General features: G+C 40.9%; 4 protein-coding genes across 12 annotated transcripts; 1 reads left to right on the top strand and 3 right to left on the bottom strand.

The window, feature by feature from the left end:
• Window positions 1-20863: 20863 nt before the first annotated feature.
• On the bottom strand, window positions 20864-21886 carry LOC128870408 (piggyBac transposable element-derived protein 3-like). The gene has a single exon (XM_054113022.1). It carries the CDS (start codon window positions 21884-21886, stop codon window positions 20864-20866), a length of 1023 nt encoding a protein of 340 aa, XP_053968997.1.
• Window positions 21887-49207: 27321 nt separating this feature from the next.
• LOC128869676 (ephrin type-B receptor 1-like) lies at window positions 49208-128569 on the bottom strand. Of its 9 annotated transcripts, none has more exons than XM_054112272.1 (10): window positions 128317-128569; window positions 128095-128196; window positions 127274-127947; window positions 127133-127212; window positions 126883-127063; window positions 126723-126827; window positions 126277-126657; window positions 125244-126176; window positions 125015-125191; window positions 49208-49404 (listed from the first exon to the last, which is right to left on the bottom strand). In XM_054112272.1, the coding sequence occupies exons 3-10, from the start codon at window positions 127935-127937 to the stop codon at window positions 49223-49225; spliced, it is 2703 nt and encodes a 900-aa protein (XP_053968247.1). In that variant the 5' UTR covers window positions 127938-127947; window positions 128095-128196; window positions 128317-128569; the 3' UTR covers window positions 49208-49222. The 9 variants fall into 9 exon arrangements, with proteins under 9 accessions (XP_053968247.1, XP_053968250.1, XP_053968246.1 ...); XM_054112275.1 differs by having other exon boundaries at window positions 128375-128569; XM_054112271.1 differs by lacking the exon at window positions 128095-128196.
• LOC128869354 (uncharacterized) lies at window positions 55221-60947 on the top strand (the record flags this gene model as incomplete). The annotated part of the gene is made up of 2 exons (XM_054111892.1): window positions 55221-55267; window positions 60338-60947. Coding segments are annotated over exons 1-2 (657 nt in total), but the record flags the coding sequence as incomplete, so codon positions are not given.
• An 8780-nt stretch (window positions 128570-137349) lies between the features above and the next one.
• On the bottom strand, window positions 137350-141272 carry LOC128870407 (uncharacterized). The gene is made up of 3 exons (XM_054113021.1): window positions 140777-141272; window positions 137701-139757; window positions 137350-137400 (listed from the first exon to the last, which is right to left on the bottom strand). Exons 1-3 carry the CDS (start codon window positions 141270-141272, stop codon window positions 137350-137352), a joined length of 2604 nt encoding a protein of 867 aa, XP_053968996.1.
• Window positions 141273-144179: the final 2907 nt, after the last annotated feature.

The following is a 144179-nucleotide window of genomic DNA, read 5'->3' as shown; positions in this document are numbered from 1 at the left end:
AATACGGCTATGCAAAATGACGTTGCTCAATGCCAGCAGCACAGTCAGAATTGCGCCGAGCCGTTTGATATCAAACGAGGTTTCAGTCAGGGTGACTCGCTGTCGTGTGACTTCTTTAAGCTGATGTTGGAAAAGATCGTGCGAGCCGCAGAACTGAATCGCTCAGGCATAATTTTTTATAAGAGCGTGCAATTGTTGGCATACAGCGATGATATTGACATCATGACAATGGGTCTGGTGGTGAGCGAGAATAAAATGAGGTATCTCCTGTCATCAAACAGTCGGCGCATTCGCATATCGGCACTAACGTCACTGTTGACAGTTATGCTTTCGGGGTTGTAAAAGACTGCGTTAATCTAGGAACCACCATAAAAACCGATAATAATATTAGCCTTCAAGTCCAACAGAGAATCTATCTTGTCAACAAGTTCTACTTGGACGATGGAACAATGAGCTGTATGAGCTTTACGGCGACATAGACATATCGCAGCGAATAAAGATCCAGCGGCTTCGCTAGATGGGTTATGTCGTCCGAATGGATACAAACGCTCCTGTTCAGAAGAAGAGGAAGGCGCGCTTTGTTAAACTCGGCCAAAATCGCGTAAGCGGTTATCGCGCTAATCAAGAAGAAGAACATTCTCATCGTCCCTTAGGACAAATAGTTGCAAACATCGGTCCTGCTGTACTGCTAATAATCGACAACTTAAACGAACTCTCGAGTATACAGCTAAGGTTAATTTTTGGGACTGCCGAATAAAATTTACCACAAGGGTTTATTGCCGTCAGCTGCGAAGATTTGTGAAAGAACTAGCAGCAAACATTGGATTTTAAAAGAAAACAACAGTCCTAAGTATCGAAGCCGGGATTAAAATGTTGGATTGGCCTTCACATTCGCGTGATGCCCGCACTATTGAAAATGATTGGACAATAGTTAAGAAAAAACTCAAAGGTAAAAAAATATGGACGGTCAAGCAGTTATCACGGCGAATCCGGCTGATTTAGAGTCTATTTCCTCCACAACTTGCGCAGAAATTAACACAAAGTGTGAATTGTGCCTGTGGAGTCATTATAGCCAATGGCGGTGACTATACATTTTAGTGAACATATTGCATATAATAAGCCCACACAATGCTGTTTGTTAAAATCGAATTGGTCAAATAGTTTCTAAGTTAAGGCGGTCACGTTTCTATTAGACATACTGTATAGGCGCATAATCGTTGTCCCACAATAAATCCAACTTTAGTTAAATTACTAGATTTGCTAGTAACTCTAATCTCTGATTTTTACATTATTTTATTGCTTCTAAGTTGACCTCTTGAGCGACCGCCGTAGCCGAATGGATTGGTGCGTGACTACCATTCGGAACTCACAGAGAGAACGTTGGTTCGAATTTCGGTTAAAACACCAAAATTAAGAAAAACATGCTTTTCTATGCATTTTCCCCGGACAGCTCCATAAACATTTCTTGGTCCTCTGATCTTTAGTATGTTTGTCAATGAAGTCTTTTGCTGTGCAAATAGTTTAATGCCCATGCGTATTCTGATGATATTTAGTTATACCTAATCTAATAATGTTACGAGGTATGTATATGCATTGCTGGGTATGCTCGTATGCTTACATATCGTCATAGAAAGATAAAATTCTTGGATGCAACATTTTACCATTTTTGGCGCCAAGAAACTATATGGTCATGTTTAAATTACCAAAGTGGAAGGTTCTTACATATTTATGCGACAAACTTCAACCAACCATGTCACTGAAACAATTCAATTGATTACACCGCGTTACACACATTCTGTCCTATGAACCAAATATACTTTTTCGGAAAGGGGATAAAAAATAAAAATACACGTGTATCGGCGATTTTCATGTACACGTCACAATGTTTTTTTTTGTATTTTATAACTTTAAACGAGCAATTCGTATATGCATATCTGTATGGCCACACGATCTCAGGATTGGCTTAACGGATTTGAATGAAATGAAAAAGCAAAAGCGTCTAACGTCAGTTTTCTCTGTTCGTGGGCAAGTTTTTGTTAGAGCTCGACCCCAAACTGATGCTGTAATTATAACTGAAAAAACGAGTATAGAGAGCATTGCAACTGCTAATATGTAAAAACTAAAACATTTATGCGTTATATTATTAATGTTATGTATGCGTTAAATTTATTCTCTTATTTATCATTTATGTTTTCCAAACTCTTTGCTTTGCATTGTAATCATTGTTATTTCTATTTCGTTCATTTCATTTGTACTTTTCATATTCTTGGCTTTACAATGTAATCTTTTTTATTTTGATCTCCTTCCTATCTATCTCATTATCCCCTTGCTTTATTTAAATTCCTCCACCTTGCGTATACTCCCAACCATAAACTGTCAATGTGTAATGAAATAGCAAAACAAGTAGACAAAGAACATGCAAGAGAATTGCTTAAACTCATTTCTAATCGCTACAATGGGTTTAATGTCTGTCAGTTGAATACGCGAAGTTTGAATGCTGAAAAAATTGACTATCTAAATTTTGTTTTTGATAATTTGAGCATTGACTTAATATGTATTACAGAGACATGGTTTAAAGACTATATTGATAATAATGTATATTCCCTGTGCGACTACACTATTATTAGATGTGATAGGACTACGAAGACTCGAGGAGGTGGCATTGCTTTATATTTTAAAAATAATTTTAAATGGAAAGAGATCTGTAGATCAGATCATTTTCAAGAAGTCGAATACATTTTTGTTGAATTTTATGATAACAATACCAAATGTCTTGTTGCATGCATTTACAACCCTAGCAATAGAAATGACCTCTCAGTGATATTTGATAAATTAGCGGAATTCCACATCTCCTATGAACATATTATTGTGTGTGGTGATTTAAATGTAGACCTTCTTTGTGATAATTTTTCTTCCAGGAGTTTGATAGATAGTTTCCAATCATTAGGAATTTCCTTAATCAATGAATATGCTACTCGCTTTGCACCCCACTGCAAACCAAGTCTTTTGGATGTATTTTGCGTCAGTGACAGAGATTACGTCAGTCATATTGATCAGCTTCCTATGGCTGGAGTTTCCGACCACGAGTTGATATTCTTATCTTACAACATCAAGTTCAACAGACACAATCAAGTAAAGGAGATATTTTTTAGAGACTTTAAGCTTATTCAGCATGATCTCTTAAATAAGGAGGCTGCCGAGCTTAATTGGAATATGTGTCGGTTATTCACAACAGTGGATGAAAAACTGTAACATTTCAATGCTTTAGTCAGCCATCTATTTGATAGGTTTGTTCCGTTGCGTAAAGTTAAAGTCCACGGAAATAGGAAACCATGGTTTACGCGTGAGATATTGTCTTTAATTAGAGAGCGTAGTAAAGCATATAAGAAATGGAAAAATGATAGAAACACTCACTTGTGGCAAAAATATCGTGTAGCAAGAAATAAAGTAACTGCAATCATTAGATATGCCAAAAGGGCATATCTACAATGGAAGCTCAATGATAGTTTACCTCCGAAAGTCCTATGGAAAAACCTTAAAACCTTAGGTGTCTCAGGAGAGAATAAGCCCGTGTGCAGTTTGGACCCAGAAATGTTAAATACTCACTTTCTAGCATCTAACAGGGCTCCACTCGACATACCTGTAAAAGTTCCTCTACGAGAGCATGTTGATGACGGTGAGTTTGAATTTGTGTCTGCAACAGAGATGGATTTGATACAGTGTATACATACTGTTAAATCTAATGCTATAGGGACCGACGGCATTTGCCTTAAATTTCTTAAAATTATTCTACCATTTGTAATACCATCACTTACGCACATAATTAACTTTTCAATCACCTCATCTACATTTCCATATCTTTGGAAGACAGCAAATATAATACATGTGCCAAAAACAAAATGCTCTACCGCTCCTCAGCACTTCAGACCAATAAGCATTTTACCTGCCCTATCGAAAGTATTTGAAAAATTTTTGGCGCGACAAATTACCTGCTACTTGGACAAGAATAATCTGCTGAGTAATTTCCAGTCGGGTTTCAGAAGTCTGCATAGTTGCTCCACAGCTATGCTTAAAATTTTTGAAGATGTTCGCTCTGCTTATGATAAAAACTACCTAACAGTGCTAGTATTACTCGATTTTTCAAAAGCATTTGATACTATTGATCACAACATTTTACTGAAAAAATTGTGCTATCACTATAAGTTTGGAGCATTTTCTCTGCAACTAATAAAAAGTTACCTCTCGAATCGGCTACAACAAGTTAAGTGTGGCGATAACTACTCAAGTCTAAAACCAATTACGTCAGGTGTGCCGCAGGGCTCTATTTTAGGTCCAATTTTATTTTGCATTTTCATTAATGATATTGTTGAGTGTTGCCAAAATTCGTCGATTCACCTCTATGCTGATGACACCCAGATCTACCTGTCAAGGCCAATAGGTCTTATTGAAGATTTGATGGCAAGGCTTAATGAAGACCTCACACGTATTTCTAACTGGTCCAAATCTAACAACTTAAAATTAAATGAGTCAAAGACGAAGGCGATTGCTATTTCTCATTCAAAGTATGACCTTAGCTCTTTGCCGCGAATATTACTTAATGAAGTAAATATTAACTTTGATGACATAGTAACTAACCTGGGTTTCAGAATAAATTCAAGACTATCATGCGTTGACCATGTAAACTTTGTTGTAAACAAGGTATATAATATTCTTAGAAAGCTATATTGTACTGCCTACTTACTGCCACGGCAAACTAAATTAAAACTTGTTAGATCACTCATTGTTCCTCATGTATCATACGCTGAATTAGTATATTGCAGGCTTGATAATAATTCGAAACAAAAATTGCAAATTGCTTTAAATAATGCAGCGCGTTTCGTGTTTGAAAAAAGGAAATATATCTGTCTACTCAAAACAGATTCTCGATCATAACCTCGACTCGTATCTCAAAATACGCTCTGTTTTGTTCCTGCATAAACTAATATACACACAAAAACCATTGTACCTGTATAAAAACATTAAACAATGCCAGTGCACCCGAACATTGAATCTAATTGTTCCGACTTACACTTACTTGGAATCAGAACTCATGTTCTTTGTCAGTGCCATTAAACTATGGAATTCTATACCAACTACAATAAAGCTTATAAAACAAGCAAGGTGTTTTAAAACTGCAGTTTCTAATTACTTCTAACCTTTAATACCCCTTTCCTTCTCCCATTCCCACCATCTTTCTCTTCTTCTCACTTACTACTCTAAGTTTTAGTCTATAAGTTTAATAGTTAAAATAGTTTTAAATCTAAGTAGAATTTCTATGTATACCATCCTCGTATTCTAGAATTATAAGAAGATGTACTACCACAAGACTCTGTCTTACTATGTACAAAACAAATCAAATAAATTGAAATTGAATTGAAATGAATTGAATTGAAATTGGGCACACAGATAGTGTATCACATTTCTAGACTTTTCACCTAGATGGTGCCACTGACAATGCTTCACCGGGTTGCCACCTGTTCGAAATTAAAAAAAAATTGCATGAGATATGTCGATGTATCAAAAGAAAGGTATATCACTCCGCATTACAATAGAGATATAAAACCCCGAATTTTTTTATTAATTTTATTATATTAAAATTAACAATTGTTACATTAAAAATTTTAATGCTTTCAAAGAAACTTAGGCCTTTTATTTTTGCGTTTATGTTTCAAACATCGAATCAATATCACAACAATAAGCCAGGTTTTTTTCCCGATCTTCGTGCAATTTAAAAAATTCGTCATATGGAATACTGCTACGTCGATCACGAGCGGCTGTTATTTTAAAATCAGCCGCCACTATATTTCACTGCTTAAAGCGTGATGCAAAGAGTTCGGCTGTTCTCTTTGACAAATTTCCTTCTCGTACAAGGTCTTTGAAGTCGGCTTGCGTTACTAAATGCGGCACTGTAGTCCCAAGTTCACTGGGTGTTGGTACAAATTCCGATTCTTCTGGTTCCCCGCATCTCGCATTCGATGCAAGAAATGTTGATAGCATTGTTGGTGCTACCATAGGTTCTCCATCCCTTAATTCGGGAACATCATCAAAAATCTCCATTGAAGCCGCTATACGTTCTTCTGGTGAGTACAGAACCGCTGGAATAACCGATTCTACATTAGCGTAGCGAATTTTGTTGCGGCGAAAGTATTGGTACACTTTAGTTTGAGTAAAAGTTACGCAAAAGTAGCACAGTTTACTGCAGTGCTCCGTACGTTGTAGCCAAATTGTTCGTACAGTAAACAGTAATTGTTCCATCAGTAAACTTGCATAAATTTCTATAGCAATAGTCGCACACGACTTCCGGAGTATACCACAAGTAAGGAACATAAGCAGTCTCGAATATTTTCTGAAACGAATTAACCACTGTTTTCGTAATATTTTTAAAATTTTTACTTGGTGCGAATAAGCCACAAACGTAACAAAAGTTATTTCGAGTCGGGCACTGAATTTTTCGTAAGATGAAATATACATAAAGACGTTTTCGCGCAACAGAACTTAAAACAATTGTCAAAGTATACGTCTCCTAGTAGCGCAACTGTCAGATGATCGGAACTTCCCGAACTGTAACAAACACACAAACGGCACAGAGTGTGTTGTATGAAACAATAAATTAAAGTTTAATAAGTTGTTTAAAAATTTAGAGTCCCTCCAAGTTATGCCGAAAATTTAGAAAAAAAATTTTTTTTTTTAGAAAAAAAAAATTCAAGAAAATCTGAGAATTGATAAATTTTTTTTTTTTTTTTAATTTCACATAATAAAAACATTTCCACGAGTCTGCCTGCAGAAATTCAGCGCGGTTGGATCACGGAAAAAGGGTTAAAAATTGATCCAAAGTTTTTCACGCAGGCGGACTACGAGCTCTATATTTTATACATAAAAAAAAATTCTGACGTGTACATGAAAATCGCCGATACACGTGTATTTTTATTTTTTCTCCCCTTTCCGAAAAAGTATATTTGGTTCATAGGACAGAAAAAAAGTTCGTTTTTGTAACGCAGTGTTAGAGGCAATAATTTTTATAGAAAAAAATAGGCATTAAACCGTATTTGATCTAGTAATCTAAGGTTTTCTGATAATTCAAGTGAATATTGTACTTTGCTGGAAAATAAACATGCATCAAAATATTATTCCATCTAACGGTATTTCGCAGCAGTACTACCTCGAAAATTCTCCCAGAAAGTTCGCCGGCTTACAGAAGGTTTTAATACCGGGGTGATTTTCTGTAAGAACAAAGACGGCGATCTGGTGACTTACATCCAGAGCGTGACTAAATTACGGAAGGAACACTTCTCAAACCTGCTAAATACTGGCATGTTACATAGAATATGAAGATCGCGATAATCCAATCGTTGATGACGGGACTATCGGTCTGCTTCCCGACCATGACATGGTGAAAATAGCGATAACGCGGATAAAAACCAACAAAAGCCGTGGGAGCGAACGGACTGCCGGCTAAGCTATTCAAACATAGTGGCGAAGAGCTGGTAAGGTGCAAGCATAAGCTTCTATGCAAAATATGGTCAGATGAAAGCATGCCTGCCGATTGGAGTTTTAGTGTGCTCTGCCCAATCCACAAGAAGGGTCAGGCTGCAATCTGTGCCAATTATCACGGGACTAGTTTTCTAAATATCGCGTATAACGTTCTAGCGAACGTATTGTGTGACAGGCTGAAGCCCACCATCAACCAACCATTGGACCTTATCGGTGTGGCTTTAGACCTGGGAAATCCACAATCGACCAGAAATTCACAATACGACACACACGAATACGGCTATGCAAAATGACGTTGCTCAATGCCAGCAGCGCAGTCAGAATTGTGAAGAACTTCTCCGAGCCGTTTGATATCAAACGAGGTTTCAGTCAGGGTGACTCGCTGTCATGTGACTTCTTTAAGCTGATGTTGGAAAAGATCGTGCGAGCCGCAGAACTGAATCGCTCAGGCATAATTTTTTATAAGAGCGTGCAATTGTTGGCATACAGCGATGATATTGACATCATCGGCTCAAACTGGATAAAGAAGCAAAGCGAATGGGTCTGGTGGTGAGCGAGGACAAAATGAGGTATCTCCTGTCATCAAACAGTCGGCGCATTCGCGTATCGGCACTAACGTCACTGTTGACAGTTATGATTTCGGGGTTGTAAAAGACTGCGTTAATCTAGGAACCATCATAAATACCGATAATAATATTAGACTTCAAATCCAACAGAGAATCTATCTTGTCAACAAGTTCTACTTGGACGATGGAACAATGAGCTGTATGAGCTTTACGGCGGCATAGACACATCGCAGCGAATAAAGATCCAGCGGCTTCGCTAGATGGGTCATGTCGTCCGAATGGATACAAACGCTCCTATTCAGAGGAAGAGGAAGGCGCGTTTTGTTAAAATCGGCCAAAATCGCGTAAGCGGTTATCGCGCTAATCAAGAAGAAGAACATTCTCATCGTCCTTTAGGACGAATAGTTGCAAACATCCGTCCTGCTGTACTGTTTGGACATCAGTTAAGAAAAAACTCAAAGGTAAAAAAATATGGACGGTCAAGTAGTTATCATGGCGAATTCGGCTGATTTAGAGTCTATTTCCTCCACAACTTGTGCAGAAATTAACACAAGGTATGACTTGAGCCTGTGGAGTCATTATAGCCAATGGCGGTGACTATACATTTTAGTGAACATATTGCATATAATAAGCCCACACAATGCTGTTTGTTAAAATCGAATCGGTCAAATAGTTTCTAAGTTAAGGCGGTCACGCTTCTATTAGACATACTGTATAGGCGCATAATCGTTGTCCCATAATAAATCCAAGTTTAGTTAAATTACTAGATTTGCTAGTAACTCTAATCCCTGATTTTTACATTATTTTATTGCTTCTAAGTTGACCTCTTGAGCGGCCGCTATTGCCGAATGGATTGGTGCGTGACTACCATTCGGAATTCACAGAGAGAACGTTGGTTCGAATTTCGGTGAAAACACCAAAATTAAGAACAACATTTTTCTAAAAGCGCTCGCCTCTCGGCAGGATATGGCAAACCTCCGAGTGTATTTCTGCCATGAAAAAGCTCCTCATAAAAATATCTGCCCTTCGGAGTCGGGTTGAAACTGTAGGTCCCTCCATTTGTGTAACAAATAAGAGGAGGACTCGGACAAACACTCGAAAAGGGTGTACGCGCCAATTATATATATATATATAAGTTGACCTATGTATTAAAATTTGACAAACTGTGTTTTGTATCGAACCATAATTTAATCTTTTGAATTGTAGAGGTCGCTTTTAATTGTTGAGCAGTTGGTACTGCTTATTTGTTTCATGATTTTTGTTCGTTTAACTCTAATTCCTTTTTCTTTGATTTTAATTGTGTATACTGGAACAACTGCGGGTATAATGATACGGTTGATGGGAAACTCGAACATCTCAACAACAATCTGACTGCTCTGAATGATCGGCATGTCCCTATGAAACATAACAAAATGCATGCCAAATGGGCATATACTGATGTCTCGTGTAACTATAATCACAAATTGAATCCTTCTCTTCCGTCTAGGCAAATATGTCAAAACTTGCAAAGCTTTCGACTTTATGGTAAAACTAACGAAAAATGCCAGTTAAACCTTGATATCTCAAATGATTTTTTATTGGTTCTTTCCAACTCTATTAACCTTCAGAATATGGCTGTCCGTTTTCCCACCATGCAAGACGAATTTGAGTTCGAAGGGGTTAGCAAGTCTGATGTTATAAAGGCTATTATGGCCATAAAGTCAAAGCTTTGATTAAAATCCTAAATGATGTTTAGATGCCATTCGATAATGGCGATTTAACACTCTCTGACTTAGAGAACCAAACTTTGATCTTATAGAAACTCAGGCACTTCTATGCATTTTCCCCGGACAGCTCCATAAACATTTCTTGGTCCTCTGATCTTTAGTATGTTTGTCAATGAAGTCTTTTGCTGTGCAAATATTTTAATGCCCATGCGTATTCTGATGATATTTAGTTATACCTAATCTAATAATGTTACGAGGTATGTATATGCATTGCTGGGTATGCTCGTATGCTTACATATCGCCATAGAAAGATAAAATTCTTGGATGCAACATTTTACCATTTTTGGGGCCCAAGAAACTATATGGTCATGTTTAAATTACCAAAGTGGAAGGTTCTTACATATTTATGCGACAAACTTCAACCAACCATGTCACTGAAACAATTCAATTGATTACACCGCGTTACACACATTCTGTCCTATGAACCAAATATACTTTTTCGGAAAGGGGATAAAAAATAAAAATACACGTGTATCGGCGATTTTCATGTACACGTCACAATGTTTTTTTTTGTATTTTATAACTTTAAACGAGCAATTCGTATATGCATATCTGTATGGCCACACGATCTCAGGATTGGCTTAACGGATTTGAATGAAATTGGGCACACAGATAGTGTATCACATTTCTAGACTTTTCACCTAGATGGTGCCACTGACAATGCTTCACCGGGTTGCCACCTGTTCGAAATTAAAAAAAAATTGCATGAGATATGTCGATGTATCAAAAGAAAGGTATATCACTCCGCATTACAATAGAGATATAAAACCCCGAATTTTTTTATTAATTTTATTATATTAAAATTAACAATTGTTACATTAAAAATTTTAATGCTTTCAAAGAAACTTAGGCCTTTTATTTTTGCGTTTATGTTTCAAACATCGAATCAATATCACAACAATAAGCCAGGTTTTTTCCCCGATCTTCGTGCAATTTAAAAAATTCGTCATATGGAATACTGCTACGTCGATCACGAGCGGCTGTTATTTTAAAATCAGCCGCCACTATGTTTCACTGCTTAAAGCGTGATGCAAAGAGTTCGGCTGTTCTCTTTGACAAATTTCCTTCTCGTACAAGGTCTTTGAAGTCGGCTTGCGTTACTAAATGCGGCACTGCAGTCCCAAGTTCACTGGGTGTTGGTACAAATTCCGATTCTTCTGGTTCCCCGCATCTCGCATTCGATGCAAGAAATGTTGATAGCATTGTTGGTGCTACTGTAGGTTCTCCATCCCTTAATTCGGGAACATCATCAAAAATCTCCATTGAAGCCGCTATACGTTCTTCTGGTGAGTACAGAACCGCTGGAATAACCGATTCTACATTAGCGTAGCGAATTTTGTTGCGGCGAAAGTATTGGTACCCTTTAGTTTGAGTAAAAGTTACGCAAAAGTAGCACAGTTTACTGCAGTGCTCCGTACGTGGTAGCCAAATTGTTCGTACAGTAAACAGTAATTGTTCCATCAGTAAACTTGCATAAATTTTTATAGCAATAGTCGCACACGACTTCCGGAGTATACCACAAGTAAGGAACATAAGCAGCCTCGAATATTTTCTGAAACGAATTAACCACTGTTTTCGTAATATTTTTAAAATTTTTACTTGGTGCGAATAAGCCACAAACGTAACAAAAGTTATTTCGAGTCGGGCACTGAATTTTTCGTAAGATGAAATATACATAAAGACGTTTTCGCGCAACAGAACTTAAAACAATTGTCAAAGTATACGTCTCCTAGTAGCGCAACTGTCAGATGATCGGAACTTCCCGAACTGTAACAAACACACAAACGGCACAGAGTGTGTTGTATGAAACAATAAATTAAAGTTTAATAAGTTGTTTAAAAATTTAGAGTCCCTCCAAGTTATGCCGAAAATTTAGAAAAAAAATTTTTTTTTTTAGAAAAAAAAAATTCAAGAAAATCTGAGAATTGATAAATTTTTTTTTTTTTTTTTAATTTCACATTATAAAAACATTTCCACGAGTCTGCCTGCAGAAATTCAGCGCGGTTGGATCACGGAAAAAGGGTTAAAAATTGATCCAAAGTTTTTCACGCAGGCGGACTACGAGCTCTATATTTTATACATACAAAAAAATTCTGACGTGTACATGAAAATCGCCGATACACGTGTATTTTTATTTTTTCTCCCCTTTCCGAAAAAGTATATTTGTTTCATAGGACAGAAAAAAAGTTCGTTTTTGTAACTCAGTGTTAGAGGCAATAATTTTTATAGAAAAAAATAGGCATTAAACCGTATTTGATCTAGTAATCTAAGGTTTTCTGATAATTCAAGTGAATATTGTACTTTGCTGGAAAATAAACATGCATCAAAATATTATTCCATCTAACGGTATTTCGCAGCAGTACTACCTCGAAAATTCTCCCAGAAAGTTCGCCGGCTTACAGAAGGTTTTAATACCGGGGTGATTTTCTGTAAGAACAAAGACGGCGATCTGGTGACTTACATCCAGAGCGTGACTAAATTACGGAAGGAACACTTCTCAAACCTGCTAAATACTGGCATGTTACATAGAATATGAAGATCGCGATAATCCAATCGTTGATGACGGGACTATCGGTCTGCTTCCCGACCATGACATGGTGAAAATAGCGATAACGCGGATAAAAACCAACAAAAGCCGTGGGAGCGAACGGACTGCCGGCTAAGCTATTCAAACATAGTGGCGAGGAGCTGGTAAGGTGCAAGCATAAGCTTCTATGCAAAATATGGTCAGATGAAAGCATGCCTGCCGATTGGAGTTTTAGTGTGCTCTGCCCAATCCACAAGAAGGGTCAGGCTGCAATCTGTGCCAATTATCACGGGATTAGTTTTCTAAATATCGCGTATAACGTTCTAGCGAGCGTATTGTGTGACAGGCTGAAGCCCACCATCAACCAACCATTGGACCTTATCGGTGTGGCTTTAGACCTGGGAAATCCACAATCGACCAGAAATTCACAATACGACACACACGAATACGGCTATGCAAAATGACGTTGCTCAATGCCAGCAGCGCAGTCAGAATTGTGAAGAACTTCTCCGAGCCGTTTGATATCAAACGAGGTTTCAGTCAGGGTGACTCGCTGTCATGTGACTTCTTTAAGCTGATGTTGGAAAAGATCGTGCGAGCCGCAGAACTGAATCGCTCAGGCATAATTTTTTATAAGAGCGTGCAATTGTTGGCATACAGCGATGATATTGACATCATCGGCTCAAACTGGATAAAGAAGCAAAGCGAATGGGTCTGGTGGTGAGCGAGGACAAAATGAGGTATCTCCTGTCATCAAACAGTCGGCGCATTCGCGTATCGGCACTAACGTCACTGTTGACAGTTATGATTTCGGGGTTGTAAAAGACTGCGTTAATCTAGGAACCATCATAAATACCGATAATAATATTAGACTTCAAATCCAACAGAGAATCTATCTTGTCAACAAGTTCTACTTGGACGATGGAACAATGAGCTGTATGAGCTTTACGGCGGCATAGACACATCGCAGCGAATAAAGATCCAGCGGCTTCGCTAGATGGGTCATGTCGTCCGAATGGATACAAACGCTCCTATTCAGAGGAAGAGGAAGGCGCGTTTTGTTAAAATCGGCCAAAATCGCGTAAGCGGTTATCGCGCTAATCAAGAAGAAGAACATTCTCATCGTCCTTTAGGACGAATAGTTGCAAACATCCGTCCTGCTGTACTGTTTGGACATCAGTTAAGAAAAAACTCAAAGGTAAAAAAATATGGACGGTCAAGTAGTTATCATGGCGAATTCGGCTGATTTAGAGTCTATTTCCTCCACAACTTGCCCAGAAATTAACACAAGGTATGACTTGAGCCTGTGGAGTCATTATAGCCAATGGCGGTGACTATACATTTTAGTGAACATATTGCATATAATAAGCCCACACAATGCTGTTTGTTAAAATCGAATCGGTCAAATAGTTTCTAAGTTAAGGCGGTCACGCTTCTATTAGACATACTGTATAGGCGCATAATCGTTGTCCCATAATAAATCCAAGTTTAGTTAAATTACTAGATTTGCTAGTAACTCTAATCCCTGATTTTTACATTATTTTATTGCTTCTAAGTTGACCTCTTGAGCGGCCGCCATAGCCGAATGGATTGGTGCGTGACTACCATTCGGAATTCACAGAGAGAACGTTGGTTCGAATTTCGGTGAAAACACCAAAATTAAGAACAACATTTTTCTAAAAGCGCTCGCCTCTCGGCAGGAAATGGCAAACCTCCGAGTGTATTTCTGCCATGAAAAAGCTCCTCATAAAAATATCTGCCCTTCGGAGTCGGGTTGAAACTGTAGGTCCCTCCATTTGTGTAACAAATAAGAGGAGGACTCGGACAAACACCCGAAAAGGGTGTACGCGCCAATTATATATATATATATAAGTTGACCTATGTATTAAAATTTGACAAACTGTGTTTTGTATCGAACCATAATTTAATCTTTTGAATTGTAGAGGTCGCTTTTAATTGTTGAGCAGTTGGTACTGCTTATTTGTTTCATGATTTTTGTTCGTTTAACTCTAATTCCTTTTTCTTTGATTTTAATTGTGTATACTGGAACAACTGCGGGTATAATGATACGGTTGATGGGAAACTCGAACATCTCAACACCAATCTGACTGCTCTGAATGATCGGCATGTCCCTATGAAACATAACAAAATGCATGCCAAATGGGCATATACTGATGTCTCGTGTAACTATAATCACAAATTGAATCCTTCTCTTCCGTCTAGGCAAATATGTCAAAACGTGCAAAGCTTTCGACTTTATGGTAAAACTAACGAAAAATGCCAGTTAAACCTTGATATCTCAAATGATTTTTTATTGGTTCTTTCCAACTCTATTAACCTTCAGAATATGGCTGTCCGTTTTTCCACCATGCAAGACGAATTTGAGTTCGAAGGGGTTAGCAAGTCTGATGTTATAAAGGCTATTATGGCCATAAAGTCAAAGCTTTGATTAAAATCCTAAATGATGTTTAGATGCCATTCGATAATGGCGATTTAACACTCTCTGACTTAGAGAACCAAACTTTGATCTTATAGAAACTCAGGCACTTCTATGCATTTTCCCCGGACAGCTCCATAAACATTTCTTGGTCCTCTGATCTTTAGTATGTTTGTCAATGAAGTCTTTTGCTGTGCAAATATTTTAATGCCCATGCGTATTCTGATGATATTTAGTTATACCTAATCTAATAATGTTACGAGGTATGTATATGCATTGCTGGGTATGCTCGAATGCTTACATATCGCCATAGAAAGATAAAATTCTTGGATGCAACATTTTACCATTTTTGGCGCCAAGAAACTATATGGTCATGTTTAAATTACCAAAGTGGAAGGTTCTTACATATTTATGCGACAAACTTCAACCAACCATGTCACTGAAACAATTCAATTGATTACACCGCGTTACACACATTCTGTCCTATGAACCAAATATACTTTTTCGGAAAGGGGATAAAAAATAAAAATACACGTGTATCAGCGATTTTCATGTACACGTCACAATGTTTTTTTTTGTATTTTATAACTTTAAACGAGCAATTCGTATATGCATATCTGTATGGCCACACGATCTCAGGATTGGCTTAACGGATTTGAATGAAATTGGGCACACAGATAGTGTATCACATTTCTAGACTTTTCACCTAGATGGTGCCACTGACAATGCTTCACCGGGTTGCCACCTGTTCGAAACTAAAAAAAAATTGCATGAGATATGTCGATGTATCAAAAGAAAGGTATATCACTCCGCATTACAATAGAGATATAAAACCCCGAATTTTTTTATTAATTTTATTATATTAAAATTAACAATTGTTACATTAAAAATTGTAATGCTTTCAAAGAAACTTAGGCCTTTTATTTTTGCGTTTATGTTTCAAACATCGAATCAATATCACAACAATAAGCCAGGTTTTTTTCCCGATCTTCGTGCAATTTAAAAAATTCGTCATATGGAATACTGCTACGTCGATCACGAGCGGCTGTTATTTTAAAATCAGCCGCCACTATGTTTCACTGCTTAAAGCGTGATGCAAAGAGTTCGGCTGTTCTCTTTGACAAATTTCCTTCTCGTACAAGGTCTTTGAAGTCGGCTTGCGTTACTAAATGCGGCACTGCAGTCCCAAGTTCACTGGGTGTTGGTACAAATTCCGATTCTTCTGGTTCCCCGCATCTCGCATTCGATGCAAGAAATGTTGATAGCATTGTTGGTGCTACTGTAGGTTCTCCATCCCTTAATTCGGGAACATCATCAAAAATCTCCATTGAAGCCGCGTGGTAGCCAAATTGTTCGTACAGTAAACAGTAATTGTTCCATCAGTAAACTTGCATAAATTTCTATAGCAATAGTCGCACACGACTTCCGGAGTATACCACAAGTAAGGAACATAAGCAGTCTCGAATATTTTCTGAAACGAATTAACCACTGTTTTCGTAATATTTTTAAAATTTTTACTTGGTGCGAATAAGCCACAAACGTAACAAAAGTTATTTCGAGTCGGGCACTGAATTTTTCGTAAGATGAAATATACATAAAGACGTTTTCGCGCAACAGAACTTAAAACAATTGTCAAAGTATACGTCTCCTAGTAGCGCAACTGTCAGATGATCGGAACTTCCCGAACTGTAACAAACACACAAACGGCACAGAGTGTGTTGTATGAAACAATAAATTAAAGTTTAATAAGTTGTTTAAAAATTTAGAGTCCCTCCAAGTTATGCCGAAAATTTAGAAAAAAAATTTTTTTTTTTAGAAAAAAAAAATTCAAGAAAATCTGAGAATTGATAAATTTTTTTTTTTTTTTTAATTTCACATAATAAAAACATTTCCACGAGTCTGCCTGCAGAAATTCAGCGCGGTTGGATCACGGAAAAAGGGTAAAAATTGATCCAAAGTTTTTCACGCAGGCGGACTACGAGCTCTATATTTTATACATAAAAAAAAAATTCTGACGTGTACATGAAAATCGCAGATACACGTGTATTTTTATTTTTTCTCCCCTTTCCGAAAAAGTATATTTGTTTCATAGGACAGAAAAAAAGTTCGTTTTTGTAACGCAGTGTTAGAGGCAATAATTTTTATAGAAAAAAATAGGCATTAAACCGTATTTGATCTAGTAATCTAAGGTTTTCTGATAATTCAAGTGAATATTGTACTTTGCTGGAAAATAAACATGCATCAAAATATTATTCCATCTAACGGTATTTCGCAGCAGTACTACCTCGAAAATTCTCCCAGAAAGTTCGCCGGCTTACAGAAGGTTTTAATACCGGGGTGATTTTCTGTAAAAACAAAGACGGCGATCTGGTGACTTACATCCAGAGCGTGACTAAATTACGGAAGGAACACTTCTCAAACCTGCTAAATACTGGCATGTTACATAGAATATGAAGATCGCGATAATCCAATCGTTGATGACGGGACTATCGGTCTGCTTCCCGACCATGACATGGTGAAAATAGCGATAACGCGGATAAAGAACAACAAGAGCCGTGGGAGCGAACGGACTGCCGGCTAAGCTATTCAAACATAGTGGCGAGGAGCTGGTAAGGTGCAAGCATAAGCTTCTATGCAAAATATGGTCAGATGAAAGCATGCCTGCCGATTGGAGTTTTAGTGTGCTCTGCCCAATCCACAAGAAGGGTCAGGCTGCAATCTGTGCCAATTATCACGGGATTAGTTTTCTAAATATCGCGTATAACGTTCTAGCGAGCGTATTGTGTGACAGGCTGAAGCCCACCATCAACCAACCATTGGACCTTATCGGTGTGGCTTTAGACCTGGGAAATCCACAATCGACCAGAAATTCACAATACGACACACACGAATACGGCTATGCAAAATGACGTTGCTCAATGCCAGCAGCGCAGTCAGAATTGTGAAGAACTTCTCCGAGCCGTTTGATATCAAACGAGGTTTCAGTCAGGGTGACTCGCTGTCATGTGACTTCTTTAAGCTGATGTTGGAAAAGATCGTGCGAGCCGCAGAACTGAATCGCTCAGGCATAATTTTTTATAAGAGCGTGCAATTGTTGGCATACAGCGATGATATTGACATCATCGGCTCAAACTGGATAAAGAAGCAAAGCGAATGGGTCTGGTGGTGAGCGAGGACAAAATGAGGTATCTCCTGTCATCAAACAGTCGGCGCATTCGCGTATCGGCACTAACGTCACTGTTGACAGTTATGATTTCGGGGTTGTAAAAGACTGCGTTAATCTAGGAACCATCATAAATACCGATAATAATATTAGACTTCAAATCCAACAGAGAATCTATCTTGTCAACAAGTTCTACTTGGACGATGGAACAATGAGCTGTATGAGCTTTACGGCGACATAGACACATCGCAGCGAATAAAGATCCAGCGGCTTCGCTAGATGGGTCATGTCGTCCGAATGGATACAAACGCTCCTATTCAGAGGAAGAGGAAGGCGCGTTTTGTTAAAATCGGCCAAAATCGCGTAAGCGGTTATCGCGCTAATCAAGAAGAAGAACATTCTCATCGTCCTTTAGGACGAATAGTTGCAAACATCCGTCCTGCTGTACTGTTTGGACATCAGTTAAGAAAAAACTCAAAGGTAAAAAAATATGGACGGTCAAGTAGTTATCATGGCGAATTCGGCTGATTTAGAGTCTATTTCCTCCACAACTTGCCCAGAAATTAACACAAGGTATGACTTGAGCCTGTGGAGTCATTATAGCCAATGGCGGTGACTATACATTTTAGTGAACATATTGCATATAATAAGCCCACACAATGCTGTTTGTTAAAATCGAATCGGTCAAATAGTTTCTAAGTTAAGGCGGTCACGCTTCTATTAGACATACTGTATAGGCGCATAATCGTTGTCCCATAATAAATCCAAGTTTAGTTAAATTACTAGATTTGCTAGTAACTCTAATCCCTGATTTTTACATTATTTTATTGCTTCTAAGTTGACCTCTTGAGCGGCCGCCATAGCCGAATGGATTGGTGCGTGACTACCATTCGGAATTCACAGAGAGAACGTTGGTTCGAATTTCGGTGAAAACACCAAAATTAAGAACAACATTTTTCTAAAAGCGCTCGCCTCTCGGCAGGAAATGGCAAACCTCCGAGTGTATTTCTGCCATGAAAAAGCTCCTCATAAAAATATCTGCCCTTCGGAGTCGGGTTGAAACTGTAGGTCCCTCCATTTGTGTAACAAATAAGAGGAGGACTCGGACAAACACCCGAAAAGGGTGTACGCGCCAATTATATATATATATATAAGTTGACCTATGTATTAAAATTTGACAAACTGTGTTTTGTATCGAACCATAATTTAATCTTTTGAATTGTAGAGGTAGCTTTTAATTGTTGAGCAGTTGGTACTGCTTATTTGTTTCATGATTTTTGTTCGTTTAACTCTAATTCCTTTTTCTTTGATTTTAATTGTGTATACTGGAACAACTGCGGGTATAATGATACGGTTGATGGGCAACTCGAACATCTCAACAACAATCTGACTGCTCTGAATGATCGGCATGTCCCTATGAAACATAACAAAATGCATGCCAAATGGGCATATACTGATGTCTCGTGTAACTATAATCACAAATTGAATCCTTCTCTTCCGTCTAGGCAAATATGTCAAAACTTGCAAAGCTTTCGACTTTATGGTAAAACTAACGAAAAATGCCAGTTAAACCTTGATATCTCAAATGATTTTTTATTGGTTCTTTCCAACTCTATTAACCTTCAGAATATGGCTGTCCGTTTTTCCACCATGCAAGACGAATTTGAGTTCGAAGGGGTTAGCAAGTCTGATGTTATAAAGGCTATTATGGCCATAAAGTCAAAGCTTTGATTAAAATCCTAAATGATGTTTAGATGCCATTCGATAATGGCGATTTAACACTCTCTGACTTAAGAGAACCAAACTTTGATCTTATAGAAACTCAGGCACTTCTATGCATTTTCCCCGGACAGCTCCATAAACATTTCTTGGTCCTATGATCTTTAGTATGTTTGTCAATGAAGTCTTTTGCTGTGCAAATATTTTAATGCTCATGCGTATTCTGATGATATTTAGTTATACCTAATCTAATAATGTTACGAGGTATGTATATGCATTGCTGGGTATGCTCGTATGCCATAAGGTATGCTCGTATGCCATACATATCGCCATAGAAAGATAAAATTCTTGGCTGCAACATTTTACCATTTTTGGCGCCAAGAAACTGTATGGTCATGTTTAAATTACCAAAGTGGAAGGTTCTTACATATTTATGCGACAAACTTCAACCAACCAAGTCACTGAAACATGTAAGCCGGTTCAATTGATTAGAGGCAGTAATTTTTATAGAAGACGCATTAAACCGTATTTGATCTAGTAATCTAAGGTTTTCTAATAACTCAAGTGAATATTGTACTTTGGCCGCCGTGGCCGAATGGGTTGGTGCGTGATTACCATTCGGAAGAGGTCGTTGGTTCGAATCTCGGTGAAAGCAAAATTAATAAAAACATTTTTCTAATAGCGGTCGCCCCTCGGCAGGAAATGGTAAACCTCCGAGTGTATTTCTGCCATGAAAAAGCTCCTCATAAAAATATCTTCCGTGCGGAGTCGGCTTGAAACTGTACGTCCCTCCATTTGTTTAACCCTCTAGTGCATAGAAAAGATTTTTTATAATAAAATTATGTTTTGTACTAATTAGAGGCCATAAAACATAAATATAATATTATTTTTATTTGTACGACCCGAATTCGCTCTGTGGCCCTGGAAATTAGCACCCCGCCTCTGGACGGTCTTATGCAGGTAGCTTAAAAAAAATTACTAAAAATACAATACCACTTAAACAAGTAAACAGAAAACGTTTATTTATAAAAATTTAAGTAATATATAAAATAGTATACAAATTGTTAAGTTTGGTTCAAAGTCTAAGAATAACGAATATATGTACATATACATTTACTTAGAAATAACTTCCCACCATATCTTCAAAAATGTCCTTTATTCAGCATGAAATTCCTTAAAACATGATTTTTTGACAGGCATGCAAAGTGGTATGTTGCATTTTTCGCAATAAACTTGAGTCTCCGATTTACATGGCTTGTTACGACATTGACGTTTAGTACTTTTATCGCAGAAATTTGGCCAATGATTGAGACAATCATACCTTATATTGGGTGGTGGTAGGTACAGTAACTTGCTTCCCTTTGGTACTTCTTCGGCTTGTTTTTCTGCAGTAGTGGGGCGACCAAATTTTTTCGTTTCCGATATGAGCAGGAGAGTTTCGGCGATTTCTTCCCGAAATCGTGGAAGCTCGACACGCTGACGTTTTTCACGATTGATACGATGGTATAAAACGTAAGCATTCACTATTGCCAAGTCGATAACATGGTGAAATATACGAGATGGCCATTTACGAGTCTTCATGCGAATTTTGTAGTGACCAATTAGACTGTCCATCAAGTCCACTCCGCCCATGTGCCGGTTGTATTCTTTGACAATGTTTGGACAGCTCACATATTCATACTGTTTTCTATTGCGGTTATAGCGACGGGACAATGTGTTTCGGTCGCTCGGATTATTCAAGTTAAATGGCTGCACACCTACATACGTTGACGCTAAACGAACTGGTTTGCTGTCCTTCCAAACAACAGTAGAAATATCTACTCCAAATGCGGTGGCAACGAAATCCTCCAAATATCCACGAGGAGCTTTTTTCACCACTAGCTGTTCATCGGCAGATAGTTTACAGTTTTTCACACGGTTGGCTCGAAAAGTTCCAAGCGAATAAATTCCACGGGAAAGAGAAAGATCAGATACAGAAATGTTGTTTGCTGTTTCTTGTAGAAAGGAATCATTTTGATTGGGGACCACAAAATCTGGGTCATTCACGTCGTTGTCACTATCGAAATCATCGCCTTCAATTTCCTCATCACTGTTTTCGCAAAAGTCCATAAAGTCGTTGAACTCCTCATCTGACATCTTCGGCAAGTCGTATTTGCGTTTGCGTCCCCACCGCAACATTTTTCTAGTGATAAAAAATATAAATCAGCATAATATGTGAACTTGAAGTTCAAAATAACTGAACATTTGTTTTTGAACGCACTGCATACGGCCTCCTGTAGACGGTTGCAGCGTGAAGCACACAGTGGCACAATGTACATAAAAAAAAACTTGGAGAGCACTTTATCTCACTCTACACTTCTCAATCTACTTAGCAAATATTTTTTTAACTCAATATTCCAATAGGGCACTTCTTAGGAAGTCTCACAAAACCACCTTCTCAAAAAAATACTTTTTTCGGTTATTTGATCACTTCTTTTAATTCCACTTGCAAAATTTTTGTAATATGAGCACATGCAGCTTTTACGATCAAGGGTAAACTGAAGAATATGAATCGTGTAAGCTGCATGACAAACAAAAAAGCACTTTGTGTTTTTAGTTTTTTTTTTTTTTGCTTTTAAGTGTTACCCGCCTGTAGGCGGTTATATGCACTAGAGGGTTAACAACATCAAGATGCACACCACAAATAGGAGGAGGAGCTCGGCCAAACACCTAACAGAAGTGTACGCGCCAATCATTTATTTATTTTATTGTACTTTGCTGGAAAATAAACATGCAACGACATATTATTCCATCTAACGGTATTTCGCATCAGTACCACCTTTTTGTCGATTTGAAAGCTGCATTCGACAGTACGAAAAAGAGTTACCTATATGCCGCGATGCCTGAATTTAGTATACTAATACGGCTATGCAAAATAATATTGTTCAATACCAGCAGCGTCTTCAAAATTGTGAACGACCTCTCCGAGCCGCTCTCTATCGTGTGACTTCTTTAAACTGATGTTGGAAAAGATCGTGCGAGCCAGAGAATTTAATCGTTCAGGCACATTTTTTTGAAGAACGTACAATTACACTGTGGAACAAATTCAGGTTAGCAAAAATTAGGTCCATTCTGAGAGTGGCGGGTGAAAATAGAGGCGAAATTAGAAGACCCGTATCGCGCCGTTTTTTTATGTTAGTTCGAATTTTTTTTTAATCGGCCTTCGAAGTTCGAAATCGGAGCAAAATTGTTTATATGGTTTTTTGGCTATAACCCGTCGACTAATTGATATTTTTTCAATCTGTAAAAGCCAAATTATTGCTAGAGACCTGTGCAACAATTACAATTTTTGAAAAATTTGATTTCGAAAATTTTTGTGGTACTTATGAAACAATATATTGAAAATCGGCATTTGACTGCAAACTTCGAAGGCCGATTAAAAAAAAAATTCGAACTAACATAAAAAAAAGGCGCGGTACGGGTCTTCTAATTTCGCCTCTATTTTCACCCGCCACTCTCAGAATGGACCTAATTTTTGCTAACCTGAATTTGTTCCACAGTGTTATTTGACTTTTTTACATTCAGTTTCATGTTCGGAAAATGAATTTTTAGTAAAAATAAACAAAATAAACTATGAAAAGAAGCTATTTTTCTTGTTGCGGTTACACTGTGCAACAAATTCAGGTTAGCAAAAATTAGGTCCATTCTGAGAGTGGCGGGTGAAAATAGAGGCGAAATTAGAAGACCCGTACCGCGCCTTTTTTTTATGTTAGTTCGAATTTTTTTTTAATCGGCCTTCGAAGTTTGCAGTCAAATGCCGATTTTCAGTATATTGTTTCATAAGTACCACAAAAATTTTCGAAATCAATTTTTTCAAAAATTGTAATTGTTGCACAGGTCTCTAGCAATAATTTGGCTTTTACAGATTGAAAAAATATCAATTAGTCGACGAGTTATAGCCAAAAAACCATATAAACAATTTTGCTCCGATTTCGAACTTCGAAGGCCGATTAAAAAAAAATTCGAACTAACATAAAAAAACGGCGCGATACGGGTCTTCTAATTTCGCCTCTATTTTCACCCGCCACTCTCAGAATGGACCTAATTTTTCCTAACCTGAATTTGTTCCACAGTGTTATTGGCGTATGCCGATGATATTGACATCATCGGCCTTAACAACCGCGCTGTTGGTTTTACCTTTTCCAAGCTGGAAAAAGAAGTAAAGCGAATGGGTGTGGTGGTGATCGAGGAGAAAATGAGGCATCTCCTGTCATCAAACAAACATTCGGCGCACTCGCGTATCGGCACCTACGTCACAGTTAACAGTTATGATTTCGGGGTTGTGAGAGACTTCGTTTATTTGGGAGCCAGCATTAAAACCATAACAATGTCAGTCTTGAAATGCAAGGTAGAATCTCTCTGGCCAACAAATGCTACTTTGGACTAAGTAGGTAAATGATGTGTGAGTGATAGTTGCGGTGTACAGACGTGTTTTGGTTCGCTCCACAATTGTGTTTATTTTCTAGCGAATCCGTCAATTTGTGCCTATTTTAAAAACATGCCTTGCACATGCAAGCAAAAAGTCGACCGTGGTCAGCCGAAAATATAATGTTCCAAATGCAAGGAACTTTTCCATTTGAAATGTGTTAACCTGTCGGAAGCTGATGCTGACTTTTTTATCAAGTTTGAACGTGACTTTCTTTGTGCAGTTTGCTCTAAATTGCGGCGAAACTCAATTCGGTCCCCGCCTCCACCCCGCAACACACCTGATGCATTGCCGCCTGTGGATGATCGGGAAATTGTGATTGTGCCAGAAAAACAACAAGGACCATCTGTATTTCAAAAGGTAAACAATAGCCAACAGAAAGACAATGAAACGGAATCTGCGCTCATTGCTGTTGTGCAAGAACTAGCTGGGCTTAGAGCAGAGAATGTTCGTGTGCTTTCTCTGCTCCAATCTCTTCACGATGATAAGCAAATGCTATTGGGAAAGGTTGATAACCTTCAATCAGAAATTCTCTCTATGAAGAGATTACTTAATAACTGCTTTACTGCAGTAAATCCTGAGGCTGTTAATGTGCCTATTTGTGCTAATGATAAGACTAGCTATATCTCGCGCGCTGCTAACACAACGAATCCAATGTCAACAACTGTGCCAACTATTTCTGCTGCCAACAATTTTACATCGAATGCTGCTGCTGACGCCTCCGCTTCTATCTCATACGCTGCTGCTGCCTCTGCCTCTGAGACTTTGTCGCCGTCTGTTGTGCCTTTCGTTCGCAATCGCTCTCAGCTATTGCCTCGCCCAATTGTTGCTAGTGGAGCTGATGCTCCCTCCGTTAATGTTAAGAGCGTAAATAATAATTTACCTTCGCGGATAATTGCTTCTCAACTTCCAAACTCTTCGCAGGCTCCCACTGATTCTGCCTGGGTCTCTGTTGAGACTAAAAAGAGTAGACGTAAGAAAAATCAATTACGTGTTGTTGGATCTGGTGTGAACAACGAACTTGAGGTGGCTGTACGCTATAAGTGGCTACATTTGTCATCTTTCTCACCTACGGTGTCAACTGATGACATCATTCAGTATGTTAATAAACATGCCGGCTTAGATACGAAGCATATCTTATGTTATAAGCTTATTAAAAAAGAGACAAATGCGGACTCTCTTAGGCATATAAACTTTAAGTTAGGTGTTAGTGAACATAACTATGATAAACTGCTTAAGCCTGAGATTTGGCCTGCTAATGTATCCATTCGTCCGTTTAATTTTTTAAGCAAGCAAGTAAATCAACCACCGCAGAATTAGTTGTCTGTGCTAGGCCTAATAATCGAAATAATAGTCGAATTAAGATTTACTATGAAAATGCGTCCGGCATGCGTACTAAGGCAGAGCATGTACATTCCCTTTGTTCGCAATTAGATTATGACATATTCGTTCTTGTTGAGACCTGGCTAAATGCAAGTTTTTATGACAATGAATTCTTTGACCCGAACCTATTTAACGTTTTTCGCAAAGACAGAGACGCTGCAAAAACAGGGTGCTTGCGCGGGGGTGGTATTCTTATTGCTATCAGGTGTCACTTAAACGCATTTTTGTGCCCCCTCATGAACGGTGACTCTCTACTGGATCAGATCTGCGTCTGCATAAGTAGTCCCAACTCACAAGGCTCTTTATATCTGATTGCCTCGTATTTGCCGCCTGAAAGTTCATACGAGCTGTACAAAGCGCATGTTGACAACATAGTATATCTTGTCCTAAATAATTTAAATGACAATAATTTATGTGTGTTAGGTGGTTTCAACTTGAGTAAAATAAATTGGTGTGCTAGTGCCTCTAACTCTATTCTCATACCAAATAATGTAACTGCAAACCATGAATTATATCTTATTGATAATATTCTTAGTCTTAATTTATTTCAAATTAATAATTTTGTTAATTCTCTGAATAGAATCTTAGACCTCATATTTGTAAGTGATAACATAAACTACGAGATCAATGAATGTTTGAATTCCATAACTCCAAAAGGTAAGCATCATTTACCCTTAGTTGTCAAAATCGACTTTTATAGTTTTGCTACTATTGCATCTGATGTCAGGCAATCATTCAATTATTCTTTATGCGATTTTGTCAATTTCAATGACTTATTACTTGACATTAATTGGGATAATTTATTTGCTGAACTTGACACATCTAGTAGTTTTTCTGCGTTTAAGTCCATTTTGTCTAAACTCTGCTTAGATAACATTCCGCTCAGAAAGAAAAAGCCCTATAAATTGCCCTGGTATTCTAAGTCTCTGAAGAAGCTTAAACATCTTAAAAATAATTATTTCAAGAAGTTTAAATCTACGAAGAATCATTTGTACTTCGTTAAATATAAGCAAGCGTTAAAGGATTTCAACGATTTAAATAAATCTCTCTATAACAGCTATATTACCAATATAGCGAATCCCAAAATCTTCTGGAAATACATAAAATCTAGAAGGAGTAGTGCCAGTGTTCCCACTGGTATGTTTTTCGATAATAGCCAAGCGCGAACCCCAACTGAAACGGCAAACTTGTTTGCTGAATTTTTAAAATCTAATTTTGCTGACGACGAACTTGATCGCCCATCCGACTTTTCTTCTGACTTAGATTATGCCCTGAACTTTGGAGGTCTTTGCCTCTCTTCTGAGGATATTAGTAATGCTTTAACTAAATTGAAATCATCCTCTCAAACTGATGCTGATGGACTTTCAGCAGTTTTGATAAAAAACTGTCCGGCCTTCGTCTATCACCTGAAAATTATTTTCAACAAATCTTTATCGTCGGGGTGTTTCATTGACGCATGGAAACTCTCTTTCATTACGCCCTTCTTTAAGAGTGGCAATAAAAATGACGTTAGAAATTATAGACCTATCTCTAAGCTGTCGACTATTTCCAAAATTTTTGAGCATGCGGTCTATGCAAAGCTGAGTTTTGCCGTTAAATCTTTAATTTGCCCTAATCAGCATGGGTTTATTGCTAACAGATCTACAGTATCTAATCTGGCCGTTTTTAGTGAATACTGCATTGATTCTTTCTCCGCTGGCTTCCAGGCCGACTGTATTTACACCGACTTTTCGAAAGCCTTCGACAAAGTTTCTCATAGAATCTTAGTTAAAAAATTAGCTAGTCTTGGCTTTCATTCTACATTTCTGCAATGGATAAACTCTTATTTGAGCAATAGACGCTGTGTTGTAACAATCGATGGTATTTCATCTACCTCCTTTGCTGCCATCTCAGGTGTTCCGCAAGGAAGTATCTTGGGACCGCTTTTATTTGTGTTATTTATTAATGACATCAAAAGTTGTTTCACATTTGCTAAATTTTTGCTTTATGCTGATGACCTTAAGATCTTCTCAGCGATCAAGACGCAAGAGGATGCCATTAAACTTCAAGCCGATATGAATAGGCTTTACTTCTGGTGCCAGAATTCACGACTTTCGCTGAACTTATCTAAGTGCTTCCAAATATCTTACTCTAAAACATCTAATATTTTGTGCACTAAGTACAGGATCTCGGCATGTGTCCTGCAGTGTGTTAGTGAGTTTAAGGACCTTGGCGTCATCTTCGATAACAAATTCTCTTTTAATAACCATATAAATTATATTACTTCTAAATCTTTTTCGATGTTGGGCTTCGTCAGACGGAACGCCACTAAGTTCTCTGATCCCTATACCATTAAGTTACTGTATACATCTTTTGTTAGATCTCATTTAGAATATGCTGCTTTTATTTGGAGACCTTGTAGTCAGCAAGCTATTAATAGAATCGAACGTGTGCAAAAAATATTTCTCAAATATGCCCTTCGGTCCCTGAATTTTATTGATCCCATGCCATCATATTCTGCTCGTCTCATGCTTATAAGTCTCAAGTCCTTAGAGATTCGTAGGACTATACTGTGTCTGTCTTTTACTCATAATATTATTACTGGAGTAATTGATTGTCCCTACTTGTTGGAAAGGATTCGATTTAATGTTCCCCAGCGATTTCTTAGGAACTTCTACCCTTATTATGGGGGAAACTTTAAAACTACGTATGCCAGCAATGCTCCCATTACTCGTGCTTTACGGGAATTAAATGCCGTTCATAATGATGTTCTTCTTGATTTCTCGCTTTCAAGAACAGCACTTTTAAATCTTTTGAATTCTATATTATAGTTAGTTAGTAGCTAGTATAGTTTTTAAATACATATAATATATTTGTAGCTTAATCTAAGCAACTTTTGTATCATAGTCTGTAAGGATTGTAATTCATAGACTTAAATAAATAAATAAATAAATAAAATAAATAAATTGAATAGTAAAGTCTGCTTTCGACGAGCATCATGTCTGTCCTATTGTATGGCGCAGAAGCTTGGACGATGACAATAAGATCTGAGACGAGCTTTGGATAAATTGAAAGAAAGATTCTGTGAAAGATTTCTGGATCTTTGCACGTTGACGAGGGCGATATCGCATACGATAAAAAAATGAACGACGATTGCCATGGTACAGCGTATAAAGGTCTAGCGGCTCCACTGGCTAGAACGCTCTGGTTCTGAAAGCACTTCATGTGGTATAAGCTGGTGGTAACAGAGAAAGAGGAAAACCTCCTCCGTATTGGAAAGATCAGGTGGAAAAAGACTTGGCTTCACTGGGTGTATCCAACTGGCGCCGGTTAGCACGATATAGAAATGGCGAAAAATCATTTAAGCGGTTATCGCACCGATCAAATAGGAAAAGCTACATTAAAATTACAGTGTCCGGCTCTCGAGGTGTAACCAACTTCAGACCGCTCGCGCAGCTGATGCACGGGCATCAGATGTCTGGTAATTTGATAAATGACAGTCCAGGGTATTGATAGCAAGCGCGCGGAAGCATTTGGCCGAGAGCAAACCCGAAAAAATCAATAATGGATTTCAAACGTAATAGTGTGATTGCATTATGGTAGGTAGGTAGATGAAATAGTTAAATCGTCGGTCTGTCACTATAGCGCCGTTTTGATACCATTATGAGACCTCCACCAGGCAGATATCTACAGCCAGCCGGAGCTGTTGATATAATAGAGGAGATTGATTAGATTTAGGTTGGCGCACTGCCCCAGGCTGTCGAAGAAAGGAGCGCCCAGTGACCTTAGTCGTCTAGCTGCCAAACCCGGACATTGACAGAAAAAATGCTCTACAGTCTCTTTCTCTAAAAGGTCCCTACAGCTTCTGGAATAGGGGTTAAATGGTGACCCTAGCTTTTCCGCGTGTGTGCCGATCGTCTATTGACCGGTAAACACAGCTACGAGTTTGGAAATTGAATGGCGAGGAGTCCAAAGAACTTTCTGAGTCCTTCGTATATTTTATTGGGGCCACAGGGTTTTTGAAAAATCACATATAGAAATGGAGCTCCATCTTTTCTGCGCTTTCCTCGGAAATAATTTGGGCAGTTCCTCTTTAAAAACTGTCAGGAGGATGCCGATGACCGGGTAGGAGGCCTCTGAGGCCAATTCAGTCCCCTTCTTGGCAAGCTCATCAGCAAATTCACTTCCCTCTATGTTCCTATGTCCTGGAACCCAGAGAAATGTTACCAGCAACTTTGATCTCTTCCTTACAGGAATTTACTTATTTCGTTCTGCATCATGGCGTCGTCAAAGCCTTAATCGCAGCTTGGCTATCGGAAAAAATGTTAATATCTCCCTCGCTCCCGCACACTAGCAGTGTTCGGCAGTTTAAATGAGACAGATAAATTGGCTGATTTAGAGAAAACCCCTGGTCCGACTCCCGATTCCATTTTGGAACCGTCAGTGAAGACAGAGGTGCGAGCTTCGGTGCAGATTTTCCTCTCGATCCAATCCTGCCTATTTGGAAAGATTGCCCTAGCACGACCCTCAAACTCTAGTTTGCGGATGGACAGAACTGTTCGAAGCTCGGAGAAATACGGTGTAGACTGCGACCATGTCTCTTGAGAGATTGCCTCCAGAGGCCAGTCTTCTTTAACCTGATTGCACTTTGAGCTGCGTTGGAAATGACGGAAAAGTCGATGGAAAGTAAGTGCAAAGATATTGCACTATATTTGGGTCGAAAATCACAACCAGAGATTGTTCGTGAGCTTTAGCACCTTAAAGTAACTAAAGTTTTCGTTTATCGCACCATTACTCGTTACAACGATACTGGTAGCATCGCAAAACATCATGGAGGTGGTAATCAAAAGACTACAACATAACGTGAAATGGTTCAAGAAGAAAATGATAAGGTTTATTTGACCGACCGTTCAATACGAGAATTTGTGTCATTGAATGACCAGCAGGCAGCATCCGCCAAAGGTAATAACTTGAGTTTCTGTGACCGCGAATGGGCGCTCTCCAATCGTTTTCATCGAGCCTGGCGTCAAGATAAACGCGAAATATTAGGTCAGTAAAAAAGTTCGTGCGTATTTTACCCATAATTTCACTTTTGTACAATTTTTGCAAACAAAAAATTATTCTCGGAATATAACGGAAGTATTTATATTTTCTTTGATATACAGGGTTTGATTGAAAAGTAATGAGCCTTATTTTTTTTAAGCAGTTTATTAAACCTTTTGGCTTATAGAACTAATTTTCTTCAAAATAGAACCCTTGAGCGTCAATACACCGCTGGTACCGGTCCTTCCACTGCAGGAAACATTTTTTAAACTCATCCGCCGGAATCGCGTTCAATTCGGCTGTCACAGTTTTTTGGACCGCCTCGATGTAGTCGAAACGCCTCCCCTTCAGCTTTCTTTTCAGGCGCGGAAAGAAGAAGTCCGGAGGGGACAGGTCTGGGCTCTAGTGAGTGTGGGGAAGCACCGGAACCCCCATCTTGGCCAATGCAGAGGTGCAGAGGAAGGCGGTGTGCGCCGGCGCATTGCCGTTATGGAGGGTCCAATCATTGACGAGGTCGGGCCGAACCCGGGCGACGCGGTTTTTCGGCCAAGGAGCACTTCTTTATAAAATGCCGCGTTTACAGTGCTTCCTGGAGGTGCAAACTCCTTGTGGACGATGCCTCGTCTGTTTGCGTCGTGGAAGGCCTTCCAGATCGCTGTTCGTCTTGGACGTCCTCCCGGCCTTCCTTGAACAACTTGTGCCACCGTTTTACCTGGACACTGGACAAAGATTAGTCCCCGTAAGCCTCCTTGAGTAGCCCAATGGTTTCGGTACTCGTTTTGTTTAGCTTTACGGAAAATTTGATCGAGTAACGTTGATCCAACGATCGCTGCATTTTCGCCACTGCAAAATCCTAACACACTTTTAAAACAGATCTCACGCGCGGAGCGATGTTGATTGCACCGCTGTTGCCAGCGAACTGGAACCGGTTTCTAGTGGAAGGCGAAGGTCCAAAGATCATTTTCTCCCACCAGCCGATTGGGTTGATCGGTTGGCAGACGCTCCGCGCGGGGGGGGGGCTCATTACTTTTCAATCAAACCCTGTATTGTGCATTCAACAAGGGATTTTTATCGCGTATAGAAGAACGTGTTGTTAAAAAAATAAAATGGAATCTTCGAACGCGTATAAGAGGCCTATTTTGTATTTTTTTTTATAAAAGTGGTAAAAATGCAACAACTGCTGTTGCAGAAATAAACACTGTTCACGGAGAGGATACCATGACTGTAAGAACTGCGCAACAGTGGTTTTCAAAATTCCGAAGTGGTAACTGCGACGTGGAGGATGCCCCGCGCGCTTGTCGTCCTGAAGTCTTTAACTCCGACGCCTTGCTCGAACTCGTTGAAGCTGAGCCAAATTTGACAGTCCCTATGATAGCTCAGAGATTAAATTCATCGCATGGAACAGTTCACAGGCACCTAATTCAGTTGGGAAAGGTTTCAAAGTTGGGAAAATGGGTTCAGCATAGACTTTCCGTCGTCAACCTTCAGCAGAGGGTGAATGTGTGTTCTTAGCTGTTGCAACGGCTTGAAAATGAAAGTTTTTTGAACCGTATCGTTACTGGTGATGGAAAAAAGGGTCCTTTTCAATAATCTTGTTCGCAAACGCCAATGGTTAGATAAAGATGAAACACCAGAACCGACCCCTAGAGATGGCCTTCACCCCAAGAAGATTCTCTTGTCTATTTGGTGGGATATGGCCGGTAATGTTTATTATGAATTTCTGGAACCAAACCAGACGATAACTGCTGATTATTATTCCCATCAGCTATCAAACGCAAATTTTTTCTCACCACGACAACGCAAGACCTCATACCGCAAGGCAAACATTAGGCAAGCTGAACGAGCTCGGATGGGAGCTAATGCCGCATCCACCATACTCTCTGGATATTGCACCTTGTGATTATCACCTTTCATTGGACTTCAATTCCATATGAGTAACAAGAACTGCTCCTCAAAAGAAGCTATAAAAAGAGATATCGAAGGGTATTTTGTCTCCAAAGACGAAAAATTGTTTGAGCAGGGAATTATATATTAAATTTGGCTAAACGTTGGGAAGACATTGTAAATAATGAAGGAATATATATTATTCATTAATAAACACTTTAAACATATTTTTTATTAATTTTAAAACCACCATTAAAAAACGCACGAGCTTATGGACTGATCTGATATTATCGGGAAAGTATTCTGGAGGTTGCTTTGAAGCCGTGAGCAGACAAACATTTCGTTGGTAGACCATGGACATTTCAACAGGACTCGGCACCGTCTCACAAAGCTCGAGTGAACAAAGAATGGCTAAAAAACAACGTTCCGAACTTCATAACGTCCACACAATGGCTCTCGAATTCACCAAACGCGAATCCGATGGATTATTCTCTTTGGGCCATTTTGGAGAGCAAAGGAGAACTGAAAGATTAAGCAGTCTCGAGGCGCTGAAAAAAGTCATTGTCCGCGAGTGGTCCAAAATACCTGCAAGTTACATTCGGGAAGCTTGCGATCCGTTTCTGGACCATCTCAAGACCGTAGTCAAGGCAAAAGGTGGTCATATCGAACAAAAGTAAATTGTTTCTTTATTTTGTATTATTTTCACATATTTTTACATTGAATTGAATAAAAGTAAGTGTCCAAACTTAATTTATGGCCTTTTTAATTGGTTACACTTCGAGTGCCGGACCCTGTAGTATAACCGTTTTTCGTTGTAGAGTTTAAATATAAAACAACAATGAAATGTTAACCACATGAAAGTTATTTAAAAGAACTCCTGATCTGATACCAACGTAGGAAATAATAAGAAAACGTGAAAAATATGAACACATTCGCATGGGACTGTTTTTCCTTAAACTTTCATCGAAATCGGGGTATTTTAGCAATGTAAAGATATATTAACATATATGTATAAAAACTGCGATAATTATTTTTGTAACTATTATATTTTATAGAAATTTTTAGAAGTTGTGCATAAGAAGTATTAGTATTTTTTTTAGTATGATAGTCGGTGAAACAGCTTGCTTTGTGTAACGGTACTTCACAGAATTTGAATACATATCGTGTTTCGCTCCTTACCCCATCTATTTTACATACTACGAGTATACATATTCCTGTAGGATATTTTTTATTCTTTGTGGCTTTATTTCTCCACCAGACAATCTACCAGGTGGTGTTGAAGTTGGACCAGTAGCTCGAGATGTTGTGGGCTGCATTTCAGTTTTTCAGTTAACCAGGCCCTCGCAACTGCTAATAAATATTTTTTATACAAAATTTTTTTATTTATATTTATCGCTTTGTATATTACAAAGCTGTTAAATAGTGCAATATGCATTATATATAGTGCTGCCTTTTTGGTCCATTTGGTTGTTTTTCGTATGATAGAATAATAGGAAAGGTATTGATGTGCACGATCAACACCTTTCATGAATTTGTTGTATTCTATGATGCATAGTGGTTTCACAATATTCTCTTTGGCTTTTCTATTATGCTTTCCGGTCAGTACTACTTCAGCAGAATGAATTGTACTTATCATTTTTATGTCTCTTTTATCTTTAAATATCAACAACAGACAGTCACCTTTTCGGCGAAACACTATGTCACCTGTTTTCATTGTTTATGCCAGTTTTTGTATCTATCGGTAATCCTCTGTTTTCTCTTATAGTACCGCAAACTCTATTTTAATGTTTTAATAATAACTCTGCATTTTCGACACTATTATAATAATTATCCTTGTATAAGTAATGCCAACACAGATAACATGGTCTCTTGTATTTTTTGACCTTTTGCACAGTATATTTCTAGATTTATTAGATATCCGGACTTACTTTCACATACTGTCCGTACGAGCAAAATATTATTTAGGTCGAGGGAATAGTGAGACTGCCCCTTTGAAAACGTAATCGCCAACAGCTTTGTTTATTTAGGATCGGAATAGGAAAAAAACCCGATATGAGATATTTGAAGTAAACAGTTAACATGTGTCGACCTAAAAGAAAGCCAAATGAGACCGGAATGTAAATATCCTTGGAGAAACTATTTCTGTTCAGTCCAAGAAAGCACACTTCTCACAAAATGAGAATTCTCGTTTTCCGACGACAACGTTTTTCTTTTGTAAATGAGAATTCTCGTTTCCCGATGCGAATGAGTTACAATAAAATATCGGATAAAATCTTTTTAAACACTCCTTCATCAAAACTAACATTGTTTTCACCAGTTCTGTAATATAACGACCCACAAACAAAGTGAAAAGAAACTGTTCTATAACTGGTTTAGGTAGAATTATTATTATTTTTAAGAAATTTTGGGAAGATACTTCCTTTTCGCGTAGTATCTTCCATATTTCTGCTTTTATGGTTGTTAACGGTTATATTGATAGATTGTTCCTTTCTGTTGGAACAAATTAATTTCCATATCCCGCAAATAAATCTACGATCCTCTTTCCCCACTTTATGTAGGAATTTGTACGATTAATTATACACGAAAAGCTTCAATTGCTCATGCTATAAATCAGTTTGCTTTATCTATCTTGAATTCTATCTTACCTGATTTTGCTCATTGAAACAATATATGTTTAGAAATCCTTTGTATTCTTACCTTTAATTTTACATACGACATAAAGATAATTTGGGTACCTGGTCACAGTGACATTGCAGGAAACTGCGAAGCCGACGAGCTGGCCAGACAGGGGACCTGTGAGGCAATGTGCCCGCGAAAGGAGAGGATCGGGATCCCCTTGACAACCTGCGCTCTACTCCTGGAAGGATGGGCTATGCACCAACTCAGCGAACGCTGGCAAGTACACGAACGTGTAGGGTCGCGAAGTCCTTCTGGCCACGTTTGGATAGGAGGCGTTCGAGAGATATCCTGGGAATGACAAAATGTCATCTCTCAAATTTCGTGGGCATCATCACGGGGCACTGTCCGCGAGGTACACATGCCGTGAGACTCGGAATCACTTCGAGTCCTTTTTGCGTCAGCTACATGGAGGATGAGGTGGAATCATCTCAGCATATGCTCCTTAGCTGCCCAGCCTTCGCGGGACTAAGATTCAAGTATCTTGGTTCTCATTTCTTTTCTGCGCCTGCTGATATAGCAGGTGTTGATAACAAAAATTTGATGAACTACATCAGCAGCATAATGAGGTTAACACAACCGCGGACTAGTCACCGTTCGTAGTCCACAAACACTCACCACTCCCCCATCCCTTCCCTTCCTCCCCATTCTTTGTCCTTAAATGGTATCACAAAGGACGAACCAAACTATTTCGTCCAAGTGGGCCCTACTCTCTGGGCAACCATTATAACCTAACCTAACCTACTTTTAATTTACTTCTTTAAAATATTTACATACATAGTAAAAAGTGATCAATGTAGAGGTATCGGATTTTAAATTAAAAGAAAACAACGAAAATTTAAAACGTTTGGGCAAAATGTATTATTTTTGTGTAAAACCGCTTATGACATAAATTATTAAACGATAATCCCTTTTAACTGCTGGCCGCAACTGCGACATAATTCGGCCATCCGTAAACACCGATTTTGAATGACTTGCTGTAGGACCTCGGTCGGTATCTCGTGAATAACTTTAGAATTGTTGGCTTCCAATGCCTCAATCAGCAGGTTTACCCCCAACGCATTTAGACTTTACGTAGCTCCACACATAAAAGTCCAAATGTGTGATATCTCACGATCTTGGTGGCCAGTCCACTGGTCCAAGACGATAGATAAACTGTTCACCGAAACGACGACGCAGTAAATCTATTGCTTCAATGCCAGCCTAGTCTTTGGTGAATTATAAGCCGATGATTCCTCCAACCCATAGGGCGCCCTAAACCATTTGTTTTCAATGAATGTAGGTTGTTTTTTTTAATGTCTTCGAGTTGCTCTTCAGCCTCAATATGGCAATATTGCTAATCGACGTAGCCATTAACCCAAAAATGGAGTTCATCGCTAAACACCATAAGTTGATCTGTGTGCGCGATGATCCACACAGAGCGTGGATTTTCATAATATAATTGTACGATTTGTCAATGTTGTTGAGGCGTAAGTCTTTCCATGATGAAATGTTAATGAATATTAAAAAACAATGTATTTAGTTTGACAGTTGTCACGCGAGGTCTGTACAAAAAAAAAAAAACACCCTATTGGAAAAAGTACGTCCAATGATCACCCTTTATTAATATCATAATTTAAGATTTCACTTTTTGTTAATAGTGCTTAAGAATTTGTTTCATAAATAAAAATAAATAAATAATTGGCGCGTACACTTCTGTTAGGTGTTTGGCCGAGCTCCTCCTCCTATTTGTGGTGTGCATCTTGATGTTCCACAAATGGAGGGACCTACAGTTTCAAGCCGACTCCGAACGGCAGATATTTCTATAAGGAGCTTTTTCATGGCAGAAATACACTCGGAGGTTTGCCATTGCCTGCCGAGGGGCGACCGCTATTAATATAGAAAAAATGTTTTTATTAATTTTGCTTTCACCGAGATTCGAACCAACGACCTCTCTGTGAATTCCGAATGGTAATCACGCACCAACCCATTCGGCTACGGCGGCCGCCAACTACCAATTAACAATATTGATAAATTTACCGAAATCAAAAACAATTAATCAATGGTTAATGGTTAATTAATATTCGCCCAACACTTTACACATACTACATATGTATCGGGTATGGGAATAAGTTTCCGCCCTTGTAAAAGAGGGGAGTCGCTCCTGATATTTTTGTGTTCGCTCTAGTAATATACTGGTGATTTCAAGGTGTATATGTGAGGTCTCGATCGCAGTAGTTGACATTCGTTTGAAGCGTAAAGATCCTTTTTCATCTGACGTCAAAAATGTCTACATTCAACATTTGAGGGAAGTCATGCTACATTACCAACTTCACACTGCTTGTATCTGTAAAACAGCTCATGACATCAACGTCAAAATTATTCTAATGACAGTTCAAGATATTGTTTATTGTAAATAAAAGCATATGCGTCTCAATTTTGTTGAATTTTTTTTTTCTGTGATGGAATTCAAACGTAATAGTGTGATAGCGTTATATTTGGCTGGAAAATCACAACCAGCCATTGTTCGTGAGCTCAGTCCCCTCAAAGTGAATAAAATGTTTGTGTATCGCACAATAAAGCGTTACAATAATACTAACATTGCAAAACGCTATGGAGGTAGATCAAAACAAACCACAACAACGCCAGAAATGGTTCGGAAAGTGAAGGCTCGACTTGAACGAAATCCACGTCGAAGTGGAAAAAAAATGGCCAAGGAACTGAAAATATCGCAAGACAGCATTCGACGCATATTGAAAAATGAGCTCAAGGTCAAGGTTTACAAGTTCCAAAAACCACACGATCTTTCACCCCAGCAAAAAAATGTTCGGTGCGAAAGAGCAAAGGAGTTGTTGCGCTTGCACGAACGTGGCGAATTTCCTAACATTGTGTTTTCTGATGAAAAAAATTTCCCAATTGAACAGTTCATAAACACTCAAAACGATCGCGTTTACTTGACCGAACGCTCATACGAAAATTTGAGATAACGTATGGCCACTCGAAGCAATTTCCCATCGTAATGGTTTGGGCCGCAGTGACCGCTGATGGGACACTCTCCAATCGTTTTTATCGAGCCTGTTGTCAAAGTGAATGCGACTTATTATCGGGAAAATGTTTTAGGAGCTGCTTTAGAGCCGTGGACACGCAAACATTTCGATTGTAGACTATGGACGTTCCAACAGGACTCGGCACCGTCCCATACAGCTCGTGTGAACCAAGAATGGTTAAAAAATCATGTTCCACACTTCATTTCGTCCACACAATGGCTTTCTAATTCGCCAGACGCAAATCCGATGGACTATTCCATCTAGTCCATTTTGGAAAGCAAGGTGAGGACTAAAAAATATGCCAGTATGGATGTGCTTGAAAAAGCGATTATACGAGAATGGGCCAAAATACCTCAAGGTCACATTCGTGCAGCATGCAACTCATTTTTTGACCGTTTGAGGGCTATAGTCAAGGCAAAAGGTTGTCATATCGAGTTAAAGTGAATATACATATATTAAAATTGTAATCATTTTTGAACAACTTTGTCTTTGAAATCAATAAAAACTAATTTCGCACAAAAAAGTTGTGGTGTTTTGAATAGGTAACACTTCATATCGTTCACCCTGTACTTCCTTTTAAAGGAAAGTACAGCTGAAACGTGTCGTGCATTGATCAATATTTACGGTAATCACGCTCCATCAAATACAACTTGTAAAGAGTGGTTTCGAAGCTTCTAAAGTGGCAATTTCGACGTGAGTGTTAAAGATCCCGAAGAGTACCGAACAAATTCGAAGAAACTCAACTACAACAATTATTGGATGAAGACGCATGACGAACCCTTGATAATAAGTCTAAAGAGTTCGATGTTGACAGATCCACCGTAGGTTAATGTTTGCACGCGATGGGAATGGTCGAGAAAGCAGGTAACTGGGTGCCACATCAATTGAAGTAGAGGGATGTCGAGAGACGTTTGTTGACGTGTGAGATGCTTTTTGAATGGCAGAAAAGAAAAGGTTTTCTGCATGGCATCGTCACTGGCAATGAAAAATAGATCAGCAAGGTCCGGCACTCGAAGTGTAACCAACTTCAGGCCGCTTGCACGGGCATCGGGCATCAGCTGTCTGTTAGTTATCTAAATGACAGTCCAGAGTATTTTTTACAAGCGCGCGGAGGCATTTTGCCGAGAGTAAACGCGATAATGTGATTGCATTATATTCGGGTGGAAAATCACAACCAGATATTGTTCGTGAGCTTGAGCTAAACTAAATGGCTATGGCTTCTAATGTAAATTCTTCAGCCGAAATTAATGTCATTGATAGCTTTTTAAGCATTGATTTATCACAAATCAATGGTTTTTATAATAGCCTTAATAGAATCCTAGATCTAGTGTTCATTTCAAATAACATCAACTACACATTGTCTGAAGGCATTGCTCCCATATCTTTAACTGATAAACATCATGTTCCTCTTTCTCTTGAGTTGGAATTTTATGAGTTTTCTGAGGTATCCGATGAGCCTAACATCAAATTTAACTACAACTTATGCGACTTCTCAATTTTTAACGAAATTTTATTAAGTATTGACTGGGGTAATGCCTTCCACGACAATGATGTTACCTCTTGTTTTCATTTTTTTAAGACTAAGGTTTCTGAGCTCTGTTTGAAGCACATTCCTATTTATCATAAGAAAGTATATAAGTCACCTTGGCATACCAAACGGCTTAGGCACCTAAAGAATCTAAAAAACAAATTCTCTAAACTGTATAAAAGGTCTGGAGACCCAATGCACTTCTCAAAATTTCAATGCCATTTAAAAGAGTTTAACTGTTTGAACAAGTTCTTATATAGAAATTACATCTTGAATTTCGAAAACAATATTATTTCGGATTCGAAGGCCTTTTGGCAATTCATCAAATCAAAAAAGTCTTGCTCAATGGTGCCAAACAATGTTTTTTATAATGGTAAATATGCAAATTCTGCCATAGAATCTGCCAATTTATTTGCTGACTTTTTTTGCTCTAATTTTGAACCCGACCTAGACTCCGATTCTAGTTTGCCCTCTAATAGTTTTTCACCTCTAAATTTTGGGACTTTGTACCTATCTGTTACTGATGTCGTCAAGGGTATTACGAAGCTTAAGTCTACAACGAAAACTGACTCGGATGGCCTTCCGGGCATTTTGCTGAAGAATTGCTTGTGTCTCGCTGAGCCTCTTACAATTATATTCAATAAATCGTTGTCCTCTGGTATTTTTGTTGACGACTGGAAATTTACTTCCATTACGCCTATATTTAAGAGTGGAAATAAAAACGATGTTAGCAATTACAGACCGATTTCGAAGCTTTCGTCTGTCTCAAAACTTTTTGAGATAACAGTAAATGATAAGTTATATTTTGCTGTCAAAGGCCTAATATCTACCAACCAACATGGTTTCGTTGCAAGTCGCTCCACTGTCACTAACTTGTCTATTTTCAATGATTACTGCATTTCAGCCTTCCAGAACAGATCTCAAGTTGATGCAATTTATACAGACTTCTCTAAAGCGTTTGACAAAGTATCGCACCGAATACTCTTGTCGAAGCTTGCATCATTGGGTATACACTCCACTTTTTTGTCTTGGATCAAATCATATTTGTCCAACAGACACTGCGTTGTAGCCGTCGATAATACGACATCCCGTGCATTTATTGCATCCTCCGGTGTCCCACAGGGAAGTATTCTAGGACCCCTCCTCTTTATACTCTTTATTAACGATATTGGTTCTTGCTTTTCATTTGCAGAACACTTGTTGTATGCTGATGATCTTAAAATATTTGCGGTGATTAACAGTGTTAGGGACTCTGAAAAGTTGCAAACCGACTTGCACAATGTCCGGAACTGGTGCTATTTAAACCATCTGTCACTAAATATTAGCAAATGCTTTCACGTAAAATATGCTAAATCAAACAACACTTTGCATACTTCGTAATAGGACTATGAATAAGTTCGTGCGGTTTTTTTTCGAAATTTGAAACTTTATTGACGTAAAATGGTTACAAATTTATATTCAAAATATTGTCCATCGCTTACTACTACTTTTTCCCATCTTTCTGGCAATTCACGGATTCCCTTTGTGAAAAATTCGGTCGGTTTTGCCGCAATCCACGAATCGATCCATTTTTTGACTTCATCGTAATTACGGAAGTGCTGGTCAGCCAGGCCATGTTGCATCGATCGGAAGAGATAGTAATCGGATGGCGCAAGGTCTGGACTATACGGCGGGTGGGGTAGGACATCCCATTTGAGCGTTTCTAAGTATGTTTTGACCACTTGTGCAACATGTGGCCGAGCATTGTCATGTTGCAAAATAACTTTGTCGTGTCTATCGGCGTATTGCGGCCGTTTTTCTCGCAGTGCTCGGCTCAAACGCATCAATTGTCGTCGGTAGACATCCCCCGTAATCGTTTCATTCGGTTTCAGTAGCTCATAATACACAACACCCAGCTGGTCCCACCAGATACACAGCATAACCTTCAGGCCATGAATATTCTGCGCCGACGTCGATGTTGAAGCATGGCCAGGGTATCCATACGTTGCCCGACGTTTTGGATTGTCGTAATGGACCCACTTTTCATCGCCAGTCACAATTCGATGCAAAAAACCCTTTCTTTTGTGCCGTTGAAGCAGTTGTTCGCATGCCATAAAACGGCGTTCAACGTCTCTTGGCTTCAATTCATACGGCACCCAATGGCCTACCTTTCGGATCATTCCCATGGCTTTTAAACGTTTGGAAATGGTTGATTGATCAACTCCCAAAGTTTTTGCAACCTCTTCTTGCGTTTGAGCCGGATCTTGATCGAGCAATTCCTCCAATTCGGTATCCATGAACTTTGGCGGCGCACCCTCGCGTTCTTCGTCTTCCAAGCCAAAATCACCACTTTTAAAGCGTGCAAACCACTTCTGGCACGTTCGCTCAGATAGAGCATGCTCACCATAAACTTCCACCAAGATACGACGACTTTCGGCTGCTTTTTTCTTCATATTAAAATAATGAAGAAGAATTCCCCGCAAAAACACATTATTTGGCACGAAATTCGACATTTTCAAGTGTGGTAAAAATATTGTTGTTTACGCTTCAAATAAAAAACTTATACTGACGTTTGTGCCTTACGACAGTAGCTCTCCAATGAATGTTTGGAAATGTGGATCGATGGAATAATAATCAAGTTACGCCATCTGTTGTAAAACCGCACGAACTTATTCATAGTCCTATTATAATATTGCTGGCTTACCTTTGCAATCCGTTGAGGAAATTAAAGACTTAGGCGTTATTTTCGACTCTAAGCTGAATTTCACCAGCCATGTTAACCACGTCATAAGACGATCATATGCGATGCTAGCATTCGTTCGCCGAAATTGTTCTGCATTTACCAACCCACACACTCTCAAAACATTGTATTGTGCTTTTGTTAGATCAAGATTAGAGTATGCCGCTATTATTTGGAGACCGTACCAAATAGGTCTGTCTAATCGGATTGAGAGAGTGCAGAAAGTCTTTCTTCGTTTTGCGCTCCGATCTTTAAACTTTTCTGAACCTGTACCATCGTACCGCTCTCGATGTTTACTAATTGACTTAAAACCACTTGATAGCAGACGGTCTATTCTATCGTGCTCATTTATTATTCGTATTATTTCTGGATCTATTGATTGTCCTTCCCTCTTAAGTAAAATTCAATTTAATATACCCAATATGAGGCTCCGACAGTACGAAACCTTTAAAATTGGCTTCTCGAGAACCAACTATGGGATGAATGCTCCGATTCCTAGGGCATGTTCAGATTTAAATATGTTTTTCAATTCTTCTGGTGCTGATTTTACATGGCCGTATGGCATCTTAGTCAATCATCTTAAATCGTTCTTTTCTTAGTAACTAATAAACTATTGTACATTAGCTTAATATAGTCTGTAAGAATGTATCCATTCAAAGACAATAAATAAATAAATAAATTCAAATAAATAAATAAAATAAATAAAAATTTTGTTTGTCGTGCCTCGTTACTCGTTACTGGGGTGTAGAGCAGATCGCCTCCGCGTGGTGCACCCTGGATAGCGCCAAATGATCTGCGGCCTGAACGGCCTCTCCGACAACCTGAACGGTGACGACGCTTGCTTTCGTCTTTGGATTTTTCTTTCTTTCTGTACGATTTGGAATCTTTTGAACCTGTGCTGGTGGTTGCGGCATTCTGCCACCTGAGTATGTTAGGGTGAAACTTAACAGAAATGGCTGGTGGGCTAATGCCGTGACCGCCCCCGTCCCGTTAAAACCCTGGCAGGCCTCGGAGTACGTTCCAAACCCGTCGCCATTGGGTTGGCGGTGTAGGTGCGGTTGAAAGGACTCCCGCCTTTGCGTCCGGTCTGGCTCTGAACGCATGCCTCATGAGGGCATGCGTCAACCCTCGCATGGCCTCCCTGCCGCGGCATAGACAACCATGAGACCTCTAAGGGACGACTACACTTCTACGGGCTTTGGATAGCGGCTTCGAGTGGGGACCCACTTAACATAAAACATGAACAATACAAAACAAACAACAAAAACCTCAGATGGTAGCGGGAACTCGGAACCGAGTCCTAAAACCATCTCTCGTAGGATAGGAGGGGCGAAATCGCCTCCTCGTAAACTCTCCCGGGGTCTTACCCTAAGGGCTGAAGTTCCCAGTGGCAGCAAAATGTCGGAAGCGACTAGCAGAGTAGAGGGGGACCCCGAGGGGAAGTCGGAACCGACTTCCAGCAAGAACGTGGGGGTCACAAGCGGGAACCCGCTTATGGTAGGTAGGAGGCCGCAGGCGGAACCGGCTGCGTCTCCTAATTTAGCAGTACTGGATGGGATGGCCAGTACCAGCAAGGGGTCCTCCATCAGTTTGCCGGGGGCTTCGGGGTTGTCTCTTCGGGGACCCCCTGTTAAGCCTAAACGGCAGAGAGGGCAAAGTAAACGGTCCTTCTTCGACCTCCGTCTCGCGACCAAAATCTTGGAGCGCTACGGCGACCAAAGTGCTTCTCAGCTATCTGAGAAACATTTTCAAACGCTTGAGTGGGCCAGGAAGGTTCTACGGGGGGCGGAAGAGGGCAGAGGAAAGGGAGCGAGTGCGCCACAAGTGGATTCGGGGGTAAAAAGACAGCGATCCCAGGAGGAGGATGTTTCCCTCGAAAAGAGACCCAGGACTGATGGCGGCATGCCCAAATCATTTAGCGAAGTCGCTAAACAGGCAGGCCACATCATTCTTGGAGTCATGGACAGTGCTAGGGAGGACGGCGCCATTTCCAGGGAGGAATGGAAGAGAGTAGCGTCCGCCATCTCCGCTGTCTTCATGAGGGTAGTAAGGGAAAACCCTGGAATGCGAAATATTATCGGAAAAGTATTCTGGATGGAAAATTTTTGGTGGCAGACCATGGACGTTTTAACAGGACTCGGCACCGTCTCACAACGTCCAGAAAATGCCTGCCAAATCGAGGAAAAGTAAATTGATTCTTAATTTTGTATTCTTTTCACAATTTTTTTATTTTAAATTGAATGAAAGTAATTTTCCAAACGAAATGTATGCCCTTTTTAATTGGTTACACCTCGAGTGCCGGACCCTGTATTATGATAAAAAATATATTCATGCTTCAAAGGTTATGTTGTGCATCTGGTAGGATCAGAAATATCTAAATCGGTCCAGAAATATTTAGAGAAACTGAATTGGGAAATCTTGGTCCACCCGCCGTATTCCCCAGACATTGCACCTTCGGATTACCATCCGTTCCGATCGATGCAGTCAGCCCTTATTGAAGAGCAGTTCACTTCTTAGGAGAGCATCGCGAACTGGCTAAATGAATGGATCAAGTTAAAAGAACTCGAAATTTTCGTCAGAGGAGTCCGTATGCTGTTACGTGTGGTGATAACTACTCAAGCCTAAAACCAATTATGTTAGGTGTGCCGCAGGGCTCTATTTTAGATCCAATTTTATTTTGTATTTTTATTAATGATATTGTTGAGTGTCGCCAAAATTCGGCGATTCATCTCTATGCTGATGACATTCTGATCTACCTGTCAAGGCCAATATGTAGGTCTTATTGAAGATTTGATAGCAAGGCTTAATGAAGACCTCACTCATATTTCTAACTGGTCCAATTCTAACAACTTGATTATTAAATGAGACAAAGACGAAGGCCAATGCTATTTCTCATTAAAAGTATGACCTTAGCTCTTTGCCGCCAATATTGCTTAATGAAGTAAATATTAACTTTGATGACATAGTGACAAACCTGGGTTTCAGAATAAATACAAGCTTATCATGCGTTGACCACGTAAACCTTGTTGTAAACAAGATATATATTATTCTTATAAAGCTATATTGTACTGCCTACTTACTGCCACGGCAAACTAAATTAAAACTTGTTAGATCACTCATTATTCCTCATGTATCATACGCTGAATTAGTATATTGCAGGCTTGATAATAATTCCAAACAAAAATTGCAAATCGCTTTAAATAATGCAGCGCGTTTCGTGTTTGAAAAAAGGAAATATGTATGACCATATATCTATTTACTCGAAACAGATCCTTGGTCTAAGCCTGGGCTCGTATCTCAAAATACGCGCACTTATGCCCCTGCATAAATTGATATACACACAAAAGCCAATGCACCTCTATAAAAACATTAAACAATGCCAGTGCATCGGAACATTGAATCTGATTGTTCCGACTTATATGATACTTACTTGGAATCAGAGAGCATGTTCTTTGTTAGTGCCATAAAACTATGGAATTCTATACCAACTACAATAAAGCTTATAAAAAAAGCAACAAATAAATTGAAAATTGAAAATGGGCCGCAGTAACTAAAACTGATGTCCATCGCCAAAGGGAGGAATCAAATCTGTTGTGCGAAGAAGGGACTTGTTTTGATAGTGTATATAAATTTATTATTATACTGATTTTCGCCGGACCAATATTTTTCGAGCCCATTCTTTACGTACAGTGCATTCCAGTTCTTAACGTACAACATAAGTATTTTGTATCTATAAATTTTTGTGATTTTTTCAATTTATTTGTATTAATAATAAACGTTAATACTAATTCAGCAATTTAATATTTCGTATGATAACCATTACTTTTGGAAAAAGTCTCTAAGTATCTTGGTACAGATTCCACAAGCTTACTACGAAATTAAGGGGTTTGGAGTAGTCAGAATTTTCAAAAATTTGGATTTTTTTGCATGTTCTTAAGGCAGTAGTCTGCTTTACAGGCTTCAAAAAATCGATTTTTTTGTTTTGTTTTAAATCTCTTCCAAAACTATCCAAGAATATGTCTTTAAAATTCCAGAGGCCAATTCGACATATTTTCGAAGCTAGAGCAGTTTTGGTGGCCGAGCGTCGAGCAGGTGCGAATGGACCGAAAACTTTAAAGCGCGTTTTCTCGAGTTTTCATTTTCACAAGTGTTAGAAAACGGTGCCGGCGATAGCAAAAAGAATATATGTCCGATCGAAAAAAACCAAAGTGATCTAGCTTCAGTATTAAATTATCTTCTATTTGAACTAAAAAAGTTGGACAAAAGTATTATTTAAACTACTTGTTTTGCAACTTAAAGTCAATTTTTTTTCTTAAAAAAGTGAATTTTTTTTTTCAAACTTCGAAAAAATTTGGAATTTTATAACTTCTTCGGTATTTTTTTAGTTCATAAAGAAAAGAAACTTATAAAAATTAAAAAACAATTTGGTTCGACTGTTTCAGATGCATCGCACGACCTCCATCACCGGCACCGATTTACAAGTGCAGACTCCAGGCGCTCCAGAAAAATACTTACAACTTTAAAAAATTTCAATATTTTTTAAAAATAAATATTGTTTTTTAAACCTTAAATATAGTACACTATCGTCTTAAAATTCCGTTTACCGCAATCATTTCCTTCCCTTTCAAAAAAAATTGCTAAAAAACGCTTTTTTTCGGCTTCTAAAGCAGACTACTGCCTTAAAGTATAGTATCTTAAAAATATTGTGTGAAAATTTGAAGTGAATCTGACAAATACTTTTTAAGTTATTCAACAATTAAGGGGGGAGCCTGGTTTATAAGGTCAAAAAAATCAATTTTTTTTTCGTTTTAAGCGATTCCTAATATATTTCAGAATATTCACACAAAGTTACAGAGCCTAATTCTTAATATTTCCGTAGATACAAAGCCAAAGGTAGGCGAGCGATAGGTAGTTACGCTGTGACTGGACAGCTATTGTAAAGCGTTTTTCAGTAAGAGCGCTTCAACTTTTGAACTTTTTTGAATAAAACACAAACGGTTTGACTTTTTTAACTAATTTTTTTTTATTATCGAGCTTGAACATATACATTTAAGTATGAAATTCGATTTCTTTTGCAAGACCACCGCGTGCACGTTTTACAAAGTCCAATCGTTGAACCCAATTTTCGACCACTCTTTTGCATAAATCGGCCGAAATTCCAGCAATTTCGCGTTCAATATTGGCTCTGAGCTCACAAATCGTCGCCGGCTTGTTACTGTAGACCAATGACTTCACATAACCCCAAAGAAAATAGTCTAGAGGCGTCAAATCACACGAGCGCGGCGGCCATTCGACCGGTCCATTTCTGGAAATAATGCGCTCATCGAACTTACTCTTCAACAAATCAATTGTAGCGTGTGCTGTGTGGCTTGTGGCCCCGTCCTGTTGAAACCACATGTCGTCTAAGTCCATACCATTCAATTGCGGCCAAAAATAATCGTTTATCATGTCGCGGTATAGATTTCCATTCACAGTAACGTGCCGATCGTTCAACGAAAAAATATGGGCCAATTACGCCGCCGGCATGTAAACCGCACCAAACAGTGATTTTTTCGGGATGCAACGGTGCCTCATGAATCACGTGTGGATTGCTTTCTGCCCAGTAACGCATATTTTGCTTGTTGACAAAGCCATTGAGCCAAAAGTGAGCTTCATCACTGAAGATGATGTTTTGGAAAATTTATAAATTTTCATAAAAAATTTGCACGATTATTTTCATAAAAAATTTGCACAATTTGCAATCGTTGCTCAAGTGTGTAGCGTTCCATGATGAAATGTATACTAATGAAGCTTACAAATGACAAGCGAAAAATAAAAAATATTGCGTCGTTCGCCCTCCCTATCAGAAAAAAGTTGAAGCGCACCTATTGAAAAACGCTATACAAACTTTCATTCATTTTTATGATTTCTTTGAATTGGCGTAAATGAATTAAAAAAAATTAATGAACCTTTTGAAATGAATCATAGCTTGTTCCCTTCAGTATTAAATTCTCTTCTATTTGAACTAACAAAATAGATAAAAAAAAAAATTTTCAAGATTTTATACCAAGTTGAAGTGAATTTTTTTTTATAGAAAGGCATTTTTTTCTTTAAAACCTCCAAAAAGTTGAAATTTTGGAATTTCTCTCAGTTAAAATTAAAAAAAAATTCGATCTAACATAAAAAAACGGCCCGATACGGGTCTTCTAATTTCGCCTCTATTTTCACCCGCCACTTCAGAATGGACCTAATTTTTGCTAACCTGAATTTGTTGCGCAGTGTAACCGCAACAAGAAAAATAGCTTCTTTTCATAGTTTATTTTGTTTATCTTCTATATATATAAAAATGAAATGATGTTCGTTTGTACACATTTTTTTGGGCCGATACGAGGCCAATTTTATTCGTTCTTTTTTCATATTATAGGGATCCACTAGGGGAAGGTTCTTAGCAAAAAAAAATTTCTTTTAAATATTTTCTTCATATAAAAAAAAGAAAAAATCAAAATATTGTACAAAACAAAACTTGCTCGATTCTTAGATTAAAGTAAGTTTCGAATCGACATTCATTTTATGTGTACAACTTTTTTTGAATTTTTCGTTATTGTATACAGAAATTTCAAATGATTCGAATGAAAATTTTTTTTTTTTTTTTATTTCTTCCATAAAATATTACACCTGTCGTTAGACAATAAGTAATTTGATTTACAAAAAGATGGAATGAGAGTGATATTGAAGGGCCAATGCCCCCAAGCTCATTTAGAAGAAATATATACATATTATTTAAAAACAAGTGGTTAACAAACAATGACATATACGATTAGTTGACAATTGATTACAAGGATTTTGCAAGATCTGTTGGTGTTTGACGGTTAAGCCGACTTTGGGTAGATTTTTCTTTATTTGGTAGTCTTCTCATCATAGGATTTGTATGCGTTAATAGTCTATTTATGTGTCTTCTGCTAGCGCTTTGTATTGTTTCATCAATAGTATCGATGTCAAGGTCGCGATGAATATCTGCGTTAGGTATGTACCAAGGTGCATTAGTTAAGGTCCTAAGTATTTATGAAAATAATGTTTCAATTCAATTGAGCAATGCTTTCTTTGACCAATTCTATATGGAAATGAATGCGTTTGCAAACGATGTTTTCGGCTATGAACAAATGTTGGAATCGAATGAAAAAGGAAAGAAACGCGAAATGATAAAAAAAATTCTTGGAAAATTTAAAATGAATGGTGCTTCATTGGAAAAATTCAAAGGTAATAAGAACAAACACAAGATAAAGTTAGAATTCGAATTTTTAGATTTATTTTGTTTATTTCTCATTTTTTCAGAAGTACACCACACAACAACTCATTCCAACTCTGATTTTGAAATCCTGTTGGAATTGGTGATCGATAATTTTGTCACTATAATGGTCAATGGAAATTTGCGTGTATCAGACCCTGCATATTATTTACCATATCAACTTTTTATGGAACATATGGACCAAATGAACACAAAAAAATAATTTAGTTTTGTTTTGATTTTTTGCAACATTTTGGTTTTCAGTTAATACAATAAAAACAATACTGTTTTTTCGTGAACACAAAATTCTAAATACGTTATTTGTTTAGAATTTTTTTTAGAAAAAAAGTAAATTTTTTGGTTTTGAGGAAATTTGTTTATTGTTGCTATTTGTGAAAGCGTAGATATTTGTAAGTATTTGACTATAATCCTAAAAGTTAATGGAATACCACTATGACACATAGAAAACATTTTTTCAAAGGGGTGTTTTTCGAAAATTATAAAAAAAATTGTTTTCAAAAATTTTGAAGAAATAAAGTAAAATAAAAAAATTTCGAAAGCATGAAATTTTTTCAAAACCAAATTTTCCTGAAAAAGATAAAAGAAATTTCTTCGAAGAGGTGTTTTTCTAAAATTACAAAAAAAAAAATTTCAAAAATTTTAAACAAATAAAATAAAATAAAACTTTCTCAAGGGTATGAAATTTTTCAAAACAAAATTTTCTGAAAACCAAACAAAATTTAAAAAAAAAATGGTGTTTTCAAAGCATTTCATATTCCACTATTAATAGAGAATACATTTTTTCGAGGGGGTGTTTTTCAAAGCGGAAAAAAATATTTTTTAACAAATCAATTTAAACTTTTACAAAAGTATGAAATTTTTTCAAGAACAAAATTTTCTCAAAAACGTTAAATTAAAAAAAATAGTTTTTTCAAAATATTTAATTTTCAGCAATTAACTGAGAAGAAATTTGTTAGAGCAAAGTGTTTTTCAAAACTTCAAAAAACACTTTTTAACCAAAAAAAATAAACCTTTTTTCAAAACAACAGGAATGATAACATTGCCTAACAATTTCTGCACTTTTGCACAGTCTAAAGAGGCATTGATACAGAGTGTATTTCCAAACATAGTTCAACATTACAAAAACCATGATTGACTCAGCGAAAGAGCAATTTTAGCTGGGAAAAATAAGGACGTCAATGATATAAATTCAGCTATTTTAGATCAAATACCTGGTGACATAGTTGCGTATAAGTCAATGGACACTATTACTGATCAAGATGAGGTCGTAAATTATCCAACTGAATTCTTAAACTCACTCGATTTGCCAGGTTTACCACCTCATAATTTACGATTAAAAATTGGAGCACCGATTATTATGCTGCGCAATAGTAATGTGCCCCGACTTTGCAACGGTACCAGACTCGTTGTGAAGAAGCTAATGGGTAACGTTATCGAAGCAACAATTTTGAAAGGGAAGTACAAAGGAGAAGACATTTTGATACCCTGAATTCCCCTGATTCCGGCGGATTTACCATTCGATTTCAAACGTTTGCAGTTCCCTATTCGCCTTGCCTTCGCTATGAGAATTAATAAGGCGCAAGGACAGTCTCTACAAATGTGCGGTATTAATTTAGAATACCCAATTTTTTCTCATGGACAATTGTATGTAGCTTGCTCACGAGTTGGCAAACCATCGACATTATTCACGCGAAAGATGAAAAAACCAAAAACGTTGTCTACCAAAAAGTGTTACAATAAAGTTCGAATGAAATTGTATCAAAGAATTTGCTTTGTTTCGTATTAATTTTATTCTCTTTCAGCAAATCATTGAATTTATTGTCTAGCGAAGCGGGCGAGGGTACGCTAGTTTTTACTAAAAATTCATTTTCCGAACATGAAACTGAATGTAAAAAAGTCAAATAACACTGTGGAACAAATTCAGGTTAGCAAAAATTAGGTCCATTCTGAGAGTGGCGGGTGAAAATAGAGGCGAAATTAGAAGACCCGTATCGTGCCGTTTTTTTATGTTAGTTCGAATTTTTTTTTAATCGGCCTTCGAAGTTTGCAGTCAAATGCCGATTTTCAGTATATTGTTTCATAAGTACCACAAAAATTTTCGAAATCAATTTTTTCAAAAATTGTAATTGTTGCACAGGTCTCTAGCAATAATTTGGCTTTTACAGATTGAAAAAATATCAATTAGTCGACGAGTTATAGCCAAAAAACCATATAAACAATTTTGCTCCGATTTCGAACTTCGAAGGCCGATTAAAAAAAAATTCGATCTAACATAAAAAAACGGCGCGATACGGGTCTTCTAATTTCACCTCTATTTTCACCCGCCACTCTCAGAATGGACCTAATTTTTGCTAACCTGAATTTGTTCCACAGTGTAATCGGATGTTTGATTCATTATAAAGAGGAAGGTATGCCGTTAATAGTGGAAAATAACATCAGGCAAATGACCACCACGACTACGCTTACAGGACAATATCCTTTTCATGAAATTTTCCATAACCGAATTGCTAAGTGGCTGCCCTACGTCGTCGATAGCCTCACGAATTTCATCTTTGAGGTCTTGAATCCACCTGGGCTGTTGGCGTAGACCGTCTCTTTCACGTGGCCCCAAAGAAAAAAGTCCCAAGATGTTAAATCACAGGATCTCGGTGGCCAATTGTGATCACCTCATCGAGAGCTAACACGGTCCGGAAACTTTTCCCGTAAAAGATCAATGGTTTCGTTGCTTGTGAGGCACGTAGGGCCGTCTTGTTGAAAATAAACGTTATCCAGATCAATATCATACAATTCCGGCCATACAAAATCGTTAATCATCTCTCGATAGCGCAATCCATTCACCTGTAACACCTATTATTGGAAAACCCTTTACATAGTCTACTATATACAGGGTTGGCCATATTAAACTGACCCATGTGATTATTAAAAAAATATGGAAAAAGAAACATTTTTTTGTGTTTCATTGTGAAAAACATTTAATTTAGTTCAAGGAGATTCGTTTACATCACTTTTTGAATATGATATCGCGCAAGTGGTCGCCCTTAGCTCGTATAGCGTAATGTGCCCGTTTTTCGGCGTTTCCCATAGTTTTGGCCAGCGTCTCGGCCGATATGGCGGCTATTTCCCGTCGGATATTGGCCTTAAGTGCGCCTAGTGTCTTTGGCTTGTTGACGCAAACCTTAGATTTCAAATAGCCCCAAAGAAAAAAGTTCGGTGGCGTCAAATCCGGTGATCGTGGCGGCCAGTCAAAATCGCCGCTTTTTGATATCAAACGGCCAGGGAACAAAGTCTTCAATAAGTTGACGGTGGCTCGTGCTGTGTGTGGTGGTGCGCCATCTTGCTGAAACCAGAAGTGCTCCATACCATTTTCACGAACAATCGGCATCACAAAATCGGTTATCATGGCCCGATAACGCTCTTGATTGACGGTCAATGGTTGGTGTTGACCATTTTCAAAGAAGAACGGCCCAATGACCATATCAGCGCAAATGCCACACCAGACTGTAACTTTTTGGTCGTGGAGAGGTACCTCTTCAATAATTTGAGGGTTTTCAGTGGCGTAGAAACGGCAATTTTGCTTATTTACGGTTCCGTTCAAGGAGAAATGGGCCTCATCACTCATAATGATTTGATGACGTTGCGTTTTTACAATCGAGAAGGAATTTTGAATGTACAGCTGAACAATTTCAGCGCGTTCTATTGGGGTGTACTGTTTCATGGTATAAATCTCCTTCGACTGACGCTTCCAACGCGGTATGTCATTAGCTGATCTGAAATTACAGTAAAAAGTTATAGGGTTACTCAATGGGTCAGTTTAATATGGCCAACCCTGTATACTTACAATTTCTAGGTATTACAACCGCAGAAAAATATTTTGTTGTTGCCAGTATGCCAATAGTCGTTGCACTGAGCAGTCGATAGTTGTGTGTTAAAATAAATTATTTTTTAAGTAATTTACCATGGGACGTGATTCTAGATAGCTTTTAAGACAACTTCGGAGTTGTCAAAATATTATTAAGTCGCGCTCAGTGAAAAGAAAGAATGTGTTTAATCCGAAAACAACGGAACGTGATGAAACTATTCAGAGTATATCTTTTAAAAAATTGAAACAAAACACTGAAGATGGTGTACCTGAAGACAGCAGTACTGAATTTTGAATAATAAATTTTACTATGGTATTCACTGCTATTTCTGCTCTTTTAAAGTGTAAAAAATGTGATGGAAATATATTCTTTCAAACAGCAAGTACAGTTAAAGTACTCGTAATAGACAAATTAACTTTGTACTATGGTTTATCAATACGCCGGCATTGTGATTCTATTGAAGATATGAAATTTGCAATAATGGCAACTTTTCATCACTACGGCTCGAGCGATGAAAAGTCAAATCATGATATATGTATGTCCAAAAGGCGAAGATTCCTGGTGCTGTTACCAGCGCGCTAAAGCAAGAAGAATACTTGCTTCTTTTACTCACGATTATTCTCCCTGAACTCCTGATGTTTTAAAAGTTATCATACCTACTTACGAAGATCTCAGTAATGAAAATTTACTTTCAAGATGTGTAGGTCGATCAAATTAATAATGAATCCTTTAATCAACTAGCATGTGGAAAATATGCCAAAAAACGTTAAATACTAGTTATACTATCGTACCAATTGCTGCATACATAGCTACTTGTATATTCAATGAAGGTATAAATTCATTACATAATCCTGCGACGTACAGTTTCTAAAACGGCTATGGGTGTTTCTTGAAGGTTTTTTTGTGCTGAAAACGAATATGACATTGAAAACGTTCCAGCACGTCAGGATTTTTGGCAATTTGAGGTTAAATAGTCAAAAAATGCAGATTTTGGCCATTTTTTTAATTTTTTTTTGAGCAAGGTAAAGTTTTGTTTTAATTTTCCACAACGGCATCGCAAAGTACTATTCCATTTTTAAAAATATTTTTGCGATTAATATAAAAAAAGTTATACTAATATATTTTGAATTCGCCCTTTACAGGGGCGTTAGAGAGTTAGAAAGGTTGAATTTGCATATCTAAAAGTCTCCAATTCAAAATAAAATAATTTTTTTTATATTCATCGTAAAAATATTTTTAAAAAAGGAACTTAAAGCTAAAGAGTAGTACTTTGCGATGCCGTTGTGGAAAATTAAAAAAAAACTTTACCTTGCTCAAACAAAAATTTAAAAAATGGCCAAAATCTGCATTTTTTGACTATTTAACCTCAAATTGCCAAAAATCCTGACGTGCTGGAGCATTTTCAAGGTCATATTCGTTTTCAGCATAAAAAAACCTTCAGGAAACACCCATAGCGGTTTTAGAAACTGTAATAAAACGAGATTTCGCAGGCCTGTGTTATTGGTTCTAATGAATACACTGGGACTTAATTGTGGGCCTAATTCTCATCGGTATGCTGAAAAAATGGATGCTGCACGTATGAAAGTGGCAGAAAAGCGCACTAACGATAACACTCGAGAAGGTAGAATGCTATGTAGCAGCAAATCGATATTTTGGAAGCTACTATGACGGCTGAAGGACTATTATATGGCTCAGAAATAGATGACACAGTGTAAGTAATTAAATAATTCGTATAACTCTAGATAAATCAATAGCAAAACTTTAATTGCGTTTTTCTCAAAACTATGTTTTTTGAACTGGTAAAAACCGCTTGGTAGATTTCAATAAAATGTATAGTGCTTTTGAAAAACATTGTTCTTCTACCAGATCGCAGAATTTTTTTTTTTTTCAAAATTTCAATTTTATTTATATAAAAAACTGTCGTTCTTTTTCTCGAAAATCTGAAAAATATTTCCTGATGCCGCCATATTGTTAATTAAAAAAAGAAGCTTCGATTAGGCACAACATTATCTATTAGCAAAACTAATTTCTCTGGCGCGATTGATTTTAGATGAATCGCCAAGGACTTGTGATGATCACCGCAAGGGACTTCTTGAGAAACGGACTCCACACAAACAGCGACAACTTTTACAATTCTTAATTTTTTTTTTTGAAATTTTGCTAAAGTCAAGTCGAAACATGATGTATTAATGCTATGTTTTTATTTTTGTAAAATAAAGCAAGTGACTAAAAAAATTATTGAAAATCATCATTTTTTCGGCCTCTGACTACCCCTAACCCCTTAAGATAGATCATAGATCTTTTATAAGGCTTCTCTCGGGTCTTTGGGGAAGTATTTGGAAATGCTTCGTGTTGAAAAGTACCCACATTTTAAATTGATAATATGTAAGTTTGACATACCCATTGTTTACGTACTGGTATACATATCCATAATGCTATATATCTAGTTTTGCAACTCTCTGATCTGACATACAACTCGAAACCATTATAGAACTCCCGCTTTGCTGAGAAATGGTAAAACCCAGGTTTCTGATACGCAACTCTTCATTTGACTTATGACGACGACCATCCACCTAGCCCTATCTGGAGTGCTGAACTCACCTATCGCCTATCATTACAGGAATAGCTCCGTGGAGCAAGGCTGCTCCCAGCACTTCTTCTTAGGGCTATCATTGAACCTAACCTGGGCAAGAAGTTTATTTCTACTGCGTTTGCTACCCAAACTCAATTTTAGTTAATTAATTAATAATTAATTCTTTACCCTTTGTCAATTTCGTTATGCATAGTACCTCAATTACAAACAAAAAGAATTAAAATTTAATTAATATAAATATTAATTATTAATTTTGTAACAAATCGCGAAAGTTCGCGAACCGTACAGATGACAAGACAGAAATTGCCACATCTAGAAATGACGACAGTTATTCCGCTCAAGTATATAAGCAGAGGTACATATGCACAAAGTAATCAGTCGCAAGTTAAGCGTGTGAACGCGTAAACGTAAAGTAAAGTGAGTAAGTATAAAAATTAAATAACGCACAAGTTGTGTTGCCATCACTTCGTGACTTTTATTTAGCAATTAGATGATCGAACCAGAGGAAATATTGTGAGACGATTTTTTGGAGGATATATAACAATTGATGTCAGAGTGGGATTGTTTAATAAAGTTTCATAAAACAGAATCGTAAAAATAAAAATGGCAAAGTTGAGTAAGCGTAAGGTTCCACAAGAGAGCGTAAGGTTCCACAAGAGAGTTGCAAATCTCCTCGTGATTATCGTTTCCAATGACTTCGAAATTATCATGGCAGATGTCCGAAATATGGTCACAGATATCATCGGCAATGTCATCGCAGAAGACACAAATATGTGTTCGCAAATATCGTCACAAATCTCACAATTACTACTATATTACTATATTTATTAAATAAATTAGAAAAAAGAGTTTAGAAATTTATAAAATTCATTCTTTGAAACCGAAAAGTCAAGCCTAGTAGGAATATGAAAGTAAATGCAACGTAATAGGGATGAACAGTCTACTTCTCCTTTAATTACACTAAAAACAAAAAACAGTGAGAGTATAGACCTTCTACTCTCTAGAGACTTTAAGTTAATTAAAATCAAACAGGAATGATAGAGAGGGATAGGATTTGCTGTTTTTTGCCCATTTTTGAGGTTATGTAGCTACGCAGATTTTGCCCTTCATAAAAAAGTAAACATAGTATTTTAAAGTATAAGTCTTCCTCTTTTAAATGCCGTTGAGTTTGCTTAAATATCTTTATTTTTCACTGAGATATCGCATTTTGAAGTTTCCATGTTTGTGAATTTTTCGATATTCGAAAATCCATTGAGATAACATGAGACGTGATACGGTCGAGTCGCACAAAGAAGAGCAAAATCTTCGTAGCTACATAACCTCAAAAATGGGCAAAAACAGCTTTTTTTGCACTTTTAGGTTAGGATATCTCAAAGTCCTGACGTGATAGAGCAATTTAAACCCCGGATTCGGATTCTACGCAAAAAATTACTTCGGAAATGACACTACACTTTTCTAAAACATTCCGAACCCATTTTTTGCAGACCTGTGTTATCAATCTTATATATTATATATAAAATAAAGTCAACTTTTTGTGTGTGTTCGCTACAAGGCCGTGTCTTTGCACCGAATTAAACCAAACTTACACACATTGTTAAGAAGGTACTGAAGATGGTTTCCGTATAGTTTGGATACCTATTGGTGGATAGGGTTCGAGATATAGGTCAAAACGTGGACCCGGGTAACCTTGGGATGTGTATGTACAATATGGGTATCAAATGGAAGCTGTTGGTGAATGCTTGAATTCAGAGTATTTTTCATGCCGCTCCGTGACAAGGGTCTCGATATAGAGACCACAACGTGGAACCTAGAATGTGTTTGTACAATATGGATATCAAATTGAAGCTGTTGGTGAATGCTTTAGTACAGAGTATTTTTCATACCGCTCCGTGACTGGGGTCTCGAGATATAGGTCAAAACGTGGACCCGGGTAACCTTTGGTTGAGTATGTACAATATGGGTATCAAATGAAAGCTGTTGATAAGTGCTTTAATACGGGGTAATTTTCATACCTATTGATGACTAGGGTCTCGAAATATATGCCAAAATGTGGACCCGCCGTGTCTTTGCACCGAATTAAACCAAACTTACACACATTGTTAAGTAGGTATTGAAGATGGTTTCCGTATAAATTGGATACCTATTGGTAGATAGGGTCTCGAGATATAGGTCAAAACGTGGTCCCGGGTAACCTTCGGACGTGTATGTACAATATGGGTATCAAATGGAAGCTGTTGGTGAATGCTTTAGTTCAGAGTATTTTTCATGCCGCTCCGTGACTAGGGTCTCGAGATAGAGACCAAAACGTGGATCCTAGAATGTGTTTGTACAATATGGATATCAAATGGAAGCTGTTGGTGAATGCTTTAGTACAGAGTATTTTTCATGCCGCTCCGTGACTGGGGTCTCGAGAGATAGGTCAAAACGTGGACCCGGGTAACCTTTGGTTGTGTATGTACAATATGGGTATCAAATGAAAACTGTTGATAAGTGCTTTAATACGGGGTAATTTTCATACCTATTGATGACTAGGGTCTCGAAATATATGCCAAAACGTGGACCCGCCGTGTCTTTGCACCGAATTAAACCAAACTTACACACTTGTTAACTAAGTATTGAAAATGGGTTTCGTAAAGTTTGGTTGTAATTCGGAACACTGGCAACGGGTACAGCGTTCTTTTGAACCAGCCATAATGTCGTTTACTTTTATAACGCTTGGGGCGGAACTGAACTGTCAAATTGACAGTGTGAGTTTCAATGTGTCAATATTTCTTTCTGATTTGGATGCCATAAGGAGAAGACGTAAGGGCAGTGTTAAAATTTTGTGTGCATTTTTTTGGAGTGGATTTTGGAACAGTGAATAATTTCTTACGAAATTTGAGAATTTAATGTGAAATCCGAATGTTCAAATGAAATTATGTGTTCGTGGAAAAAAAAGTTCCAATGCTTAATAAAACATATAAATTGAAACCAAAAATTCATTATTCAGCGTTTAAATACCGACATAAAAGATGACGATTCCCATGGCAGCCGGTTATCCGTTACCGGAATGACTCGAGTTTTCCCAAGGGCTGCCGCTCCAGTAAACTAGCCCTGTCTAGTGAACAGCATATCACCCCACCCCTTACGTCACAGGAGCAACTCCTTGCAGCAACCTTGCTCCAAATGGTTCTCCTCAGGGCTGGAATTGAATCCAACCCTGGGCCAGAAGTATTCTATTGCTGCGTTTGCCTTAAACGGCTCCATCCGTATTCCTGTTCAGGACTTTAGACTCATAGGGAGTGGTCCGCACGGTACGTATCCTCGTGTTGCTCCCGTCAGCAGGCGTCCAATGCCTCCACGGCTACTACTCCCCTAATAGGCCGGCACCACCAACTGTCACCACAACCCACACCTCCACGGTAAGGAGCCTATCGGAGCAACACAACTCCCCCGACTTAACCCATATTCTTCCCTCCTGCTCCAACCCCAGTGCGGGGACAAACCAGCAGCTCTTGATCCCCCGCACAGTCTGTTCCGTGTGTCAGACCGTAATACCTCGGAATCTGGTATCAGTCAAATGCAATTGTAGCAATGGCTGGTGCCATTTTCGGAGATGTTCCGGCCTGCGCTCCACCCGTGAGTGGACAACTGACTACGTTGCCCCCCGCTGCACCCGCAACCGCCCCCGTGGCGTGGCCGTCCACCATCATCAGGCCGCAACAACTACAGCGGATTGCACAGCAGGCCCAACGCAGACAACTGCACGCGTCCCTCACCCCCCGAGTTACGACCACACTCCCGAGGACTTCTAAACTCTTACAACTGAACTGCAACGGACTCATGAGCAAGATGGATAGAAAATCGCCTTCATGAGCCGACATGGAATCAAAATAGTTGCGGTCCAAGAGATAAAACTACGTGGTAGTTCCTCCGTGATTACCAGGGATGGCTATAACGTGAACAGGAAAGATCGCGCACGAGACAACGGCCTAGCGTTTATAGTCCACCCCACAAGTATCGTCTTATCGATGAAGGCATCGACAGAAGGGACAGCACCTTAGAATGTCAAGGGATAGCTGTCCGGTCAGGCGATGCCGAGCTCGAAATATTTAATATATATGTGTAGGATTCGCGGTACTTCATATTACACGTCTGCACGACGTGACTACATATATCACCCATAACATATGTAGGTGCGCTCATCAGGCGTGAAAACCGATTGGTAGTAAGTGGCTCCAATGCGCATCACGATCTCTGGCATTCAAGCCTACCAAACGATCGTAAGGGACAGCGATTGGCTGAGCAAATGGACGATTCGACATTCAGCACTGTGAACGACGAAGCCCCCACCAAGGTAGTGGGCAATTGCAGAAGCTCGCCTGACCTAACAATAGCTAGCGCGGGTCTGATAAATAGCATCACGTGGCGACCTATGCTATCGCTTGCATCAGACCACTTGCCCATTATCGTCTCGATTGAGAGACCTGCCGACTTTGTTTCCGCGAACCACCGGTTCTATTTTAACTTTAAAAAAGCTAATTGGGCCGGCTTCACGGAATTCACCGAGGACACCTTCGCCGCTCTTCCCATCCCCACTGCTGTGCGCGTTGGCGAACGCGCATTCCGCAAGGTGCTCACAGCTGCTGCGGCCCGCTTCATTCCAGCTGGAAGTTTCAAGGACATCCATCCTCATTTCCCAGTCGAAGCAGCCAGTTTGGCAAACGAGCGCGACCACCTACACCAGGCCGATCCCGTGGATCCCCGCATAAGGGATCTCAATTTGGAGATCCGGCAACTGGTAGATCAACACAAGCGGACTAAATGGGTTGAGCACTTGAAGACCTGTAACCTCACCTCTGGGGTAAGTAAGCTCTAGTCCACCGATAGTCCCTGTCGAACCCGACGAAGCACAACGACAAGGTGGCTACCACCTTCAACGGTTGCACTTCGTCGGACCCGAAGAGATGCGCGAGCTATTTTAGCCGGCTTTTTATACTGCATCTTCCGGCCGAGAGATCCAGAAGGCAGCACAAACTGACGAACGACAGTGCGCCACTTACTGTCTCCGTTGACAAGGTTCATGGGGGCAATCAACAAATCAAAAACATCAAAAGCCATTGACCCTGACGGATTAAACGCGCTGATGCTAAGGCACCTGGGACCATTGCGAGTGGGATTTCCCACAAGGGTCTTCAATCTGTCCTTGGCCATTCTCATCATCCCTGACAAGTGGAAAGCAGTGAGAGTGGTCCTACTACTGAAGCCTGGGAAACCCGCCAACCAAGGGGAATCTTATCGTCCGATAACTCTCCTTTCCCCAGTAGTGAAGACACTTGAAGCCCTCCTACTCCAACTCTTCTCGATACACCTGGCCCCAGCCCCACATCAGCACGGCTTCCTACGAGTGCATAGCACCAGCACTGCAATCACCGCCGACACTGGCGGGGCTACTATTACTGTTAACAAACAAACAAACAAATGGCGCATCTTTCCTAGCAATCACAAACTGCGATCTTTTTTCTGCGTTTCTCATCACCTCGTCAAGCATTTCGGGTTTTATAGCGTCGATTTTGCGTTGATTCGGTGTAAAGCGATCCATGGTAGAAATTGTACTGAATTGGCGTATCGAAAACATGTTGTTGTCAATCGGTTGGTAAGTGACAAAGTTATTCATCGTTTACATACCGACATAAAAGATGGCGCACCCTGTATTAACTTCGTCTTCTTCTTAATTGACGCGATAACCGCTTACGCGATTTTGGCCGAGCTTAACAAAGCGCGCCAGTCGTTTCTTTCTCGTGCTAACCGGCGCCAATTGGCCACACCAAGTGAAGCCAAGTCCTTCTCCACCTGATCTTTCTAACGCAGAGGAGGCCTTCCTCTTCCTCCGCTACCACCAGCTGGTACCGCATCGAATACTTTCAAAGCCGGAGCGTTTGTATCCATTCGGACGACATGACCCAGGCAACGAAGCCGCTGGATCTTTATTCGCTGCGCTATGTCTAAGTCGTCGTAAAGCTCATACAGCTCATCGTTCCATCGTCTGCGATATTCGCCGTTGCCTACGTGCAAAGGTCCAAAAATCTTACGCAGAATCTTTCTCTCGAACACTCCAAGCGTTGCCTCATCGGATGTTTTCATCGTCCACGCTTCTGCGCCATACGTTAGGACGGGCATGATGAGAGTCTTGTAGAGTGTTAGTTTTGTTCGTCGAGAGAGGACTTTACTGCTCAGTTGCCTACTTAGTCCAAAGTAGCACTTGTTGGCAAGAGAGATTCTACGTTGGATTTCAAGGCTGACATTGTTATCGGTGTTAATGCTGGTTCCTAAATAAACGAAGTCTTTTACAACCTCGAAATTATAACTCTTTACAAAGACGTGGGTGCCGATACGCGAGTGCGCCGACTGTTTGTTTGAAGACAGGAGGTACTTCGTTTAGTCCTCGTTCACCACCAAACCCATTCGCTTTGCCTCTTTATCCAGTTTGGAGAAGGCAGAACTAACAGCGCTGTTGTTAAGGGCGATGATATCGATATCATCGGCATACGCCAACAATTGTACGCTCTTATAAAATATTGTGCCTGAGCGATTAAGTTCTGCGTCTCGTACTATGCTCTCCAACATCAGGTTAAAGAAGTCACACGACAGCGAGTCACCCTGTCTGAAACCTCGTTTGGTATCAAACCGCTCGGAGAGGTCCTTCCCAATTCTGACGAAGCTGCTGGTGTTGAGCAACGTCGTCTTACATAGCCGTATTAGTTTTGCGCGGACACCAAATTCAGACATCGCGGCATACAGATAACTCCTTTCCGTACTGTCGAATGCAGCTTTGAAGTCGACGAAAAGATGGTGTGTGTCGATTCTCCTTTCATGGGTCTTTTCCAAGATTTGGCGTATTGTGAATATTTGGTCGATGGTAGACTTTCCAGGTCTGAAGCCACACTGATAAGGTCCAATCAGTTGGTTGACGATGGGCTTCAGCCTTTCACACAATACGCTCGCTAGAACCTTATAGGCGATATTTAGAAGACTAATCCCGCGGTAATTGGCACAAATTGCAGGATCGCCCTTCTTATGGATTGGGCAAAGCACACTTAAATTCCAATCGGCGGGCATGCTTTCATCCGACCATATTTTGCATAGGAGCTGATGCATGCACCTTACCAGCTCCTCGCCGCCATGTTTGAATAGCTCAGCCGGCAGTCCGTCGGCGCCCGCGGCTTTGTTGTTCTTTAGCCGTGATATTGCTATTCTCACCTCGTCATGGTCGGGTAATGGAACGACAATTCCGTCATCAACGATTGGGGTATCGGGATCTTCACATTCTCTGTGACATGCGCAGCTGTCGCAGTTTAACAGGTTCGAGAAGTGTTCCCTCCATAATTTAAGATTGGTCTGTACGTCAGTCACCAGATCGCCGTCTTTGTTCTTACAAAGCAGTATTGACTTACTGCTAATATAAACCATTTACTAATAAATAACAAATAATCGAGATGAATAACTTGACATAAAGAGCTTCGTAAAGTTGTCGCCCTGCAAAAACAATATCTTCTTCTTAATTGGTGCGATAACCGCTTACGCTATTTTGGCCGAGTTTAACAAACCGCGCCAGTCGTTTCTTTCTCGTGCTAACCGGCGCCAATTGGACACACCAAGTGAAGCCATGTCCTTCTCCACCTGATCTTTCCAAAGCAGAGGAGGCCTTCCACTTCCTCTACTACCACCAGCTGGTACCGCATCGAATACTTTCAGAGCCGGAGCGTTTGTATCCATTCGGACGACATGACCCAGCCAACGTCGCCGCTGGATCTTTATTCACTGCGCTATGTCTATGTCGTCGTAAAGCGACGGCAAAAACAATATCACCTTGAATTAAATCAAAAACAAAAGAAAGCGATATAATCCCTCTGTACTTCATTCCCATGCCAGCCGGTTCTACGTTAGCAGAATGACTCCGGCCCTTCCCGACTACTGGCTGCCGGTCCAGTATACTAGCCCTGTTTAGTGTACAGTACCTCGCCACAGGAGCTATCCTACGCAGCAAGTTCCCTCCAAATACTTCTGCTTAGGGCTCGTATCGAACCCAACCATGGACCAGAAGTATTCTACTGCTGCATCTGTCACAACCAGCTCCACCCGAACTCCCCCTCGCTTGGGTGTAATAAGTTCAACGGGTGGTGCCATCTTAAGACCTGTTCAGGCCTTAAGCCATATAGGGAGGGGTCCACAAGGTATGTGGCCACGTGTTGCTCCCGCCATCAGGCGGCCCCTGCCTCAACGACGCTACCGTCTTGAGTGCCGGCACTTCAAACTGCCGCCACCAACAATACCTCAACGGTAAGGAGCCCTCAGGCGCAACACAACTCCCCCACGGACCCACAACCTTCCGGCTCCTATCCCAGTGCGGCGACAAACCAGCAGCTCTTGGTCCCCCGCACCGTCTGCTCCGTGTGTCAGACCAGGGTCCCTCGGAACCTGACAACAGTCCAGTGCAATTCTTGCAATGGCTGGTGCAACTTTCGGAAGTGCTCTGGCCAGCGCACCACCCGTAAGAGGATACGCGATCTCGTTTCCCCCTGCTGCAGAGCGCTGCACCCGCAACTGCCCTCTGCGGCGCGGCCGTCCGTCAACGTCAGACTACAGCAACTTTTGCGGAACGCACAGCAGGACCAACGCAGACAACTGCACGCGTCCCTCACCCCCCGAGTTACGACCACACTCCCGAGGACTTCTAAACTCTTACAACTGAACTGCAACGGACTCATGAGCAAGATGGATAGAAAATCGCCTTCATGAGCCGACATGGAATCAAAATAGTTGCGGTCCAAGAGATAAAACTACGTGGTAGTTCCTCCGTGATTACCAGGGATGGCTATAACGTGAACAGGAAAGATCGCGCACGAGACAACGGCCTAGCGTTTATAGTCCACCCCACAAGTATCGTCTTATCGATGAAGGCATCGACAGAAGGGACAGCACCTTAGAATGTCAAGGGATAGCTGTCCGGTCAGGCGATGCCGAGCTCGAAATATTTAATATATATGTGTAGGATTCGCGGTACTTCATATTACACGTCTGCACGACGTGACTACATATATACCCCTTGTCACCTGCCGCCCCACAGGATATCACCCATAACATATGTAGGTGCGCTCATCAGGCGTGAAAACCGATTGGTAGTAAGTGGCTCCAATGCGCATCACGATCTCTGGCATTCAAGCCTACCAAACGAGCGTAGGGGACAACAATAGGTAGAGCAGATAGACGATTCGACATTCAACACTGTAAACGACGACGCCCCCACCAGGGTAGTGGGCAATTGCAGCAGCTGAACTGACATAACAACTGCTAGCGTTGATCTGATAAATAGCATAACCTGGCGACCTACATATGTTATCGCTTGCATCAGACCACTCGCCTATTATCGTCTCGATTAAGAGACCTGCCGACTTCGTTTCCGCGAATAACGGGTAATATATTCACTTCAACAAAACTAATTGGACCAGTTTCGCGAAATTTACAGAGGACCCCTTTGCCGCTCCGGCAATGACATCGATGGCCCGTGCGCCACAGTAAACGACTACCTCTGCGAGAAACCTACAACTTTCCCCTACTAAGTTGACGGCGACCCCCTTTACCACCTGTACTAAGGAGGTCAAACTGCAACTTAAGGTAAAAGTCGATGACACACCAATTCCGCCTGTTAATAACCCCAAAATTTTTGGAGTAACTTCGACGGTTAGCTCTCCTTCTCAGAGCGTACAACCAGTATTGCCACTAAAGTCCAGAATCGCACCAAGATCCTCAAATCGCTTGCCGGCAGCACTTGGGGCAAAGACAAAGAAATGTTGCTATCGACATTTAAGGCAATTGGCCGGCCGGTTCTAAACTACACTGCGCATGTCTGGCCGCCTGGTTATTCGCAGTGAACTAAGCTTGGAACATGCCAAAAAACTGCGATCAGAACAGCCACCGGATACACCCTGATGTCCCCCCTACAACCCCTACACATTGAAGCAATAATGCTTCACGTCAAGGAGCATAATAAAATGCTTAGCAAACAGGTTTTGGGTGCTACCGCAGGTCCCACCCATGCAGACACCTGCTTGAGTCCGAGCCGTCTGCTAGGCACGTCAGGAGGAACCTCTTCAATTACACCGAACGACATTCATCGGGAGGCACTTACCACCTTCTTAGCTTCCCGACCCCAGAATGCCGTTAACGGAGTCCAACAACCACCCATAGCAGACGCAGAGCTCCAGCTACCCAGAGAGTCGCGCGTAACCTTGGTACAATTAAACCGTTAGACGAAGACGACCGGTGGTCTACATAACACTGACAGAGATAAGTATTCTTCTACAACAACAACAAGCGACCTTAACCAATTAGTAGCAAGCGACAGCTATAAGAGAGAAACGAAACAGAAAAACTTAAATTAAAGAGATATCTTTAGTACCCATTCTATTGATAGCAAATTGGACATAAGATTTTCAAATAAATGAAGCATATTCCAACCTGGATCGAATAAACGCGGAGAACAGTAGGAGCAGTAAGAACAACAGTAAGAAGTTTACACTATTACATCTAAAAATGGGTGTTTAGAGGAAAGTGATACGAATAACAGAACCACTCCTCTCCTTTTTTTGCTAACGAGGCTCTGTTGACCGAGTCAAGACGGGATAACCTTGACAGCACTTTAAGCTTAGGTGTTGAGGAACCAGTGACGGGAGCTGCATGGCTGGCAGTGCTTAAATTAGCAATTCCCAACAGGCCAAAGTTAAGAAAAAGTTTTTACTATTAGTGGTCGCCCCTCGGCTGGCAATGGCAAACCTCCGAGTGTATTTCTGCCATGAAAACGCTTCTCATAAAACGTATCTGCCGCTCGGAGTAGGCTTGAAACTGTAGATCCCTCCATTTATGGAACAACATCAAGACGCACGCCACAAATGGGGGAAGAAGCTCGGCCAAATACCCAAAAAGGGTATATGTATATACATATATATAAAAGGCTTTTCGATAGCCAGGCAAGGTGTGTTGTATTGAGCGCATTACCAACCATGGTATGCCGGTTCTGCTGTGGCAGACCATCCTCTTCCGTGCCTACTCGTGGAACTAAAAGGCGATGAGTGAAATAAAAAAATAGACAAGAAACCGAGAGTGTGCTGGGCACATTCTCTGAGGACGATCGGCTGGCCTCCAGCCACGACCCGATCGTCGAGCGGTGCACGTCACAATACTCCTCTTCTCAAACCAAGCCAGCTTTAGCCAGCTTCCACGTCGATCTCTGATAAGGTGGCCTCTGAAAAGATTTCCAAAGCTGCAGCCTAAATGTTCGGCACAGAGCTCGGATAAGCGCAACTGTTCACAGGAGTCAGTGGGTGCAAAGCTAAGAAGAGCAAAAACTCCTTAACCTAGGGTGTTGAGAGCCCTTCGATCAATGCGGCAGCTGCTGCTGCGAGGGCGGCCTATAGAGACTAATAATAACTATCAGGCATGGTCGTTAGGCACTTCATAGACAACAAAGGACCAGTACCTCTCTTTGACTCGAGTGTGAAAAGAGTGAAAATTAAGCTGGACAGTTTGAAAACTGTATAGTGCCTTAAATTGCAAAACACTGAGTTTCCGATCGAGACTGGTCCGTCATCTAGGTAGGGGAAGCTCAGCAGCACAGCTCTGTCATTCTCTTGCTGATTAAAACGTGTCCCTGGGGCCAGTCGAAAAGCAGCTGTCTAAACTCCGTTTCGGACTCAGGTTGGCCAAAATAAAGGTCTTCCGCGCCTCTGTGGCCCCGGGCGAGAACTAGGAGGAAATGGGGGACGACACGAAGAAGCTTCTCGACGTTACGCTGTTGTCTGGGACAGACGTAGAATCCAAACAAATGAGCCAGTCTTGAAGATAGATAACCTCTGAGCTAACCACCCACAACCTACTTGTCATCCATAGTGAGAAAAACATCTGCCTGATTCTAGAGCCCTTGATATGGCAGCGTAAAATCATGGCACTAAAGGATAGATCCTATAATATTTTTTGTATCTAAACTGATGGTAAGCCTAAGGCTTGTATTCTAGTCAGGAATATCTAATCTAATGAGTAAGAAATTTAAAAATCTATTTGAGCGCGCTGTGAACTGGAGGATTTAGCAATGGAAATTTGGTTCTTCTTTATAATCCGCAAAGAACGGAGAAGACCAAAAAACTGCAATCATCCTGGGAAGGTCCATATTACGTGATTAAAAGGTTGAAGATTGAATGTCGTGATGTACCGTACACAGCAATTCAAAACTAGACAGGGAAAAGTCGAAGTAGTTTACCTGCAGAGATTTAGTTCCATTTGGACTGAAAAACTCGGTGTCTAATTGCGGGCAACTTAACAATAATCAGTGCGATCATAACAGACAGCCAGAAGATTCGGCACTCGACTCTCACTCCTGCTCTCAGAGAGTACTACCTAACAATCCGGCACGCACGAGCAATGGTGCAACATTTCTCGTTCTCTACGTACCGCCGCCGAAGAAAAGATCGGATTCCGGCGAGCCCGAAAACCATGCTGCGATCGGGCGCAATGCGAGCCATATGGGATCGTTCTCCTTTTCTTAATTGGCGCGACAACGGTTTACGCGATTTTGGCCGAGTTTCACAAAGCGCGCCAGTAATTTTTTTCTCGTGAAAAGAAGTACATCCTGTCATCAAACAAACAGTCGGCGCACTCGCGTATCAGCACCCACAGCACTGTTAACAGTTATGATTTCGAGGTTGTAAAAGACTTCGTTTATTTAGGAACCCGCATTAACACCGATATGTTTTTTTATTAATTGTTTTTATTAATTTTGCTTTCACCAACGACCTCTCTGTGAATTCCGAATGGTAATCACGCACCAACCCATTCGGCTACGGCGGCCGTCTAATTCTAATTTTCTAATAGCGGTCGCCCCTCGGCAGGCAATGGCAAACCTCCGAGTGTATTTCTGCCATGAAAAAGCTCCTCAAAAAATATCAGCCGTTCGGAGTCGGCTTGAAACTGTAGGTCCCTCAATTTGTGGAACAACATCAAGACGCACACCACAAATAGGAGGAGGAGCTCGGCCAAACACCTAACAGAAGTGTAAGCGCCAATTATTTATTTTTATTAACACCGATAACAATGTCAAACTAGAAATCCAACGGAAAATCTATCTTGCCAGCAAGTTCTACTTGGGCATGGAACAATAAGCTGTATGAGCTTTACGGCGACATTGACATAGCGCAGCGAAAAAAGATCGAGCGGCAACGTTGCCTGGGTCATACCGTCCGAATTGATACAAACGATCCGGCTGTGAAAGTATTCGAAGCAGTACCAGTTGGTGGTAGTAGAGGAAGAGGAAGGCCTCCTCTCCGTTGGAAAGATCAAGTGGAGAAGGACTTGGCTTCACTTGGTGTGTCCAACTGGCGCTGGTTAGCACGAGAAAGAAACGACTGGCGCGCGCGCTTTGTTAAGCTCGGCCAAAATCGCGTAAGCGATTATCGCGCCAAGTAACAAGAAGAAGAAGTGTAAGAACAAATCACGGCCGGCTGGCATAAAAAAATCTGAGCTTGATAATTCGCTTAATTCGCTTTGACACTAAATGACAAGACAGAAGATGCCACATCTAGAAATTGCGATAGCTATTAAGCTCAGCTCATGTATATAAGCAGTGGTGCACGTGCACAAAGTAATCAGTCGTAAGTTAAGCATAAAAACGTGTAAATGCAAATAATAGAGATTAAGTATTGAAATTAAATAAAGCAAGTTGTGTTGCTATTGTGTTATTTGTACATGTCTTATTGCCACTCAGGTTTTTTTGTTATTATTGCGGGACGGTACAATATTGGTGTTTTTGACTTCCCAATTTCTTTATTCATTTATTTAAAACATAAGAAATTTAAAATGAATCTATAGTTTGATATTTCATGTCGAAGAGGGCCTCCTAAGTGTGCTTTAACTTTAACAGCGAATTTCCGTCCGACAAAGTTAGCTTAGCGATTTGATTTTGTTTCATAATGATTTTATCATGATCTATTGAGTACGTGGTACCGACGAAATAATGATTATATTAGGAGTCAAAGTTTTAGCCGCTGTAGATAAATTAATTGATATGCGATGAGCTTTAACATTGTGTGGGGAAGGGTGACTTTTTTGTACAATTTCTTGACTAATGATTTAGGCGCTTTAACACCCTATCGATAGTATTTTAAGTTTTTCTCAAAAGAATGTTGCATCATCGTGGTCTGAAACGGGATTTATGGCAGCTGTATGTGCAGCACAATAATCCGTGTAGCTCAAGAAGCGTGTAGCTCAATCCGTGTGCGAACTGAAATTGATACCGTATATATCAGAATCTAGGTATTGCTATTTTCTGCGATAGTAAAAACGTCATCCAAATAGCTACGAAGAGCCGATTTTCCGCAAGTACTAAACATCTAGTTATAAAAACGAAACTTTTAGCCGAAAACACCAGAAGTGGACAAATTACACCAGACTACGTTACTCCTTAAAACATGTTAGCTGATGGCTTTACCACGCCATTGAATACTTCTAGCAACAATTCCTTCTCAATTAAATTGGGTTAAATTAATAATTATTTTCTTAAAAGTGAATTAAAATAGTATTTTTGCTGAAAAGTAATTTAAAAAAATTCTAAAAAGTTGAAGAAATATAATATTTTATATGTAATACTATATATATCCCAATGCTACCATGTTAAATGAAGTAAAAACAAAGCTAATAAATGTCAAGAAAATAAAACAAAAACTTCTTACGGCCTTACAACTCAAGCTAACCGCACGTTTCTTTTTACTGAAAACTGTTAAAACTAGGACAACTCTTTACCACAATTAAGGAGTATACTTTAGGCGCAAAATTACACGAAGTGTACACATACAAAATTCAAACCTCAATTTACAAATAAAAAATTTTCTTTAACGAAGCAGGCACTGATTATAATACAGTTATCCATATAGCTTAAGTTCGCATTTCTGAACAATATTTATCTACCCGAAAATTGGCGACACTATTGGGAGACGGCGGCCGCCGTAGCTGAATGGGTTGGTGCGTGACTACTATTCGGAGTTCGGAGAGAACGTCGGTTCGAATCTCGGTGAAACACCAAATAAAGAAAAATTTGTTTCTAATAGCGGTCGCCCCTCGGCATCCAACGGCAAAACCTCCGAATGAATTTTTGCCTTGAAAAAGCTCCTCATAAAAAGAAATATGTTCCGTTCGGAGTCGGCTTGAAACTGTAGGTCCCTCCATTTGTGGAACAACATCAAGACGGGTATACGCGGCAATTATATTATATTAATATATATATATATGGGGCATTCTTCGCCAACCGGACACCCCCATCTGCCCAGAACAGTTTTTATAAAAAAAATTTTTCCCTATGCCGAAATAAAAGCTTATGTCATGTACTTTAATTTGTCATGTGGCACTTTTTAAATATTCAAGATGGACGACGAATATTGACAAATATGTTGGAAGCTTAACAAAAGATTCGAGTCTGCAGCACCAGTACCAGAAATACTAAAAAGCCATTCCTTCCAAATCTCAAACAAAAAGGAAGTGATTACACTGAATAACAACCCAAAAATATCTTGTTTGATGATTACATTTTCTAAAGCAGTTTTTCATGCTGATTACAAATCTGAAAACCGTTTTTCTCTATCACGTCAGGTTTTTAAGATATTAACATGTCCCTCAAGATTCATCTCCTCGACTCACATCTCGACTTCTTTCCAGAAAACCTAGGTTCTGTTAGTGATGAACATGGTGAACGTTTCCATCAGGACAACTCGGTGATGGAGTCACGCTATCAAAGTCGATGGAGTGCAGCAATGTTAGCCGACTATTGCTGGATGCTTCAGCGCAACATGCCAAATTGTCAGCACAAACGCAAGTCTACAGCCAAGAAATTCAAACCAAACTAACTTTCAATTTAAGGAACTTTACGTTATACCTATGTATTTTACAAGTGTATTATATCTTAAACTATGTGTATTTATGTTAAGTAGTACTCTATTCAGCGATATATGCTCTACTGTGACTTGCCTGCGAGTTGTTTGCTTTGATACAATATTAAACATATATAAATTGTCAATGCCAAATATCTCAACAACGGTGGGTGATAGAGACAAACGGTTTCTATATTTGTAATCAGCATGTCTTACTTGTCTTAAAACAAGTGTTGGTTTCCAAGATATTTTCCGAAAGTTTTTTTTTGTTGCTCAGTGTTATTAAAAGATTTTCCAATTCTCCAGAAGAAAAAAAAGTTTTACTGTGAAAAAAATCCTGTATTATGAAAAAAAAATTCCAATTTCAGCAATTTCCTTCAATATTTATATTCAGCAGCGAACCCAGAAACCCCCGAGCATCATGTCAATATTCGTCGTCCATCTTGAATATTTAAAAAGTGCCACATGACAAATTAAAGTACATGACATAAGCTTTTATTTCGGCATAGGGAAAAATTTTTTTTATAAAAACTGTTCTGGGCAGATGGGGGTGTCCGGTTGGCGAAGAATGCCCCATATATATATATAACCCGCGGCCCCGCTCGCGTAGGAGTAGTTTTGAGAGATTGAAGATTGAGATATGAAGTCGAGAGTGTGCTATAAATAGTGGGAAATAGGAAAAACTTAGATTTTTTAGATTCAATTTAAGCAAATATTCGATTATTAGTGACGAATGAGAGTGGTGGCGAGGCTTGGGGGCTGTGGGAAGGGAGTTCCATCATAAAAACATGCCTATAACCTTCATTGGGTGAAAATATGAATGTATAAAAATTTTTACGTCATTTGGTGTTGTCGTTTCGTAGTGATGCGCGGACAACGTACAGACATTCACCTTTATAGTATAGATAGATATATATATATATCTATATTGGAAGACCAAATATCATCTTTAGAAGGCTCGTTAGAAACATCCCAGAAAGAGGCCGGAAAATGTTTTGAACGCAATATTGTCCGACAGATGAATCATAAGATGAATATTCGCAAATTGGCTTCGGAGGCATGAAGAACTATCACAAAACACTGCCATCCCATCGCATGCTCCGAAAAAATAACTTTCGTGGTCGAATCGCCCGAAATAAGCCCTTTATTTCGTTAGTGAATCAAACTAAGCGTCTGGAGCTTGTGCTCATCTATATAAACCCCCTGCATAGAAAAATATATTATTTACGGATGAAATAAAAATAAATCTTTGAGCATCATACGGAAAGCAAATGGTTTAAATAAGGCCGAAGTCTCAGCTTTAAAACAAAACTGTCGTAAAAACCGCAAAACACGTTGGTGGTCGTTATGTTGTGGGGATCCCATAATTTGGTAACGACGGATGCAAGCTGTAATAGAACACGTGGTGGCCCTACGAACTGGTAATTTATCGATTTGTTTTATAAACAGTCTGCGTTCAGTTTAAAAACATATGGAAAATATAAATATATTATAACTAATATACACAATCGAGAATTAACATTTTCCTGGATAGCCACGATGTTTTAGGACTTCACTCAATCTATCTGGCATTGAGTTTACTAATTTCTCTGCGTGCTCATCTTCGCCTATTCTGCCCGTATAACCCTTCGCCAATCCAATTTACTTGCTATTACATGCTGTCGAATTCTTTTCTCTAACACATCCCTCAGATGCTCAATGGGATTGGGATCCGGCGACTATGGGGTGTTTCGAATTGTTTCGAAGCGTTGTACTAGAGCCAAAACTTAACGATCTCGGCTGTGTGTTTTGGGTCATTATCTTGTACTGAAGTGCAGTAAGTTGGCCAGTGAAATACAACCAAAAGTGCTGAAATACAAGTCTTGCTACGTGGGACTCCTACTCAGCTGTCAACGAAAATTGGACTTTGACCCGAGCAGGTGTTGCTGTATTTGTTGAAATTTATATTTTAGTACTAAAAAGCTCCTTGTGGTTCTAAAACATAATAAATAGCAGTTGTATTAAATAGCTCCTAAAAGTATGCAAAAATGCTTGGTAAAGAGCAATTGATATAAATTGTCTGGTACAATATATTTATATTACAGTACTTCATAACAGTAAGCGTATTTGCAATTATCATACTACATCAATAAGTGTTGAGTTTATGTTGAAAAACCCCTAAAATCATTCTCTAAATTTATACCTTCTGCTCAAATATGAACGAGACGTTATCAATAAAACGGTCCGCGGATGACATATGGCAAAAATAAATTTTTTGTTTTTTAGTAGGACTGTTATAAGCTTACATGGCAAATTTCAGCGTGATATGTCACATAGTTTGTTTTCTGTGCTACTGTAAACAAGTCAAGCTCGAGTGTGTTCTTCGAATTTAACGATGGAAATTCAAGTTGAACAAAGAATTTGTTTGAAATTTTGTTATTCCAACAAAATTTCGGCTTCAGACGCCTTAAAAATGTTGCAGAGAACCTATGGGGACTCTGCTCTATCGCGTGCACGTGTTTTCCAGTGGTACAAATCGTTCAAAGAGGGCCGTACATCGGTTGAAAACTTGCCTCATGAACGTCGTCCAGCAACACAAGTAAACGACGAAAACATCGGAAAAGTAAAGGAAATTGTGTTTGAAAATCGCACAAATCGCAAAATCGGTTAACGCTGAATATTATTTAGACGTTTTAAAGCGTTTGCGCGAGAACATTCGTCTTATAAGGAAGGAATTGTGGGACAACAAGTCATGATTCTTGCATCACGATAATGCACCAGCTCACACATCACGTCTTGTTCGCGATTATTTGAACAAAAATAATGTTAATATCGTTCCGCAAGCGCCATATTCGCCTGATATGGCTCCATGTGACTTTTTCCTGTTTCCCAAGCTCAAGTTGCCGCTCCGTGGAAAACATTTTGAGACAATTGAAGTCATAAAAGAGAATTCGAAGAACACACTCGAGCTTGACTTGTTTACAGTAGCACAGAAAACCAACTATGTGACATATCACGCTGAAATTTGCCATGTAAGCTTATAACAGTCCTACCAAAAAACAAAAAAATGTATTTTTGCCATATGTCATCCGCGGACCGTTTTATTGATACCGTCTCGTTCATATTTGAGCAGAAGGTATATATGTATTTATTGCTTAACTGATACTAAAAAATTTGATACGGATGTTTTTAAAGATATCTCGCGATTTACGATCACAACAAACACCATACTTAAATTAAACTTATTTTGCTTCTAAGAAAATCGCATAAACTAAACTCTGCGTTATTATGGGAGACGATCGTGCACCTCCACCGGGAGGTGGCGGAAATCAAGCAAAGCCAATTGCAACTAAAAATAACCAATATGAAACAATAGTAAATCAATTATCAGAGAAATTAAAAAATTTGGAAAAGCTATGCGCTGATCTTAAAAAAAGAAGTAGTACACCTTAAATCAGAAAATTGCCAATTAAAATCCAATGTTGGAAAAAATGTACTTCAAATGGAAAATGCAAATGATAAAATATATGAAACCTATGAAGAAGAGCTAACCCGTGAAACAGAATGGATACTCAAAAAGAGATCCAGCAAAAAGAGGAAAGCCGATTCTTCCCCCGAACTATTGATTTCTTCACAAATTATTCAAAATCCTCAAGAAACCAAGGAAGTAAAAAAAAAGACCCATCGACCTCCACCTATAATGGTCTCGGTAGAGTGTAATTATCAACAGCTTTTGAACATAGCGAAAGTAGCTACCCAGGACCCAAATGATTATAGAAAAATTACGAAAGCACTGAAAAACAAAAATATTTCATGGTACACTTATGAAGATAAGCAATCAAGACCAATTAAGGTCATAGCCAAAAATTTACACCACTCATGTGACCCCAAGGATATAATTTTCGACTTGAATAAACAGGGATTAAAAATAACCAACGCGATAAACAAATTAAAATGGAAAACTAAGCAACCGGTTGATATGTTCCTTCTTACATTTGAAACTTTGGAAGACATAAATAAAATATATAATATAAAAACCATACTGCATTCAGTAGTCAATATTGAACCAGTTAGACAACCAACGTTTATACCTGAATGTAAGTCCTGTCAATCCTTCGGACATACCCATAACTACTGCGGAAAGCAACCAAGATGTGTTAAGTGCGCAGGCAAGCACCAAGCTTCTCTCTGCACAAAACCGGAGGAACTTCAACCGAAATTTTGCAATTGTGGAGCAGCCCATCCGGCTAGTTACAGAGGTTGCAGTGCAGCAAAAGAGCTACAAAAGATACGCGACAAGCAAACTAACAAACATAATGGTTAATGGTTAATGGTAGTAAAGGGTTAAGGTATGGCCCTTTAGCACTGCGACCATATTGATCTATTGTGCACCCTATGCTGTCTATTGACTGTTAAGTATGCTTATGAATTGTACCAGCTCCTTCTGAGGGAGTGATTGAAGGTCTTCATCTGTAAGCATGAACTTGTTTAAAAACCTTTTCCTTCTATGCGTCAACCCCGGACATTCGATGATGCGATGTTCTATAGACTCCTTATCTTCGCAGCAAAATCTGCAGGTGAAGTGACCCGTGAGAGCGCCTGTGAGAGTGCGAATGCTCTTTTTGTTTAACGTGAGGGCCATGTTAGCTCTTTTAGCGTTGAAACTTAGGAACTTTTTGGAGTGTTTAAGACCCTCTACGTTGTTCCAATGCTGATTTAATAGATTTTTGGCCCAGTATTTTACTTTTTGTTTTAGGCTGTTTTTGTTAAGTCCAAACATGGGACTAGGTTCGATGAAATTTACATCTGCCCCTTTTTTGGCTTGAAAGTCTGCCTTTTAGTTGCCGTCATATCCCTTATGTCCTGGTACCCAAATTAATGAGACATTGTTTTTGGATGCCAGGTTATTGAGTGCCTTGTGGCATTCTAAGAGAGTTTTTGTTTTGTAGGTATAGCTATGTAAAGCTTTTAGAACTGATTGGCTGTCCGAGAGTATTCTAATCTTTACTCTCTTGTGGTTTCTACGTTGCATGATGTTTGCTGCTTCCATTATTGCGTATAATTCCGCTTGGAAGATGGTGGTGTCCCTGGTGACAGTGAATGATTTGTGGATTCTGGGGCCCACTACTCCTGCTCCTACACCATAAGGTGTATTTGATCCATCAGTGTACCATTTTTGTGAATCATCATTCATCCATTTTGGGTTTGTTTTCCACTCGATCCTCTCAGGAAAGGTAACTGTGTATCCTTTTGTGAAACAGAGGGTTGGGTCAATGTGGTCTGAAACTTGAGCCATACTTATGGTGTTTTTGATTTTATTTAGGATACTTAGGTGACCGGTGAGGTTGCCTAATTTGAAATTTTCTTTCATGTGTAGCATGAGTGCTTGCGTAGCTGCTTCCTCTTGGATTGCTATATGAAGTGGTGGGAGATTAAGGAGTGCTTCCATGCCAGCTGTTGGGGTAGTTCTCATAGCCCCTGTGATGCATAGGCAAGCAAGCCTTTGTACTTTTCCCAGTTTGGTTATCGCTGTTTGTTGGATAGATTTGCTCCACCATACTAGTGCCCCATACAGTATGATTGGTCTAACCATTTGAGTGTATATCCAGAGGGCCATACCAGGGCTGAGGCCCCAGGATCACCCTAGTAATTGTTTGGTTGTCCACAAGAATTTCGTGGCTTTTTTTGGTATATTATTTATATGTGATTCCCAAGTGAGCTTTTATCTAAGGTTAAACCTTGATACTTTACCTCTTCCTTTAGTTCTATCACTGTTTCATTTAATTGTAATATGGGAAACTCCAACTTTCTTTTTCTTGTGAAGGGGATAATTGTGGTTTTGTTAGAGTTGATCGACAGTCCCTCCTTATTACACCATTCCAATGTTTTATTATAACAGATATGTCATCTGCATAACCACTGGTTATAAATCCCTTATTGTTTAGGTGCTGCACCAAGTCATCAACTAGTAGGGACCATAGCAGTGGAGAAAGAACTCCTCCCTGCGGACATCCCTTTTCTGTTGTTACATTAAGTTCAGCTTGGCCTAACGAGGCTTTAATAATCCTCTGATTAAGCATTTGGCTTATCCAATGTGTTAATATAGGGTTTGCACCTCTTTTCTCGAGTGCTGTTTCCATGGATTTGTAATTTGCGTTGTCGAAGGCTCCCTCTATGTCCATAAAGGAACAGAGGGCTATTTCTTTTTGATTTAGAGCCTTTTCCATATTGACAACGGGTGTGTGCAGTGCTGTGACTGTGGATTTCCCTTTTTGGTAAGCAAATTGCAGCTTATGGAGGGGTTTTTTGAAGATTACTTCTTCTCTTAGATGGTATTCAAGTAGTACAAACATAAAGGTATTACCGGAACTTTACACCCAAACAAAAAAGTTGCTGAAGCCGATAATAAAGATGGGCTACGTGAAACAGAAAATGAACAGCAAACTCTGCTATCATCAGATGCGGCACCAAAGGTGCTTACATTTGAAGAAACATTGAAGGCTAACAAAATTGAGGAAGATAACATTTTGAAACTGATCTTAGAGAAACTAACAAAACAACATGAATTCAATTTGGTACTCGAAAAAAGACTGCAAAACGTCGAAAAATATCTGCAATCAAATATCTCAAAAAGTGGATGCATGTTTGATTGCAGAGACACACTTCACAAAGGAGTCATCAATAAAAATTAAAAATTACAATGTTTATCACACTATCCGCCCTAGTAAGCGTGCAAGAGGAGGGAGTGCAATTACCATCAAAAGAAACTTTAAACATCACGAAGACCAAAAAACATTCACGGAAGAATTCGAGGTAACAACTGTTACGATATACGCCAAACTGAAATATCAATTCCCGTGGTATATAGCCCTCCACGACATACAATCAAATGCGCCCAATATATTGAACTGATAAACAGCCACAATAATAGATTTATAATGGGTGGCGATTTTAATGCCAAGCATACTCACTGGGAATCGCGACTCACAACAACCAAAGGAAGAGAACCTTACGATGCACTTAAGAAGACAGGATGCATTGCTATATCGACGAGCAGCCCAAGTATACCAAAGAAATAAAGGAAATAGTATTCAAGAAACAGAAAATACGAAGAAGATGGCATCAAACAAGATTACCTCTTGACAAAGCTCAGCTAAATAAAATAACTAAAAAACTTAACGACGAAATTAAAGCGTACAAAAACAGTTCATTCACAAAATACCTGCAAGAATTAAGAAATCAACGGAAGACAAATTATTCACTGTGGAAATGTACCAAAAATTTAAAACAACCGTTATCTCAGAATGCACCCATCAAGATACATGGCAATAAGTGGGCCAAAACAAATAAACAAAGAGCAGATACATTCGCACGACCCATACATTCACGACGGCGATAGCAATGCTATAAATGAGATCCCTCCGGCTTCACAAATAATAGAAGAAATTTCAAAGAAGAAATGGAATTAAAATACATAAATATGTATTGGCTTATGGGAAAGGAATCAGCACTATCCACCAATAATAAAATGATTGTATACAAACAAATTCTGAAGCCTTTATGGTCCTACGGCGCACAGTTATGGGGCTGCTCCAGCCAAAGAACATTCAATCTATACAAAGAGCCGATCTTGAACGCGACCTAAATATTGACTCGGTGGCAGACACAATAAAAAAGATAGCAAAATTCCACGATGAAAGATTAAAAAACCACGTTAATGCGGAGGCCTCTATTCTTGTTAATCCAGCTAATTGGAGAAGAAGACTGAAACGCATAAAGCCCAAAGACTTAATACACTAACCACACCTAAGCGTTAATTGTTGTATATACCTTATTTTCTAAATTCTAAACAAATTGCTCGTTAGTTAATACAATTTTTCTTTGTAACTAGTCGCAATGTAAAATAATAATAAAAAATATATAAAACATTATCTTGTTAGAACCAAAACGTCTGAATAAGCCAAAATTTTCCGCATTCTGTTTCCACTTCACATTGCGGCGAAGCACATTGACAGCGTGGCAATCACTTTGGATGTTTGCCTCTCATCGGCCCCGGCATCCTCCGGTCGATAGGTCCAAGCGTCTTCCCACTAGACGGCTGCACAAACTACCAAACAACTGTGCGCTGCTTACCTTCGCCAGCGGTGAGGTTAAAGTAATCATCAACAAAGCAAAAGCTTCCAAGGCCATTGGCCCTGACGGATTTAAAATGCTGATGCTGAAAAACCTAGGTCCATTGGAAGTAGGATTCCTCACAAGGGTATTCAACATTTCCATGGCCACTTTCATAATTCCTTACAAGAGGAAAGCAGGGAAAGTGGTCCCACTACTGAAACCTGGGACCACGATTCAACTGTTGAACGCTAGTCTGTAAATTATTTAAATAAGAAAATTGATCCATTGTTAACTTTATAAAAACAAGTTTGCCAACTTCTTGCGCCGCCATACATCCTCAGACCATCACATCTCCCAACCATGATTCACAGTTGGAACAAGATTTTCTTTTTCTAGCGCAGTACCGCTTTTACGCCACACTAGTTTTCTTCCTTTAATGCCAAATATGTAATATTTGCTTTCATCCGAAAATAGAGCACGTTCCCAAAATTCTGGAGGCTTGTTAACATATTCGTTTGCAAAATCCATGCGATTTTTCTGTTGCTTTCGGATATATACGGTTTTCTACGTGCAATACCCATTCTTTTAAAGTATTTAACGTACAGTATCGTCGTGCACATGCTTGCCAAAGAAATTTGAAGTGTTTTTACATATTTGAGAAGCCGTAGTTCGAGGATTATTTTTCACTAATTGCAATATGGATCGTTTTTCACGTACGGTCAGCTTGCTAGTTCGCCCAGAACGTGGCTTTAACACAACACTAATTTCCTTAGTTTTTTGGAGCCATCGCTATTTCTTGTACACAAGAGATAAATTACTTGCAAACTAAATTAAAACCGTTATTGGGAAACTTTTTCTGCTTCGTTGAAGGCCGGCGGGCCAATTAGATGTCCTAAATTCAGTAGTTTTCGCGAAGCGTTGTAGGATGAGAAAAAAAACAATTAGCCAAATGAAGTTTTGGGGATAGTTTAATATATATTTGAACTAAAAAAAAAAATGTGTACAATCTCCAACAATATATTGTAAGCCGAGTTATCAATAGATTCCCAGAGCGCCTGTATCCAACTTCTGTACAAGATACAACTTGCAATTTTCATCTGAAAACAAAAAAAAAAAAGATTATTAATTTTTATGTAATTATCTTCTATGTGAACTAAACTTCATTTGGCTAATTGTTTTTTTTCTCATCCTACAACGCTTCGCGAAAACTACTGAATTTAGGACATCTAATTGGCCCGCCGGCCTGAAGTGAAGGTTTTTGAAACATTTCTCATAAAAGTTTAAAATGTTGTAGTTGTTTTTACAATGAATTTCTTAATATGTTGCTTTCATTTCTTTGTGTACTGATATTTTTTCTGGCAAGTGTATATCATTTAACATTACTTTGCCATTTGCTTCCTTTACATTGTTTTTATATTAAAATGTTGCCTATTTCAATTCGCCCTAGCCTTCGCTAAACCTCTCAGTGCTGAGAGAATGTATAACGGGGGAAAATAAATCACAAGGCGGCAAACAAAAAATAAAAATAATAGTAATTTACCGGTCGCATCTCCTACTAAATTCACTCCTCTCTCTGAACCTGGCAGTAACACAATTTGCTATTGTTTCTCTCAACATCATTTTTGTTGTTCTTGAGTGGTCAATATGTTACTATTGTTGTTATTGACTAGTCAATGTTGTGTTTGTAGTCAATTCCTCACGTTTAGGTTTAGGCTGCTCCTCCTTGATTGCGTCCATATATGTATGTTAGCATTATTATATGTTTAATCTCTATGCTCGCTCCCAAACAGAATAAGAATCAAAGAGAGCTTTTATTATTTTATAATTTGTTTGCCTTGTACACCTACACGTAAGTACGTAAATATGTTTACATACAATGACGAACTATTGTCCGAGTAACCCAGTAGGAAGCGTGCACAACATCGCGGAAAGAAAGTAGCATATACTATAGGGTTTTCCAAACAGAGGTATTATTTTGATATTCAACGAAAAATACTATTTTTTAATATTAATGATCGGATGTTTATTTCATTATAAAGAGGAAGGTATGCCGTCAATAGTGGAAAATAACATCAGGCAAATGACCACCACGACCACGTTTACAGGACAATATCCTGTTCCTTGAAATTTTTCATAACCGAATTGCAAATTGGCTGCCCTATGTCCTCGATAGCCTAACGAATTCCATCTTTGAGGTCTTGAATCGGCCCTCGGCTGTTGGCGTAGACCGTCTCTTTCACGTGACCCCAAAGAAAAAAATCACAAGATTTTGAATCACAAGATCTCGGTGGCCAATTGTGATCACCTCATCGAGAGATAACATGGTCCGGAAACTTTTCCCGTAAAAGATCAATGGTTTCGTTGCTTGTGTGGCACGTAGGACCGTCTTGTTGAAAATAAACGTTGTTCAGATCCATACCATCTAATTCAGGCCATAAAAAATCTTTAATCGTATCTCGATAGCGCAATCCATTCCAAAATAACACCTGTTATTGGAAAACCGTTTATTTATAAGGGCTGCCAGTATACCGCTCCATTCGCTGTGGTTGAGGTAAGTAAAAACAAAAAAACAAAAACGATATTGTTCGTCTTAACGTCATTACTGGTGTTATGGTGCTCACACTCACCAACGTAAACGTAAGCCCGTATCAGCTGTCACGGTGAAACAACGATCTACGATACTACGGAACGGAACGTTGGTGAGAATTTATCATACATGGGGCTCTCATTAGTTTCATCGTGTTAGCGGATACGGGCGTACGTTTACGTTACTGAGTGTGAGCAGCATTACTGAGTGGTCAAAGTTGGGTTTGCTATGTAAATTACTCACGTTGATTTTAGTACTAGGTTGAAATGGTGCCAGCACTCACCTACGTTACCGTAGTCCCTTTCTGTTGCCAGTAGTGAACACAAAATTAAGCAACACTTGTACCCGTCGAAAACAGCTTTCCTTTTGTTATATACAGGGTGAGCGGTATGAAGTGTTACTTATTCAAAACACCATAACTTTTTTGTGTGAAATTAGTTTTTATTCATTTCAAAGACAAAGTTGTATAAAAATGATTACAATTTTGGACCAGATGGAATAGTCCATCGGCTTTGCGTCTGGCGAATTCGAAAGCCATTGTGTGGACGAAATGAAGTGTGGAACATGATTTTTTAACCATTCTTGGCTCACACGAGCTTTATGAGACGGTGCCGAGTCCTGTTGGAATGTCCATGGTCTACAACCGAAATGTTTGCGTTTCCACGGCTCTAAAGCAGCTTCTAAAACATAATAAGTCGCATTCACTTTGACACCAGGCTCGATAAAAACGATTGGAGAGTGTCCATCAGCGGTCACTGCGGCCCAAACCATTACTTGCGATGGGAAATTGCTACGAGTGGCCACACGTATGAGCATTCTCGTATGAGCATTCGGTCAAGTAAACTTGAACGTTTTGAGTGTTTATGAACTGTTCAATTGGGAAATTTTTTTCATCAGAAAACACAATGTTAGGATATTTGCCACGTTCGTGCAAGCGCAACAACTCCTTTGCTCTTTCGCACCGAACTTTTTTTTGCTGGAGTGAAAGATCGTGTGGTTTTTGGAACTTGTAAGCCTTGACCTTGAGCTCATTTCTCAATATGCGTCGAATGCTGTCTTGCGATATTTTTAGTTCTTTGGCCATTTTTCTTCCACTTCGACGTGGATTTCGTTCAAGTCAAACCTTCACATTCCGAACCATTTCTGGCGTTATTGTGGTTTGTTTTGGTCCACCTCCATAGCGTTTTGCAATGCTACCAGTATCATTGTAACGTTTTACAGTGCGATACACAAACATTTTATTCACTTTGAGGTGACTGAGCTCACGAACAATGGCTGGTTGTGATTTTCCAGCCAAATATTACGCAATCACATTATCGCGTTTACTCTTGGCAAAATGCCTCCGCGCGCTTGTAAAAAATACTCTGGACTGTCATTTAGATAACTAACAGACAGCTGATGCCCGATGCCCGTGCAAGCGGCCTGAAATTGGTTACACTTCGAGTGCCGGACCTTGCTGATCTATTTTTCATCGCAAGTGACGATGCGATGCAGAAAACCTTTTCTTTTCTGCCATTTAAAAAGCATCTCACACGTCAACAAACGTCTCTCGACATCCCTCTCCTTCAATTGATGTGGCACTCAGTTACCTGCTTTCTCGACCATTCCCACCGCGTGCAAACATTAACCTACGGTGGATCTGTCAACATCCAACTCTTTAGACATATCATCAAGAGTTCGTCATGCGTCTTCATCCAATAATTGTTGTAGTTGAAATTGCCACTTTGAAAGCGTCGAAACCACTCTTGCTCAATGCTTTTAAGCTATTTTAATAAAAATACAAATTTTTCAAAGTTTATTTTGTTTATGATTTCGAAATGTACTGTTTAGCAACACTGTGTCGTGAAAGAGCAATCAGCTGCCCCGTTTCTTCGGAACAATCCAAAATTTTTCATTTACCCACGTCAACGATCTACGATACTACGGAACGGAACGGTGGTAATTTTTCATTTACATGGGGCTCTCATAAGGTTTTCGTGCCAGGTGACACAGAACGCATGATGGAAAGAATAAAGAGATGGCGCCTATCGTGGTACCGTTATTTTGCTCTCAGCGAATTTGACAATGAGTTACGTGGGTTTAGCACCAGTATGGCCAGATTACCATTTTCGTAACATGATTTAGCATTTTTTTTTTGTTATTTAGTCTCGGAGCTTTAGTTCTTTCTTCATGACATTTTTCTAGCCAAATGGCCATTTAAAGAAAATAACACACCACACTTTTATTGAATTACTTAAAGAACTTTGTATGCGTGACAAATTGTCTGTCAAATGTGCGTTTCTTTGAAGGGGGAAGTCTACTGTGACAAGGGAAAAAACAGGCTTATTTTCCGGATTTTATTTCTAACAAAATATTGCTCGTACATAAAATCTATTTAAACTCTTATCTTTATTATATATTTAAGCTTTTGAAAAAAAAATTTTAAGTCAAAATATTCAAAATGGCCGCTGTGGCACTTCTGCAAGCGCAGGTCCGCTTTTCTTAGGTGCCTAAACGGTGTACATGAAATCTTACGTTTCGGTGATCTAAAACAAAAAAACAAAATATTGTTATCATATACATAGTATTGACTCTCGTCTGACGTAGGATTATGTCGATAAAAAATTTTGGCGTTGAAAAAAAAATTCTTGAAATTTTTTTCTTTTTTTTTGCCTAAAATTGATGTTACTATTGTTTATAACAATTTAACAAATAACGATATCAAAAAAATCCTATGTCAGACGAGAGACACTATTACAGAGAATATATAATTAAATTTTTAAGCTGGTTCATTTATCAGAACTCGAGATATCGTGTACACCGTATACAAAAACTTAGTTTCGAGAAAAATGCGTTTAAAGTTTCAGTATAGCAGGTACGCGCTTTTGGAGCGCTTCGGGAAAAGGTCGAAATTTCAACGAAGAAAAATTTAGCCAGCTGTAACACATATTGTACCTTATTTAAGAGGGTTCAAAGTATTTTTTAAGCTAATAAAAAAAAAATCGATTTTTTGAAAAATTCACAGTAGACTTCCCCCTTAAATAAATGTGTTATGAATATGTACAATTTAATTTGTGAGTTTTTTTGTTAAAAGAACGACTTATTTGCTATATTTAGGGGTTTGTAACAAAATAAGGTACTCTTTTTGTTAAAATGTCGTTATGGTTTTTTCAGTATTTACTGGTATTTTTTGCTTATTTTTACTTTGAATACACCTCTTGATGCCCTATGTCCCACTAAGAATTGAGGTCCGGCCGAAACGATTACACCTCTATGGTTTTAATTCGCATTCAGTAAATTCAAACGCTTTTTAAAATGTGTATAAAGTTTCAATGATAAGAAGAGTTGAACATTTAATATTCTTGCATTAACTTAAAAGGAGCAAAAAATTAAATTTGCACTTTCAAACTATCAAACTTTATTTGATTTTTATAAAATGCAAATTAGCATTAGCACCAAAATATTCTCAGAGTGACCTTTTTTAACATTCTTTTGTTTAATATCACAGTTTTTTTAACTTACAGGTTCGGTAGCTTTAAATTAAAAACATAAAGAAACACACACCAAACTTAAAAATTTTCGCATTTTGGGTATAAAAAAGGACTAAATTCATTGTGAAGAGCATATGGTTGGCAACACTGCAGAACTTGGCAAACTTGACGTCACGTACTGTCTAATGGGCGCAATCTTGTTTCTATCAATCTTGCACAGAACGTACGTTTACATTGGTGAGTGTGAGCACTGAAAACAGTGAACGACGTACGCAGCCCCTAACGAGCACAAAAACTCATCCCGTGAGAACAACTGCGTTCTTTTAATTACATATTTACACAATACATCGGTTTGTGTGTGTATGTGTTTGGTTGTATCTACACAATGTTGCCATTGATATTTTTGCTTACACACTTTTTCACACATCCGCGTTAACAGTTACAATTTTTCATTGTTTAATAAACCAAAGCCAAAAACCAACGGACTGCACGTTTCCACGACAGTCGGTTCTACGTTACCGAAACGACCCGGATTTACATCCGCCCAAGGACTGTCACTTCAGCAGCATTCCCCAACAACAACAACCAAAAAATGCAAATACATACAGTGACTCACAAAAGTATTTTGCATGAGAAGACAAATAAGTTCACGCTTCAATTCCTGTATATTTTTTAAATTCATTTGTTAATTATTTCATAAATTCTTAAACATAAACCTTATATCTACATAAACAATGTATTAAAACTTTAAAAGAAAAATATGTTCCAATGTAAACGTAAAAAAAGTAAAATAAAATAGAATTCATTGCTCACAAAAGTATTTTGCTTTTGACTAGGTGGTATACAAATATACTAATTTCTATTAATTCAGTATTTCGTATGATAACCATTATTTTTGGAAACTGCTTCCAAGCGCCTTGGCATAGATTCTATTAACTTGCAACAAAAGTCAAGAGGTATTTTTTCCCATTCTTGGAGTAAAACATCTTTAAGGTCACTTTTTGACGAAATTTTGTGTTCTCGCATTCTTTCTTCGAGATAGGCCCACAGATTTTCTATGGGGTTGATATCGGGACTTTGGGGAGGTGTTGGCAAATGTTTTGTATTAAAAAGTATCCACATTTTGACATCATGAGCTGTATGCTTGGGGTCGTTGTCGTGTTGAAACAAAAAGTGGTTAGACGACATTCCCATTTTTTCTGTGCTGGAATGTAAGTTGTCTTTGAGAATAGACAAATAAAGATGTTTATCCATCGTTCCATCTATAAACACCAGCTTTCCGACTCCTTGGGCCGACATACAACCCCACACCATGACGGAACCTCCACCGTGCTTAACAGTGGATTTAACATTTTTTAATCGCAGCTCTTCATTTGGCTTCCACCATACCATACGACGTCCGTCCGGACCAAAAATGTTGTATTTGCTTTCATCACTAAATATGACGGTTTTCCAAAACTCAAAACTTTTGGTTTTATAGGTGTTGGCGAATAAAAGCCGCTTTGCTTTATTGACTTGTGAAATCAGTGTTTTTTTCCTTGCTGCACGACCGTGAATATTGTTGCTTCTGAGGGCTCTGCGCACTGTCTCATCGGATACTTCAATCTGAAAGGTTGCTTTTATTTTGTCATTGATTTTTGGGGCTGATAAATGTGGGTTTTTGCGATTTTCTTTCAATATTTGGCGTTCTTCTCTCTCAGTTAGCAACTTTGGTCGACCAAAACGGGTTAAATTTTCTAAATTACCGCGTTCTTTACACCGTTTTATTACATTTTCTATCGTTTGGCGGCATCGACTAAACATATTGCAAATATATTTCGTAGATTTTCCTTCATTATGGAGATGTAAAATAATTTTTTTTTCAGCTGTAGTTAGTTCTTTACCCTTTGGCATTTCCGATATGCACAGTACCACAATTACAAACGAAATGAACTCAATTACAAATAAAATTGATTATAATACGCACTTGTAGCCACAACTTTAGCGAAAACAGAAAAAGTAACTGAACTGCGTCCAGTAACGGTATCTATAAACAATAAGCAAAATACTTTTGTGAGCACACATTTTCATTGCTACGCACGTTTTTTGTTATATGCACCTAACGGTACAATTTTTGTGCATGATGTGTAGCCCAATTGCTAAGACAGTGCTCAATAATGCGTGTAAGTATTAACATTTTTATTTTCGGATACTTAGTACATACAAAATCTTAAATTTGTACATACGCGCTATTATGCAAAATACTTCTGTGAGCCACTGTAGTTCATTTATCTATAATTAACATTACAAAAGTCGTTTTGAGTTATTTTAATAAAAATTATAATTTTTCTAAGTTTATTTTGTAAATGGTTTCGAAATGTACTGCTTGGCAACACTGTGTGGTGAGAGAGCAATCAGCTGACAGGGTTTTACGGGAATTTTCAAATATCGTGAAATAAAATCTACGATACTACGATACGGAAGGAAGGAATTTTTTAGTTACATGGGGGTCTCACTAGTTTCATCGTAACAGCTGTCAGGGGACTGCGTTTACGTCGTTCACTGTTTTCAGCATTACTCCTAACACTTGAGCGTGTCCATATACGTACATAGCGAAGCATTTATACCGCTGAAGTTGTAGGTAGAAATACCATACACAACCTATGCTGGCTGATAGCGTTAAAATATGTTTAATCGCTATGCTCGCTCTTAAACGGCATGAAAACCCAATAGAAATTGTAATATTTTTATTGCTTTGTACACTCACACGTACATACGTACATATGATGTACGGGAATGTAACCCAGTAGGAATCGTGCACGACAACCCAGTACTAAAAGTAAAAGAAGTAGCAATTGACGAAACTGTTGGCTAAATAAGGTAGATATGTTATTAGTAGATATGTTATTAATATTATAACAGATTCAATTAATAACCTAAGCTCTCTCAATCCTATTTTAACATATTAGAACCGAGCCAAGTAAAGTTTTAATTTAATGGTATACTGGAAACCCTCTTTTGATATGTTCGCTTTAAGCTGGGTATTCTGATACCTGAGTATGCAGGAGTGACAATCTGCAGAAATGGCTTTCAGGATAATGCCAATTTTACCCCCATCCCGTTAAAACCCTGGGAGGACTCAGGAAATGCTCTTTATTCGTTGTCATTAAGTTGGCCGCGTAGGCTCAGTTGATTTAATCCTTACTTATACCGATCTGGCTCTGAACCCAATTCTTCATAAGAGATTGCAACAACCCTCGCATGGCCTCCCAGTTTACAATACATACATAACCACGGGATCAAATAGGTAACTATGCATACGAGTAAAGATAACGGCTCTGAGGGGGGACACAAAAACTAAAACATCGAGCAATTTAACACAAAAACCAAACAAAGAAATTAAACGATAAAGAAAAAAATATGCATATGCGGAGGACACAGATCCCTTCAGCAAAAGCTCACGGTAGGCTCATTCACCGCCAAGATTTCCCAGACTTGCCGAGTCGGAGAGCCACAGAGCGTTACGGGCTGCTCTGGAAACGAAAACTCGTTTAGCAAGCTGGGACAACAAGTAAGCGCCTTTGTGAACATTCTAAACGAAAACGAAGGAAAGCGCAGTACCATCCATCAACCGATGAGGGACGTTATATGTAGTTAACATAAATCACTCTACCACCATCACAATAGAATGCCAAGACATCGATGAAGTGACCTCCAAGGAAGAAGTGCACAACGCAATTAAATCTTTGCCTGCTTTTGACGATGTGGAGTTGGCAGATATAACGGGTGATTTTTTAGCTTTTATATTTTTAAACAGTTGGTTTAAACAGTTGACGCACGTTTCGTGTTTTGTTTCACTGTCAAACATCTTCAGTTTGGTCTATAATTTAACCATGAATCGTCTTACAAAGGAACAACGCTTGCAAATAATTGAATTTTATTATAAAAATGTGTGTTCTGTTAAGAAAGTTTATCGCGCGCTTCTTCCATTTTATAGTCAGTTTAATCGACCCACTGAAGCGGCTTTCGAGCTATTGTGACTAAACTTAGAACCAAATTTACATTATTGGACATCAAGCCACCAACATGCTTACGTAGAGTGCGAACTGAAGAAAATATCGCAGCTGTATCGGCCAGTGTTTTATGACCATCACTTATCGAATCGTCGCCGTTCGCAGCAATTGGGCGTGTTACTCAACAACGTGGAAAATTTTGCGAAAGGATTTAGGTGTGAAGACTTTCAAAATACAGCTGGTGCAAGAACTGAAGCCGAACTACCTACCGCAACGCAGAATTTTTGGTGAATGGGCTCTTGGAAAGTCGACCGAAGATCCACTTTTTTATCGAAAAATTGTGTTCAGCGACGAAGCTCATTTTGGATCAATGGGTACGTAAATAAGCAGAATTGTCGATTTTGGAGTGAAGATCAGCCAGAAGGATTGCAAGAGCGACCAATGTATCCAGAAAACGTCACAGTTTGGTGGGGTTTATGGGCTGGAGGTATCATCGGACCGTACTTCTTCAAAGATGCTGCGAATCGTAACGTAACTGTGAATGGTGAGCGCTACCGTGAAATGATATCCAACTTTTTTTACCCAAAATGCAAGAGCTTGACTTGCACGACATGTGGTTTCAGCAAGACGGTGCCACATGCCACACAGCACGCGTAACAATGGACTTGTTGAGAGGCGAGTTCGGTGAATATTTTATTTCACGCTCGGGACCTATCAATTGGCCACCCAGATCGTGCGATATAACGCCTTTAGATTATTTTTTGTGGGGCTATGTTAAAGCTCTGACTATTCAGACAAGCCTGCTTCAGCTTACGTATTGGAAGATAACATTAAAGCATTTATATGTGAGATACCGGCCGAAACATTGGAAAGAGTATGGCAAAACTGGACTAAGCGGATGGACCATTTGAATCGCAGTCGCGGTCAACATTTGCATGAAATAGTCTTCAACCATTAAATTATATAGACTGTACTATCGATTTAAATAAAAAATTCATGCATTCTTTTGAATTTTATGTGTGTTGTTTTGAAAAATAGACTGCGAGCAACTTTTGCGTCCAGCTCTGAAAGCCAAAAAGCTAATGGAGATTGGCAAAGTCAAAATTGGATATTCAACCCATCCATCGCTTGCGAGAACGTGTCTTGTTACAAAAATTCGATAAATGTCTAAAATGCGGCTACATGTGGCGCAACTGTGCTAGTCCATTCGATAGATCTAAGCATTGCAGGAAATGTCAAGAGATTGTCAAAATAGCCCGATGTGTGTCCTCTGCGAGACCGACAAAAGGGAGAACATCAACCATATTACTGGGAGCTATAGGTACCCTGCATTCAGGGCAGCTTTGACAAATAAAAGTAAATGAGAATTGTTCAGATAATCTTTAACCCGGCGAGCGTAAGGTTGGGTGAAATTCACCCAGCCTGTAATAAACCGTTTGATATTTTCTATTCCGTACGTCAAAATAAGTTGTGCGTCTGAGTAGCTGCGCGGGGGGAGGTAGGCATTCGTTGTGTTTCATGCCGCAGTTGACCGCCGACTGGCGAGGTGTTTAGATGTTGTCAAAGTTGCGGCCGGGTAAGTTTCACCCACCTTACGCTTCGTGTTACAAATTCGAGTAAATACTTTTTGTTTTATATTCGTTATATTTTAGTTTTTATTTTTTTTTTTTCAGCTAAATAATTAATATGTCATACGAAGAAACCCAAAGATTATTGAGGGTTTTCGAAGCAGCTGATCAGGATGATTCTTGTGATGATTCTGGTAGTGACTTCGAAATTGATAATGTTGGCCAAAGAAGCTCTGAAAGTGATTCGGAACAAGAGGTAGGATTACCGAATGAGGAAGAAAACGAAGCTGAGGGATCTGAAGAACGTGAAAGCAATGATAACAGACCATATTTTACTGGAAAGAATGGTACAAAGTGGTTTAGTGTACCAGAAAGGTCTAACGTGCGTACGAGATCAGAAAACATTATAAGGGAAAGGCAGGGCGTAAAACATATTGGCAAAAATGCAAAGACAGCTGTTGAATGTTGGAAACTCTTTCTTACTGATGAGATTTTGCAAGAAATATTGTTACATACAAATAGTCAAATAAATCTGAAGAGAACTGCTTGTGAAAATAGTCACGTAAAGAAATATATCATGGCAGACTTGTCATCGTCAGAATTAAAGGCTTTTATCGGTCTCTTGTATCTTGCAGGACAGTTCAAAGCAAATAAGCTGAATTTGAAGGATCTGTGGATAAGTGATGGATCAGGGGTTGAGATTTTTAGGACAACGATGACTTTGAAGAGATTTCAATTTATTCAAAACTGTTTACGGTTTGATGATAAGAATACTCGGAGCGAAAGAAAAGCTACTGATAATTTGGCTGCCATTCGTTCTTTTTTCGAGAAGTTCGTAGCAAATTGCCAAATTGTTTATACACCATCTGAGTATACAACTATAGATGAACAACTTCCATCGTTTCGAGGCCGTTGCAGTTTTCGCCAGTATATGCCCAATAAGCCAAACAAATATGGCTTGAAAATATATGCCTTGGTTGATGCAAAGTCGTTTTACGTCATCAATCTTGAAATTTACCCAGGAAAACAAGCAACAGGCCCTTACGCTCTCAGTAACAAAGCTTATGATGTTGTGGACAGACTTGTGGCTCCAATTTCCAAAACCAATCGCAATGTCACCTTTGATAACTGGTTTACCAGTTATCCGTTGATGTTACACTTATTGAAAGAACATCGTTTGACAAGCACAGGCACTGTTCGAAAAAATAAGCCCGAGATTCCAAGTCAGATGCTCCAAACGCGTAACCGAGAGATCCCCAGCACAGTGTTTGGATTTCAAAAGGATATATCTTTATTGTCCCATGTGCCAAAAAAAAACAAGGTTGTTTTGTTGATGTCAACATTACATCACGATGATAGCGTTGTTGCTGATACTAATGGCACACAAAAACCAGAAATGATTATTTTTTATAATCAGACCAAGGGAGGCGTTGATGTTGTAGATGAGCTGTGCACCAACTACGATGTTTCGCGAAATACAAAGCGCTGGCCAATGGTGATTTTCTATGCAGTTTTGAACATGGCTGGTATAAATAGCATAATAGTTTACAAGTCCAATAATAGTAGCAATTTGTCACGCCGAAATTTTCTTAGAGACCTGGGTATTGGATTGGTTTCAGAACATTTACAAAACAGAAAGGAAAATCAGCATTTACCCCGAGAGCTTCGCAAACGAATTCTGGACCAAGTGGATGAACCCTCACACTCACAACGACCTCCAAATAAAGTTCCTAAGCCTATCAGGAGATGTCAAATATGCCCTACTAAAAAAGATCGCAAGACTAAACACACTTGTTATAAATGCAATCGCTATTTATGTATGGAACATGCTGTTTTCACGTGTCAAGATTGCGCTCAAACTGAAGATGATTACGAGAACTCTGAATAACTATATAGTAAAAGTTTTGATCTCATATGTTTCCTAATTTTATAAGCTAGAAGTAAAAGCTATTCGTTTTGTTTTTTTTTAGTTTCTTTTTTTTATAAAATTATAATACTAAGTGTTACACTTTGTTTAAATGAAAGAAAATATTTTTGTTAATTTCATAAATAAAGATTTAAAAATATTTGTTTGCTTTATTTTTCCTTCCCAATCAGTTCTTGGGTTATTACATAATTGTACTAGTAAATAAAAACATATAAAAATATTATGAACACATTAAAGTATCTAGCTCAATATATGGGTTTGTTACACCCAGCTTACGCTCAATGTAATAAATATTAACCTTACGCTCGCCGGGTTAACCACTAAGAGGCCACCCAAGACCTATTATCACAAAGAGTTAAAGGAATTAGAGCAGGTATTGCCATAATAAGTGAGCAATACAGGTGTGAAAACCAGAGCACAAAGGCCTCCGACAGCAAAAACTGCCCGTGTCATCTGGCTTTGGGGAGAGCTCGCTTTCCAAGAAGATCATAGTGTTGGTGAAGGGTTCGTGCGATCCAAAATAAATGGAATCAATTTCATCAGTCGCTACGAAGACCCTAAAGACCATTCCCATGGCAGCCGGTTCTACGTTACCGGAATGACTCGGGTTTTTCCCGACCAAGGGCTGCCGCCCCAGTACACCAGCCCTGTCTAGTGTATCGTATATCACCCCACCCCTTACGTCACAGGAGCAAACTCTCGCAGCAAACCTGCTCCAAATGCTTCTCCTCAGGGCTGGAGTCGAATCCAACCTTGGGCCAGAAGTATTCTACTGCTGCGTCCGCCATCAACGGCTCCCCCCGAACTCCACCTCGGTTAGGTGCAATAAGTGCAACGGGTGGAGCCACCTTAAGACCTGCTCAGGCCTTAAGTCGCACAGGGAGTGGTCCACACGGTATGTGGCCACGTGTTGCTCCCGCCAACAGGCGTCTGATGCCTCCACGGCTACCACACCCCCTGATAGGCCGGCACTACCAACCGCCACCACAACCCACACCTCCACGGTGAGGAGCCTATCGGAGCAACACAACTCCCCTTCAACCCCTCCCATCCCTTCCTGCTCCAACCCCAGTGCGGGGACAAACCAGCAGCTCCTGGTCCCCCGTACAGTCTGTTCCGTGTGTCAGACCGTAATACCTCGGAATCTGGTATCAGTCCAATGCAATTCCTGCAGTGGCTGGTGCCATTTTCGGAGATGTTCCGGCCTGCGCACCACCCGTGAGTGGACAACTGCCTACGTTGCCCCCTGCTGCAGAGCTCTGCACCCACTACCTCCCCCGGAGGCGCGGCCGCCCACCACCATCAGGCCGCAACAACCACAGTGGATTGCACAGCAGGTCCAACGTAGACAACCCCACGCGTCCCTCACCCCCCGGATTACACTGACCTCACCGAGAAGCTTCAAGCTTCTCCAATTTAACTGCAACGGACTTACGAGCAAGGTCGACGAGATAGTTGACTTTATGAGCCGGCACAGTATCAAAATAGCTGCGGTCCAAGAAACAAAGTTGCACGCTAGGTCATCTCTGATCACCAGGGATGGCTATAACGTGCACAGACACGATCGCGAGCGAGAACACGGTGGTGGCCTAGCGTTTATAATCCACCACACTGTGCAGTATAGTCTTATCGATGAAGGAATCGACCCCAGGGACAGCACCTTAGAATGTCAAGGCATAGCTGTCTGGTCAGGCGATTCCGAGCTCGAAATTTTTAACATATACATACCCCCTGTCACCTGCTGCCCGGCAGGATATCACCCTGATATAGGTGCGCTCATTAGAGGTGAAAACCGATTGGTTGTAGGTGACTTCAATGCGCATCACGATCTTTGGCATTCAAGCCTGCCAAATGATCGTAGGGGACAGCAATTGGCAGAGCAGATAGACGACTCGACATTCAGCACAGTGAACGACGACGCCCCCACCAGGGTAGTGGGCAATTGTAGCAGCTCGCCTGACCTAACAATAGCTAGCGCGGGTCTGATAAATAGCATAACGTGGCGACCTATGCTATCGCTTGCATCAGACCACTTGCCCATTATCGTCTCGATTGAGAGACCTGCCGACTTCGTTTCCGCGAATCACCGGTCCTATTTTAACTTTAAAAAAGCTAATTGGGCCGGCTTCACGGAATTCACCGAGGACACCTTCGGCGCTCTTCCCATCCCCACTGATGTGCGCGTTGGCGAACGCGCATTCCGCAAGGTGCTCACAGCTGCTGCGGCTCGCTTCATCCCAGCTGGATGCTATAAGGACATCCGTCCTCATTTCCCAGCAGAAGCAGCCAGTTTAGCAAACGAGCGTGGCCACCTACGCCAGGCCGATCCCGGGGATCCCCGCATAAGGGATCTCAATTTGGAGATCCGGCAACTGGTAAACCATCACAAGCGGACTAAATGGGTTGAGCACCTGAAGACTTGTAACCTCACCTCCGGAGTGAGTAAGCTCTGGTCCACCGTTAGGTCCCTGTCGAACCCGACGAAGCACAACGACAAGGTGGCTATCACCTTCAACGGTTGTACTTCGTCGGACACGAAGAGATGCGCGAGCTACTTTAGCCGGCTGCACACTGCATCCTCCGGGCGACAGAACCAAACGTCGTGTTACCAGAAGGCTGCACAAACTGACGAACGACAGTGCGCCACTTACTTTCTCCGGTGATGAGGTTCAGGGGGCCATCAACAAGTCGAAATCATCGAAAGCTATTGGCCCTGACGGACTGAACGCGCTGATGCTGAAGCATCAGGGACCCCTGGGAGTAGGATACCTCACAAGGGTCTTCAATTTGTCTCTGGCCACTCTCATCATCCCTGACAAGTGGAAAGCAGGGAGAGTGGTCCCACTATTGAAACCTGGGAAACCCGCCAACCAAGGGGAGTCTTATCGGCCGATAACTCTCCTTTCCCCAGTAGTGAAGACACTTGAAGCCCTCCTACTCCCTCTCTACACGACACACCTGGCCCCAGCCCCACATCAGCACGGATTCCGACGAGTGCACAGCACCACCACGGCACTCACCGCCATAAACGCCCAGATAAATCGCGGGCTTAACCAAAACCGCCCCTGCGAGAGGACTGTCCTAGTAGCGTTGGACCTAAAGAAGGCTTTCGATACAGTCAGCCATTCCACGCTACTAGATGATATTTATCAGTCGACACTCCCGCCAGGGCTGAAGAGGTGGTCCGCGAACTACCTGAGCGGTCGGCACTCGTCAGTGATTTTTCGAGATCAAATGTCAAAGCAGAGGAAGATTAAGCAAGGCGTACCGCAAGGTGGTGTCTTTTCACACTTGCTTTTTAACTTCTACATCTCGAAGCTCCCCCAACCACCAGCGGGAGTTTCCCTGATCTCATACGCTGACGATTGCACGATAATGGCGTCGGGCAATGACATCGATGGCCTGTGTTCCAAAGTGAACAACTACCTCACCGACCTTTCTCGCTTTTTCACTGCGAGGAATCTCCAACTTTCCCCCACCAAGTCCACGGCGACCCTTTTCACCACCTGGACAAAGGAGGTCAAGCTGTCCCTTAAGGTAAAAGTCGACGACACACCAATTCCGACTGTGAATAACCCCAAAATTTTGGGTGTAACCTTTGACAGCTTGCTCTCCTTCTCTGCGCATACAACCGCAATTGCCACTAAAGTCCAAAATCGCAAAAAGGTCCTCAAATCGCTGGCCGGCAGCACTTGGGGCAAAGACAAAGAACTGTTGCTTTCGACATTTAAGGCAATTGGCCGGCCGGTTCTAAACTATGCTGCGCCTGTCTGGTCGCCTGGTACTAGTGATTCGCAGTGGACAAAGCTTCAGACATGTCAGAATACCGCCATTCGGACAGCGACCGGGTGCCTCCTGATGTCACCCATACAACACCTGCACAACGAGGCACAAATGCTCCCAGTCGCGGAGCACAACAAATTGCTCAGCAAGCAGTTCCTGCTGGGGTGTTACCGCAGGTTTCACCCCTGCAGACACCTGCTTGAGCCTGAGCCGCCTCCCAGGCACGTCAGGAGACACCTCCTCGACTACGCTGACGAACTCCAGGACAAAACTGACCGAAACCTACTGGACCGGACAGTATTTAGACAGTCAGTAAACGAAATCCACCGGGAGACCGTCACCACCTTCATGAACTCCCGTCCTGTGAATGCCGTAATCGGAATCCAACCACCACCTATTGCAGATGAAGAGCTCCAGCTTCCCCGTGAGACTCGTGTAACATTGGCACAATTACGTTCTGGATATTGTAGCAGGTTAAACTCCTACTTATCCAGAATTGACCCCGACATACCAAACACATGTCCGGCATGTGAAGGTACCCCGCACGACACTAACCACCTCTTCACATGCCCCCTTAATCAGACTCATCTAACCCCCCTCTCCCTCTGGACCCAACCTGTCGAAACAGCATGTTTCCTGGGCCTACCCCTAGATGAGCTAGACGAAGACGACCGATGATATACCTACACTGACAGGGCTAACTATGCTGTTAAAACAACAACAACAACAACAACAACCCTAAAGACAGTGCAGTACGAAAAGCTTCTTCAAAACATTGTACTGGCAGCTAGTGGGAAATCGCCTTTAATCATAGCGGGTGATTTTAACACCTGGGCAACCGAATGGGGCAGCCAGCGCACAAATAAAAGAGCAGATGCTTCTTGAAAAAAGCGGGTCAACTTACCCCTACCGTAAGATGGGAATCGGATCAGTCATTGATGATACTTCACTCGCAAATGCTTTCCTTGCTCAAAAGATCAAATGGGGGGTAAGGGAGGGCTACAGCTACAGTGACCATCAAGCTATCAATAAGAACATTACTGAAAGAAGGCTTAAAATTGTACACAAGCTGACCGGTCCAAAGCTTGATAGCGAAGTCCTTAAATATATGAATTCTGCCGAGAATAGGATGACACTCCTAGTAGAAGGCCTAAGAGAAGTTTGCGATGCCTCTATGCCCAGGCGAGTAGTGCACGGTATTAACCAAATCGAAACGCGTACACACACCCCAAATTACTTGCCCAGTAAAGTTGCGAAAAATTGTTACTATTCTCTTCCCTAAAAGATCTAAAAACATTTTACCGAACAAGAACTCCAAGCGGCGTGTAATAAAATAAAGTCTAAGAAAGCTCCAGGTTCAGATGGTATTCCAAATTACTTGCCCAGTAAAGTTGCGAAAAATTGTTACTATTCTATTCCCTAAAAGACCTAAAAACATTTAACCGAGCCAAAACTCCAAGCGGCGTGTAATAAAATAAAGTCTAAGAAAGCTCCAGGTTCAGATGGTATTCCAAATAGTGCCCTGAAATTACCGATTTCCAAACGTCCATACGTATTTCTAGCAATATTCTAAATCTGCCCTAACGACAACACTTTGCTTTTAACACAGCTAGCTGGCAGCGTATACTAGAAACCCTCGCAAAAATTGGGTCACCTAGGTATATTATCAGGATAATTGAGGGCTATTTCACGGACCGTAAACTGCAGTTTAGAAGCGAGAAAGGCGCTGAGGAGTATATCGTGACAGCTGGGGTTCCTCAAGGATCAGTTCTGAGTCCACTGCTATGGAACCTAATGTATCATATGACGTGGTTCTAAGACTGCATATGCCCCCTAGAACTAAAGTCATTGGATTCGTGGATGACATCGTGGTGGTAATGGTGGCAAAACATATAAACGAAATTGAGGGGATCGCCTGCGAATCAGTAAGCAGGATCAAAACTTGGGTAAGGTCTATGAAGCTGGGATTAGCTGAGAATAAGACCGATGTAGTTTTAATAAGCACCAGAAAGATAGTAGAAGATATAAATGTAAATATTGGGACTGTAACTATTATTTCAAAACCAGCTATTAAATACCTACGAGTGATGATTGGCAGCCGTTCAAACTTCAAAACGCATATGCATCGAGTGTGCAGTACTGTCTGTCGCGAATAATGCCAAACAACGGCGAACCTAGCCAAAGACAGCTCGGTTCTTGTGTATGCCGCACCGATCTGGTCTGATGCACTCAACATAAACTAAGGTCGGTTGAGGACAGACCACCCGAAGCAACAGCCAAAAAGCGGCCTAAAGATGATGGTCCGTCCACATCGAAAGACGCAGCTCTAAGAAGCAAAAAGTGGCAGCCCACTGCCACATACAAAGATGTAGCAACAGGAGTCAGGTTGGCAGTACTTGCTAGGGACTACCCCAATACGGTACTGACGACCGAACAAATGGACTCCATCCAACAACTTATGTTGGACAAAATACTGGCGGGGAAAAACATGGCCACAAAACCAGCGTTCTTGGGCACTACTTACAAGGCAGGATACCTTGTCCTGCACTGTAAGGAGAGCACATCGGCAGAATGGGTCAAGGCGGCCATTTCAAATGCGTCGCCGTGGGAGGGTGCAACACTGTGGGCCACAGAGGAATCCAAAATTCCTCACTCTCAGATCGCAGTGGGGTACTTTCCCCAACTCCCTCAAAGTTGAGACAGCCAAAGACTTAGTGCAGGGGCAGAATAAAGGCCTCAATGTTGATTCCTGGCGCCTGCTAAAAAGAGTGGAAAGAGGCCCCAACGTAACGCTAGTCGTAGCGGTAGATCAAAACTCAGCCGCCAGCCTGAAAGCCATTTCTTCCAAGTGACCCTCAGGCTGAAAGCTGAAAATATAACGACGGAAGAGTTAGTTGACCAAATGGAGGCAGTGGAATTACAAGAAGAGGATGAAAGTCCTCCCAACGACTCCGATAACCAACTAACAAATGAGGTGCCTCCAGGCAAATCTTCACCATGCTAAGGCTGCTACCACTGAGCTTAGCAGAAGACTTGCCGGAGGTATCAACATAGGGCTGATCCAAGAGCCCTGGATCTACAGAGGCCGTCCTCAAGGCCTCAATGTCCAAAACACACAGGTATTTTATGACAAAAGCGCTGTCAAACTTAGGGCTGCGATAACCATAGATACCAACATAAAATTTTTGCCTTTCACAGAATTCCTGGATGACGACATATCAACAATACTGGTCGAAGCGGAGTTTGATGGAGCAAGAGAGAGGTCGTAATCGCCTCAGCTTATTTCCCCGGAGACGCCGGCATAGTACCACTTTTACAGAAGCCCAAAAACAGCAAACTGGAAAAGATTCAATGAATGTCTTTCAGCTAAGCTTAATAACAGCGTAAGCAAAATAACATCAACAGAGGAGCTAGAAAAGGCAGTAACAGACATGACTGACTGAATTATAGCCTCATACCAAGACTGTTGTCCACTAAAAATGAAATCCTCCACGAAGAGGGTTCCTTGGTGGAACAACGACCTTGACAAACTTCGGAAAGCAACGAGGAAACTATTCAACACTGCAAAGAAAACAAATAAATGGGACGAATATAGGAAATCCCTAACTAACTATAACAAAGATTTAAGGAAATCCAAACGAAACTCTTGGAAAAACTTCTGCGAGGATCTAAAAGATACTACAGCAGCAGCTAGAATCCAAAAATTACTCTCCAAAGGTGACTCAAATCCCATAGGCACGCTAAAAGGTCCAAACGGAACTATTAGCAACACATTCGTAGAAACACTAGAGCTTCTTCTAAAGACTCACTTCCCAGATTACAAAAGTCATGACCTATCAATCGACAATAGTCTAGACATGGTAACTCACCATCAACGGGGATCGACGGTCTCATTGGTCAATAAAATTATAAATTTTGAAAGGGTAGAGTGGGCAATTAACTCCTTTAAACCCTTTAAATCACCAGGCCCGGACGGAATATTCCCAGCACTTCTATCCAAAGGCACTGTGGAACTGATCCGAGTCATAGTGAAAATCTTCAGAGCTAGTCTAATATTGGAATACATTCCAAAGATATAGAGGAAAGTGAAGGTAATATTTATTCCTAAGGGAGGTAACAAACCCCCTGATTCTCCAAAATCTTACAGACCAATCAGTCTTTCGTCGTTTATGTGAAAGACAATGGAAAAACTACTTAAATACCATCAAAGAGAAGAAATAATCTTCAAAAAACACCTCCATACGCTGCAATATAGAAAAGGCTCTAAATCAAAAAGAAATAGCCCTCTGTTCCTTTATGGACATAGAGGGAGCCTTCGGCAACGCAAATTACAAATTCATGGAAACAGCACTCGAGAAAAGAGGTGCAAATCCTATATTAACACATTGGATAAGCCAAATGCTTAATCAGAGGATTATTAAAGCCTCGTTAGGCCAAGCTGAACTCAATGTCACAACAGTAAAGGGATGTCCGCAAGGAGGAGTTCTTTCTCCACTGCTATGGTCCCTACTAGTTGATGACTTGGTGCAGCACCTAAACAATAAGGGATTTATAACCATTGGTTATGCAGATGACATATCTGTTATAATAAAAGACAACCATGAAAGGACACTAACAGACTTAATGCAAAATGCTTTGAACGCAGCATGGGAATGGTGTTAAAAGGAGGGGCTGTCGATCAATCCTAACAAAACCACAATTATCCCCTTCACAAGAAAAAGAAAGTTGGAGTTTCCCATATTACAAAGAAATGAAACAGTGATAGAACTAAAGGAAGAGGTAAAGTATCAAGGTTTAACCTTAGATAAAAACTCACTTGGGAATCACATATAAATAATATACCAAAAAAAGCCACGAAATCCTTGTGGACAACCAAACAATTACTAGGGTGATCCTGGGGCCTCAGCCCTAGTATGGCCCTCTGGATATACACTCAAATGGTTAGACCAATCATACTGTATGGGGCACTAGTATGGTGGAGCAAATCTATCCAACAAACTGCGATAACCAAACTGGGAAAAGTACAAAGGCTTGCTTGCTTATGCATCACAGGGGCTATGAGAACTACCCCAACAGCTGGCATGGAAGCACTCCTTAATCTCCCACCACTTCATATAGCAATCCAAGAGGAAGCAGCTACGCAAGCACTCATGCTACACATGAAAGAAAATTTCAAACTAGGCAACTTCACCGGTCACCTAAGTATCCTAAATAAAATCAAAAACACCATAAGTATGGCTCAAGTTTCAGACCACATTGACCCAACCCTCTGTTTCACAAAAGGATACACAGTTACCTTTCCTGAGAGGATCGAGTGGAAAACAAACCCATAATGGATGAATGATGATTCACAAAAATGGTACACTGATGAATCAAATACACCTTATGGTGTAGGAGCAGGAGTAGTGGGCCCCAGAATCCACAAATCATTCACTGTCACCAGGGGCACCACCATCTTCCAAGCGGAATTATACGCAATAATGGAAGCAGCAAACATCATGCAACGTAGAAACCACAAGAGAGTAAAGATTAGAATACTCTCGGACAGCCAATCAGTTCTAAAAGCTTTAGATAGCTATACCTACAAAACAAAAACTCTCTTAGAATGCCACAAGGCACTCAATAACCTGGCATCCAAAAACAATGTCTCATTAATTTGGGTACCAGGACATAAGGGATATGACGGCAACTAAAAGGCAGACTTTCAAGCAAAAAAAGGGGCAGATGTAAATTTCATCGAACCTAGTCCCATGTTTCTTCTTCTTCTTAATTGGCGCGATATCCGCTTACGCGATTTTGGCCGAGCTTAACAAAGCGCGCCAGTCGTTTCTTTCTCGTGCTAACCGGCGCCAGTTGGACACACCAAGTGAAGCCAAGTCCTTCTCCACCTGATCTTTCCAACGCAGAGGAGGCCTTCCTCTTCCTCTGCTACCACCAGCTGGTACCGCATCGAATACTTTCAAAGCCGGAGCGTTTGTATATTCGGACGACATGACCCAGCCAACGAAGCCGCTGGATCTTTATTCGCTGCGCTATGTCTATGTCGCCGTAAAGCTCATACAGCTCATCGTTCCATCGCCTGCGATATTCGCCGTTGCCAACGTGCAAAGGTCCAAAAATCTTACGCAGAATCTTTCTCTCGAACACTCCAAGCGTCGCTTCATCGGATGTTGTCATCGTCCACGCTTCTGCGCCATACGTTAGGACGGGCATGATGAGAGTCTTGTAGAGTGTTAGTTTTGTTCGTCGAGAGAGGACTTTACTGCTCAGTTGCCTACTTAGTCCAAAGTAGCACTTGTTGGCAAGAGAGATTCTACGTTGGATTTCAAGGCTGACATTGTTATCGGTGTTAATGCTGGTTCCTAAATAAACGAAGTCTTTTACAACCTCGAAATTATAACTGTCTACAGTGACGTGAGTGCCGATACGCGAGTGCGCCGACTGTTTGTTTGAAGACAGGAGGTACTTCGTTTTGTCCTCGTTCACCACCAAACCAATTCGCTTTGCCTCTTTATCCAGTTTGGAGAAGGCAGAACTAACAGCGCGGTTGTTAAGGCCGATGATATCAATATCATCGGCATACGCCAACAATTGTACGCTCTTATAAAATATTGTGTCTGAGCGATTAAGTTCTGCGGATCGTACGATGATCTCCAACATCAGGTTAAAGAAGTCACACAACAGCGAGTCACCCTGTCTGAAACCTCGTTTGGTATCAAACAGCTCGGAGAGGTCCTTCCCAATTCTGACGGCGCTGCTGGTGTTGAGCAACGTCATCTTACATAGCCGTATTAGTTTTGCGGGGATACCAAATTCAGACATAGCGGCATACAGGTAACTCCTTTCCGTACTGTCGAATGCAGCTTTGAAGTCGACGAAAAGATGGTGTGTGTCGATTCTCCTTTCATGGGTCTTTTCCAAGATTTGGCGTATTGTGAATATTTGGTCGATGGTAGACTTTCCAGGTCTGAAGCCACACTGATAAGGTCCAATCAGTTGGTTGACGGTGGGCTTCAGCCTTTCACACAATACGATCGCTAGAACCTTATAGGCGATATTTAGAAGACTAATCCCGCGGTAATTGGCACAAATTGCAGGATCGCCCTTCTTATAGATTGGGCAGAGCACACTTAAATTCCAATCGGCAGGCATGCTTTCATCCGACCATATTTTGCATAGGAGCTGATGCATGCACCTTACCAGCCCCTCGCCGCCATGTTTGAATAGCTCACCCGGCAGTCCGTCGGCGCCCGCGGCTTTGTTGTTCTTTAGCCGTGATATTGCTATTCTCACCTCGTCATGGTCGGGTAACGGAACGATAATTCCGTCGTCAACGATTGGGGTATCGGGATCTTCACTTTCTCTATGACATGCGCAGCTGTCACTGTTTAACAGGTTCGAGAAGTGTTCCCTCCATAATTTAAGATTGCTCTGTACGTCAGTCACTAGATCACCGTCTTTGTTCTTACAGGAAACGAACTATCTGGTAGAATTTTCGGGCGTTGTTCCTATTGGCCAGCATCTCAAGCTCCTCGCACTCACGTATTTCGGCCTCTCGTTTCTTCTGTCGGATAATACGTCTCTCTTCCTTTTTCAGCTCTCTGTAGCGATCCCACATGGCTCGCGTTGCGCCCGATCGCAGCGTGGCTCTATAGGCGGCATCCTTTCTTTCGGCGGCAGCATGACATTCCTCGTCGTACCAATTGTTTTTTCGGGCTCGCCGGAATCCGATTTCTTCTTCGGCGGCGGTACGTAGGGAACGAGAAATGTTGCTCCATTGCTCGCGCATGCCGGTGTGTTGGGCAGTGCTCTCCGAGAGCAGGAGTGAGAGTCGAGTGGCGAATCTTCTGGCTGTCTGTTGTGATTGCAGCTTTTCGATGTCGAACATTCTTTGCGTAGGTAGATGTACGTTTTTTGCTGCACAGAGGCGTGTGCGCAATTTGGCTGCAACAAGGTAATGATCCGAGTCGATGTTGGCTCCTCGGATCGTACGTACATCTAATACACTAGAAGCGTGTCTTCCATCTATCACAACATGATCGATCTGGTTTCGCGTTTTTCGATCAGGGGACAGCCAGGTAGCTTGGTGTATCTTTTTATGCTGGAATCTGGTGCTGCAGACTACCATGTTTCGGGCCCCGGCGAAGTCGATCAGCCTCTGTCCGTTGCCGGATGTTTCGTTGTGCAGGCTGAATTTTCCGACTGTGGGACCAAAAATTCCCTCCTTGCCCACCCTGGCGTTGAAGTCGCCAAGCACGATTTTTATGTCGTGGCGGGGGCAGCGCTCATAGGAACGTTCCAAGCGATCATAGAAAGAATCCTTGGTCGCATCGTCCTTCTCTTCCGTCGGGGCGTGGGCGCAAATTAGCGAGATGTTAAAAGATCGCGCTTTGATGCGGATTATTGCGAGACGCTCGTCCACCGGAGTGAACGACAATACTTGGCGACGAAGTCTCTCTCCCACCACAAATCCGACACCGAATTTGCGCTCCTTTACATGGCAGCTGTAGTAGACGTCGCAAGGTCCTAGGTTTTTCTTACCTTGCCCCGTCCATCGCATCTCTTGGATGGCAGTGATGTCAGCCTTTACTCTCACGAGGACATCAACCAGCCGGGCAGAAGCACCTTCCCCATTAAGGGACCGGACATTCCAGGTGCATGCCCTCAAATCGTATTCCTTATTTCGTTTGCAGGGGTCGTCATCAGTGTTGGAAGTTCTCATCCGAGGCTTTGTTGCTGTTTTCATTGGGGGGGCTTTTTAAGTGGCGGGTCCCAAACCCAGCGCACAACCAGCTATGCTGGGATGCTTCGCCTTCTCACGTTAGCTCACTCCCGAACGGGTGTTCGGAAGCTAACCAGAGGATACGTGGGCTAATCCCGGACGTTGTGAGCTGCTTGAACCATATGTAGAAGAATCGTCCTGGCCACTCCTAAGTGAATGGCGATCAGTAACTTTCCCCACTTGCGTGGACTTCTACACATGGAACCATCCTCCCATGTTTGGACTTAACAAAAACAGCCTAAAACAAAAAGTAAACTACTGGGCCAAAAATCTATTAAATCAGCATTGGAACAACGTAGAGGGTCTTAAACACTCCAAAAAGTTCCTAAGTTTCAACGCTAAAAGAGCTAACATGGCCCTCACGTTAAACAAAAAGAGCATTCGCACTCTCACAGGCGCTCTCACGGGTCACTTCACCTGCAACAAACACCTACATAAATTAGGCATAACTGAAACCAGCGTCTGCAGATTTTGCTGCGAAGATGAGGAGTCTATAGAACATCTCATCATCGAATGTCGGGGGTTGACGCATAGAAGGAAAAGGTTTTTAAACAAGTTCATGCTTACAGATGAAGACCTTCAATCACTCCCTCAGAAGGAGCTGGTACAATTCATAAGCATACTTAACAGTCAATAGACAGCATAGAGTGCACAATAGATCAATATGGTCGCAGTGCTAAAGGGCCATACCTTAACCCTTTACGACCATTAACCATTAACCAAGGTCCCTGTCGAACCCGACGAAGCACAACGATAAGGTGGATATTACACGGTTGCACTTCGTAGGACCCGAACAGATGCACGTGCTATTTTAGCCGGCAATTCATCCTTCGGCCGACAGATCCAGCGTTGTGCTACCAGACGGCTGCAGAAACTACTGAGCAACAGTTGCGCCAGTTGTTTTCTCCTGTGTGATGAGGTCCAGGGGGCCCTATCAACAAAAAAAAAATAATCAAAAGTCATTGGCTCTGACGGACTAAACATGTTGATGTTGAGAAAGCTGGGTCCATTGAGGGTAGGGTACCTCACAAGGGTTTTCAATATGTCCATGCCCACTCTCGTAATTATTTACAAGTGGAAATCAGGGAATCATAGTGGTACCGCTACTGAAATCTGGCAAACCCGCCAACCAAGGAGATTCTTATCGGCCGATAACTCTCCTTTCCCACGTAGTGAAGACTCTTATAGCCCCTCTAACTCCCATTCTTTACAAAACACCAGCCACACACCAGCATGGTAGTAGCGCCGGCCCTGAAGAAGGCTTTCGACACTGTCAGTCACTCCACGCTACTAGCTGACATTATACAGTCTACCCTTCCGCCAGGGCTTAAGTGGTGGTCAGCGAACTATCTGAGTGGTCGGCACTCGTCAGTAATCATTCATCTTTAAAAATCGAGCCCCTTTACCCTTGCTTTTCAACTTCTACTTCTCGAAGCTCCCCCGGTCACCAGATGGAGTCGCAATGGTCTCCTAGGCTGACGATTGTCCGATAATGACGTCGGGCAATGACATTGATGGCCTGAGGGCCAAAGTGAACCTCACCAATCTTTCTTGCTTTTTCCTTGAGAGGAATCTAAAACTTTCCCCCGCTAAGTCTACAGCGACCCTCTTTACCACCTGGAGAAAGGACGTCAAACTACAGCTCAAGGGCAAAGTCGATGACACACAAATACGAACTGTAAACAACTCAAAATTTTCGGAGTAACCTTTGACAGTTTGGTCTCCTTCTCTGTGCACACTACCGTAATTGCCACAAAGTTGAAAATCGAAACAAGGTCCTCAAATTTTTAGCCGGCAGTACTAATAACACGCAGTGAACAAAGCTTCAGACATGTTGCTGTTCGGACAGCGACGGGATGCCTCCTGAAGTCCCCCCTACATAACAAGCACAGATGCCTGCTGTTAAGGAGCACAAGCTACACCACAGGCAAGTTATTCGGGTGCTTTCAAAGGCTGCCGCTTGAAAGTGCTGCCCAATTACTATTCTGCGGAGACGCTGGGGCAGGAAGACCTATCTGCGCTTCAGGAGGTCATAATGGATGAGGTCTTTAAAATATGAGTTAACCTGCTGTCCTTTTGTGGGGTTTCCTTCAGGCCGGGTCTACTACTTGTGGACTGGAAGAATGAGAAGACAGCGGAGTGGTTAGCAGGGGCAGCGTAGCACCCAAGCTTGCGGCATGGAAAGGTCCGCAGCTTGACACGAAAAGGGGGGGGCTATATACCCCCTATGCATAATGTCACAGTATATCTGACGAGGGGCGCAGGCGAGTCAGCGGAATATACAGTAGGGCTGCTGAAAGCTCAGAACGGCGGCTTGAAAACAGCAGCGTGGCGCGTTCTGACCAGGCTCAACCTAAGCATTAATTAGGACTCGTACGTAACCAAAAAAAGAATGAACTACCGACTAAATTACCGGTTCAGCTCTGGTACCATGAAACCATGGAGGCAGAAGGCTGCCGGGGATAAAGAAGCCCAGCCGAAACAAATGGTTATGGACGAGGGTAGCGATCTGTTAGTCAAAACGGTCCCTGCGTCTACCATGCTAGCTATGGTAGAAGTCCCTCTTGATGGAGAATCCAGGCAAGCCACTGGGCCGACACAGTCCAGGCAAGTTAATGGACCAGCAAAATTCAGGCAAGTTACTGGGACGACACATATCCCCACTACACAAGAGCTTATGGAGGGGCTGGTCCTAAGTAAGCTAGAGCTTGACAAAAGCGTGAGAGCGAATTGAGGCTCTGAGATGAGGACGAGGCAGAGAAAACCCCGCAAGATTGACGCCACAAATGCTGACAGTAGCCCAGATGAATCTCCATCGTACGGTAAAGGCATCAGCCGTCATGGTACGATGGTCTGCCTCGGCAGATCTGGGCATAATACTGGCTCGGGAGCCGTAGGCCTACAGAGTCCAGGTTAGGGGCTTTAACGACAGTAACAATAAGGTAATTTGGGATCTCTCGGGAGAGAGACCTAGAGCATGCGTAGTGTTAAATAGAGACATTAACTACTTTTGCATTACAGAGTTTTTGAAACGGGATCTGGCTGCGATCCAGGCACAATTGCTGGTGGACGCTACCCGCACAGACATCGAAATGGCATCCGCATACTGTGCGGCACCGTTCTCCCAGATGAGGTACGGATTCTGGTATACTATTGCAACAGGAGGAAGCCACTCCTGTTGGAATGTGACGCCAATGCACACGAGGCGTGGGGGAGCACCGACTTCAACAGAAGAGGTGAGTCCCTACTAGAATTTATTATATGTAAGGATTTAAATATACAAACGTCGGCTGTCCACCAACTTTTGTAACGAGGAACAGAGAACAGATCCTTGATGTGACCCTATGCAACAAGCTGGCTAAAAACCTGGTGTCGGGTTGGAAAGTCTTCTCCGAGCCTTCCTAATCTGACCACAGGATCATTCAGTTTGAACTAGGAATAAAAATCAGTCCAGGAAATCCGAGTAGAAGCCCCAGGAACACAGACTGGGACAAGTTTAGAGATGTGCTAGGTATAAACTTACTCAGCATGAGTAAGCAGGAAGGTACTAACTATATGACACTGGAAGCAAAGGTAAAGAATCTTAACGACTCCATTACTACTGCCTTTGAATGTAGCTTTCCTGACACCAAACCATCACGTCATAGTGGTCGAAGGAACTCTGTCCTTCGGAAGGCGGTGCGAAAGCAATTTAATAAAGCCAAACGTACCGGGTGCTGGGACGAATACGCTACCCTTCTAACCGCATATAGTAAGGAAATTAGGAAAGCAAAGAAAGTTAGTTTCAGAAAGTTCTGCGAGGAAATCACCTCAATTCCCGTTGCAGCTAGCCTCCATAAAGCTATGGCTAAAGAGAGAGTGAATATCAAACTAGGCATCAAAAAGATAGATGCCACATATACACGCGGTGAGACAGAAACAGCACACGTCTTGCTAGCCTCACATTTTCCGGGAGCCGTAACTCAGATCACGGAGCACTACAGCAAGGCGAGGAGCTAATTACACCACACGTAGTTGGAATGATGCGAGACAGCCTTGCGCTGGTATACATACCAACAGTGTGGAGAAGAGAACAAGTGGTTTTCATACCAAAAATAGGAATGCTGTATCAGCTATGTACGGAGATCCAGAGTGCTTTTGACTTTGAGGAAACAGTTCTCTCTGCCTTCCTCGATATAGAGAAAGCTTTCGACAAGGCCTCTATCTTAGGAGTATGTCACTAGAAAAGAGGAACATGCAAGGACACATCTGCAGATGGATAAAGTCACTGCTACAGACAAGGATAGCCGACAGCGGGCAGTACTCTTCAGTTACAAACAAGAAAAGGGTGTCCACATGGGGGAGTCTTATCACCCCTCCTGTGGAGCCCAGTAGAAAACCACCTAATTCACTTGCTGACAAACAACGGAATTCGCTGTCAGGGATACGCGGATGATGTTCTAATTATCGCGAGAGGCAGGTTCAAGAATAATCTTTCCGGTATTCTGCAAAGAGCTTTAAATCTGACAAAGAGATGATGTTGTTGTTGATGTAGCAGTAACTTTGCCCTGTCGGTGTAGCGTAATCACCGGTCGTCTTCGTCTAGCTCATTTAACGGTAGGCCCAGGAAACTAGCTGTTTCGACAGGTTGGGTCCAGAGGGAGAGGTGTGTTAGATGAGTGGTTTTAATAGGGCATGTGAAAAGGTGGTTAGTGTCGTGCGGGGTACCTTCACATGCCGGACATGTGTTTGGTATGTCGGGGTCGATTCTGGATATATAGGAGTTTAACCTGCTACAGTATCCAGAACGTAATTGTGCCAGTGCTACACGAGTCTCACGGGGAAGTTTGAGCTCTTCATGTGCGATTGGTGGTGGTTGGACTCAAATAACGGCAAAAAGATGATGTGCTGGTCTGGACATAAACCCGTCGAAAACAGCCATCATCCCTTTCACCAGGTAAAGAGCTTTACCAGGAATGAAAAAGATCAGCTTAGCCGGGGTTGTTACTGGTTTGGTAAGCGAAGTTAAGTATCTTGACCTTGTCCTGGATGCCAAGATTAACTGGAAAAGGCATGCTGACGCAGCGCTGTCCAAGGCAGCAAAGGCTCACATGATCTGCAAACGTCTAGCAGGAAAATCTTGGAATTGTAACCCAAGAATACTGAGATGGATGTAGATCATGAGAATAAGACCCATGGTTACATATGGAGCAGTCGCTTGGGCATCGAGAGTCACTCTCTCGACAGGCAGTGCAAACTAAGCTTCAGCGATTAGCATGCGTGTGCATCACGGGAGCAATGCGGACCTGTCCTACAGCTGCGTTGGAGGTGATGCTAGAGCTGACACCGCTCCATATAGTCATTCAACAAACAGCCAAGTGTACCCTGTTGAATATTACCAGGGGAGTTTTCGGGTGAGGAAAAGTGATGTCATCTAAAAACATGGAAGTGCTAAAGCTGCAGCTCCCCCTCACCCTGCTACCCAGAGATGATATCACTAAGGTGATCAAATTCGAAAAGAGGTTCAGAACTGAGCTGAACAATAAGTTGAACTGCATTTGAAAAGAAACTCCAGGAGTGTACCCTGCACTGGAGTGTACCAAGCATCTTCCAAGCGGAGCTATACACCATGGTGCTGTGAGATCAAATCCTCACTAGTACTTTTGAGTGTATCGAGAAACTTAATATACCAGGAATGCACAATTGCATCCGGCTAATTTGGGTCCCAGGACACAGGGGTATAACTCGGAACGAAGTAGTGGACGCACTGCCTAGAGAGGCTGTGGCCTCACCTTCAATTGGACCCGATCCCTTCCTTGCCATGGGACAACATACTATCAAGAAGAAGCATAGAAGTGAAGAGCTAGAGCTAAGGGAGGTTTGCTGGCACCAAACTATGGGGCTACGCCAGGCAAAACCCTTACTGGGACGGTACAACCAAAAGACGTTTAAAAACTCGTAACCCTCCCCAAGCATAGTCTGAGAATGCTCACGGGCATCCTCACACGCCACTGCAGACTGTGAAGTCATCTCCACATGATTGAGATTGGGTATACGGACTCTTGCCGTTTTTGGTGGAAGATTGAGACATCTTCGCCAACTGCAGCCAGACGAAAGGCACATACGTTCAATCAGACCCAGTTCTATCCTGAGTTTAATAAGGGATATGGGATGGATGAGGTACTGTGATGAGAAGAAGGCACAAAGGACCTTGAGGTCAAAGTGCAAACCTCATTCATACATCTATCAATCTAAAGGAGCACAACAAACTGCTTAGCAAACAATTTCTGATAGGGTGCTACCGCAGGTATCACCCACTTCAACTACTCTCTACATTTAGCTTGTGTTGAATTACCAGTTGCCGAATCTCCAAATGGAGATCCTTTATGCAGGGATCCCCGGGATCTGCCTGCGTAGATGTTCACATTTGTTTGCCACAACAGCTTCATCGGCTGGGAAATTGGGACGAATATCCCGAATCCTTCCAGCAGGTATGAAGCGAGCCGCGGCAGCTGTGATCACCTTGCGCAATGCGTGTTCGCCTGCGCGCATATCAGTAGGAATGGGGAGAGCGGCGCAAATTCCGTAAGTCTGGTCCAATCAGCTTTATTAAAGTTGATGTGTGGCCGGTGATCCGCGGAAACAAAGTCGGCACGTTTTTCGATTGAGATGATAATGGGAAAGTTGCCTCCACCGTTGTCTCGCTCCCGATCCTTTTGGTGCACGTTGTAGGCATCCCTGATGATCAGGGGGGAACTAGCGTGTAGTTTTGCCTCCTGGGCCGCAGCTATCTTGATTCCATGACGACTATCTCGTCTATTTTGCTCATGATTCCGTTACAGTTTAGTTGGAGGAACTTGACACTCCTCGGAAGTGTAGTCGTAACACGGGGTGTGAGGGACGTGTGAGGTTGGTTGCGTTGGTCCTGCTGTGTGTTCCGCAGTAGTTGTTGCGGCCTAATGTTGACGGGCGGCCGCGCCACGGGGGGCGGTTGCAAGTGCAGAGCTTCGCAGCAGGGGGCAACGTAGTCGCAGCCAGTCCAAGAATTGCACTTGACTGTTGTCAGGTTCTGAGGAATTCTGGTCTGACACGCAAAACAGACTATGCGGGAGACCAAGAGCTGCTGGTTCGGCACTGGGATTGAAGCAGGAGGATTATGGGTCAGAGAGGGAGTTGTGTAGCACGTGTGGGCTCCTAACCGTATAATTTTGAGTAGTGGCGGCAGTTTGACGTGCCGGCACATTTGACGATGTAGCCGTTGAGAGGCAGGGGCCGCCTGGTGGCGAGAGCAACACGTGGCCACATACCGTGCGGACCACTCCGTATGTCTTAAAGCCTGAACAGGTCTCTTAAGGGGTTATACGCAGTTATGACTTTCAAAAAAATCGATTTTTTTTATTGCATTTTTGTAATGTACATATATTCAAAAGTATACGCACGAAATTTGAAGTAGATCTAAGCAATACTTTCGGAGTTATACCTAAATATGTAGAGATGCCTCGGCACGTTTTAAGGTAGGTATTGAAACTTTAAACGTGTTTTTTTCAAAACGGCATTTTTCAAGTCGGTGTACACGATATCTCGAAAACGGCTTGTTTGATCGGTCAACCGTTTTAACTCAATCTTTAAAGATACATTTTCTAGTAATTAATCGTTTCTTTTGTAAATCTGATACTTATTTTCCATTTTATAATCAACTTACGGCCAAATTTTAACGTAAAAATCGAAATCATTTCTTTTAAAGGCTGCCATTTCGTGAAAATTCACTATTTTGATTAGCCGAACGATTAATTACTAGATAATCTAATATATTAACAAAATTTGTTTGGTTTTTTGATTTCAGATAATCCAATCCTGAGTTACGATGTACACCGTAAATCGTCTTTTTTTAAAGGAGGTTCCAGAAATCGCCTGCAACGCGCTCTATAATCAACATTTTCATAAATAAAAAACCGCCAAGAATTTTCAAATTAAAATATTCTTAAGTTTCTTCAGGATAAATCCTTGACAACCCATCTTTTATTTGCTTCATAACTGCGTATAACCCCTTAAGTACCCCTGCAGAAATCTGTGGAGGTATCATGCCGTTGGTTGAGCCCTATTTATGCGAGCTGCATAGCCAGGGGCTATATACCAAGATCGTGGAGGGCCGTGAGGGTTGTCTTTATTCCCAAAGCCGGCCAGAGCTCGCACGTCTCCCCTTAGGACTTCAGGGCAATAAGTCCCTCATTTTTCTTGCTGAAAACTCTTGAGAGACTGATTGACTTGCAGATAAGAAGCGAAATTCCTCGGGGTCGGTTGTGGCACACCCAACATGCTTATTGTAAGGGTATATCGGTGCAATCTGCCCTGCCTACAATTGTGAAAGAGATTAAGGAGTCCCTTTTTCAAAAGGAGTTTGCGGGAGACCCTTACCCCCTTCTTAAGATCCCGAATCCACGAATGCCCCTGAAACACTTTCACAACAACGCTTTCATGCTCCCGGTTAAGAAGCACAGCGAAATTTTTAGCAAGTAATTTCGACTTGGGTGCTACTGAAGGAATTAAACCTGCAGGCATTTTCTAGAGTCTGAGCCACCTCACAAGCAAGTCGGGATATATCTCTTCAAAAACACCGACGCGATCCAGGACAAAACACAGTACGTTCCCACGACAGTCGGTTCAACGTAACCGGAACGACCCGGATTTATATCCAGCCAAGGACTGTCACTTCAGTAGCATTCCCCGTATTTGTATAGGGAAATGTTTATGCTGCTTCAACAACATCAACACCAACAACAACAAAACAGAACACAACTACAACTACATAGACAGACGCTAAACGACATTCTCAGTAGACTCTTCTCACCTTGCTAAGCTGCCGACCCCCATTTGCCGTTATCGGAGACCAACCAACGTTTATTGCAGATTAAGAGCTTCAGCTGCCATGTGAGACCCGCAAAACTTTGGCTCCATTATGATCTATATATTGTGGTAGGTTAAACTCATACTTATTCAGAATCGACTCCATATATGTATATCCGGCGAGTGAAGGCATATCACACGAATTTAACCACCTATTCGCAAGCCCACTCACCTATTCATATGCCCACTCACTCACGTTTTTGGGTCTACAATTAGATGAGTTAGACGATCGGTGACTACATTGGACTGGCAACTTCGCCAACAAAAAGACCTTTTATATGTTATATGTGTTTTCTCTTTTATTTTTTCATTTAACAAACTGAGCCGAAAGTGCTGACAGGATAAAGAGAAGCAAACAAAATCCACCGGAATAATCATTTCCATGGCAGTCGGTTCTACGTTATCGGAACGACTCGGGTTTTTCCCGGCCAAGGGTTGCCACTCCAGCAAACTAGCCCTGTTTAGCGTACCGTATCCCACCCCCAACCTCTCGTCACAGGAGCAATCCCTTGCAGCACGTTTGCTCCGAATACTTCTCTTCAGGGCTGGCGCCGAACCCAACCCTGGACCAGAGGTATTTCACTGCTGCATCTGCCACAAACGGCTCCACCTCGGTTAGGTGCCATCTTAAGACCTGTTCAGGCCTTAAGACTCACAGGGAGCGGTCCACAAGGTATGTGGCTACGTGTTGCTCCCGCCATCAGGCGGCCCCTGCCTCAACGGCGCTACCGTCTTGAGTGCCGGCACTTCAAACTGCCACCACCAACAATACATACACGTTAAGGAGCCCTCAGGCGCAACACAACTCCCCCACGGACCCACAACCTTCCGGCTCCTATCCCAGTGCGGACACAACCCAGCAGCTCTTGGTCCCCCGCACCGTCTGCTCCGTGTGTCAGACCAGGGTCTCTCGGAACCTGGCAACAGCCCAGTGCGATTCTTCCGGAACGCACAGCAGGACCAACGCAGTAGACACCACGCGTCCCTCACCCCCCGAGTTACGATCACACTCCCGAGGAGTTTTAAACTCTTACAATTGAACTGCAACGGACTTACGAGTAAGATTGACGAGATAGTCGGCTTCATGAGCCGACATGGTATGAAGGTAGCTGCGGTCCAAGAGACAAAACTGCACGCTAGCTCCCCTCTGATCACCAGGGACGGCTACAATGTGCACAGAAAGGATCGCGAGCGAGACCAGGGTGGAGGCTTAGCGTTGTTAGTCCACCATACAGTGCAGTATCGTGTTATCGATGAAGGCATCGACCGCAGGGATAGCTCCTTAGGATGTTAAGGAATAGCTGTCCGGTCAGGCGATGTCGAGCTCGGAATCTATAATATTTACATGCCCCCTGTCACCTGCTGCCCGGCAGGATATCACCTTGATATTGGTGCGCTCATCAGGGGCGAAAACCGATTGGTAGTAGGTGACTTTAAGGCGCATCACGATTTTTGGCATTCAAGCCTGCAACTGATTGTAGGAGACAGCTATTGGCAGAGCAGATAGACGATTCGACATTCAGCACTATAAACGACGACGCCCTCACCAGTGTAGTGGGCAATTGCAGCAGCTCGCCGGACATCACAATTGCTAGCGCAGGTCTGATAAATAGCATAACCTGGCGACCTATGCAATCGCTTGCATCAGACCACTTGCCTATTATCGTCTCGATTAAGAGACCTGTCGAGTTTGTTTCCGCGGATCACCGGTCATACATCAACGTCAACAAAGCTGATTGGACCAGATTCGCGGAATTTGCTGAAGCCATCTTCGCCGCTCTCCCCATTCCCACTGATGTGCGCGCAAGGTGAACGCGCATTCCGCAAGGCGATCACAGCCGGCTCGGCACGCTTCATACCCGCTGGAGGGTCCGGGACATACGTCCTAATTTCACAGCTGTAGCAGCTGTCCTGGCGAAAGAGCGTGATCGCCTACGCCAGGCCGATCCCGGGGATCCTCGGATAAAGGATCTCAATTCCGAGATACGGCAACTGGTAACCCGACATAAGCGGAACAAATGGGAAGGGCATTTGAAGTCCTGCAACTTCACCTCAGGTGTAAGCAAGCACTGGTCCACCGTAAGATCCCTGTCGAACCCGACGAAGCACAACGACAAGGTGGATATCACCTTCAACGGTCGTGCTTCATCGGATCCGAAGAGATGCGCGAGCTATTTTTGTCGGCAATTTATTCTGCATCCTCCGGCCGACAGATCCAAACGTAGTGCTACCAGACGGCTGCACAAACTGATATACAACAGTGCGCCACTTGCTTTCTACAGCGATGAGGTTCAGGAGGCCAACAAACACATGAAACCATCCAAAGCCATTGGCCCATCGGGAGTAGAATATCTCACCAAGGTCTTCAACTTGTCTATGGCCACTCTCACCATTCCTGATAAGTAGAAATTAGGGAGAGTGGTCCCACTACTGCAGCCTGGGAAACGCGCCAACCAAGGATAATCCTATCGTTCGATAACTCTCCTTTCCCCAGTAGTGAAGACTCTTGAGGCCCTTCTACTCCCACTCTTTAGGAAACACCTGAGCCCAGCCTCACATCAGCATAGCTCCGAAGAGTGCAAAGCACCACCACGGCAGTCACCGTCATTAACACCCAGGCAAACCGCGGACTTAACCAAAAACGCTCCTGCGAGAGGACTGTCCTAGTAGCGTTGGATCTAAAAATGCTTTCGATACAGTCAGCCACGCCACGCTAATAGATGACATTTTACAGTCGACACTCCCGCCAGGGCTAAAAAGGTGGACCGCGAGCTACCTGAGTGGTTGTTGTTATTTTAACAGTAATGGTAGCCCCGTCAGTGTAGGGCATATCACCGCTCGTCTTCGTCTAGCTCATCTAGGGGTAGGCCAAGGAAACATGCTGTTTCGACAGGTTGGGTTCAGAGGGAGAGGGGTGTTAGATGAGTCGGTTTTAGGGGGCGTGTGAAGAGGTGGTTTGTGTCGTGCGGGGTACCTTCACATGCCGGACATGTGTTTGGAATGTCGGGATCGATTCTGGATATGTAGGAGTTTAACCTGCTACAGTATCTAGAACGTAATTGTGCCAGTGTTACACGAGTCTCACGGGGAAGCTGGAGCTCTTCGTCTGCAATAGGTGGTGGTTGGACTCCGATTACGGCATTCACAGGACGGGAGTTCATGAAGGTGGTGACGGTCTCCCGGTGGATTTCGTTTACTGACTGTCTAAATACTGTCCGGTCCAGTAGATTGCGGTCAGTTTTGTCCTGGATTTCGTCAGCGTAGTCTGAAAGGTGTCTCCTAACGTGCCTGGGAGGCGACTCAGGCTCAAGCAGGTGTCTGCAGGGGTGGAATCTGCGGTAACATCCAAGCAGGAACTGCTTGCTGAGCAGTTTGTTATGCTCCATTACTGGGAGCATTTGTGCCTCGTTATGCAGGTGTTGAATGGGGGACATCAGGAGGCAACCGGTCGCTGTCCGAATGGCGGTATTTTGACATGTCTGTAGCTTTATCCACTACGTGTCACTAGTTCCAGGCGACCAGACAGGCGCAGCATAGTTCAGAACCGGCCGACCAATTGCCTTAAACGTCGAAAGCAACAGTTCTTTGTCTCTGCCCCAAGTGCTGCCGGCAAGCGATTTGAGGATCTTGTTGCGATTTTGGACTTTAGTGGTAATTGCGGTTGTGTGCGCAGAGAAGGAGAGCAAGCTGTCAAAGGTTACACCCAAAATTTTGGGGTTATTCACAGTCGGAATTGGTGTGTCGTCGACTTTTACCTTAAGGGACAGTTTGACCTCCTTTGTCCAGGTGGTAAAGAGGGTCGCCGTGGACTTGGTGGGGAAAGTTGGAGATTCCTCGCAGTGAAAAAGCGACAAAGGTCGGTGAGGTAGTTGTTCACTTTGGAACACAGGCCATCGATGTCATTGCCCGAGCCATTATCGTGCAGGGAAACTCCCGCTGGTGGTTGGGGGAGCTTCGAGATGTAGAAGTTGAACAGCAAGGGAGAAAGGACACCACCCTGCGGTACACCTTGCTTAATCTTCCTCTGCTTTGATGTTTGATCTCGAAAAATCACTGACGAGTGCCGACCGCTCAGGTAGTTTGCGGACCACCTCTTCAGCCCTGGCGGGAGTGTCGACTGATAAATATCATCTAGTAGCGTGGAATGGCTGACTGTGTCGAAAGCATTCTTCAGGTCCAACGCTACTAGCACAGTCCTCTCGCAGGGGCGGTTTTGGTTAAGCCCGCGGTTTATCTGGGCGTTTATGGCGGTGAGTGCTGTGATGGTGTTATGCACTCGTCGGAAGCCATGCTGATGTGGTGCTGGGGCCAGGTGTTTCGTGAAGAGTGGGAGTAGGAGGGCTTCAAGTGTCTTCACTACTGGGGAAAGGAGAGTTATCGGCCGATAAGATTCCCCTTGGTTGGCGGGTTTCCCAGGTTTCAATAGTGGGACCACTCTCCCTGCTTTCCACTTGTCAGGGATGATGAAAGTGGCCAAGGACATATTGAATACATCAGCATCAGCGCGTTTAGTCCGTCAGGGCCAATGGCTTTTGATGTTTTTGATTTGTTGATGGCCCCCTGAACCTCATCACCAGAGAAAGCAAGTGACGCACTGTCGCTCGCCAGTTTGTGCAGCCTTCTGGTAGCTCGACGTTTGGTTCTGTCGCCCGGAGGATGCAGTATAAAAAGCCGGCTACAATAGCTCGCGCATATCTTCGGGTCCGACGAAGTGCAACCGTTGAAGGTGATAGCCACCTTGTCGTTGTGCTTCGTCGGGTTCGACAGGGACCTAACGGTGGATCAGAGCTTACTCAACCCAGAGGTGAGGTTACAGGTCTTCAGGTGCTCAACCCAGTGGTCGGCATTCGTCGTTGATTTTTCGACACCAAACATCTAAACAGGGGAAAATTAAGCAAGGACTACCGCAAGGTGGTGTCCTTTCACCCGTGCTTTTCAATTTCTATATTTCGAAACTGCCCCAGCCATCAGACGGAGTCTCCCTGCGACGACTGCACGATAATGGCGTCGGGGAATGACATTTATGGCCTTTGCTCCAAGGTAAACGACTACCACGCTTGCCTTTTTCGCTTCTTCACTGCGAGGAACTTACAACTTTCCCTACTAAATCCACGGCGGCCCTTTTCACCACCTGGACAAAAGAGGTCAAGCTACAACCCAAGGTGAAAGTCGATGACAAATAAATTCCGACGGTTGACAGCCCCAAAAAATTGGGAGTTACCTGTGACAGCTTGCTCTCGTTCTCAGCGCATACAACCGCTATTGTGACTAAAGTACAGAATCGCAATAAGGTCCTCAAATCGCTTGCCGGCAGGACTTGGGGCAAAGGCAAGGAAATGTTGCTGTCGACTTTCAAAGCAATAGGACGACCGGTTCTAAACTATGGTGCGCATGTCTGGTCGGCTGGAACCAGTGATTCGCAGTGGGCGAAGCTTCAGACCTGCAAAAACACTGCATTAAGTACCGCGACAGGATGTCTTATGATGTCACCGATACAACGCCTACACGATGAGGCCCTTATGCTACCTGTTAAGGAGCATAACAAATTGCTCAGTAAGAAGTTTCTGCTAGGGTGTTATCGCAGGCCTCACCCTGCTTGATCCTGAGCCACCTACCAGGCACATCAGAAGGCATTTCCTCAACTACGCGGACGAGATCCTAGGAAAAACAGACAGCTACTGGATCGGACAGTGTACAGACAGACCATAAACGACATTCATCGAGAGACTCTCAACAGCTTCTTAAGCTCCCGACCCCCGAATTGCGTTATCGGAGTCCAACCACCACCAATCGCACATGAAGAGCTCAAACTTCCCCGTGAGACTCGTGTAGCACTGGCACAATTACGTTCTGGATACTGTAGCAGGTTAAACTCCTATATATCCAGAATCGACCCCGACATACCAAACACATGTCCGGCATGTGAAGGTACCCCGCACGACACTAACCACCTCTTCACATGCCCCCTAAAACTGACTCATCTAACCCCCCTCTCCCTCTGGCCCAAACCTGTAGAAACAGCATGTTTCGTGGGCCTACCGTTAGGTGAGCTAGACGAAGACGACCGGTGATTACGCTACACTGACAGGGCAAAGTTACTGCTACAAGAATAACAGGAATAATCAAAATGCATACCACATATTGGAGGAATCTATACCCGTTGCCGTGCCAAGATAGATTCTGCGTAACGTGCAGTACTAAAAATGTGGATAGCTCTTTTAACAGAGTTCATACCATTACATGTGGAGTTCAGGAGTTTTCGCCAGCAAGAACTTCTCACAAAAAATTACGATTTAAGAGGTATAAGACTGTAAGCACTGTTCGAAAATACCCATTAAGCAATTAAAATTATCACATGGTTAAACTTATGAAATGAAAAATGCAGCAGCGGCCAGCATTTAGCAGTAAGCCTTTTAGCAATGCGTTCTGAGTTGCCCTCAGTGAGAAACCTTTATCGCTGTATTATAAAAACTCTCTTCAGGCAATGCGGAATCTAAATGAAAGATGAAAATAAACCTCCTTGCGTATATACGTACATACAAATATGTGATCACAACTCACCTAGCACTTTTAGTATATACAGGGCCATGTTGTTGTTGTAGCAGCATAAGCATTCCCCATGCATATGCGAGGAATGCTGCTGAAGTGACAGTCTTTGGCCGGATATAAATCCGGGTCGTTCCGGTTACGTAGAACCGACTGTCGTGGGAGCTTTGTCGGTATGTAAACGCTGAATAACTTTGTAATTTACCAACCGATCGGCTTCAACAAACATGTTTTCGATACGTCAATTCAGTACAATTTCAACTATTGATCGCTTTACACCGAAACAACGCGCTGAAATAGTGATGCCACACATTGAAAATAGTCGTTATATTGATCTAAGTATCGCGGCAAACAGGCATCGTCTGACAACACTATTCGTCGTTTGGTGTCGATTTTTTAAGCACGGGATAGTAGGAGAACGTCAACATGCCATTCATCAACGACGAAGACGTTCCAATGAACTAATAGGACTATGAATAAGTTCGTTACGGTTTTACAACAGATGGCGTAACTTGATTATTATTCCATCGATCCACATTTCCAAACATTCATTGGAGAGCTACTGTCGTAAGGCACAAACGTCAGTATAAGTTTTTTATTTGAAGCGTAAACAACAATATTTTTACCACACTTGAAAATGTCGAATTTCGTGCCAAATAATGTGTTTTTGCGGGGAATTCTTCTTCATTATTTTAATATGAAGAAAAAAGCAGCCGAAAGTCATCGTATCTTGGTGGAAGTTTATGGTGAGCATGCTCTATCTAAGCGAACGTGCCAGAAGTGGTTTGCACGCTTTAAAAGTTGTGATTTTGGCTTGGAAGACGAAGAACGCGAGGGTGCGCCGCCAAAGTTCATGGATACCGAATTGGAGGAATTGCTCGATCAAGATCCGGCTCAAACGCAAGAAGAGGTTGCAAAAACTTTGGGAGTTGATCAATCAACCATTTCCAAACGTTTAAAAGCCATGGGAATGATCCGAAAGGTAGGCCATTGGGTGCCGTATGAATTGAAGCCAAAAGACGTTGAACGCCGTTTTATGGCATGCGAACAACTGCTTCAACGGCACAAAAGAAAGGGTTTTTTGCATCGAATTGTGACTGGCAATGAAAAGTGGGTCCATTACGACAATCCAAAACGTCGGGCAACGTATGGATACCCTGGCCATGCTTCAACATCGACGTCGGCGCAGAATATTCATGGCCTGAAGGTTATGCTGTGTATCTGGTGGGACCAGCTGGGTGTTGTGTATTATGAGCTACTGAAACCGAATGAAACGATTACGGGGGATGTCTACCGACGACAATTGATGCGTTTGAGCCGAGCACTGCGAGAAAAACGGCCGCAATACGCCGATAGACACGACAAAGTTATTTTGCAACATGACAATGCTCGGCCACATGTTGCACAAGTGGTCAAAACATACTTAGAAACGCTCAAATGGGATGTCCTACCCCACCCGCCGTATAGTCCAGACCTTGCGCCATCCGATTACTATCTCTTCCGATCGATGCAACATGGCCTGGCTGACCAGCACTTCCGTAATTACGATGAAGTCAAAAAATGGATCGATTCGTGGATTGCGGCAAAACCGACCGAATTTTTCACAAAGGGAATCCGTGAATTGCCAGAAAGATGGGAAAAAGTAGTAGTAAGCGATGGACAATATTTTGAATATTAAATTTGTAACCATTTTACGTCAATAAAGTTTCAAATTTCGAAAAAAACCCGCACGAACTTATTCATAGTCCTATTAGTTGAAGCAGTGAGGAAGAGCGTTGCCCAGGGTGATATGCGTTTCACTAGACAGGGCTAGTATACTGGGGCGGCAGCCCCAAATTAGCACGGATTCCGACGAGTGCACAGCACCACCACGGCACTCACCGCCATAAACGCCCAGATAAATCGCGGGCTTAACCAAAACTGCCCCTGCGAGAGGACTGTCCTAGTAGCGTTGGACCTGAAGAAGGCTTTCGATACAGTCAGCCATTCCACGCTACTAGATGATATTTATCAGTCGACACTCCCGCCAGGGCTGAAGAGGTGGTCCGCAAACTATCTGAGCGGTCGGCACTCGTCAGTGATTTTTCGAGATCAAACTTCAAAGCAGAGAAAGATTAAGCAAGGTGTCGGCATTTGCGCCAAAACCATCATTGGGCCACATTTTTACCGAGAAAACAAACGGTCGTTGGAAACCGATATCGATGGATGTTGGCTCATTATGTCTACTTGCAAATGCGTGAGAAAGGTTTAGACGGTTACTGGTTTCAACAAGACGGTGCGCCATGCGACACTGCGAATGCATCAATTGAGTGTCTGCAATTTCCGGGACGTCTAGTGTCAAAAAGAGGCGGTATTGACTGGGACCCCGCACGACCCTAACCACCTTTTCACATGCCCTTTAAAACCTACTCATTTAACACCCCTCTCCCTCTGGAACCAACCTGTCGAAGCATGTTTACTGGGCCTACCTGTATATGAGCCAGACGAAGACGGCACGTGATATACCCTACACTGACGAGGCTTCTATTACTGTCAAAACAACAACAACAATGGCGCACCCTGTGCAAGCATTCTTTCGCGACCAATATTATTTTCCTCACTCAATAAACGAAAACAGGACACCTTCAAAAGTAAATTCCTAGGTAAGTATCAGGACAGGAAATATATTTCTTGAAATTAAATATAAATTCAGTTGCCAACCGTAGCAAGGCGCGCGACTGTACATCTTTCTGGCGGGAGCCTTTACGATAAGCATTTGAGATAAACTGAAATGGTTTTGCGATTAATGCTTATTTTGAAGATCTAACTGTAGGACATTCTATTTTCGGACAATATTAAAATTCAAGAAGCTTAATCTAAAAACCTTTAGTAAACTGTCTTTCTGTGCCAGCAAGCTGTATTTACGTAATTAAAAAAGAAACAGTTCGACATTTATATTGGTCCATTTGTGTAAGTTTTAAGGAAAGTTTTATTTGTTGGTTTAAATAAAACCAATTCAGATAATTTTAAACTATAAACTTCTTCCAAAATTAAGTATTTTCTTAAAAAGTTTTAGAAATTTAACTTGATCCATTTGTGGAAGAATGGTGTCTGAAGAATAGTTTCTTGTTTTGTTTTTGCTATATTAGGCAAACACGAAGAACACATTGACAGTAATTAATTTGTCTCAATTTTTACTGAGTTTGTTTAGTTTTTGTTTTTAAATAATTTAATTAGAAATTATGATTTAAAATAACCAATGAAGTTATGAAAAGGATATAAATTGTATTGAAAACTGTATAATTACCTTCATTAGTAGCATAATCAAGTGGCAGAGGCAGATGATTGATAGATTTTTTATCAACGTCTTCCTGATTTTTTGACCGTAAGAACAGGACTGTTGCAACAATAACTAATACTAATATAAATACAACGGCAACGGTAGCACCCGCAACAATGCGCATATGAATAGAGTCATCATAACCTAAAAACACTTGTTACAAATATAACAAATAAAATATGTGCAATTTGTTTACCTGAGTTAACGCCCTGGTGTGTTTGTGCATAAACTATGTTACTGTAGGTGCCATAACCATTCAAAGTTTTGCAACGAACTTGAAAACCATATTCAGTATTTTCATTCAAGCTTTCTATATGTGCTTTAGTTTCCTTGGTGTTAAGTGCAGTTTTATTGATTGCATCCAACTCCGGTTTTGGAAACCATCGCACCTCATAAAATTCGATAGGAGAATCACTTTGCACGGGTTTATCCCATACAAGATCTACTTCCTTACTGGTAGTCGCAACAACACGCACATTGAATACAGTAGAAAGAATGGCAGATTCTGTCGTGAATATGATTTCAGCATACTCAGTCTTTATTTGACTTAAATCGAACGGCTGGGTATTAACTAGAACGACCGGTGATTTTAAATTATTTGTAAGAAGCGGACTTTCGGGTTCACCAGAACCCGTAGTTTTTGAATTATTATAATCCGAAGAATCATTCCTGCTGTCAGAATCAAATATATATGAGATTCCATTTAGAGAATGAATTTGGATGGTGTATGTTGTTACGGGTTCTAAATTGGTTAAAGTCAATTTTGTTTCATTAAATGTATCTGTTGCTGGATTGTACACAACATTCGCTGAACAAGAGATACACCGTACTTTATAAACAATATCACTGCGATAGTTATTTGATTTCACATGAAATAATGATTCAGAAACCTCTTTTGTAGGCCCATTCCATGATAGAATGGCACTAGTTTGGTCAACAAATAACAGCGTTAGATTTGATGGAGGTCCAGGCGGCTTATAACAAGGCATATGTTTTCCATCACGTGGATTTCGATAAAAACCATGAAGACATATACAAAAGCCTGCTGCAGCTTTAGGAGCATTTGAATTAGGAGGGCATGGTACACATGTATCAACCTCCTTGGACCGAAATTTTCCAATAGGGCATTCTACAAAGAAAGAAAATATTTATAAAATTTTTTTATTCTACAGAACCGTGCAATATTTCAAATCATTTGTTTAAGAGTTTCTTAAATTTATTAGTATTACCATTGCAAGTCTTATTTATGAAATCAGGCTCATATCCCACTTTACAGTGACACCCGCCAGTTAGGATCGTCCATTTACCGTCTCCTTTACACAAATATGTCGGTGTTTCAAATGGTTCTGCATTTTCAACACAAGTACCATTTTGTTTTTCAATTATTGTGATTTCTCTACCTGTTGGTGTTTCATTAAAATGTGCAAAATTTTCTGTTACTGCCGGGCATGTAATATAGTAGACTTTCACGGCTAAAAGACTTATACAAGCTCCTTGATCACGGAATGCAAAATAAACCCCTTTTTTTGCAACAGCAATACTTTTGACCTCTGTATTAATGTCGACGTCAGAATTCTGATTAAAACGACCCTCGCCAGCAGCAATTCGTGCTAAAAAAATTAAAAAACAGTTAAGTACATGTTTTAATATTAGTCAAATAAGCCTTTGCACTTGCCTATTAATTTATAACTGTCAGTCTGCCAGGGTGGAGGCTCCCGAGTAGCAGCATCAAACTCATAAAACAAAAGACTAAAGGTCTCTTTACAGGAAAGTGCGTTCCCTTAAAATAGAAAATTATATTAACTTATTGGTGTTTAACTTAAAGATGTATGTACCTGGAAATAAGGAGCAGTCACGAATTGTAAACTGAATTTCAATGTAGAGACGATTAGCAGGACCTCGGTCGATAAAAGGAGACCATAACCAATTGTTAACATTGTTATATGCAACATCGCAAACCACATAACTTCTCCAATTTATGCCTTTGACAAAGTCTGTGAACGATTCTTCAACCCACTAAAATAATATTACAATGACATAAATTATTTCAAATATTAACATGAGCTATTGACTTGCACCACATACCCCAGGTGTTTGAGCTTGCGGTCCATACGGATAACGTGTCCACTCCAAGGTAGCTTCTCTAGTTGTATCCAAAAGAATTACTTAAAATACATTGAAACAACACAATGTAGGCCATGATATTTGGTATTAAAAGTCATTTACCTTGATCTGCTAGAACAACTCCGAAGTGACATACAAAAATAAAAAACGATAGTGCAAATAAAACTTTGCGTATTTTCATTAGCATCAAGTTATATGAGGCTTCCGACAAATTTGTAAAACATATATTTTCTACCATCGCTATTCTAGGCAAAAATTTCATCAACCATACTCTTTTCACAATTTCTATGAATTTGATAATCAACATTTTATATCGAGAGCTCTCCAGTTTTAGACGTGATATTAGCACCGGTTTCGATAAAACCGAATATGATGACGACGTTCTATTTGCCTTCAATGGTAAAGACAATTTTATTGTTGACATAGGCTCAGTGGAAGAACAAATCTCCGATCGGGAAGAATGACAGGAAAATTCTGCGAAGCTCAACTTATTAAAATTCGTCGATTCTCTCGAAAGCTTTTTATTAACTGAAAATATTGTTGATTGGAGTCTCCTTCGTAGTCTGTAATTGTGACAACGCACCGTTTTCTGAATTTTTTTTCGTGCGAAAGTTTTTCCTATATTTCCGGTAGAATAGGTATTGACGACCAGAGATGTAGAGTTCGTGGTTTTTATAACTTTATTGGCTACATTTCTTGTATCATTACAATTAAGTGTGATACATGTGGGACTAAAGTGAAGACCTAACATTTCCACACAATCCATTGACAGTTACCTGGAATTTACAGTCAGTATATAGAAATATTTTAATATAATTTGGAATGTGAGTTTATCGTTGTAATATCTCCAAATAAAAACTTGCTAGGCTTGAAACAATAGTTATTTTGAAGAGCTAAGAGCAACTTCATAATTCACATCATACTTGCTAGTGGATACTCTTTTAATTTATTTAGCAAACCGCTTCATTTAAGATTAGCCACCATTCCTACACATTACAGTTTACGATTAAGTTTTGCTTTGCAATCTGTAAATGTATACATGCGAGATGAATATACATACATATAAATAAGTTACAAAACATATTGAGTTTTACAACTAATTTGCCCTCACTAATAATATACATAATAAACATTTTATACATTACTTTTTATTATAACGAGGACAATAAATTTATAATTCCAAATGTTCACACCGTTTCGTACCAAATTTTTGGCATATACACACATATTCTCGACTACTTTTCCCTTTCTTATTTTACCAATAATATTTTACGTTTACACTAAGAAAAGCACACTAAAAATTATGTTTTAAGCTATGTATGTTTTCATTATAAATATTTAAATACTCAATAAATTATTAAAACCGATCTCGCATAGATCGAATTGTTTAATAATAGGATTCCAAGCAATGGTAATGCAGAGTATACACGCTCCAACCTTTGTATCATATTGAATAAACGGTTGTACCATGTGTTGTACAACCGAGCTTCATGTTGGTCAGACGGTTGCATCAAATTGAATATGCTGTAATTTCTGGTGGGCGGAGTTCGAGGTTGAACAATACGTTGGAACGTTTACGTGCAGATTGTACGACCAACTTCGGTCAATTTTATTATTATATAGAAAATAAATACAATACAATAAAATAAAAGTTATGAAAATACCCTAAATGAAATTCGCCGATCAGACCACCAAACAATTACGTCTAAGTCTAGTACTAACGACAGAAAACTTCAACTTAACTGGCACTAAAAAACATATACATATACGCAAAACACCACCTTGAATGGAACTCAACAAATGACTGGTACCAATAAGTAAACCATACAAAGCCCCATATATCAGACTTAATAAACAATAATAAAAATTAGGTCACCAGACTTCACATCATAAGGTTCAGACGACTTCGCCTTGGGCATAAAAACTCTACACATGGACATCTCAGACATCATTAACCCAACTACATGCACCTGCAACCCAAATGTAAGCAGTACCATACCTCATATCATCTTCTATTGCCCAATATACTCCGCCCGCTGAAGACAAATCTTGAAAAACTCAAACCCAAATGACCCACGTATATATCTCGAATTTTCGATTCAAAATTCAGACTAGAGTTCCTTGGAACCTGACAACAGTCAAGTGCAATTCTTGGAATGGCTGGTGCCCCTTTCGGAGGTGCTCTGTCCTGCGCACCACCCGTGAGTAGACACGCGAGTACGTTGCCCCCTGCTGCGGCGCTCTGCACCCGCAACCGCCCACCGTGGTGCGCCTACCCGTCAACATCAGACCGCAAGAACTACTGCGGAGCTCAGCAGGACCAACGCAGAAAACCTCACCCGTCCCTCCCACCCCGAGTTACGACTATACTCCCGAGGAGTTTCAAGTTCCTCCAACTGAACTGTAACGGAATCATAAGCAAAATAAGCGAGATAGTCGACATCATGAGACGTCATGGAACCAAGATATCTGCGGCCCAAGAGACAAAGCTACACGCTAGCTCCTCCCTGATCATCAGGGATGCCTACAACGTGCACCAAAAGGATCGCGAGCGAGACAACGGTGGAGGCCCAGCGTTCATAGTCCACCACACAGTGCAGTATCGCCTCATCGATGAAAACATCGACCGCAGGGACAGCACCTTAGAATGTCAAAGTATAGTTTCCTGGTCAGTCGATCCCGGGGATCCTCGCACAAAGGATCTCAGTTGGGAGATCCGGCAACTGGTAACTCAACACAAGCAGACTAAATGTAGAGAGCATCTGAAGTCCTGCAACTTCACCTCTGGTGTGAGTAAGCTCTGGTCTAGCGTAAGGTCCATGTCGAACCCGACGAAGCACAACGACAAGGTGGATATCACCCTCAACGGTTGTACCTCGTCGGATCCGAAGAGATGCACGAGCTATTTCAGCCGGCAAATCATTCTGCATCCTCCGGCCGACAAGTCCAAACGTAGTGCCACCAAACGGCTGTACAAACTGACGAACAGCAGTGCACCACTTGCTTTCTCCAGTGATAAGGTTCAGCGAGCCGTCAACCATATGAAATTTTCTAAAGCCATTGGCTTTGACGAACTAAACATGCTGAAGTTGAAAAAGCTAGGTCCATGGTCCTAGCGGGACTAAAGTACCTCACAAGGGTTTTCAATATGTCTATGGCTACTCTCATTATTCCTAACAAGTGGAAATCAGGGAGAGGGGTTCCACTCTTGAAATCATTGAAACCCGCCAACCAAGGCGATACTTATCGTCCGATAACTCTCCTTTCCCCAGTAGTGAAGACTCATAATGTCCTTCTACTCACACTCTCCTCGAAACATCTGACCCCAGCCTCACACCAGCATGGCTTCCGAATAGTGCACAGCACCAATACTGCACTCACCTGCAGTAAAAGTTACTGCGACAGCAACAAAAACCGACACATATTTCTCGAATATCCGATTCAATATCTTTAGTAACCAAATTCATTAACATAACCAGCTTATAACATATAATATAATATACAAAAGCACTCTATACACACCCTACTCAAAAAATTTATAAAATAATAATAAGAATGTAAAAATAAAATACTATCTTCCTTTTGGGTGTTTGGCCGAGCTCCTCCTCCTATTTGTGGTGTGCGCCTTGATGTTGTTCCAGAGATGGAGGGACTTACAGTTTCAAGCCGACTCCGAACGGCAGATATTTTTATGAGGAGCTTTTTCATGGCAGAAATACACTCGGAGGCTTGCCATTGCCTGCCGAGGAGCGACCGCTATTAGAAAAATGTGTTTCTTAATTTTGGTGTTTCACCGAGATTCGAACCAACGTTCTCTCTGTGATTTCCGAATGGTAATCACGCACCAATCTACGGTGGCCGCAAATGACTTACAAATAAGCAACAATAAAATTGAAAAAATTAACACAATCAGATATCTAGGAGTTATTATCGACAAAGAATAAATGTTAAGGATCATATTGAATATATGTATATGTAAGGAGATTGGTAAAAAATTAGCATACTTCGGAAGAATATAGAATTACTCAGAAAGTTGCGAGGGAATAATAATAATAATAACCATTAAAACACCATAACACGAAACAACAGAGCATAGTCCCTTGATATCGATATCCGGGACACATGTTATCTCCGGTAGTTGCGAACTCTAACGTTGTGGAGAAATTCTATAATAATAATAATAAATTATTATACATAATTATTATTGACTAAATTTCACTTTATTCTTGAATTTTGCGATATGTTGAACACCACGAATAATAAAGTTGGCAGCGCGTTGTATATCAAGTTGGAACGTGTATTCTAACCAGTCATCCAACTCTTTTTATACCGTGTTGAAACAGCGGTTGGAGTGTGTATACGATATATAAGGCTCGCCTTCCCAAATCCAACACATGTTAGTGCCCATTTACACAGAGAAACATTTGGAAGGGAAACATTTTGTTTCAGAGAGAAGGACGGTCGCGGAAGAGAGAGGAGATTTTATCTCCCGTACTGGCGCCACGCTTTGCAGAGAACGTTAATGTATAGAGATGTCTCAATGACAGGAACGCATGGAATTTTGAGGGGTGCTCGTTTTGCGCACGGAGTTCACCACAGACATGTTTTCCACCAAAACTTAACAGAAATATACTCAACTGGTCAAATTAAACAGCAGGTGAGTAAAATTCGTTTGTATGAAAAATGAAAGAATGTTAACGCTGTAGGCTAGCTACAGGCACTTTATCATAGAAAACAAATACATATGCTAAGTTCAATAGTGACTTAGAAAGAGCAAACTATCCAAAAATATATACATATATTATGTCTGTCATACTGTCCAAAAATATATACATATATTATGTCTGTCTGTCTGGTGCTCTATAAAACTTTGTTGAATTCCCTTCAACTGAATCAAAATCCTCTACAGAAAACACTTCATTACCAGGCACACAGGAAGATGGCATATGCAAATTTAAATTTGTAAATTTATCTACATATGCGCATGTATATATGCTGTGTGTATGTACATATTACGGTAAAACTTCTCAAGAAATCCAACGCGGGGCTGAATTATGTAAATTTAGCAGCAGTCGATAAGAATTTGTTGGTGATTAGAAGCAAAGAATGTTAGGTAGCTTTTTAATATGACCTATCTATGCATTTGAATTTTTTCCAAATCATCCAAAATTATATACATATGTTATGTCTGTCTGTCTGTCTGGTGTCTGTAAAACTTTGTGGATTCACTTCAACTGAATCAAAATCCTCTATAGAAAACACTTCATTACCAGGCACACAGAAAGATGGCATATGCAAATTTAAATACATACATATGTGAATTTATATGCATATGCGCATATGTACATACTATATATGCTGTGTGTATGTATGTGGACTTTCGACAGCAAAAAATATTACGATTCCCTAAAACTTCTTAAGAAATCCAGCGCACATTCATAGGCACAGCAGTGCATTTACAGTAACCTTCAAATATGTACATTAACCTTCAAATACTGTGATTTCAGAGTGAGTTTCTACCCCAAATATTCCAGTATTGACTATTTTCGAATGGTCGAGAAAATTGACATATGGTCGGCTCGTTTTATGAATGAAAGTACTTTGCTCTTAGAACTATGAGCTCGAATTTATCAATGAACTTTTCGATGATGAGTTTTTGTTGTACAGTACAATATTTGAAACTGTTCAGCGCCACCGCGACTATTTCAGACTCTTCAGCACTATGGCAACTAGAATGATGGTCGCTACGGCTGCGCCTATAAATGCATTTTGTTCTTGTAGTCGCTAAGCATAGAATTTTAGCTTTGAACGAGATACGCATTTAGAGGAATACAGTGAGTGCCCTTTGTATGCCTTTGTATATACATGCATTTGTGTAAACTATTTGGCTGGGAGTTCCGAATAAAAATATGTACGTACTAGGCTAGGGCATCAAGCGTGCGTACGCACATACAAATAGAATTGTTTTAGCATATGTTAGGAAGGCATTCGATGACTCGGGTATTTCCTTCCTAAATATTGCATGTAAATATTATATAATAAGGCGATGCGTCGTGAGATATGTAGGTCATGGTTGTTGCTGTGCGCATGCATACACATACATACATACACATGTAACACCATATGAATTGAAGATTCAATTGATTTTTTGCACAAACAAAACCAACATAATCTTCGTACACATAAGTTAATAACTAACATATTTACTTTAATAAAGGTCAATCCTCCTTGTCGCAATTCAATTGCTGACACATTTCCGTAGTTAATAAAGTTAATAAATCTATTGTAACAAAGTTCAATTCCCCTTGTCGCAATTTAATTGCTGACAAATTTCCGTTTGTGCCAAATTTAATCATTTACCTTTTTCACGATATTTACTTAAAGTGCTGACGACATGTTTGCATTGAATGAACCTCAAACAGCTAACGTTGCATTCAATGTGATGATTGCTGTTCGACATTGAATATTAAGTAGCTAGTAAGAAACAAAATTATTAATAAATCAACAGTCCGACTAAGAAGAAATAGTCTTCCGGCAAAAAATAAAAATTATTAATAAATCAACAGTCCGACTAAGAAGACATAGTCTTCCGGCAAAAAATAAAAATTATAATAAAGACATAGAGGACATAGTCCTCTCTTTACAAAAAAAAGGAATTAATAAGTCTTTTATTAAGTTATATATTGATATATGTATGTACATATATATCAACTAGCGGACCCTCACCCGCTGCGCTGGGTGAAAGAAAAATATAAATAAAAAGTGTTCTTTGTTTTTTTCTTGTTTCATCATTTAATTCATGCTCGGCCATTATTTGGTGACTTATTCTAATATCAATGCTTTATTTATTTTAGTGACTTACTCTAATGATTGTAAACTAACAACTTATTCTAAAGCCTTCTGATACGCAAAATTTTTGGTTTTATTTTCATGCGGTGTATAAATATAAAGTAACGATGGTTTCCCTACTCGAGAACATCCTACATACAGTTGCCCATGTCCAAAGGATGGATAAGTTAGGTCAATTCCACATAATTGAAGTGTTTGACCTTGAGACTTATTGATTGTAATAGCAAAAGCAAGGCGAATGAGAAATTGAAGTCGCTTAAAATCAAAAGGCAAATCTGTTGAAATCATTGGAATGCGCGGAATCAAAACATCTGCACCTTTAAATTTGCCTTTCAAAATTGTTGCTTCAATTACATTGTTCATTGTCCGTTTCACTGTTAATCTTGTCCCATTGCATAGTTTCGGCTGATTAATATTTCGCAACATAATGATCACTGCGCCGACTTTCAATTGCAAACGATGTGGTGGCAGGCCTGGCAAATTAAGTGAATTCAAAAATTCAGTTGGATAGTTTACTACATCGTCGGGATTAGTGATTGAATCAATTGATTTATAGGTGACAACTTCACCTGGAATTTGAGTCAAAGTACTGGCATTGATTTCGTTGACATCGACATTTTTGGCAGCTAATATAGCCAATCTTGATTTCGATAGTTTTGTGCAATATTTGGGAATACATTTTGCACTAATTGTACTCTTGATTCTGTTACGGTACAAAAATTAGTTGGAAGTGTGATCATGCCTGTATTCTTATCAATTGGTTTTCGCCCATTTCCAATTTGCAACAAATGTTCGGAAAATTCAGCAGCTGTTGGATCATTCTGTAACTGTACACGAACATTAGTAGTTAATGTGAGTTTTTGAACATATCTCCACAGATTAGAAGATTTAAGGCACGCTCTTAATTCATCAGCTGCTGTTGATTTGGGAATAACAGGCAAAGTTTGTCGAAAATCACCGGCTAATAGAATTAGTGCACCACCAAATATGTTTGTGTTATTTCGAAAATCTTTTAGTGTTCTATTTAAGGCTTCCAGTGATTTTTTATGAGCCATCGTACATTCATCTCATACAATAATTTTACATGTTTGTAAAACCTTTCCCATCCAGAATTTTTAGAAATGTTGCAAGTTGGTTCTTCATTTACCTGCATATTTAATGGTAACTTTAATGCAGAATGTGCAGTGCGACCGCCGTCCAATAAAGTTGCCGCTATTCCAGATGATCCCAAAGCCAATGCAATATTGTTCTGTGATCGAATGGTGGCCAAAATTAACGACAACAAAAACGTTTTTCCAGTCCCACCTGGTGCATCTAAGAAGAATATTCCTCCTCTTTCATTTGCAACATTGTCTATAATTGTGTCATATGCCTGCCTTTGTTCTGTGTTTAATTTTGGTAGGTTTGTTGTTACAAATGTGTCCAGATCATTTCGATCATATTCTTTTTCACGTCTTAATTCTGCATTGTATGCATCATGCATCGGACAATTTGGTACGATCATACCTAACTCACTCAGAGTTTTATTTGCAATCATCAGGCAGAAGTCTTCGATTTTAATTAATGCCTCATTATATAATTCATCTGTATAATTCAAATTTGGATTTGCAGTAATGCGACGTACTTGATGTAGGATATCTTCTGTCATGTATTCTTGGTAAGTACTCCACAATTCTATTGGGTTTGCTGGGAAACATGTAGCAATAATGATGGCAAATAGTGTTCTTATTTGGTGTGGAGAACTTGTTGCACATGCAACATTAAGAGTTGCATCCCACTGATTATCATTTTCAAGCAAATTCAATTGCTGATAAGTACAACAAAGATGACCATTAACTCGTTTCAAACTTTCGAATGATATTGGGCCGGGAATATCAACTAAGAGTAAACGTAAATAAAAACATTCCACTTTACTTGGATGCACAGTGTAAAGTCGTCCGATTGCATCACCCAAATGAACACCTGGATATCCATCTACAGGTATTCCTCGTTGCCTTCGTACCCAGGGCCTTGATGATGCATTCCAAATATAATTGTTTAGTAAAAAATCTTGAGCTTAGCTTATATCACATCCACTTTATTCCACGTCCAAATTAAAAGAGCGCGACAAATGGGCGAACATTAAACAGCAAAAATAAAGAATAGACAATACCAAAGGAAAACAACAGGGTAATTCAAATGACATAGTTTAAATAACTTCATAATCTTAGACATCCTCCCCGGTTGAAACGTTGGTTTCAATGTGATCCTCCAAAAGAAGGCATAGCTTCTGCACGGCCCGGGTGCACGAACCACGTGCGGTGGTAGATTTTCGTGGCGTATTACCACGATGTCACCCAGTCTTATGTTAGGAACCCGTCGTTGCGACTTCGTCCTCGCCTGTAAAGTTGCCAAATACTCCTCATTCCATCTTTTCCAAAAGAGCTGATGCATCTGCCGTAACCATTGCCAGTGCTTCACTCGGTTGGCAGGAATCTCCGAAACGTCTGGCTCTGGGATAGCTATTATTTGAGATCCTATTAAGAAGTCTGCTGGAGTTAATGCATACTTGTCATCCGGGTCATCGTGCAATGGTACGAGTGGGCGAGAATTCAGACAAGCCTCGATGCGAGTCGCCAACGTCTGTAGCTGAAAGTACCAAAGTGCTTGCGTACCCACTACGCGTACTAAGTGCCGCTTTGCAGACTTCACAGCGGCTTCCCATAGGCCTCCTTGATGGGGAGCGCTCGGCGTTATAAAATGCCACCGGGTACCCAAATCAGCCAGTGACTGAATACTCCGTTCATTAAACCAGGCGGCTAAGTCTTCCTTCAGAACGCGGTTAGCTCCAACGAACGCAGTTCCGTTGTCGCTGTACAAGTCCCTGCATGGACCTCGCCGGCTAACAAACCAAGTAAATACGTCCAAAAAAGCCTGTGTGGAGAGATCATCAGCAACCTCAATATGAACAGCCTTCGTCGCCGTACAAACAAAAATCGCCAAGTACGTTTTCACTGTAGTCCGCGATCTTTTGGTTCCAATACGCAAGTTGAACGGGCCACAGTAATCAACACCGGACGCAATGAAGGGTCGAGCTGCCTGAACCCGATGCCGAGGTAGCGAGGCCATTTGTTGTGTTAAAACAGCTCCCCGGTTGCGACGACATATGACACATTTGAGGATCAGACTACGTACTGCTACTCTCCCATGAATAATCCAAAAGCGACATCGAAGAGTTTGAAGAGTCAGCTGAGTTCCGCCGTGAAGAGTGTCGATATGTGCCTGTGTAATAAGCAGCCGGACTATCCCCGTTGACTTCGGAAGAATGATTGGGTGTCTATGTGCCTCGATTAACGCAGATTTCGAAATGCGGCCTCCAACTCGTAATAGTCCGTGGTCATCTAGATAAGGATTTAACGGGAGTATACTACTAGCAGTTGGTAATGTCGACCCACCCTGTATGCACCTAATGTCTTTCGATCAAATATCCTCATAAGCACTTCTAACGCCGTCTCCATCTCCTGGGGGTCAATTGTGGAACGGCGAAAACTCCGACTTCTAGGAAGCCACCTCAGTATTAACGCCGTAGTATGTATAAGTTTTTTTAACGAGCTGAATCGAACTGTAAGCGGAATAATTTCCCCGTCTAAACGTCGCGTTGTCAATGTTAAATGAGTGACTGTGACGGCTAAACACTGTACCCTTCTCTCGCTATTCACTACAGCTTCATCGCAATCACGTAGTTTAGGGAGACAGGTGGGATCTATTGTGTCATCCCGTAGCCAACTGGGACCACCCCACCATAAATGGTGGTCCAAAAGTTCTGAAGCAGATATGCCTCTACTTGCGCAATCCGCTGGGTTTTGCGATGAACGTACATAATGCCATTCATCCCTCAAAGTTAACTCTTGTATTCGCCGGACCCTATTTGATACATAGGGGTTAAGCGTCTCAGGCTGCTTTCGCAACCAACAGAGGGTGATAGTCGAGTCTGACCACAAAGATGCTACTTGGTCGACTAATCCTAATGCACTTCGGACGTTTCGAAGAGTCTCAGCTAGTAACTGTGCCGCACATAGCTCTAAGCGAGGTATAGTGGCTCCTCTTAGGGGTGCCACCTTGGTTCGGGCCGTAACTAAAGCTACGTGAACGTCCCCCTGAGAATTCGTTGTTCGAGCGTACACCACGGCAGCATATGCCTTTTGGCTGGCATCGCAGAACCCATAAAGCGTGGTAGTCGACCCTTCCTTCATCCCAAGCCAACGAGGTATCCAAAGCATGTTGAGAGCAGTAAGGTCATTGCGAAATGTTAGCCAAATTTCGCGTAATTCCGTTGTTAGAGCAGTATCCCAATCAATACCTGCGGACCAAACAGTTTGAATAAATATCTTACCCACCACCACTACGGGTGACAAGAATCCTGTTGGGTCAAACAACTTCGCCACCTCGCTGAGCACACTGCGCTTTGTGTATACACCGCCGGGTTGCTTGAGTTCCACGTTGAACAGCAGGATGTCGTCGACTGGACTCCATCGCAAACCTAGCACAGAGGCAATTGATGCATCAATAGGGCATTCCCTAGGTGATAAGCCCTTCCCTAATGGAATCAATACGGCGGCGTCGTTAGAATTCCACTTCCCTAACTTAAAGCCTCCAGCTCTCAGTATGGTGTCGATATTCGTTGCTAAAGTGATAGCACTTTCGACGGTGCTACAACTGGTGAGGAAATCATCCACGTAGAATGATGAGAGAATGGATTCTCGCGCTTGGATGCCCATATTGCGATTGTGAATCTTCTCGAAGCTGTCGTACGCACACTGATGCATAGCCCTTATCGCATTATGAGGACTGCATGCCATGCCATACGTGACAGTAGACAGCCGGTAAGTAATTACTTCCTCTGATGGAGATTCACGCCAAAGTATACGCTGAAAGTCTCTGTCTTGTGGTGCCACGAGAACCTGGCGAAACATCTTCTCCACATCGGCTGTGATCGCGATGGCATAGCGTCGGAAGCGGAGGATAATGTTGATTAACGAATCTTGAATGGGGGATCCAACCAGTTGGATATCGTTAAGCCAAAGCCCGTTGGAGGTAGGAGCGGATGCATTGAACACCACTCTAAATTTTCCCAATACAGCATGGTGGGGAATATAATAGCATCCAGATTGAACAACTGGCTGAACAACTCTTTCCATATGGCCAAGGGACTCATATTCCCTCATAAACGCTATATATTTTGCATGCATGTCCGGATCAGCAGCCAGACGTCGCTCCAAACGCGAGAACTGACGTCGAGCGTTGACGTAAGAGTCGCCTAACGGTTGACCATCTTGACGGAATGGCAATCTCACAACATAGCGTCCGTCGGCCATACGTTGGTGTGTAGTGGCAAAGAACCGCTCGCATTCATCATCCGAGCTCTTAGTTGTCACCGGTACTTCTTCAAGCTTCCAAAAATTACAAATGAGATCCTCCAAGTAAGGCTCGTCTCTAATCTGCGCGCAATAATTGCCAACTGTTGTACTAGAATGGCCCTGAACGGACGCTGGCCCAAATACAACCCAACCAAGTCGGGTAAGCTGTGCGTGAGGTTCATCATACCCTCCATGTATGACATCCCCTTCTACAATCGAGCCCCAGACATCAGCACCAAGAAGTACATCAACATGACCCGGAGTACCAAAATATGGGTCTGCCAATTGGAGATTTGCCAAATGTCTCCATTGCCCAATATCGACACTAACCGCTGGTGTAACTGAAGTGATCGAACCAATAACCAATGCATGAATGTCCAGTTGAAATTTAGAAAAAATGCTTTTTATCGTAAATCGGACGCTACCCTTGCTCCTCGAACATGCAACTCCACTAATTCCCTCCACCATAATCTCACACTTGCTCCTATAAAGACCCAAACCATTAGCCAAACATTCCGAGATCAGGCTTACTTGAGATCCAGGATCACATAATACACGAGACACCCGTTGCTTGAGATCCTTGCCGATGACGTGAGCACGGGCTGTAGCTAATAGAATAGTCTGGCTTCCCTTTTCGATGCTAGTAACGATTGTATTGCTTGTTAGTCATAACGATGGTGGATTGGATATTATGTCTGGCCTAGCCACAGAAGAATCTACCTCGTTGCGTGGCCGCACTGGCGACAGTTACCAGAGGAACAAAGCTTGGATGAATGCCCGGACCGCAAACAGTTAAAGCATAGGTTCGATCGCTTTAAAGCTTCAAAACGTTGCTCTGGTTTCAAGGCTAGAATCACCGGACAACGCATAACCTTGTGTGATCCTCTACAGTGTTGACAGTTGCCATCATCAGTTGTGGCGAGGTTAGACTTTAGAATACGGAGTGTGTTTTTCTGCTTTGACGAAGAATGCAGCACTTCATGATGATCCGCTACCTGGCAAAATTCTGTCGAAAGACTGTGCGCTCGTTTTTCTAAAAATGCTAGCAACTCATTTAAAGTAGATAGCTCGGTAGGGGAGCAACTCATGCACCATTCTCGCTGTGTGCGAGTAGAGAGTTTAGAAACCACAATGGGGACGGTAAGGGCATCCCATTTGTCGTCAGGTAACTTCATTACCGCTAACGCTCGCAAGGACTCGTTTATCACATCAACGACACCCAGTAACGCCCTGGACGTATCCTCAGTCTGTGACTTCATGTTCAGAAATCTAGCAACGTGGATCTCCGCTAGTTACTTAGGGTTGTCATATCGATTTTTCAGCGCCGTCCACACTTCTTCATAGACACCCGAATACAAACCTCCTACCAACGGAACCGACTCTGCCTTAACTGCCTGGCGCAATTTCCCCAACTTGTATGCCACCGGCAAATCCCGCTGATGAACCAATGTCTCAAATGCATCCTTAAATGCAAGCCACTTATAAGCGGATCCGTCAAACCATGGTATACACAGCGGCTCTAATTTTAATTCCATTGGCGAAACTTTGTGCGAATTGTTGGCAGGCAGAGATTCACCCTCCAACTCCCTTCGTCGTTGATTCAGCGTTGCGCACAAATCTATGTAGGCAGCTTCGGTGGAGTCCCACCATCCTGAGTGTACCTCTAAGTCCTCCTCCTTGGCTGCGGCAACCAAAGCCTCATGATTTGTGAGCATCCGATCAAAATGGACGTCAGCAGATTTTATACGCTGATAAATTTGAGTGACATTGAGGTCACCAGCCTTCGCCTCTTTCGTCTGGTCATACATCCGCAAAATAGCGGCCGCATGGAACTGGCGTAGATTTAATTCCGACATGTTCCAAGCTCGAATAAGTTATCTGCAATTATCCAGGAAATCAGGCCTAATCCAACGCGAAGCCTTTGTGCACCGTAATCGTGCGAATTAAGCTGATGTTATAGTGAATTTATCAATCCTCACAGGAGGCACCAAAAAATGTTTAGTAAAAAATCTTGAGCTTAGCTTATAGCACGTCCACTTTATTCCACGTCCAAATTAAAAGAGCGCGACAAATGGGCGAACATTAAACAGCAAAAATATAGAATAGACAATAGCAAAGGAAAACAACAGGGTAATTCAAAAGACATAGTTTAAATAACTTCATAATCTTAGACAATAATATTTAGGAACATTTGAATAAAGCGTTCGGCCATTTGTTGAGCAGTATTTTCAGTGAAACAAACACTTTGTTCATTTTCTAAATGGACTGACAAATGAATAACAGCTGGCTGGCAATCATGAATCGGAAATGATAATATTCTCCAAACTGCTTCGTTGCTACTAATGTATCTTCCCATTTGGTAGTAATTTCATCATTTCGATTTACAACTCCAAATACTGCCATGTCACTTCCTTTATTGATATATTTGCATATGTATTTGATGGATTTTACGGAGTTACAATATTCAACATTTATATGTGCGTCAAATGTTTTCGATAATAATTTGGAATACGGAACTATCCAACGGCTATCGATCTCCACATCTTGATTATTTATTTTCACAGTGTTTTTCCATTATCTTCTTGTGATCTTCTACGGTACAATGGATATCCATCATTTCCAGTCATTGTGTCAGCAATTAATTGCCTTGGGTAGTTTTTTGAACATTTACCATCAACCATACGTGGAGAATTTTGATTTAACGTAGATACCACACGGTCCATGAATCATGTTTTTTTACAGTAGTATGTAATTCTGGATCTTCATTTATATCTGTTTTAACCAAATCAAAATATGCGCATGAGGCAAGCCTCTTTTTTGCCATTCCACAGAATACATGAAACATTGTACATCTCCGTAAACTTAATGTTTTACAATGAAATCCATTAGAGACTGTAGCTTTCGTCTAAACCCTCTTGCAGTAATGTCATGCCTATCAGTAGCTGATTGCCCAGTATATAAATGATTCTTAATGTCATCCCATTTCGGATTGCATGTGAAAGTTATGAATAAGTCGGGTCGACATAACACATTGCATCTTGGGTTCGGGCGGATATTGTATGTCTGGTAAACGAACTTTTCCTGCAGCGCAACACATGCCTGGTGTTTCAGTTTTGAATTTCAATGTTTGACAAAATCCGCAAATTTTATCCATACTTCCAATGACAACGTATTTGTGAGATGAATAATCAAGTTGTGGACTATATTCAAATGCTGCACCATTCAAATTTACAGAATTGATACTTATTGGCCGATTTTGAAAACGTGACCTAGTACGATCTCTTTGTGGACTTAATCTATCAGCATGATTTTCCTCACTTTCATTTTGTCTGTGATTTTGCACATTTCTATAGTGACGTGTATTACGTCCGATGTCAGCATGTCTTCTACCTCTTGGCATTTCTTTTACCGAATTAAAGTGGTCTTCTTTATGTCACTCTGAGCTCTTGATTGTTCCTTTTCTTGTTTTTAAACTGGAATTCAAATTAACATACTGTTAGCGCCATCTTTTAAAAATATAATTGAAATGTGAGCACGCGTTGAAATGAAAATTACACAGAACAGAAATGGGAAATGATCAGCAAAAATAATAAATATTTTTGAAATTTTTCTTGAAAATATCTACGGAAAGTGTGAAAACAATATCTTAAGTAAAAACTTCTAAAATGTTAATTATTTATGCCGTTTTCTGTTGTGTGTATTTTTCACATCATTTATTCACTGTTTCACTTGTTATCAATCATTTGCAAAATTAATATATATTTTGTAAATTTTTCGTGAAAATATCGTTGGAAAATGTGAAAACAATCTCTTCTCTCACTTTTTTTATCTCTTTGGTTGATGCCTGGAAACTGCTTCACTTGAACACTTTACCAAATAAAACACTTTCTTGTTAGTTTTAACACTTACTTTCACTATGCACTATTACTGATAACCTTTGGTAATCTTCTAAGAAAACGGCTTTGCTTAAGTACTTTTTTAGCGACGACCTGTTCAGGTTCGTTGAGCTAATGGTTTTGCTTCGGTTATCCCGAAGTGTGGGTGTAAAGAAGAAGTATTTAAGCAAAGTGTTAAGTTAGTCACAGCAGCATTGTGTTACGAATAATTATTGCAGGCGGTCAGCTACAGCTGTGCCTGCTAATTTGTATGTTTCTATTCTATGCGAATGCAGGCGTGCAGCCACTGCTGTACAAATATTTGTATATGTATGTATGTTTGCAAGATTTAGGCATAAATACTGCTGCGTTAACTTGTACATAGGTGAGTAAAATGTACGCCCCATGCAACCGTTTACAATAACAACCACACGCGTAAAAAGAACGCTGCCTCGTGTATACTGTGTGTTGACGAAGAAGTACAGGAGATTTTAACCAAACATAGTTACAAACCTTCTGCACATGTGTCCCTTCAATGTGGCAAAGTTTGGTTAAAATCGTTTGAGCCATTCTCCGTAAAGTTCATCACAACGCGAAAAACGGCTGAATTTTTATATATATAGATGTGATTGAATATACCTACCATTTTAACTGGTTGTAGTACATAAGAATGCAATCTCTTAACCTGAAGGCGAGTTCCCAATTGATCTATATCTGGAGTCCTTAGTTACCCAGCGAAAAGAAAAGTCCTCCTTTCATTAGCATTTATCAACAACTTACAATGGATACTCATGTGGTTCAAACACATGCTAGGTCCACGTTTAGGTCTATATCTCGAGACCCTAGTAACGGAGGGGCATTAAAAATACTCTATACTATAGCAATCAT

This window comes from Anastrepha ludens, chromosome X (genome assembly GCF_028408465.1).
Source record: "Anastrepha ludens isolate Willacy chromosome X, idAnaLude1.1, whole genome shotgun sequence".
Lineage (NCBI taxonomy): Eukaryota > Metazoa > Arthropoda > Insecta > Diptera > Tephritidae > Anastrepha > Anastrepha ludens.
This window is presented reverse-complemented; position numbering and strand designations above follow the sequence as displayed.

Excerpts from the sequence above, each read along its gene's own strand:
- LOC128869676 (XM_054112272.1), bottom strand. The coding sequence starts at position 127,937 with ATGGATTGTGTGGAAATGTTAGGTCTTCACTTTAGTCCCACATGTATC. Across the intron at positions 127,064-127,132 it reads CGCAAGCTCAAACACCTGGG|TGGGTTGAAGAATCGTTCAC; the intron begins GTATGTGGTGCA and ends ATATTATTTTAG. Across the intron at positions 49,405-125,014 it reads TGATTATGCTACTAATGAAG|ATATTCATCGCGACCTTGAC; the intron begins GTAATTATACAG and ends TACCTAACGCAG.
- LOC128870408 (XM_054113022.1), bottom strand. The coding sequence starts at position 21,886 with ATGTTGCGGTGGGGACGCAAACGCAAATACGACTTGCCGAAGATGTCA.
- LOC128870407 (XM_054113021.1), bottom strand. The coding sequence starts at position 141,272 with ATGTCGGAATTAAATCTACGCCAGTTCCATGCGGCCGCTATTTTGCGG. Across the intron at positions 139,758-140,776 it reads GTCGGTTCCGTTGGTAGGAG|TTACACCAGCGGTTAGTGTC; the intron begins GTTTGTATTCGG and ends CGATCACTTCAG. Across the intron at positions 137,401-137,700 it reads TAGTGAATAGCGAGAGAAGG|ATGACCACGGACTATTACGA; the intron begins GTACAGTGTTTA and ends ATCCTTATCTAG.